The sequence below is a fragment of the Oryzias latipes genome, chromosome 19, assembly GCF_053564925.1.
Source record: "Oryzias latipes strain Hd-rR chromosome 19, Olatipes_Hd-rR_3.1".
NCBI classification, from domain to species: domain Eukaryota; kingdom Metazoa; phylum Chordata; class Actinopteri; order Beloniformes; family Adrianichthyidae; genus Oryzias; species Oryzias latipes.
The window spans coordinates 15991558-16104827 of record NC_136255.1 but is presented as its reverse complement, the minus strand read 5'-3'; the positions used below and the strand labels follow the sequence as shown (position 1 = coordinate 16104827).

Below are 113270 nucleotides of genomic sequence, written 5' to 3'. Positions count from 1 at the left end.
GACTTGAGGCCCTGAAAGTGTCTAGCTGCACTGAATCCTAACAAAGCTTGAGAGACCTTGTCTTTTGCAAGAATGAAGTGGAAAGGAGACCTAAATGTCTCCTAAAAGAAGGTATCTGCATCATTGCTGGACATCATCGTTTGGAAGAACCTGATGAGATTATTTGTCACATTCAGAACTAGAAGTAAGCAAATGCCCTTAGCCATTCTGGAAAAAATATGGAAACATGAATGTTGATCATTCTCATATATTTTGGTTTTTTCTAAAAATCATATTTCTATTTTTTTTTTTTTTGAGGCACAATTGTTGGCTAAATTGTACCAAAATTGTGTTTAGACAAAAAGTTGGAAAAAATGGTTTCAAAAAGAAGTTTTGTTTGCAGCTTGCAAGAAAGAAATTGGGGTAGAAAGCAGCTCCATCAGTGTAACATGAGAGACAAAAAACACTGAGCAGGTATATTAAATGGAACTTTGACTTATGAAAATAGGACTCAAGAAGATAAGTGACAAAGAAATGAAAAAAGTAGACAATTTATGCAGTGACCACAGCATAATGTGGCAGTAAATTTTACAGACACGAAATTTAACTGGTTTTTATTTCTTTTGAGGTTGGAGTGAATGGTTTATCTTATTGGATTTTTCAGTTTTTATATATTATATATACATATTTTTTTTAAATAAAAACAACCAACAAACACAAAATTATTGATCTCTAAACCCATCTTCTCATATATTTCGTAAAACACAAACCACTAACTGTGCACAATTTTTTTTATTTTTTGCAGAAGTATGAACAATAAATATTTCCTCATTTAGATTTTACAAGATATTCTTTTCACTGTATTTTTTTTCTTTCAAATCTGTGTTCACATTTAGTCGGTGTGAGGAGCTGCTGTCATATTCAACAGAACTCTTACTACTGCACAAACCTGAAGAGAGGATATTACAAAAAAGTGATGAAGAATATTTAATTCCGCTGCAAATACGCTGTGAATATCTCAAAGTGGTGATAAACAATATCCAGATAGCATGAAAAGCTATGAAAGAGCCAAATAATGGGGAACAGATAGCCAAATTCAACTCATATTGGCTCAGTACAAACCAATAAACAAAGGCACTCCGCCTCTCCTGACCTTCACTTCTGGTTGAGATCGGGGCGATAAAATAGGCACAACCTCAATAAAACCGGCACAATAGAGTAAAATAAATAGATATTAAATTAAAGCAGAAGCAATACGGGTTGAACTGCTGCAGGAATTTGAGGACAAAAGGGGTTTTGTGTGGTTTAATATCGTCAACAATCCCCACCTCATCATACATCTGCAATCATTTTCATCTTCTGCTTCAGTGTATCAACACCTTATTATCTTGCATGCGAACAGTTATATATTTGGAATGTTGTGCTACAATAGTTTGGCTTGTTTTGAACCTGCGATACATTTTTATTTCTAACCTTCAAAATAGTACTATGGTGTCTCCTTTTGCTGTAAAAAGTTTTATATTGTCGTTTTTTTAATTCTCCCAAAATACCAAATAAAAATGATAAACCTATTTATGTTTCTCCAAACTATATGCAATCATTATCAATTTTTTAATTCAGGTCAAAACATGAGCAGTTTTCTAATCTACTCATCCTTTAAGTGCCTCCTAAATCCCTGTCTGATTTTATGTCATTTACACCTAATGCACTTGAAGAGCTCAACTCACTGTGTGAAGAGTATTTTTAGGCCAACCCCTGAGGGCAATGCAATATTGAAGTTCATACATGGAGCTTATTTTATGAGGAAATTCACATTGTAAAGACAAAGCATAATCTGGAGAATATCTATGACTGTGCTGTCATTTATAACCAGAGAACATCATAAAAGAAGGACAATCACTTATCCTGGTATTTGCATTTTCAATCTTTCAAATATCTCATTTTCAAAAGTAATGGCTGTGAGACAGCGCTGGTGCTTTGCGCGCTAATTTTGCTCGTCTCCTTTGAATTTTTAATGGGAGAGATTCTCCATATGCTCTCGGAGGTTTTGTGTCCATTTGTTTCAGGGAGAATTAGCATTTTGCGGTGAAGAGTATGAAGAGCTTAACTGCTCCAATCAAACCGGGTGATTCAAAACTGGCCTAATCAAGATGTTAAATGGAGGTTGCAGCTGGATGACCTGGAGTAAATGGCCTGAAAATGTTCATGGGTCTCACTAACCTCAGTCACCTGTATAGTGAGGATAATTTTATATTAGAAAAACACAAAAATAAGCAAAACAGACAAATAAATAGAACAAAAATACTTATGTTTTGCATTGTTAATGTGAATACTTAAAGTGACATTTTCTACCCAAAAACGTGTTTTGGGTGTTTGAATTAACTACCTCTCTGAGCCATTGCTTTGACTGGCCTGCCTCAAAAAATGTTGCCATATGAAGAGAAAATTAGCATGCCAAAGTTTAATTGTTAAATTATTACTGGGTGCAAAAGGAGGCCTCGCTGCCATTTCACAACGTTTCCAAATGGTGTCGAACCCTCGTGGCACATAATGTAATTGCCAACAATTAGAGAGAGGGCTCTCTATGAAAGTTGATTGGTGCAGGCAGCCTCCGCTTTCTGAATGGGGCCGTTGCTTTCGTCAACGAGTGGGTCCATTAAGCCGGCAGCCTGGTCGGGGCGGACCGTCGATGTGCAAAAGTACTCAACAGCTGCAGATGAACAGCATAAATATCAACAGTATCAGACAATGAGTGCAATGTGTTAACAAAACCTTTTTTCCTGCGAAAACAAGATGAGTGTCCTGAAGACAAACTGGTCACATCCTTGTATTGTATTGTATTGTATCAGACAGCACATTTTTTGGTAATTTGTTACCCTACGTAAGCACCTTCTAGTTTAAAACCATTACTCTAACTTGACCACAAAGTATGCATGGTTATGTCATGGTGGCTTTGGTTTAATATTTGAGGAAAACTTAAAAGGCAGCTCTAACAAAGTATTGAGAATTAGCACAAAATGTACAAAAAGATTTTTGATAACCGCATACTTCAAACAAACTAAAAGTATATTTGAAAAAATACAAATTTGATGGAACTATTTCACATTTAAAGACCTTTTTCGTTTGTGGGACATGTGAAAGATAAAGAAAATAAATAATTACTTTGCATAAATCTGGGGTAAAGCTGAATACTCTGTTTTTATCTATTTACTATGTAATCGCTTCATGCTCTTTTATCATGTATGTGATGTGCGAATGCTGAAGTATGTTGTAACAGTTTGCAGCGCTGTGTCCTAGAACAAATTTCCTCCCTGAGGACAATAGAGTTTACCTTACCTTACCTTATAACATCAGGATTTCTATTCATTTGAAGTTGTTGAAGGGATTTCTGAAAGGGCTCTTTGATGAAAATCCTGTTTTTAACTTGTTCTTGTGGCATTTTTCTGATGATGGAGGATATATAAAGACAATTACGCTTAAAATTGTATTTCCAAGTATTTTTTTATTCAAATTGTTGTAAATCAGGAGTACAGGAATAAATGTTGTTTGAAAAAGATCTTATTTGTAACATAGAAAATACGCTGGGCGGGCCACAAACTCCAATGCATCAACTTGTAGACTTCTAAATCCATGTATGTCTTTGTTTTCCTCATCTGAACTGGCATCTGGCTCAAAATTGTACAGCTACATAGCGCCAATATTGCTTGTCATTTCTGTTGCATCACTAAATGGGGGGTGTGAGGTGTCAGGGGCTGTAGACCAGCAGGAGATCATGTAAACAGAGAGCTCTCAGTTATCAGTGATGGGAAGATGGAGTGTGGTTGCTTCGCACCAACGGCTCCGCTCAACCTTTAAGCCAACTCGATTTTGGCTGGAAACAGCATAATCATACTTAACGATTCCTTAGTTTCATTTTCTGGATTGATCCATAAATGCACATCTTTTCACTACATTCATTTAAAACTTCTTTTTCTTTCAGGCTGTAGTAAGTCATTCTTTTATCAAGTCTTTTCTGAATATTTTTAGGTAAATTGAGGTAAATAAATTTAAACCTGCAGCATGGAAATGACACAAAGTTTAGTGAGGACATGACATTATATGTAACATTATATCAAAAATGTTTATTAATAAAAGGAAGGTCTAATCTCAGCAGCATTTAACAATATTGACAGGCTTCACACATATATGCTGTTAAGCTTTTTTTTAATAAAATATGTCACCTGTACATTTGGTTTTAAGAATTTTGTATTTCGAATGAACAACAAGGTTTTGAGGGTTAACCATTATCCGTTCATGCAAATATTACACTTTCAGTCTCAGTTTTAGAAGCTGGAAATGTTGGAATTGGATAAAGTTTTATTTTAATTCAGAGAATAAAACCCCTCACTCCCATGTTCCTTTGAACAGTATAGCTCACACAGCCCCTTTGATGAGTGATTTGTTGAACCAGAACTACGACAAAAGGTATTTTCCTGCCTTTCAAAACAGCAAATGCCTTTTTTATGTTGCTCCAACTCTCTGCACACAACTTGAAACAAGGCTACAATTGTGGATATCACTAAACAATGACATTTTTCTTTCTTTCACTCCCTAAATTCCTCATATCATCTTTACACAGATGAGTAATTTGTCTGTCATGAAGCCGAGGACATCGCCCGACTGCCTACTTATTTCACTGACAACGCTGTTATTAGCGGTAAACCGAGCCAACGCCACATGAATCTGCCTACTGTTCATGAGACCAGGGTTCGTTTCAGCGATTAATTCGATAAATATATTAATTATGAATCTGGATGACAGTACAATCAGATTGTCAGGCTTCCAGGCATGGCCTTTTGTGGTAATTCCACTTTGAGTTTGGGACTCCTTGGGTTTCAGTAGCCATCATCCCTGGGGCTCAGCCTCTTATCAGCACCTGACCCATTCACTCAGTAATTTCCTGTGTGTTGTAATTAAATGGAGGCTTTCTGATTGCAAGCGACTCTCTTCAGGAGGGGCTTCTTGGGTTTCAGGGGCTGTTCAGGGATCTAACTGTGTGTTGCCCTCTGGAGACATGGGGCTCAAAATGTTTGATTTCAGTACTACTGTCTAATGTCGACAATGCTCTTGCATATTCCATTATTTATACTCAGATAAAGTAAGTGCAGTAGTGCTAAAAAATAAATGTTATAAATAATCAAAAAAAAAGTTTTATTATTTGTTTTGCTTAAATATTAATCAAATGTAAATCTTCAAGAAATTGTAAACCACAAAACTAAAACTAGAGATTAATGTATCAACCTAAGGTATTGTTATTTTTTAATATAAATAAATGCTATATTTATTGAACTAATGTGTTTATACTTCTTAGAAAAACTAACAGATTGAAAGTTATGTTAATCATAATTTTATTTCTGAAAGAATCAATAAAATCTAAGATTTAAAGCAATATTTATTCAGCAATGGATGTCAGCTATAATTATTTCATAATAAAGGTTTGTAATTGTCTAAACATTCAACAGTAGGAGATATAAAGCACAAGATGCAAAAACTAAGGTGTGTTTGATCAAATGGAAAATTCAAAATAAGAAAAAAATAGAAAAACTTAAATGTTAATATTTTTTAAGCGACACCTCACCAAAGCTTAGATCAAAGTGCTGTACAATAAGATAATAAAAAACTGAAAATGAGTCAATATAATAACAGTATAATGACAAAACAGCTTTGTAAAAAAAAAGATGTAATAATATGAGTAAAATTAATAAAATAAAACAATAAAGTAAACACCAAGTTATTGAAAAAAACAGAGCTCAACTGTATTTGTAAAGACTTAGAACCAGGAGAGTTTGAGCTGGATGAATAAACTTAATTAAAATGATTATGCTGCTTTTTTCAACTGATAAGGTAGCAGCATTTTTTCAGATTGGATTATTTCAGGAGCCACATCATTAAGGCTATTAGTATAAAAGATTCTGGTAAATTTTCATAAATGTTAAACCAGGGGTCTGCAACCTTTAACACTAAAACACCCCTTTGGTCCAGTTTCTTTCTGACCAAAACCAAGTGAGAGCCACGAAATCACATCACATTTGAAAAAACACTTACTTTTATTAAGGCCATCATTTATAAAATATAGCTTATAATTATTTAAAATAATTTCATTATAAAAGTATTATATTTTTTACAACAATTGTAACTTTTTTATAAACTTTCTGCAGCAACACATACAAGTCCCTTTGCAAAATATCATCCATCCTGTCAAAAAAGGTCCTCCAGCTGCAACAGATTTACTTGAATAAAAAATGCAAGAAAGCCAGAACAAACATGGATTTTTCTATCATTATGACTGCCATCCTTTTTCTTCTTTTACTATAGACTTTAAACATGACGAAATTGATGTATTATCCCTTTTTTTGTATTCGGTACACGTAAATGCATTTTTACCTTTGCCTCTGAACAGTAACTAGACACTGTTGTGCAGCAGAAGATAGAACATGTGTTTTAATCTTAAACCACCACAAAACTTTATTAACTGAAACTAATAAACCAATATTACACACTCATAATTATTTCAAATCATCAACAATGTTCTTCAAAGCCAAAGAGGCAAAATGGAAGGATAAAAGAGTTTCAAGTTGGCAGACGCCTGGGTCAAAGAAACTGTTACTATTGTTTATTGTAAAAGAATAAAACATACATTTTCACAAATTTCCCAGGTTCGAAGTGTCTGGTCCTATGGCTAACAGCTGCAAAATCAATTATATAAATATATTTATAATGGTCAGTGTCACAAGAAGAGGCAGACAGTTGGTTCCAAATGCAGCAGGTTTATTAGCTCAGCTAAAAGTCCACAAAGCTTAATCAGGGTCAGGCTGGCAGGAGTCGATAACAGGCATAAACAGAGGAGAGACAGGATGGTCAAAATCCAGACGAGGGTCAGGGCAGGCAAACAGAGACAGGAGACAGCTATAATGTTCTGTAATGAAGGCAGAGTGGCACAAATACTTTACATTTAGGGATGGCCCGTTTGACACGGGGCTTCGGCGCGCGGTTCACCTTCATGAAACAGAGTGTTTCGGCACAATGTTTCAAAGCGTGTGTCAACCAGCGCAGATCACGTGATTGATGACGTATGACGCGCCAAATGCATCACTCACCTGAACCAGGTTTCAGATCTCAGGTGTGTTTGATCAGAAGGGCGCGCTGTTGTCTATAAATACAGATGAATCCCAAACAACGTTTCCCGACCAGTTCTGTTGTTTCCCGTGTATCGTAAGAATCAACGTCATGGCACCCGGTAAAAAACGTTCTGTGGCTTGGGATCATTTCAACTTGATTTCTCCAAATAAGGTAATACACTATTAACGTTATTTTATTAGTAGCCATTGCTGATTATGTCAGTTTTATAGGTATGTCTGTCAGTTGAAAGGAATCATTTTTATTCTTTCCATTTTTTTTTTTAGGTGCAATGTTTGATTTGCAAACATGAATTTGCATTTAATGATAGTACATCCTCCATTATGCGACATCTCCGCTCCGTTCATCATGTTGAAACTCCGCAGTCGGCAAATCAAGCCTTCAATCCACCTTGTATTGGTAATAAGAATATATCCAACTAATGGCACACTAAGAACTGAAACAGATAGCTCAGTGGAAAAATCAGTGACATGTGAATGCTGAGGTTCCAGGTTCGAGGCTCAGCTTCTACAATTAATATTTTTTTTTTTTTCTTCATATGTATATTTTGCAGTGTCAAGAAAGCAAGAACTTGATTCTGCATTGGTGGATATGATTGTAATGGATGCACAACCATTTTCAATTGTTGAAGACAAAGGCTTCAAGGTAAGGTGGCTAATATTATATAGCATTTACATTATTTATGTTTTTGTGTACATAATAAGCTGTATTTTATTTGTCACTATTAGGCTTTTGTCAACCTTTTGGACCCATCCTACATAATTCCTAATAGGAAGGCCTTGAGGACAATGGTGGAGGAGAAGTACAAAGCCAAAAAGGAGAAGGCTTTAGATGTGGTTAGCAGGGCCTCTGCTGTCAGCCTTACAGCAGACATGTGGACATCCATTAACATGGACGCTTACTTGGCTGTAACATGCCATTTTATCACCGAGGAGGTAGGTATCCCCTGCTTTGTGCAATGCTTTGGTTTATGTATCTCAGTTTGACTTTGTTCATTCTAGGTGGAGCTGGCCTCTGTGGTCTTGGGGGTTCTGAAGTTTCCCCAAACCCACACTGCAGCTCACTTGGCTGAGGCCAAAAATCTTCTCATGGAAGAATGGGGAATTAAAGGGAAGGTGCGAGCCAGATCAATAAAGTACAAAATCATTCATCAATATGGCCTCCCAATACCTAATATACATGATTTGTGAACATGTAATCTTTCTTCCAGGTGACAGGCCTGGTTACAGACTGTGCTCCCAACATGGTTGCATGTGCTAATATATTACTGCTTCGGCACATAATGTGTTTTGCACATATCCTTAATTTGGTGGTGAAAAAGTCCCTTGCCCAAACCCCTGAACTAGAGGATATCCGAAGTAAGGGGCGTAGGATTCTCGGTCTTTTTAAATCCAGCACCACAGCGAAGGAGAAGCTGTCAGAGATGCAGCGACAGCTGGCCAGGCCAGAGCACAAATTAATACAAGAGGTGAAACATTTTCTTTTTTTTAAATCTAAGATTTTACATGTTTTTGCAGTTGTTTATTGTGTTACTTTCTTCTCTCCTTTAAAATGTGCTTGCTGTCTTATCTTAGGTGGAAACAAGATGGAACAGCACATTTAATATGTTGGAAAGGTTGTTTAAGGAGAGAGAGCCACTGGGGGCAGCTCTGGCCACCCTCCATACAGACCTTCCTCCACTCACCTCAGAGGACTACCAGGCCATACACCACTGCTTGAGCATTCTTTCACCGTTTCAAGAGGCCACAGTTGAGCTTTCGACAGAAAAACGAGTGTCAGCATCCAAAGTCATTCCCATGGTCAAAACGCTGAAACATTACATCTCAAGCAGGTGTGGTCAGATCACACACCCACTTGGTGAAAAACTGGCCACTAACTTGAAGAACAATCTCCATGAGAGGTTTTCAGCTCTGGAGAAGGCTCTGTCAATGGCAACCTTGTTGGACCCAAGGTTTAAAGAGCTGGGGTTCTGCAGCCAAGGCTCTGCCCACACGGCCATAGAGCGACTCACTAAAGAGTGTGCTGCAACAATGCAGGCGCTACTTCCAGAGGCACAGCCACAGTCGCCACCTAGAGAAGGTCCTTCAAGTCAGCAGGAAGATGGTGGTCTCTGGGCCCTGCTGGACAGGCATGTGGGGGTTCAACAGCAGGTGACCAGCACAACTGCCAGTGCAACAGTGGAGGTTCAGAGGTACAGTAAAGATTAGAATCCTCATCATAACTTCTGCTCATTTTAGACTGGTGCATGACAATAGGCTATTAATGTCCTTCTAGGTACTTAAAGGAACCTCACATCCCAAGGACTCAGGACCCACTGAGATACTGGGTTACCCACAAGGTTTTATACCCACATCTCTACAAGCTGGCAATGAAGTTTTTATGCACACCAGCTTCATCTGTGCCTTGTGAAAGGATCTTCTCCAAGGCTGGCGAAATCGTCAGCCAAAGACGAAACAGGCTGAAGCCCAGCACAGTGGAGAAAATTCTGTTTTTAAATAAAAATCTATAACATGTATCCCACCCAGTCATGTTAGACCCTGGTTCACAATCACTCATTCTCACTTTATACATGGCATTCACAATGTAACACAAGCACTTCTCACAAATCTTCAAACATTGTCTTTGTTTTATTTCCACACTGAAGTGTTACAAGGGCAAGGAACTTAGTGGAGTAGATGATATATGTCCTGTCTGCCACCAGATGCCGCTGTTCTGTGTGGTTTCGAAGCCCCAAATGCTTCATTCATTTTTCTGGCACATTTACACGAAGCCCCATGAGAGCTTCATGGGGCTTCGATTCCCATCCCTATTTACATTGAGCTCAGCTCAGTGCAGAGCTTAAGCATGCTGTGGTTGATTGAGTGAATAAGAGTCAGGTGTGCGGCCTCCAAGAAGTGTGGTTAGAACCCTGGAGATGGTTCCCGCTGGTGACCAGAGGGGGAGACAGAGTTCTGACTTCTGCCAGCATTTTTTTAATCACTAGAACCTTGTGACCATTTGGCGAATCCACAATAGAGGTTTAAACACCATTTTCAAAGCCCATCTGCTTTGTAAACCTAAGCCGAGGCCGAGTTCCAGTGTGAGAGAAGAGCTTAAAATCTGCCACAGTCTACTGTTACTTTGGAAACATCTAGTCTGTAGTAGAAGGCTATGGCTAAAATAATAAGGAGCTCATTGGTCTTTATGATTTGATGCACTTCAATATGATTTCAATCCCATTCTAAGAAGAAGACTCTAAAAGTAGAATTTAACTATCAAATTCTGAAGAGAACTGCAGCTTTTTTTTTATCATGGGCACTACGAGGATGGGCAATGATGCAATTTGAACAGATGCAACAAGCTTTTCTTTATCTGTCTGAGACAGGATGTACCTCGATTATAAATGTTCAATAAGTGAAATAAGGTGATCTTAGGAAAATGCAACCTATAACAAAATCCAAATTCATTTCTTTCTCTCGAGCAATTGGCTTGAGATAAAAAAGCCATAAGCCTAAAGGCCATAAGCCATAATGAAAATGTAACAAAGCTTTAAGAACAATATGTTGGTTTTTTCTAAAGTGCTCTGGGCCCCAAAAAACATGACGTTTGTGTTATTTTGTGTGTTTGTGTGCATGGTTTTAGTCATTGCTTTTGCTCAGTTCTGTGCTGTAATAAATTTTAATAATATTAGCTCCAAAATGAGAGAAAAGGATGGTTGCAGGCATGTATGGATGGACGGAATTGTTGGGTTTGTTGTTCTCACAATTTGAAAAACCGTGATTTGTGTTTTCACAAAGGTGGCACAGTTTTAAAGAACTCATAAAATATGCCGTCAGTCACAGCATTATCAAATCTAAGTAATTAGAATTTATAATTTTATATATTTATTCACTTAAACACTCAGGCCCCCAAAGCGCCATCCAGAAATACAAATTATCTCTGCTGCGCTCCTTCTGAAGCCACAAAAGCCTTCCCTGCTGCCCTCTTCTACTTCCCCTCTCTTGCAAGGCCTATAATTAAAATCCTGCTTTGTCATGTGGGCAAAGAAGGCCATTAATTCAGAGAATGGAGCCATTATGGAGGTTGTGGCTCCCAGGGTAGCACTGGGAGAGGTGGAGCCGTGCCTTTTCAACATTAATGGCCCCTGTGTGAGACTGCTATTAATCTCAACAAGAAGTGAAGTGGCTTTATCACAGTTGTGGGAGCAGGAGGATGCTCCCATAAGTACTGTAGAAATTAAGTGGAGTTTAGCATGGAGTCTTTTTAGGCACATTTGTCATAAAAAATGTGCTCAAATGGAAAAATCCCTTCTAATGTTCCTAATTTGTGTGCATAAATAAGATTTGTTAGTCCGTTTTAACCTCTGGCTGTTAATTGTTGATTTTCAAACAGCAATTATAGAGACAGCAATTTTCAAATTTCAAACTTTAGTCTTTGGTCAAAAAAGTTATGACATGTGATAGACAGGCAAGTTTTTCAATGATGGCTTTGATTTTTACCAATAATAACAGATACACAAAAACTGACAAAAACTGGCACCAACTACGATTTGCCACCAGGAGGAACCACCGTTCAAATTTTGCTGCAGTCTACTCTTGGCGATGGAGGATTAGTTTACAGATGGCTCTTACTTTGTGTGTAATACTCTCCTGTTTCACTGGATGGCAGGCATGATTTAAAAGCTTCATTTGTGTCATCACGCCAGTGAACTCTCAAAATGATCTGCTTGATTATCCACCCACCTCCCAGACACACAGAGGAGCTGCATCTTTTGTTTTCTAGTCTGGTTGGCAGAGATCACTCACACGCAAAGGAGGTTCCTATAAATAAACCGAGTTCATGTTGGTGGGTGGTGGATCCCCAGTATGTGTTTAAGACAACACTCTTCCTCACAATCCTTCAGAGACTTTGTAGAGCTCATCCTTCAGGAATCTGATCGGGTATCCATCTGCAGAGTGTCGTTCCTGTCCCCAATGTTTACATCGTGTGAGAGCTGTTTGCTCAACAGCAAACACCAACAAATAATTGGAATCTCCTCCAAGCTTGAAGGGGCTTTGATACAAACAAGAAAAAGCAAATGACACTCTCAAAGTCATGTAATCATCCTGATCGGAAATTAATTAAAACCCGTCGTCATCCCCTTGTCCCTTTGTTACATTCTGTTTGTGCTGGTTGAGTTAAGCCCGAATTAAAAGAATAATAATCAAGCATTTGCTTTCCTAATTAGATGTTTCTCTCAGAGGTGACAGAAACACTAAAGAAATTCAATTTTTTTAGATCACTGTAGTACCAAGTTTCTAATCCTTCCACTAAATTAGACAAATTAATTGGACAATTGACTTTAATGCACAGAGACGGGTACGAGAAAGTTAGAACACGAGTTTTCTGCAGGTGTAAGAACTCAGTCCTGTTAACTGAGTAGCTTCTGTTGAATGTGGAGGAGAAGCAAGCCTTCCCTTCTTCTTTCATAATCCTTTCATTCTTCCCATTCTTCTCAAAGCGAGAAAGTCCACAAGACTTTCTTGTTATTTTACTTATCCTCTCACATGTGGAGAAGTCTATAATAATCCAAGTATGACTTTGTGCACAGAGAAGCTCATATATCACCCTGCCAAGCATTTTCACAACAATGGCTTCTAAATTAAGCACAAGATGATAAAAAAAAAATAAAGTTTGTAGTTATTTGCACTGTATCTTATATACACAGATTATAAGGATGCAATGAAATTCTCCCAAAAGAAAAACGGTTCCTATTCGAAGGTAGTTGGTTCAATTCCCAGCTAAACAGTAAGTATGGTGTATTCCAAGAATGGAATTTATTAAAAAGCGTGTCTTGTTAAGACATTTTCATGAACCTAAGTGTGGAGTTAGTCCTCCATTTTCCTACTTAGATCAAAGTCTAATGAGAAAACATTTAATATTTTGCTGATAATGAAATGTTTAAGTTTCCTTTTTTTCTTGCATACAGATGATATTTCAACTTAGGTTTATCTATTCACATGAAGCACTTGTATCATTGTAATACAATATCACATGATGCTGCACAAAAATGTACTTGTCTAAGTGTTTTTGATTAAAAAACCTTGGCCTGCATTTGATGAAGCATCACAGCTTTTAAACAATTTAGGAATTCATGAATTGACAGTTAACACAGTTGTTGCCCTTTTAAAAACAGTACTATAACTGTTGATTACCAATAAAACTTTGATTTTTTTTTAATATCCAAACTTTTGTGATTTTTTTCAAAGCAGACTAGATGTTGTTAGATATTGCACTTCTGATCAAAGACTTCTTATAAGATTAAAGGTTGATATAAGGTCAAATTATTTAGACAGTTATGACATTTTGAAATGCACATATAAAAAAACAGAACACAGACAAAAAAGAGGGAAACACATATTCTGATGAAATTTTCCAAATTGTTGTAGGTCTAGTAAACATGGCTGTGGCACTTTTGTATCCGTGACAAGCAAGCTGGATTATACCAGTGATAATAGGTTTGATCTTCAAAGAAAAAAGCTGTTATCATAAAGCATGCGTGCATTGTTCAAACAAGCAGATGGGGTCGATCACAGGATGTAATCACAGACAAAGAGACATCTGAACAAGGAACTTCCAGCCTTTCATCTTCAAATGCTTTCCAACAGCCTCATTAAGCTGGAGGCTTTCCTGATCTCTCATTGACTCAACCATCCGCTAATTATAGTCTCATCTGATGAGACCAGGTAGCTGGAGATGTGACGAAATAATGTTCATCGAGAGCTCTTTCCAACTCAGACTCCCCTTATCATAACTGGCTATGTTTGCACGAGGAAAATCAGATGTAACTGTAACACAAACCCTCAGACAATAATCTAGTGTGGCTTTTAATACGTTTTGTGGCTCTACAAGATCACAAGAAAAATAAAAATAAAAACAGGTCTTTCAGTTCTTAAGTTTCCCATAAATTATTAACCTGATTAAAAATCTACAACCTAAAAAAAACATAATGACTCTATTTGTTCATTATTTGATTATCAAAACCAAAATGCATGAACTATAAATGAAGAGTGGACCTTTAGTGGGTCAAAAAGGATTTTTTTTAAATGAACCAGGTTGGTGTTGTTAATTAAAATTGTATTGTAACAATTCATTGTAACACAAGCCAAAAGCTTGTTAGTTTTTCTGACATAAAGCATGTAAGTGTGTGCTAACACAATTCTGCTAAGGAAAGACCTCAATTAATATTAAAGGAGTTACAGTGATTGTGACTAAGTCTGGAAACATTTATGAAGCATTTTTAAAGTATTTTAAGTGTTAATTATTGTTTCCAGGTAGGAAACATGAGATGAACATACTTGAGAGTACATTTCAAGGACATACCATAAATGATCAGGAAAAATGACAAAAATAACAAGACAAAGTACTGCATCTTAGACCAGGAACCAAGTCCTTAAAAATCATTGATGCCACATAAAGAAACGCCTTTAAAATGTTTAGCAAAAATGTCCAGATTTCTCCCTTTTGTACCAAGCTGCATAAAGATGACTGCTTGTGTGAAAGTCAAAAGATGCATCAACACTATTTGTCTATGACCAGACCATAGATATCGGGAATAAACTTCTCTTTTGAAGCATTTATAGGAGCATAAGTCATATTTTATCTTTGTAAGAACATCAAGTGACCATGACACTTCCACTGAGACATTTCCACTGTGTGCAATAGCTTGTTGATACAAAGATCTGAATGTTAAAGCTTCTTGCAGTACAAAAAGAAAAAGACTGCAAGTATGGACTGTTAAGACTTTTTCATAGAATTCCAAAGTGATTCTAAAACAAGTGAAAACTTTGGGCACAGTGTCCAGAAAACCAGACTTTGAGCTGAACATGAAACGTCTGCATAGCAAAGTTTTCCGGATTCAAAAGGACCAAAAGCTGAGCAGGAACTGAGTTATGAAATACATTCTTGATCTGAAGCACACCTTTCAATGTCAAACCGAATGTCTAAAAAACTTGCTTGAAGGTGCTTTGATGGTCCAGTCAAAGTGGACACTGTAACAGAGAAGTAGTTATTTAGGAGAACTGTGCTTCAGGAAGTAAAGAAGAGTAATCACAAGATTTCTCTAGGATGAAAGAATTAGGAAGTTTTCCTGTTTTTTGCTGAAAGAAAAGAAAGGGTCATTTTGTGAGCCATTTGCTGTTTGTTGCCATTGTCGTTGTTACTGACTGATGTCTGAAAAAGAAGCCATAAATATAGACCTTGTAAATATGAGTCGTAATACTTCAAAATAATATCTCTCTAGTGAAAATGTAAAAAAAGTTCAAACAACAAAACAAAAAGGGAGGAAAAACAGTAACTGGTAAGAGAAAAATGCAAATAGAGAGAGACAGTAAAAAGTCACATTTGGTTTATTGACTAAATGTATGGAATTCGGCAGACTCAAAAAAATTATTGTGAAAATCCTGTTTTTATAGTTTAAAAGAATTAAAATTCTATGTTAACAGTCATTTTGTTTGTATAATGGGTGCAGAAAGTAGTTAAAATAACTAATAAAACAGTAATCAGACAAAGACAAGTGCAATTAAGTAAAAACACTGGTACTTCAATACAAATATATCCAACTTAAAGTAAAAAGTTTAACCCTTGTGCTATCCTATGAACTCACCCTTCCATTGACGTGTTCTCCCTAACCTGACAAAGATGGATAAAGGTGAAGAGGATTTCATGTAATCCATGGACACCAGTGAAGATCATAAATCATTGAAGAAAAAAGGTTCAGCGCACTGTCTAGTGGGTCTAGATGACCCAACTCCCAAAGTTAAAGTGCCTAGGATAGGACAAGGGTTAATGCAGAAAGGTCTTAAAGTAAAACAGCACAAAAATTATTATTTTATTTTTTCCCCTCTTTTTTTTAAATTTACTAGAAGAAGAATTTACTTTCTTGTTCACTGATATCAGAAATCTTAGAAATGAAGAGTAATTTTGTAATTTTCACATGACTGCACTAGCTGCATGAACTGAGATCAGTGAAAGATATGAATTATGACCAAGTCTGGGGGTATCAGGAAGCCTGGCCTCTCAGCTTTAGTGTCAGCAGTGTCAACACCTTAGCTTCTCTGTACCTGAAGGTTGACATTTAGCTCCTTTTCTGTTCGAGTGTCCGCTCTCTCTTCATATGTGAGCTAAAATACTGCTCCACTTGTTAGCACTCTGAGAAACATAACTCAGAATATTTGCAATTTAACATGAAACTTTTCTGATTCAAATCTCTCTTCTTATGAAGAAGCATCGGTCTTAAAGCACTAAACAAAATAAGTCACATGTCTACTTAACCGGATCTACCATAAGAGGAATTTGGTCAAATCTGGTCAAATACCCTCATGATCTTCAGTGTTGAAAAGACCTACTGCATGCTAAAACATTGGACAAAAGGCTACGAATATTGTAAGATACTGACTATACTTTCAGAACTTTGCTATTCGTACTTATGAAAACATTTGTCAAACATTAAGGTCCTAGTTTTAACCCTTGAATGCCTGAATTTATTTCCAATTATATAAAAATATTTATTCTTCTATGGTTTTTCTGTTCAATGTCATGCTAAATTAAGTTGAGTGCTAAATTTAATTTGCGATGCAAATTGGCGACATACAGCATGAAGGGGTTAAATCTGTGTGTTTCCAGATGACATTTGCATGAGCTCCAGCTTTTGTCATGGTGCCTCTGTCAGACTCCTCCCCCTCTTCAGCTTCACCTGTCGCAACCAGCTGTTCCTGCTCACCTCATCACCCTGCAGCCTCTTAAGGAGACCCTGGATCATTATTCGACGCCAGTTCGTTGTTGTTCCTACGGTGCTTAGTCTGGCCACTTCAAGTCTTCCCTCATGCCTGTCTGCTCCTCGCTAATACTTTGTTTCTATGCTGCTTCAGGAAACCTCACCCACGAGAAGCTCACCTGGTTGCAGTCCATCATCCGCTCGCCTCACCATCCTTCGTCTCTGACTCCATCTTGGAAATCACGGTTACTGCCATCAAGACCCTCCAGCCTCCTCCTCTGGTCGTCCAAGTATCCTGGGATTTATCCATTGTTCATAAATGCCTTCCCAACTGTGAAAAGTATTAAAACTTTTCCCATCGAACACGCCGCCTCCCGAGTCTCCTTCCGGGTTCCAGCATCTGGGTCTGTCACTCTCGCGAGATCATGACAGAACGAACTGGCCATACTTCCGACCCAGCTGACCCGGAAGGGCTCCGTCATGCTGTTACTCAACAAGGTATTTTTCTGGGACTTCATTCTAACTTACTCTCTCGCATTACGTCTGTTCAAGAGGATCTGGTTTCTCGAATCAAAGATATCACTCGGACTCTTAATGAGTTTACTGATCAAACCTCAAGGCCCACAGTCTCTGCTCCGCCTCCTGCTTCCGGCAACACTCCGGCCGTCACTTCCTCCCCGTCAGTTGAAAACATCCGTCTTCAACCAGAACCATTCCACGGAGAGGTTGAGGCCTGCAGCGGGTTTTTGCTTCAATGTCAGCTTCTTTTCCAAATGGCACCCAGGTACTACCATTCCGACCAAAGCAAAATCTCTCTCATTGTAAATTCGCTCCGCAATAAGGCTCTTCGGTGGGCCCAGGCCTTTTTGGCCGCTCACCCTATCACTCACCTCCCCTTTGACCGGTTCATTGGTGAATTTTGCCTCGTGTTTGACCAGCCGCGAAAACAGGAAGAAGCCACTCGGCGGTTACTCAGCCTCAGGCAGGGTAACCGTTCAGTGAGTAATCATATCATAGACTTCCGTATTTTGGCGGTCGAAGCCGGCTGGCCCGACGTCGCCCTCAAGGGGATTTTTTATCAGTCGCTTAATGAAAAAATTAAAGACCATCTATGTACCCAACCAGAAACCAACCATTTTGAAGAACTTGTATCTGCCGCTCTTCGCTCAGACATGCGGCTCCGTGAACGTCAGGCTGAACGTAATCATTCTTCTGACGAACCATTGCACGTAGGGCACTCCAAGCTAACCCCCGAAGAGAGACAGAAACGCAGTAATGAGGGTCTCTGCTTCTATTGTGGAGATGCCGGTCACATTGTTTCACAATGTTCGAAACGTTTAAGCTCTCGTACTCCCTCGCCAAGTGTCAGGTTGCAAGGGAATCTTTCGGAAGATTCTTCTAGTCCTTTTTTGTTTGTTCCTGCCAAGATCTCCAATCTTAACCTCGTTCACAAGCTTAGCGCTCTCATAGACTCTGGTGCTGAACACAGTTTTATCGACTCTAATCTTGTTCGTCAACTCAAATTACCTGTTGAATCACTTGACGTTCCCGTTAAGGCCGCTGGATTGGGGGGTAAACAGTTATCTAGAATCACACTCCGTACCAAGCCCATCTTGTTATTTACCTCAGGTAATCATCGGGAATATCACCAATTCTTTGTTACTGACTCCCCTCAGACCCCTGTTATTTTGGGGTTCTCTTGGTTACATTTACATAATCCTCATATTGACTGGTCGTCTATCCGCATTGTAAATTGGAGTACTTATTGCATGGCCAACTGCTTACATTCCGCCCTTCCGTCCACACCCACTGCTTATCCTCTGGAAGATCCTGACATTGATCTTTCTAAGGTGCCGACCTGCTATCATGATCTCAAGGCTGTATTTAGTAAATCCAAAGCCTGTGCTTTACCACCCCATAGGCCTTATGATTGCGCTATCGAACTTCTCGATGGGGCCCCCCTACCCAAAGGAAGATTATTCAATCTCTCCGGTCCCGAGAAGACCGCCATGGAGAACTACATCCAGGAAGCTCTCTCCCTCGGTCACATTCGACCCTCATCCTCGCCGGTCGGTGCTGGGTTTTTCTTTGTTGAAAAGAAAGATCAGTCCCTTAGACCTTGTATTGATTATCGGGAACTCAATCAAATAACCGTAAAGGATAAGTACTCTCTTCCACTTATCAACTCCGTTTTCGATTCTGTCCAAGGGTCCAATATATTTACTAAACTCGATCTCCGGAATGCTTACCATCTAGTTCGGGTTCGCGAGGGAGATGAATGGAAAACAGCTTTTACCACCCCCCTCGGGCATTACGAGTACTTAGTCATGCCCTTCGGCCTCACCAACGCCCCCCGCTGTGTTCCAGCGTCTCGTGAATGATGTCCTCCGGGACTTTCTCAACCGATTTGTTTTCATCTATCTAGACGATATTCTCATCTACTCTGGCGATCCCTCCGAACATCAGCACCATGTCCGCCTGGTCCTAGAGCGCCTATTAGAAAACAAACTTTTCGTGAAAGCGGAGAAATGTGAGTTTCATGTGAACACTATAGCATTCTTGGGATACATTCTAGAGGCTGGTAAAATCAGGCCCGACCCCTCTAAAATAAAGGCCGTGTCTGAATGGGAGGTCCCCGTATCTCGCAAAAAACTGCAGCAGTTTTTGGGTTTTGCCAATTTTTATAGAAGATTCATCCGGAACTATAGCAGCATCGCAGCCCCTCTGACGCAGCTCACCTCTGTCAAAATCCCCTACGTCTGGAATCCTGCCGCTGATGCCGCCTTCAAAAAACTTAAGGAACTGTTCATTTCTGCCCCCATACTGATTCAACCTGACGTCCACAAACAATACATAGTCGAGGTGGATGCATCGGACTCCGGGGTTGGCGCTGTGTTATCACAGCGGGAAACGCCCTCTGGCAAACTAAAACCATGTGCCTTCTTCTCCCGAAAACTCAGCCCCGTGGAGCAGAATTATGATGTCGGGAACAGGGAGCTACTTGCCATCAAGCTTGCTCTCGAGGAATGGCGCCACTGGCTGGAGGGGCAGAACAACCGTTTATTGTTTGGACAGATCATAAGAACCTCGCTTATTTACGCACAGCCAAACGTTTGAATGCCAGACAAGCCCGTTGGTGTCTGTTTTTTGATAGATTCCACTTCACTATTTCCTATCGCCCTGGCAGCAAGAACGGCAAACCCGACGCCCTCTCCCGGAAATACAACGTCACAGACTCCCCTTCATCTCCTACCATCGTACCCGATTCATGTTTCGTGGGCAATCTCACATGGGATATCGAGTCCAGAGTGCAGCAGGCCCAGGGTGAGAAACCTTCCACCGTTAATTGTCCTCCTGGTACCCTGTTTGTTCCCCAACGCCTTAGGTCTGATGTCATCACTTGGGGTCATTCCTCCAAGATCGCCTGCCACGGAGGGGTCCATCGCACCCTCCTTCTCCTCAAACGACGTTTTTTTTGGCCTTCTATGGAGAATGACGTACGTGATTATGTCGCGGCCTGCTCCACCTGCGCCAGGGCCAAGGCTTCTAACTCTCCACCTGTTGGTCATCTGCATCCCCTTCCCACTCCTAGCCGGCCTTGGTCGCATATCGCCGTTGACTTCGTTACTGGGCTACCACCTTCACGGGATTACACGGTAATATTCACAGTCATTGACCGTTTTTCCAAAGCCGCCCAATTCATCCCTCTCTTTCAGTTGCCTACTGCCACAGAAACTGCTAACCTTCTCATTGACCACGTCTTCCGCCACCATGGGATACCCTCAGATATCGTGTCCGACCGCGGACCTCAATTCGTATCGCAAGTCTGGAGGGCTTTCTGCTCCGCCCTCGGAGCTTCCACTAGTGTCACGTCAGGTTATCATCCACAGTCTAATGGACAGGCCGAGAGGGCCAACCAAGAGTTGGAGGCCATGCTTCGCTGTCTGGTGGCGCAAAATCAGGGGGACTGGTCGGACTACCTTGTCTGGGTTGAGTACGCCCATAACAATCACCCGTCCACCGCCACAGGTATGTCGCCTTTCGAGGCCTCACTGGGTTACTCACCACCCTTGTTTCCCTCCCAGGAGCTCGATCTGGCAGTGCCCTCGGTTCAGCTCCATCTCCAGCGTTGCCAGGACGTTTGGCACCAGGCCAGGGCGGCTCTCCTCCGCACCAAGGAGAGCAACTGCCAGATCACCAACCACCACAGGGTGGTGAGCCCCACGTACCAACCGGGACAACAGGTGTGGCTCTCGTCCAAGAACATACCTCTTCAGGCCACCTCCCGTAAGTTGGCTCCCCGCTACATTGGGCCCTATACCATTGATCGTGTTATCAATCCCTCCTGTGTTCGCCTCAAGTTACCGGCCGCTCTCAGAGTCCACCCTTCATTCCATGTTTCGCAAATTAAACCTGTCCGTCAGAGTTCACTTTGCCCGCCGTCCACTTCCCCTCCACCCGCCCGGATCATCGACGGCGCGCCTGCCTTTACTGTTAGGCGTGTGTTGGATGTGCGGCGTCGGGGTCGCGGTTTCCAGTACCTCGTTGACTGGGAGGGGTACGGCCTGGAGGAGAGGTCGTGGATTCCCCGTTCCTTCATACTGGACCGCTCCGTGATTGACGATTTTTTTCGGGCACATCCCGGTCGTCGTCCTGGACCGCCTGGAGGCGGTCGTTGAGGGGGGGGTACTGTCATGGTGCCTCTGTCAGACTCCTCCCCCTCTTCAGCTTCACCTGTCGCAACCAGCTGTTCCTGCTCACCTCATCACCCTGCAGCCTCTTAAGGAGACCCTGGATCATTATTCGACGCCAGTTCGTTGTTGTTCCTACGGTGCTTAGTCTGGCCACTTCAAGTCTTCCCTCATGCCTGTCTGCTCCTCGCTAATACTTTGTTTCTATGCTGCTTCAGGAAACCTCACCCACGAGAAGCTCACCTGGTTGCAGTCCATCATCCGCTCGCCTCACCATCCTTCGTCTCTGACTCCATCTTGGAAATCACGGTTACTGCCATCAAGACCCTCCAGCCTCCTCCTCTGGTCGTCCAAGTATCCTGGGATTTATCCATTGTTCATAAATGCCTTCCCAACTGTGAAAAGTATTAAAACTTTTCCCATCGAACACGCCGCCTCCCGAGTCTCCTTCCGGGTTCCAGCATCTGGGTCTGTCACTCTCGCGAGATCATGACAGCTTTTTCATTTTTTCTCTTTTTTGTGTTTCTTTTATCAGGCTTATTTTGTCACATTGTTAAAGTGAGATCAAAACCCTTCGATATTATTATTCATTTTTGTTTATATCATTTCAAAAGAGTTCATTTAGGGGTCCCGGGGCAGTCCAGCTCAGGGTCCCCTGGGGGCTTTGAACCTGCCTAGTATGTTTAATATTCAAAACAGTTGGGAGAATGTGGAACCTAAAGCGTACAGCAAGGTTTACACTCTAGGCAAGCTTGCCTGTTAAAGGGAAGTCAAGCATGGAATTGAAACTGGCAGCAACTTCAAATCCACACTGTCACTGCACAAAGGAGGGGAGCTGCAGGCTCTCAGTCATCGTACCATCTCTCACAGTCAAGAATTGAACTTGTTAAACTTGCTGACAGCAGAAATTATCTTCAAAGATGTGCAGACTCAAATTTTCTCTCAGCCACTGTAAACATGAAAGATCCCCACGCAAAAAACTGCTTTGAAGGAGGCACAAGACTTCAGCAATCAAATATATCAATAGACTTTTGGATTGGAATACCAATTTTAGCTAGAGGCGCACATTAAGTTTGTGCAACACACTAGAAGACATTCTTGCTGATTTTATTTGTTTTGTACAGTTTTGACTTTAAAAATTAAATGAAGAAATATTTATTAAAACGTAAATAAGCAAATCCAGTAGCCAAGCTGAAAAGTGAATTGACTTTCATTTTAACTTAGGTTGTAAAAAAGTACTTTGGGTATAAAACAGTATAAAACAAATCAAGGCTTAAAGAAAAAACTTGTTTTAAAACATTAAATTAATGTAAAATATAAATACAGTACCGGTAGTCGGAAAATAGGCTGAGTTTTTAAACAAATGCTTTGAAATATGTTGGGCTGATTTGAAACAAACTTCAAAACCTTCTTTGAGGAGCTTCAACAGCAGGTCAAAGTTTTAGCTGTTTTTCATAAAACGTTATAAAATATGTAGTCAGATATAAAAAAAATATGAAGCATGGGAAATTCTTTGGATCCCGCTGAGTTCAAACCACCAAATGTCATGGAACCCTACCATATTGGATTTTCCACCATATTAGGCTTTTCAAAAGGGGCAGTCATGCCCACCTGAACAAGGCTTCGACGCCGTCAAACGGGATATTTGTATTTTTGCAGGGAAATTGTTGACACTCTTTATATATATAAAATGTAAAACTGACTTTTATAAGCCAGTAAGTGATTCTAAAACTGTATGAGCTTTAAAAAAAATCAGAACATGCTTCCTTATTTGCTTAAAGTTTCACATCACATATTTTGCCTACATTTGACAGATATATGACAAAATTATATTCTATATTTATGCTGGAACATCAGGTTGATTGTAATCAAATATTGGCAGGTCATGCACATGTATGGGTTACTGATAATCAGCCCTTTTGGAATTGGATTATAATCATTAAAACTTGATTCTGCACTTTTTCTGGGGTGTTTTGAGACAATATTGGATAGCGTATAAAACTGTATTGAAATAAATTGAAACAGCTTTATAAATGCTTCACAGTTGTGTCATGTCAGCCCACCATCCATTTTAGAGACCTTTAATTAGATTGACAAAGAAAATCCTAAAAAAGGAACATCATCACTCCATTTTCAGAATTTGCTGCGTCCCTTTTGGGGTCACATGGTGGCTGGAGCCAACCCGCTTACTGTTAAGCGTAGGTGGGGGCCAGTCTGCTGCACACACACGCGATCACAGACATCACTTTAGAGTCATCAGTAAATCTATGAAGCCTGTTTTTAAACTATGAGAGGAAGCCAGAGGGCCTGATGAAAACCATTTGGCAGCCATGGTGCAGTGGTAGGGTGGTCGACCTCTGATCGGAAAATTGAACGTTCAATACATGCCTTGCCCATGTGTCGACGTGTCCTTGGGCAAGACAATGACCCCCAATTTGCCTCTGGTGGAAGGTTGGTGCTAGTGTTTGGCAACAGAGTGTGAATGTATGTGTGACTGGGTGAACGGGACTGTGACTGTGAAGCGCTTCAGGCCTTCAAGGAAGGTAGAAAAGCGCTGTACAAGTATACGCCATTTACCATTTTACCATGCATGTACGAGGAAAACAGGCACAGAAAGGTCTTAGCCAGCATTTGAAAGGGCCTTTTTCCTCTGACGTGAGAGTGCTAGCCACTATGCAACCATGCAGCCCCCAAAGCAATATCAATTACTGCATTATTACCCAAGTCATCTATAAATAAAAATAGAAAAACAAAATACAGATATAATTGGTTTCTATCAAAAACAGCACTAATTGATTTATGTAAGGAAAGAGTGGAATAAGGTGGAGGAACAGCTTCAAGAACCACCGGTTTCAGGCAAATTCGGGGCTTCCTCGGGTCAAGCCACTTCTGAGCCTGGGCCAATGAAAAAAAAAAATTTCAACTGGGCCAAGGAGAAGAAGGAGCAAGGTCCTGTTTCTGATGAAAGAAAGTGTGCCTTTCATTTGGGAATCAAGGGTTTGGAGTAAGACTGATGTGGAGCAGAACCACGCTTCTGTGAAATCTCCACAATCAGTCATGGTTTGGGCTGCAATGTCCAGTGCTGGTGTCGGTAAAACTCCACATTCTTCAAGAGAACTTTATAATTCCATCTGCTGAGGATCTGGATGCCCATACTGTTGAAGTATCTAAGTACATAAGATGCACATATGATTGGAAAAACTTTATTTTGGTATGATCATATTCAATGTGGTTATCTTTTTGCAAAAACAGAGAAGTAAACAGTGGTTCCTCCTGAGTTTTCTCATTTTTTTCAATTTTTTAATAGAATTATGGAATTAAATACACTTTTTCATGATGTCATTTTTTCTTTGGAAAAGGTCTGTATGATGTGTTGCATTACTTCAGTCATAAACAGTTCAATCAGTATTCATGAAATGTTTCCTGAAGCCATGTTTTTATCTGGAATCAGGCCTCATTTACACACAGCTCCTCTAAACTAAATCTTCTTTCAGGTGACATGAAAGACGACTTGTGTTTGAAAGGACAGCCTCCATGTCTATTAAACCCTCTTATGCTTGTTAGGTGAAGAATGCTACATAATTGGAGTGCAGTTATGTCAGGATTTTAGCATTGTTACCAAAAATGTTTGCATTTTTGAAATCCAAAGGTTTTTTTGAGACAATTCAGAACAAGTCATCCTTTAACCCAGACCATCACTCGTATCTTCTCAACCGGAGACACTTTTTTCAGATTTGATATTGTTTCAGGAGCGTTTAATCATGAAAAGAATATTTAAGGAGATGCCTGCGGGAAGCTCACACTTGTGTCTGAAACCAGCGAGTGACTCTGGTCTAATAAAGCTGGTAGACTTTCAGAAAGGCATAACAAGTCAAATTCTCCAAGGCTTTGTGACGCATAGACAAAAGCTTTACTTCAGGGCTAGAGATGAAGATGCATTGCAGTTTAATATAACCCCTTTTTTATTTGACATCTACCCCTGCAGCTCACTCATCCACAGTTGGAAATTGCCCATGTGTGTGGCAACAATAAAAAAAAAAATTCCCACATATTCTTAGCGCCCCAGCTCCTCTTATCTTCACCTCAGCCTGCTCCAGTGCCCTCAGTGACTCATGTGCCACAGCACACTCTGATGAGTCCCATGCTTCAGAGGAGAATTTCTCCATGCTTTAAGTCCAGGGGGAGGGTGGCAGAATGTGTGTGGGTGTCACACAGCTTCAAGGGGAAGACACTTCCAGAGGAAGATTAGACTGATGACTTTAGAAATTATTTAAAAAAAACAACGATTTGATGGAAAATTTCAAGGCTTAAAGGAATCAAACAAAAAAATTAGCATTCATTTTTTGGGGCCGTTTTAAACAATATTTGAGGTCTTTTCATTCTTTCAAAAGTTGTTTTCCTTTAATTTTCTCACAAAATAAAATTGCATAAAGACACAATTTCTGTCTTTTTAGGCAGATCATTAAACCCATTTGAAAAATGCAAGAGCAGAGCAATTAAATCTCATAGAGTATTTTTAACTAAATTTTCTAGCCTAAATATTTTATACACTTAGTTTAAGCAATATCTCTAATGGTCTCTAATTATTATTATTTTAGCAAAGCATGATTACTACTTGAAGACTATAATGCCAATAATCAAAAACATAGACCTAAATTTGAGTGTTTATTGCTAATGTCATGATTTCAGTAGTGCTGAAAGTGAGGACATAACTTATTTTGAGAATTCTTAACAAGATAAATTTGAGTTGCATTGGCAGATTTTTTCACTTTGGGATAACTTTTTTTGTTGTTGAAATTATGCAACAAAAACACAAAATCTCATCGTGTTTTTGTCTAGTTTATAGTTTGAATATTTATTACACTTTAAGCAATATCTCAAATGAAACAAATGTTTACTTAATTTTCTAGGCAGACGTTTTATTTGGGTCATGAAACATAATTTTCTTTAATGAAAAATTGATCTTAAAATGTGTAATTCTAGTCCTATAGTAAGTTGATCATGGTATAGAAATGGGGATATATGGACTGTTGCTGAAAATAGAATTTATTTTGGGGAAAAGTGTATAAATGTACCTATTTTAATTACAAAAAACCCTTATTTATTTTCAATAAACAGAGCAATTGACCTAAATTGGAGTGTTTATTGCTAATTTAAGGATTTAGTTAGCATTGACGCATCTTATTATTAATCAATCTTACCAAGACAAATCCCACTGGCAGATTTGTTTCACTTCAAACATGGAAAAATATCTTATATTCTGATATTTTTTTTAACCTTGTTCTGAAAAAATTAAATCTTCCTGTGTAAAAGTGGCTAAAATTTCAAAAACATTTCTTGCAGGATCAGACTCCTACGAGATAGGGGAGAAACAAAGTTGCCCACACAGTGTGCGCAGGGGGGAGATGTCTCGAGAGCGTATCACAGACAACCCTCCTCCTCCTGTAAGACGCAGTGCCAGAACAGAGCATCTCTGGTGGAAGAGCGCATTTGCCAGAAAAAGGGGAAACCTCTCCCTTCCCAAAACTCAAAATAGTTCCTATCTGACATGACATGAAACATCGGGATCTTTCCTGCTGCGTGTAAAGACGATGTAAAAATTAAAGAAGGGGAGCTCCACCGGGGAACTAGGACGCACGGACGCCGATGCGGAATGTGCAGAAAAGAGCCTGGAGATGCGCACAAAAAGTAGAGAGAAGTGAGTTTTTGGGGAGCCACAGGATGGACACTGCGGAGGTTCTTTTGTCCGTGCTGGTGGTTGTGATCATCATTGTGTCGTTGCTGTCCAACGTGGTGGTGCTGATCTGCTTTTTGTACAACCCGGAGATCCGCAAGCAGGTTCCGGGTCTGTTCAACCTCAACCTCACATTCTGCAACTTGTTGCTGACGGTGTCCAACATGCCGCTCACTTTGGTGGGACTAGTCAGCAAGGCTCAGCCAGGGGGAGACAGCTTCTGCCAGATCGTGGGTTTCCTGGAGACTTTCTTGTCCACCAACTCTATGCTGAGCATGGCCGCTCTGAGCATTGACAGGTGGATCGCAGTGGTGTTCCCCCTGAGGTACCACTCCAAAATGCGCCACAGAGACGCGGCGTTTGTGCTCGGGTACACGTGGGCGCACTCCGTGTCTTTTTCCACGGTGGCAGCTTGCCTCTCCTGGGTGGGATACCACCGCCTTTACGCGTCCTGCACGCTGTCCAACCCGAGGGCGAGCAGCCGAACCCAATTCGTCATCTTCACGGTCTTTTTCCACTCCTTCACCTTTCTCCTGTCCTTCATAGTGCTGTGTTTCACATACCTCAAAGTTCTTAAGGTGGCAAGATTCCACTGTAAGAGAATCGATGTTATAACAATGCAAACTCTCGTGCTGCTGGTGGACATACATCCCAGGTGAGCACCATAAACTCTTATTTTGATTTTCAGATCTTTTTTTTTTTTTTAATCAGAGAAACGTTTTGACTGAAGCTTTTAATCAGAGACTGACGAGCTGGAAATGGTCAGTCTGTGAACAGAAGGGTTAACGATGCTTTTCCATCTTTGCATTTACATTTTGATTGCATCCTTAGTATTCAGAGAACCTGCAGTTCAAAATCTAATTTAAGTGTCACAAAGACTGATTGCAGTACCTTTTATGGTACAGTGAAATGAGTGCAGCCTGTGTGTGAGTGAGCATGGCTGAGCCTCTAAGGCTAAGCCTGAATCTACAGCTTCTGCTCCCAGTCATCACCTCAAGACTGTTTTCATTATTATACCAACATTTTTCAATGCTCTTCTTCAGATATAACCTCCTCAAGTTTGAGTCACCCTTGATGTGACAGTGGGTGTGTGTGATTATGTGGCGACTTGTTCAGGGTGTACCCCGCCTTTGCCCAATAGCAGCCCCGTGGCCTCGATGGTATACAGCGGGTTAAGAAAATGGATGGATGGAAGTTTGAGTCAGCTCAAATGTCCTGTGTTTGCAGTGTTCGACAGCGTTGTCTAGAAGAGCAGAAGAGGCGGCGACAGAGAGCATCGAGGAAAATCAGCACCTTCATTGGCACCTTCATGCTCTGCTTTGCTCCCTACGTGATCACAAGGCAAGTGTTGGTGCAAAGTTAGGGAATGTGAGGGGGACCCACAGGGGCGCGCACACTGCAGAGCATGCAGCCCTTTGGTAACCTCTCAGCTTGTTCTCATCCACTCACCCTTTCACACCCCTCCTCTTCCACTTCCTCCCTGCTTCCTCTCCATGCCGGCCAGAACTGGAAGACGAGATTGGCTGACCTTGTGATAAGTAATATGTCTCGGCTCTGCTGTCACTGCTGCATTACCACTTTTCTCCTCAAGTTCGCTGCGTGCATCCCAATTTGTTGGAATTAACTCACACAAATCACAGCTCAGAGAGAGAATGTCGAAGGAGCCCGCTTAGTTAGTATGATCACGTTTGCATGTTTGAAATCATGAAAGATTCACTGATTAGTAAAATAAATATCTGTTAGTGCAAAGAACTTGTGAGACATCTTTTCAAAAAGCAAAATTAAACCCCAATTTGCTAGTGCAGAAATTGTATCTAAATACTTTCTGCTCATTCTCGGATTATTTAGTTTAAAAAAGAATGTAACTATAGAGCTACTGCTGCTGATTAGACATTTGTAGAAGTTGTTTTGCCTGAAAGGAAATCTGACTTTCTTTGAGTAATGTGTCAAGTCTGGATCAAATATCACAAAGAAATCAGAGTACCTCCTGTACAGATTTCCTCCCTAGTCAGGTGTATTCTCTGTGACATCAAAAAGAAATCAAGCTAAAAATGTGCCTAAAAAAGCATCTCATAAACAAAATCTTTTTGGTTTGATGCATTTGGAGTGTTGATAATAACTGGCTAAGAGGAATCTATTATGTGATTTTTGTTGTTAAAAGAATACATTTAGCTGACTACATAAGAGTTCCTAACTTCCTGACTTGACTGTTGCAGTAACAGTCAAGTGTGTGGGCACACTTTCTCTTCAAAATAAAAGCACACCCAACTCCCCAAAGCAGTGGTGATACCAATGTCTGAAACTAGCTTAGTGGCAAGAGGTTCTTTCTGGTTTTGATGGGCAACTAAGTTGGTTAAAAAAAATTAAAATATATAAATAATAATGATAAAAACCGAAATGAGTTAATTCCTTTTGTGATTTATGTGAAACGTTTCTTTAAAGTGACAACTTACTTTTTCTGTTTTTGCTTTTTAGGTTAACCGATGACTATTTTATTTTATTTAACTTAACCTTGGCATTCGGAGCAGACAGCAAAGTAAGAATTTCATTGTGCAGGGAAACCAGTTTCTTATGACAATAAACCCTTTGAATCTTGAATGTTGACTCTAACTTTGGTATAAACATAACTCCTAAGGGTCTGAAGTCATAACGTAAATGAAAAAACTCAAAACACTACTACTTAAATTTTGCTCACAGAACTAAATCATACAATAAAATCATACAATGAATATAAATATTATGTTTTAAAGGGTCTTTGGTTTCGTTGCTGGAAAACATTAGCAAGCAGCATTCCAGGACTCCAGGAATTGTAATCAGAAATGTGGTTTGTTAACCCAAATGCAGGGGGTTGTTAACAAAACCGTAAATTACAACAAAACTTATACTTCTGCTAAAGTATAATTAAAACTTAAGTGAAAACCCTAAACAAGGGACAAAAAAAAAAAAAAAAAAAAAAAAATGGTGGCATAATCAGAGAGCAAAAACAACTGAAAAACCAGACCCTTAAAAAGGCCCGAGGGTTAATCGACCAACAGAAAGCAGCCGAGGATAATTGACAAATGAACTCTGTGGGTGGCTGTGACTGGGAATATAAACACAAAATGTGACCCAAACATGTAAACGAGGATAACTGAAGCCAACGTGTACCACCACTCACACATGATATGTTGACACTGTTTTCATTGTACAGTACGTTGCATGGTTTGCTATGGGCTTCTTTTCCAGCATGTTCTCTTTGCCCGTACCCTGTTCCCTTCTCACACCACGCTCTCTTTTTGCTCGCCTGCAGGATTGTGGAGTTATTTCCAGCAGTGCCTATCAACCCTCACTGGGGAATTGTCTCCAAGTGCTTAGCTTATAGCAAGGCAGCCTGTGACCCCTTTGTGTACTCCCTGCTGCGACACCAGTACAAGAAGACATGCACAGACATAATCAACAAGATGCTCAAGCGCAGCTCCTTGAACGCATCGGAACGTGCGCCTCAACACCAGGGCAATAACTTACCAACAGCAGAAGGATGAAGAGCTGACAACTATCCTGGAAATATGAATCCCATTTATTTCTGATGAAGAAAAGGACAAATGTTGTTTTTTTTTCTGTCCCTGTCAGCTCAAAATCAGCCTGATTTGTTGAAAAGGGTTTTTTTTTTAAACAGGAGAGACTGCAGGCAAAAGCAAACACAGCAGGAGTGCACCTGTGCTGAGTGGCCAGAGCAGCTGATCAGCATGAAGAATTTGCTTTGAGGACAATAAACAGCAGATTTCCCCTTCATCTGGAGAGACAAAATGTGCTCAGCAAGGAAGAACAACTAGTTCATATTTTCTTTTTTTCTTCATATTTTAGTCTGAACAAAAAGTTTTTGTAAAAGGTGTTTGAAAAAGGTAGGAGTCTCTGTTAAGAGTTTTTGCATGTAGCGGTGATAACTAACCAAAACCCAATGTTTGGAAGTGATGTCCCCGATATTGTGGATTATAGTTTTACATCAATGCTGCTCATATTTTTATGGTTTGGTAGAGTTATGCTACGGTTACACCGGGCATGTGATGCGTGTTCAAGAACATGATGATTGCAGGTTCTTGAAAGCACGTTTAGCACATGGGGTTCACATGACACAGGACTGGAGGGGCTTCTTCTTCCTCTTTGTATTTTTTTTCTACTGTTTACTAGCGCTCGTCCACTACTTACAGTTGGAAGAGTCTTGGTACGAAATATCAAATGCAAACCTCTTGAATTTTGCTCCAGGCTTGTTCTTTCACAGCTCCATTCTGATACATGAAGACTTGTTGTCACATAGCTGGGCACAAACCACAATTCTTAATTTCTCCTCCGTGAGTTCAACTGGTTTAACTTTCAACGTGCGTGCAATGGCCGACGTTCTGCATGTAGACCACAAAATGAAAAACTTGTGTAGCGATGCGTTAAAGCGGAAGTCCAAAACGTACGTTGATGCTTATTTACATAGAGTTTTCATTGCTTGACTGCAAGTTCCCGAGGGCGGTGTGAACGTAGCATTGGAATTAACGCAATATTCTTTTGTTCCCTATAATTGAAGTACACATTTTACTTTTGATGATCTAACATCACGCTGGGCTTTTACCACTCATTTTAAACATTTCACTGAACTATCCCAATTTTTTAATGGTTAAAAAACTCCCTTAGACCAGCTGCATTTGCTGTTTTGACCACCCTTTAGGCTATTTATTCAAGTGGAACATGATCTCTTGTACTTGGGTTAGTACACACAGCCACGAGTGACCCAATAAGACTATTTGTTGTTCATTTTGAGTTGAGTTGATTACTAAGACAGATCTTTAAGCCTGAATCTAAACATTTCTGAGAACAAATTCATCTCTGGAGGCTGAACTAATGATTTTCTTTGGTTTGTGGTTTGCCCTCATTAAACGTCTCTGCTTTCTGCCAGAAATGTCAAGGGATAATGGGAATAGCTTAGAGAGGCAACTAAAACTTTTATTTAAAAAAGTAAGATTGTATAAAAACTTCCGTAGGGAAATCACTGGTACATCAACCCTTCCATGGTTGTGGGAAAGAAAAGCATTTATCTCAGATGCTATGTGTGATACCCAATTTTTTGGGAGCTCAAGCACCCAGCAAATACCCAAAACACAAGCACACATTAAAAAAAAAAAATCTCACATGAAGGTTAAAACAGTGCATGAGAAAAACTAGTAGTTTTGAAGGTGGGATCCTCGATTTCTGCTGGATGTTCTTGTGTAACCAACCAAAGACAAAACATAAAAGTTAGATAAGAGATAATGGAAATGTAAACCAAGACAGAAAATCCTTTTAAATCTCAAAACATTCATGCTTTGTTTTTTAATCAATACCTAGTATGGTAAACTCAATTTAAAAGTTTTGTCTCTACTTATGTAATAGAAAAGAAAAAAGTTAAAATAAGTGTTTGAGTTTGATAAACCTAACATTTTAGGCTGTAGATTTGTTTAATTTTTTTGAAAATAAATTACAGCTTTGCCTCGATTTGATTTAATTTGCGGTCAAAGCAACTTTATTTTCCAGAAGTGTTTGTGCACTTAAATCTTTGCAGCACATTGCGTCTTCATGACCTAAGTGGCATTTGGACTGGTTTTGATCCTTTGTAGCGCCAACATGTGTTTATTGGTGACATGCAGGGTTATTAAAGGAAGGAAATGTAAACTGACTCTGTTTTGTACATTTTGATTAAACCCAGTTGCTATTGCTGTAGCATTTTGTAGTTTCCTGGCATTTTAGGAGGACAGCTCTAAGCCCGTAAGCCCCTCTGACTTATCCTCATGGCTAATGTTGAACCCATTATGCCACTTTTTTTCTGTGCCAAAGCCAGACAGTGCTGCACTAGAGCCTTTGGACTGGGCTCCACCTATCCATAAAATAAAGTCTTCTCACTTCTAGAGAAAACAACAAATAAATATATTTCTACAGAGTTTTTATTAAACATAGAGGACTCCTTAATGTTTAATATGGGACAAAGTAAGTGATGATTCCCCACTTTTTAGTAGCATTTCAAAATAAAACACGACTGAAAAGTTTTATTCGGACAAAATATGGTAGTTTAAAACTCTAGTAAACATAAAAGGCTTGAATATAAAAACTTTCTCAAAACGAAGATATTTTTTGGTGTATTTTTTTCTTTACCTTGTTTTAATTACCATTTAGCAATTTAAATTTCTCTGTTAAATCTTAATATTGTTTAATTGTTGACTTTGATGACAGCTTTTAATTTTAAGAAAAACAGGCTAAAGATTTTACTGGGTGCAAGATATAGAAGTATTTTGGGTCTTTTGATGTATGAAATTGTAATTTATTAGAACACTGTGTTTAAGTTTTACAGAATGTGCTGCTTTTCATGCAAATGTGTTTTATTGTTGCATTTTGGTGACAATGAGATGATTGTAGTATACCACATCTTTTTTGTTGGTGATTGACTTGACTGCCTCATGAGTTTTTTTGTTCTTCTAGGTACTAAATCTATGACTTGAAGCTGCTGGAGCTGTGTATAGAAAAAGCAGCAGTGGTGATGTAATTTCAGGCGTGATTAATGGATTATGTTCTATTTTTTATATGATAAAAGCAATGCTTTGTTGTTTTTTTTTGTTAAATGTGATTTGTTGATTGGTTTAATGACAGAAATCGTTTTGATATTTTAACCAAAAATAGTAAGTAAATGTATTAATTGGATATTTATAAAGGAATATTTATAAAGCAGTTTATGCTTCCTACTGATGTTTCCTTTTGATGTGTTTTTTTTTTCATTTAAGGAAACAACAAAGCCAAAACAAGGGGAAAAAAGGTTTTCTTTCTTTTCTTTATCAATTACGATTGTACCTTTCCTCTGAATAGGAAGATGAAATTGCTCAATGTGACAGAAACAACATAAATTAAATAAAGCGTTGTAGAGTGAACCTGAACTAAATGTTCCATAGAACAGAAATGACCCAAGCAACGATGCACGAAAGTTTAATCCTGTGAAAGAGTTTTTCAATGCCGCAATAGTCACTGCAAGAATATAAAACCTAATCCTGGGACTTTACAACATTATCTGCTGCTAAATTAAGAGATTTTGAGCTAAACATGATTCCTGGTTTTAAGGATGATATCTTCATGAAACACTCTGGCCAGCTTAAACTGTTAAGTCTGTATAGCAGATATGGATCAAGGCTGTGAACTCTATGGGGCCCTGAGGCTTTCTCAGCCACAAATCAGCTGCAACATTACCTTTTTGGGAGATACCGTTAGGTGAGATCATTTAGAATTAAATTGTATTCCCAGATGTTTTTATATTTGTACTGAAATAATTTGAGCATCTTAACCCTTTAACACCGGAGATGTCACAGACGACAACTAAATAACACAGGTTCTTTGACATACCGTAAATCTTTTACCATACATGTGATCAACATGAATTTTATAAAAAGCTGTTTTTCTCTGAATCAGAATCAGCTGATTCATTACACAAACACTTCACTGCTGTAAAGTGTTACATTTCAGCACAAGGCTGCCTTTTTCCATTTCAGAATAAAATTACTTGGATTGCTTAAATGGTTAAAGAGTTACGATAGTCAAAAGAATGTATAAAAATCTGAGCTAAACCTCTAATATAAAAGGGGTTGTTAGTATGCTCGCTTCAGACAAAATTTCCTTCATTTTCATTCTCAAAATCTTTTGATAATAAAAACAATGTACCTGCCTGGAATTATAAATGTAAAAGGCATTCATTAATAATGTTTACATCAGCTTTAAGTGCTGATGTAAATACTTTAATTTGCCCCCAGCATATTATGTTGTATTTAGTAAGAAACAGATAAATAAAAATAATCAAATAATTATTTTTTATAGTTTGTTACAGTATCTAGTGAATAAGTTGATGTGTTTACTTTCCACTGATGAGCATTTCAGTAAAGAAATTAAGTATTAAGTACTAATATTAAATACCATATTTTCTGCACTATAAACTAAAAACCCTTTTTTTTTTTTAAAAACAACAACAATGGGCCTTACTATCTGGAGTCCCGTATATATTCAATTTAAAAAAGATCTAATTTAATCTTTGTGGGTAACTTTCATTGTTGTCTAAGTTCATCTGCTGGTACATACCGGTAATAGTAAATATGATTTCCTGTAATTGAAATGATTTAAAAGACAAGTATAGTTGTGAAAACATGTTTTTTTTTATTAAAAATTGACAGAAGTTGGTTCGTATTTTTACTTTTCAGGATAGTTCAGCTTTTTTTTAAAATATAAATATTCCAATATTCATTAAGGGTCATTGTCTGATCATCAATAACTGACGAATGCATCTTAAAAAACCTCAATAGTCTTATAATTGAGTGGAGAAGGTGGAGATAAAAGCTTTTGCCAACAATTATATGAAGTTTCAGTTTGTCGTTTCCTCTCAGGGAAAGACCATTTTCTGTTCATACCACAATGCAGGTGGTAATGAAACAACACTAGATAGCTTTAGCCCCAAAAGGCTGAACACTGACCACCACACCAGGAGCCAGACATAATCTTCAGGTGGGTGGTGCCGACCCTGACACACAGCTTAATAACGATCAGCTTCAACCCACAGACTCCCCGACGCAGCAAAAAAAAAACCTCGTCTCAAGGTGAAAAGTGGACACCTGAAACTGTAAAACAAAAGAATGTTTGTTGTTTTTCTCTTTATGGACCTTTGACTTAGGACCAGTTGTGGTTTGCAGTGAAGATGAAACTAAAACTCCCATAATAACTGTAAATGTTCCGTACCAGCAGGTGTATCAAAGGCTGTGAATGCTGGTGAGGCCATTTCCCCATGAAGCAGACACTCATGAACAACACAAGTAACCTTTCAAAGCTTAAAAGAAAGTGTGGGTCGGGTGGAAGGTTTTATTTCTCCTCTGTTTATAGCATTACATCCTTACATCACTTGTATGATTAAACTGCAGAAAGTGCTGGCATGTTAAACAAATCTAACCAGTTCCGTGTTATCCTTGGCTTCCAGATGATAGTAGGTGTGCACTCCTCGGTTCAATAACTCCTGGAGGGCGTTCTGGGAGGCTAAAGTTGTCCTCTAATTACATGTTGGCTTGAGAGAAGGAAGTCTTGTGTTGTCAGAGTAAATCTGTAAAAGCCGTAGCAGCTCTCTATTAAGTGGACCCTCTGGCCTGACACCCCCAAAGTACAGTCTCAGAATTGTAAAAATTGACCAGTATGATGCTTATAGGCACAGTCATTAAAGTCATGGTAATATAATTTAGGCCTACTAGTTGTCCTTCAATTAAGGTGATTCTACTAATCCAGCTAAGAAGAAAGATAACAGAAAACAAAAATTAGAAAAAATATTTTTCTTTTAGAAAGTCCATGTATTCTTACAACTTAACAAAATAAGTCAGAGCATGGTGAATTCAAAACGGAATATTGTATGTAAATGAGAAAAGAATTAAAATTGTTTATCTTTGAACATTTAGGACAGATTTAACTCATTTCATTCTGTAGCATTTATTGATTGCATTGTTTCGGTTTTCCTGGGCAAGTTCATGACCTTAAAATGGACTTTGATAATAGTAAATGTGTCATGAACTGATGGCAAAATCAGAAATGAATATATTTATGGCAAATTATGCCGACTTTGCACTAGTTTAAAATGTCTGAAATAGTTTCCCTTTTTTTAGTTATTGTTTGTTATTTTATTTGAACATTAATTCCCATTTTGTTGCTTTTACTTACCTTTCGTCAGTCAGAACTGGAATACTTGCTGCATCTCACATTTTGCCATTCTCAGATTTGTGGGGATTTTGTTACACTTTGCATCCTCCGAATCTGCATTTGCAAGCACATATCTGTCTGTGTGCATGTGGGTGCGCGTAATTGTGAAAGAGTCAGTGTTTTTATTTTAAGCAGGTCCCGGCTGGTTCAGAGCCAGCTCCTTCTACTTCATCAGGGAAGCCTCTTAATTGCACAACATGAAACTGTGAAGCTATAGGTCCATTTTTCATTTTTAACCTAATTAAAACCAACCAACAGACCGATCTATCAGGTAGCAGCAATACTAAAATCAGAATCTGCCAATCAGACAAAACTTTGAGTTTTGTCTCAGACATTTGAAAAGAATAAAATCTGAGTGCATAAAGGCCAGGGACATCATGGAGTGTGCAGATGCATCTCACAAGTGGGGAGCAGTCTTTTTGTTCATAGAAGCTTGTTTTTACAACTACGAGGACAGTTCTGCTCCAGTGCAAGAGCCTTATGCTCGTTTGATTTCTGACATTTTGACAATGTAAACAACAGTTTGATTACTGTGCAGCAATGCGTGAGATTGGGTTGTCACTTGTCAGTTGAAAGTGAAAGTCCAATGTACACAAAGTAAGTCTAACAAAGCAAATCAAAAAATACATACACCTCCCTTCTATTCATTTATTTATCCATCTTCTCTGCTGATCTCAAGGGTGGGTTGGGAAGCAACCCAAACAGGAATGCCTAGACCTTCATCTCAACAGAACATCCTCCCATTGTTTCAGGGGAGACCTCAAAGGACCTCCCAGTTCAGCCAAGAAAACTTAGTGTCTCAGGTGTTCTCCAGAGCCTCCTCCAGATGGGACAGGACCTCTACTCCAAGTTTCCAGGAGGAGTTGGGGGAATTTAGGAAACACTTGAGATTGCTGATCGCACTTGTGCAATCTGTGTGAAGGAAATTGAAGCTGCGTCTCTTCAGTCACATTTCACAGTTATCCTAACAAGCAATCTTCAGTTCCTGAGCAAATTGAGTAACTCACAAAGAAATCTAAAGTATCCAACGTCTCTACTGGAAATACCTCTCTTGTTCCTGCTGTTAACTTCTCTCCTACAGATGTTTTTTTGAGAGAAATGTCAGGTTCGCTTCCAGGAAGGCAGGCAGGCGAACAAATTGACTTTAGTTCCTGTTGAGAAACTCAAACCCAAAGCCTGCAGAAGTCTGTCCGGCTTTGAGAAGGTAAAAAGAAACTCTTTATGAAAAGGCTATCTCAAACAAGAAAATACATTCTGAATTTCATGTTGGACATGTCAAAAAACGTATGCCAAACATTTGGCATAGATTAGATTTGGAGAAGCAGCTGGAAACAAAAAATTCGGATCCCTTCCATGTAAAGTTAGTTGTCCTGTCAAAGACAAAGAAAGCTAAAAACAGAGGAGACTGAACATCTTCTATTGAAAACTCTTGAGTTCAACCTGCAGATGACACTGCAGTAACAAATGTTACTCAAAGTAAAATGTCAGTTCTACTTCCAAAGGAGGCTGAAAAACTAAATGTCAGAACACAAAAGAACACAAAAGTAGCTGTTGAACACCATCTGAAGAGTCAAACTCAAACAGGGAAGTGTAATCTGAATTATCTGTTAAAGGCATCCAAAAGTTCTCATATCTGTTTGGGGGAAAAAAGGCTTTGCAAAAGTTGTGGTAAACCTTCTTTGTGAAGTCTCTATTTCCAAAGTTGCAACAGAATCTGGCCTGTGATGGACGGGCAAACCCTCCAGGGTGCAGCTGGGTAGGCTCCAGAGACCCAATGATCCCAAATGTGAATAAATGAGTACAGAAAGTGGATGAATGGATGTAAACTAAAGAATTGAAATACACTTTGATATGTTTTTTTGGGATCAGTCAGACCCCTGACCAACTTACAAAGCTTACAACCTTTGACATCTGATATCTTGATATCTGAGATCCTGATATCTTTTGCTTTTGCCAAAAGTTAAAGTGACAGTTGCAAAATTGTCACTCACAAATGAATCTTCTGAAATTTGTTTCCAGCGTTTGACTTATTCCCAGGGAGAGTGATGAACTGCCTCACAGCTGCAATTGGTAACCATTTTAATAGTTTAAACCCCAAATTTTACCTTCAGAGTCTCAAGCAGGAGCCAATGGGTCCCATTTTCTGTGTCAGGACTTTAGATTTGAACAAAAGAGTTGTTTTCTAGCTTTTTCCACATACCAAATGTTCAATAATTAAACTTGACTTTTCACTGCTCCCTCTTACTCTCTCACACTGTTTTTTTACCGAACACTCAAAAGTTTCTATTCCCATTCATGTTATTGTTTTATAGCAATTTCGAAAAGGAAACGTCCACTTCCTTATGTCTTTTAACTTTTGATTCAGATTTTGTTTTCAAGTGCAATGGTCTCTGTTGATGCTTAAAATGTGGTTTTATTTCTTTATTACTAATTTGTTTTAATGTTAATGAACGTTAAGTTCTAAAACAAGTCCCAACACATGTTCTAGCTTTCAAAACACCTAAATCTTGAAAAAAAATCTAAGATTAGAATATAGATGGTACAAATGTTTGCAATTTGAATTTCTAAACCTGTCCCTTTTATCTTTCAAGAGCTTTTTAACTCCAAGTGCTCAAGCTTTTCCAGTTAAAAGAAAAAAAAAAAAGAAAAAAAGAAGAATAAAGCTCTCTAAGCCCAGACACATGTGGGGTTTTTTGTTGTGTTTTTGTTAACAATCTCAGCTTTTCCTCTTCTTCTGCTCCAAGATCTCTTCATAAACTGAACACAGCTGCTAAAGTGTTCCAGCAAGTGACACAAAATTATTGGTACAAGCCCAGTTTTACCCGTCGTGTTAAAAAAAAAAAAAAACAAGAAATAAAGTACAAGTTCTGGAAAACTTTAATCAGTCATAAAACTAAAACAAACATTGTAGTGTTTTATTATTGTCAAAGAGTTTTGGGAGTTCTTTGCACATGGCTGTGTATAGAATTGCCCAATGCAGGTTTGTTATCATTTTAACCAATATGAAAAGAAGTACAGCAATAATTGTGTTTATTTAGAAAATAGATATATCAGCTAAAATGGACCAAAAATGTTTGAAAACAATATAGTCTTTTGTAGTATTTTGCAAGTGCAATAAAATGTCATTGTTCAATTTCAAACGGAAAATGTGACATGTACTGTATGTAGAAAAACATTTTTGGTCTGATGTTATAAAATGTTTAAATGTTTTTTTGAAATATTTTACTACAATTCAGCAAACATCTAAAGAGAAAACCAAACAGAACCTAAATTCCAGTAATGGTTGGAAATTATCCAGGTTTCCAGGGTCCAACAGTATTTTCTCAGAGAAAACCCCCAAACAGATTCTTAGCCAGTTCCAAACCCAGGCATGTCCTAAACCCCAGACTGATCAGATCAGCGCAGATATTTGCATTGAATTCTTCTCCCTCATACAACCATTATGTTCCTAAAAGTCTCTCTCCAGACCTGTGTGTTTGAAGTTGCCTCACCTGCGATTTGATGGGCTGCTTGTTAAATTTTTCCATAATTTCTCTGATTCGTGACAAGTTGGGCCGGCCTATTTTGAAGTCACACCGGGTGGCGCCTATCTCATAGCCAACCTCGCACTTCTTACTGGCAGAAGCGTAGCCATGGGCTCTGGCTGTTACTTTGTACTCTCCAGGGTTTAACAAGCGCCAGTAGTCACCATCTGCAGCTGGAGAGAAATGCAAAAGCAAGTAAACAACATGCACTTCTGTGTCATAGGTTTCAATTGGTCAATGAGCACTTCTAATCTAATGTCTTTACTTTTTTTACATTCAAACATCATATTTTCTGCACTATAAGGCGCTCTTAAATGTCTTAACCTTTTTCAAAAAATGACAGTACGCCTTGTAATCTGGAGTGCCTTATAAATTGATTTATTCTAGTTGTGCTTACTGATGTCAAAGGAATTTTTGAGAGGTTCATGGCGCATTTGTAAAACATCAGTCAAGTTTGGGTGTTATTTTAAATGCGCTAACGTGGCTAACGTGTAACAATTTCGAACTGTTTTTATTTTTTTATTTTTTTTACCGTTAAGGTCGGAATCTAGCCACAGTAAAGTTTGTTTTATCTGTATCGGTCTGTATTTTGGTGCAAACAAGGTTGGGACTTACAGGTATTGTGAAAATGCTTACAGTGAGGCATATGAGTGTTTGAACACCCTGTGATTTTGCAAGCTCTTCCACTTAGAAATCATGGAGGGTTCTGACATTTTCATCTCATTGTGAGAGACATCTAAAAAAAATCTGGAAATCATATTGCATGATTTTTTAGGTATTTTATTTGTATGCTGCAAATAAGTATTTGAACACCTGAGAAAATGAATGTTAATATTTGGAACAATAGGCTTTGTTTGAGATTACACAGGTCGTACATTTCCTGTAGTTTTTCACCAGGTTTCTACACACTGCAGGAGGGATTTTGGCAGCCCACTCCTTCACACAGATCTTAGATCAGTCAGGTTTCTGAACTGTTGCTGAGAAACAGATTATTGAGACCCCTCTAAAGATTTTATATTGGGTTGAGGTTGGAGACTGGCTAGGCCACAACCTTTCCAGCCTTGTGAAAGTCTTCAATTTTGTTTCTGGTGTCTTTGGACAACTTTGGTTTTAGCCATGTTAGTAGTGAGAGTCTTACTGATTGTATGAGGTGGACAGGTGTCTTTATACAGCGAACAACCTCAAACAGGATAATAAGTGGAGTGGAGGTGGACTATTTAAATGCGGTCTTTGAGGGTCAAAATTCCAGCTGATAGACAGGTGTTTAAATGCTCATTTGCAGCAGTTGCATACAAAAAAAATATTTTAAAAAATAATATAATTTCCAGATTTTTTAGAATACGTCTCACACTAAGTGTGAGAACTGGCTAAATCACTGGGTTTTTCAATCACTTATTTGTCTCACTGTATGTGACTAGCACTTCTAACCTTGCTGGCGTGTAGCATTTAGAAAACAAATTCTACAGCCACCATGAACACAGTTAATATAGTCTGACAGACTTGTCTCCGACTCTTTTGTCTTGCTTAATGCACCTGTTAGTTCGTCTGCCTTCCATGACATAAGTTCAAAAATAGACCATTCGTTGATGGTGCGCCTTATTATTCGGTGCATCCTGTAGTGCACTAAATACTGTTCAAAAATTGTTTTACAAATATGAGCCGGTTGTGACATTTTTTACTTTTTTGGAAACCCAAAAATGTTGACTAGTAGAGTCAGAATTCACTACAATATACTTCTATGCAGGTAAGTGAATAAAGAAGTGCCCTCTGTTCTGAATCAGATACACTTTGGGTAAAAGGAAACATAGGAGCATTTTACTAAATAAAGGCCACCCAATTTGAGCAGGATTTAAATGTGGATTAATCAAGCCTTTAATGGTAATTTAACATTTTACCTGTGCGAACATCATGGTTGATGCCTTCCACAGATATGATGGCATTGGCTAGTCCACGACCTTGCAGGTCCCTCACAACACCTTTGATCCCACGGTGCACCTTTACACAGAACAAAAACTGTCAAAACTTTGCTTCTTTTCACAGCCAAAGATAGTTTATAAAATCCATCTCCTACAAAACATGCATAACAAGCTTAATTGTTTTTAATGCTAATAGAGACAGAGTCTGAATAAATCTGTATTTTGTAAAAATCAAGGTTTTCTTATCATTTATATTTTTTTACTATGATTTTTTTTGTCATTTCCATAAAAAATTTCAAAAACTTAACGTATAAGAAAAAAAAAAAGTTTTGTTTGTCATTTACTGCTGCATCACTCTTTTGTATTTTCTGTCTTGCATATGTGTTATTGCAGGGAATCCTTTGCCTCTATACCTGCTCCATGAAAACCAGAAGAGACTCTCGGTTGTTCTCCCACTCCTCCGGCAGCTCATTCTCATGAGGGAATTTGTCACAACCCACAAACATCGACAGCTCAAAGCAGTTGGTGTGCAAGTAGCTAAAATCATTCATACCTGCCAGGAGAAAAAAAAATCTGTTGGCAAACATCAACTCATAAATAAAAACTTCCCCAGAACTTGACACAACTGCAGTGATAATACATAGTTTTGAAGTTTGGGCTCTTTTCTTTCAAGAATTTTTGTCTTAAAAATGATGCTTTAGGTTGAAAAAATTATTTCAGTGCTAAAAACCAGTTTATTGCCTGGCAGGGAAATCCCACATAAAACTGGATCCCTTTCAAAACCCCCTGGCAGGTTTGGACACTAACTGCCAGCTGCAGTGTGCCATGATGCTCCGTTGATGGTGCCATCCTCCTTGGCGAAGTCTTCTGTGTGACAGACCCTTCGGCTAGCATCAGTCATCAGGCGGTGGGTGGACGCATAGGAGAAGGCCAGCCAGCGGAAGATGTGGTCATCGGGGGTGGGGGTCTGTTCCCTGGTCACCCCCGGGGAGCGAGTTCTGTCATACGGGAAGGTCACCACCAGCTCGCCTCCCTGGAGGTTACTACCCAACACAAAGGGCATTTTCTCCATCCATGCCATCAAAGCTCGCGTCTCCAAGGCAACCTACAGCAGGGGTACACAAGAGGCATGGATAATGCAATTAATGCGATCACCTCAGCTCTATGACGGTTAAATAAACTCCCTTACTGCAAAGCAAACAGACACAGACGGCAACGAATATTTTTTATTTTGAAGTGTGAATCCATTTTACCGGTGTCTTGTGTTTGCATGCATGAACAAGAATTCCCCCTGCTGTTGTGTCTGGTGTAATGAAACCAGTCCTCTTATCTCTAAGTAGTAGTTGAACCGATCTATGGGGCAAGCAGGGATACGTTTCACAGCTTTTTGAGCACAGATGGGAATCCCAGTATTACAGCTGCGGCTGCTATTCTGGGTGCTTGGTGTGACTCACCCATGGGTTTCAGCAACGTCAAAACACTCGTGAGGATGAGCTTTTTTTAGATTGCGGGGTATATTTGAGCTCACAGCCTTTTTCGTCACAGAGAGCAAACAAATCCGCTTCTCCCAAAATAGGCTGTGAGCCCTCGTGACTGCGTTACCCTTTTCATGCGGCTGACGGTCTTCGCTGTGCGTTGGCTCCTCTGAAGGAGGTGCGTGATGAGAACAAAATGAATTATCATGCAAAAGAACAATTGCAATAGAAACATACCATATAAAATGCAGAGATACGGGAAAATAGGCATAAGTAAACTTTGAAAAAAATATTATTAATAGTATTTCTACATGCGTTTTAGTAGCAACACAAATCCACAAAGCATGTGTGTCCAGACTAGATACCAAAGTATAAAGAATCTAATGGATAAACTGATATGGATATGGGGGGAAAAAAAAGGTATTGAGTAACAAGGACAGCGTTTAAGGCCTAAAAAAGTCGTGTATGTAATTTTATATGTGTATATATGTTTTTAGCAGGTCAAAGTGGTTTAAAGTTAAGTTTAAAGCGAAACAATCTAAAAAACAACAATAATAAAGCCACCACAATAAGCTGACAAAAGCTGAGCCTCGCTCCTCCAAATAAACATAAAAATAATGAGGTAAACAATATTATCAGTTGTCAAAACAACATCAGTTTTTGGTAATTGTTCCATTTAGTCCAGGGGTGTCAAACTCATTTTCACCGAGGGCCACATCAACAAAGTGGTTGTCCTTAAAGGGCCAGATATAACTTGTACATGTAACTAAATGTAATGAAAAATAAATGTAACTACTCCTTAATGTTGAATAACTCATTATTTATGTATTTATTATAACTTTTAAAGTGGCAGTTACAGTTGCATAGAAAACATATGTTTGCTTGTTACTTTAGCATAAATCCTTTTAAATTTGATTCTATCAGGTTAGGTTATATGGACAGTTTGAGTTCTAATGTATAGTCGCCCAGTCCGATCTTTCAAGTCCAATTCCCCCTAGATATGAATAAATACACACCAAATTTAATTTGTTATTCTAAGAAATTAAAAACTTTTATGCTCTCGCGGGCCACATCAAATGACATGGAGGGCCACATTTGGCCCCGGGCCTTGAGTTTGACACATGTGATTTAGCCGATGCCTAATGTAAATATTTGACTACAGTATTAATTTTACAATCTTATAATTTCTATTGAAATGATTTTTTCCTGATTTATATTTCTGTACATATTTGCTTGAACAAAAAAAAAATTTCGTCTGTATAAAGTTTACAATTATGCTTTTAGAATTATTTTTAATTTAACTGAAAAAATTACCTTTACGTTGTTTTTACTCATCAACTAGTAATATATTTGGAAAGTTAATTATTAAAAGTCAAATTAGTAAAAAATGTTGCCTGTTTAGTCTCAGATCTCGTAAAAAAGCCTTAGTTGATGATTTTCTTCCTAAAGAATCACTTTACAGGCAGGAACACAAAATGATAAAGTAAGAAACCAAAAGATAGACTCACTGAGGCGTTCTGTGACTGGTACCATTCTGGAATGGGGACATGGTGGTTGAACATTTTGCGAGGAATCAGTTTCTTGGCCTCTGCTTCCCACAGAACAGAGCTGAGATCAGGGAAGTTGTGGTGAATGTCAATTCCATTGTTGCTCCATCGACCCAGAGACCAGCCACTGAGCTCTGAACCCTGTCAGGAAAAAGTTGTAGGAAATTCCTGGATGTGAAAGTGTGAAGTTAACTGTGAGGGATCAAAGCCTTGTCTTGTGCATCGATTACTGTTGGTTGTGGTTCACTGGTGCAAAATTGGTTTTATTTCAGGAGTTTAGTTAGTCTAGTTTAAGCCACAAAGCATGTAAAATGACATAAAATAACAGCAGCCCATGTGTGCATTTATAGTTTATGTTCTGTGTCCGTGTGGATCATTCAAACTAATTTTCTAGCCTGCATCTGCACAAAGTGCAATTTCACAGCAGACGTGCCAATTAGGCAGATATGGAGCTGTTTTCACCACAGACTAGCTGCTGATGTGAGGTCACTAATGGCTGTCTTACAGACCTACCACTTCAAAGGCTTTCTCATAGCCATCGGGGTTGACAGACGGCAATAGATGGATTCTGGTCTCTTCCACCAGGTGACGTATTCGCTGGTTGCCGGACAGATACTCAAGACACATGAATTGCATCAGAAGGAGAAGCAGCTCCCGTCCCAGCACCTCGTTACCATGGGAACCAGCTGTGTAACGAAACTCTGGCTCACCTGGACAACAGCATCCCATCAAGGAAGAGGAAGGAGAAAAAAAGAGGTCAGATTTGCAGCTGCGATGAACTATGGTGGTGGAATCATCATAAAAGACCTCCACTCACCCACTTCATGTTCTCCTGGGTTGTCTGAGATCTCAAAGGCATACAGTTTAAGCCCCCCCTGAGACTTTCCTATGTTGTAAATGCGCGTGATGTTGGGGCACATTTCATTAACCACCTTCATGAGCTGCGGACAATAAATAAAAGGCATTAGGAAGAAAAAGTGCAAGCTAACAAACTGTATTAGTTATTTTTCATTGAAGTTCTGATAAGGTATTGGAAAAACTAAAAGGTATTTTTTAACCAGAGGAACAAAGTTTCTCACTCTGAAAACGGTGTTTCTGGTGTTTTAAAAATGTTTTTGTGGCATTTTTTTGATAATGGAGGACATATATAAAGAAAATTCAGAATAATAATGCATTTCTGCAAAATTGCAGTCCCACCCATAACTCACAGGAAAATTTCTAATTAACTAATGCCGTTCTGGAGAAACCATGTCCTACAAAACAACAGTTTTTTAAATTTGGGCTAAAAAAACCTTTAACATAATTAAAACCGCTGGGGATGTTTTTAAAATAGCTTTAAAAGATGAATTTGGCGGGTCTATGAAGTCAGTCTTAAGACCATATCTTTTAATTTGAAAGTTAATACAGTAACATTTTATCATTTTTTTCTGATTTAATGTAACTTTTTTACCATGCGGTTTAACTACCATGTGTTACGGTTTCTGTTTCTTTGCCCTTGTGCCTTGTTTCCTTTTTGTTCTGTGATGTTTTGAGTTTAACTTCCTGTTTTATTTTGTAGTGTTTCCTGGTTTGTTGTAGTTTTGAGTTTTACTTTGGTCCCCATCCTTCCTGAGTGTTTCCACCTGTGTCTCGTTTGTCTGTATGTATTCAAGTCTTGTCATTCCCTTCCTCCTGTGCTGGTCCATAGTATGTAAGTCTGCTCTCCCTGTTTCGAGTCTTTCGAGTGTTTAGTGTTTCAAGTTTCTAGCCTGCCGTATGCAGTGGTTTTGGTTTTGTGTCTTTAGTTTTGTTTATCAAAGCCCCCGTTCCCCTGCAACCTCCTGCCTCCTCTCCTTCTCTGCACCTGGGTACTCCCTGATCCGCTCCCGTGACACCAGGAAAACTAATACAATTGTTATTCAGTTGAATATGCTGCTATCCATGCATGTAAGCTGAGGACTTTGCTTATAAATCTAATCCAAAGTCAAATCATTTGTAAATATTTTAGTTTTAATAGATCATAAAGGGTTTTAAAACAAAAATTCGGCTCACAAAAATCAAATTTAGAGAAGTTTAAGTTCTTATGTAGTGCATGGAAGACATATTTGCTGGAAATAACAAAAACTTTAAAATTTATATCGAAGCCGTTGAGACTTTTGCTTAATTTAAGACAGATTTAGTATTTTATTTTCAAATATAATCCCAGTAACATTCAAAAATCTCCAAGAGCAGTTGTTGAGTGAAAGCAGCCATGTGTGCATCTGTTACTGAAGTCATTAGCCTGTCAGGTGTGATGGAGTTTTAATTAAGTCTAGGTTTACTCTTGACTTAACTAATCGAGTAAATCTCCGAACAAATGTCAGGTGTTGTGGATGGGTTAAAGAATTATAGACTGTGGTGAAATTTGTACTCTGTTTAATAAAGCATGTGGTTCCCTTAGTATAGCAGTGCAGTGGCTACACAATTACGGAGTCACTGCACAACGTTTTCTCTAAGAATTCTTATACTTCTGCAAGTATATTAGCTGAGCCAGTTAGGTTGATATTTCAGACAAACTGTGGATTTTGTGGTACAAGCACCAAATTTGGCATGGATGTACCTTTGGATCTCCTCTAGCAGAAAAACGTGTTAGCCAAGAGAAAAATCTGATTCTCTTAGATCCATACATTTTCAGTGCATAACTGACATATTTATTATCCCCTAAGAAACATCAATCTGAAAAGAAAGAGATAATATTTAAATCTGCTTTGCCTGAGGAGTCAAAGGAAGAAGAAGCACAATGACTGTCGTTATGTATAGTTAATGCAGCTTATCAGTCAAAGAAAGTGGGAAACGTTCTTTCTTCTAAAGTTCTTTTGGCTGCGTCAGCTTTTGTGACATCAATTCCCCAAAACAGCAATAATTTGGCTGTAGAAAGAACAACTTGTTTTTAAGGTGTTACCCCATAGGGTTGGATTCTTTTTTCTTGAGATGCCACCATGGGCTAAGCCAAGGAAATCTAACATGTCATGGTTTTAAAAAAAAAAAAAGAAGAGCTTTAGATTTATTTAAATTCCTTTCCTTCGAGAAGGTCAATTGAAGCTGGACACCCTGAATGAGACACATTTAACCCCTGCCAGAAAAAAAGTTTTATAAGGCAAAAGCAACTGTTTTAAAAGACAAAGTCCAATGACAACTGTTTGTAGCGTGTCCTTGTGGCATTTTTCTGATGGAGGACAAATATTTCAAAAATTAAGCTTAAAATTGCATTTCTGAGTATATCTTTAATCGAAGCATTATGAATTAGGGGCAAATGAAAAAATGCTGTTGAAAAAAGCTTGTAGCAGTGACAGAACAGTGACATACGGCTGGATAGCTCCCATATTGCTCGCCATTTTTGTTGCACTGCTAATGTTAGGTTGGGGTTGTGAAGAGCTAAACTAGCAGGAGAGAGTGTAAACAGACTGATGACAGGAAATGGCTGTTCGCTTACTGCATGCCATCCAGTCTTGCTCACAACCTGGAGGTGAATTTTTATTGAACTTCTGTCACTCTGCAGAAACTATGATCTATAAAAGACAGTTTTTCATTTAAATTTTGGCAAAAAAAAGGCATTATCACAATTGAAAGACCACTGGGAACGGTTTTATAATAGATCAAAAGATTATCGGAGTGGGATTTCATAAAAATTAGAGATTACCTGGAGAAGGTCTAACCTGGGAGGGGGCTTGGCAGCTCAACAGAGGGAGAATATTAGCTCACAGAAACATTCCAAAGCCTCTCCTGTACATCACTGCTGCTCAGGTGCATGTTGGACACTGACAAACACAGCTGTCCACAAACACAGCTGTCCACCACACAAACCTTCTGCTCATGACAAGTATATGAATAAATAATGATAAAACCCTGAAAAACCTCAATGGATCTTTATGCTGCTATGTGCACATGTTTCATTTGTTCTGCCATATGCCTCCTTTTTGTTAAGGACACACATTGACTGACATTAGCTTATGGTAATCATAACATTACTTATTTCATCTGTACTCTGCAGAAAAAAGTGGCGATAAGCATCCCAGAATAAGATGACCCACCTGCCTCATTTCTTTGTAGGTGTGATGCCTGAAGTCCAAGTCATCACTTGTTATGACTTCGTTGCGTCTGTGGTAATAATTGTTTGGATCTGTAATCAGATTTGCAACAGTTGTCAATATTCACAGATACTCAAAAAATTAAATAGTTTGTGGCATTTTGAAAGATCTGGGCAAAAGAAAAAGTTCAACATGATGAGTTGAGATTTTAAAACATTTAAAGGCATCATCTTACTTTTGAGGATGTCACTGTATTTTTTAGGATATTTGTTTTATGAGGTTTTTAGCACAAAACCAATAACTTATCTTTGCTGGACTACTTATTACATATTTTGTATTTTCAATTCAGAGCTTTTCAGACTTTTGTAACTTTCAGTGCTGAACCAAAGAGTGATGGTGTGTGCACATGACGTCAGGATGAGAAGCATGCATCACCTGGCATAGGGCAGCCTAGGATCTCCACTCTCATGCAGATGCTGCCGCTGGAAAACCAGGATTGAGGGTTGACTCTGATGTATCGAGCAACAACTGGTGTTGGGAAGATATTTAGAACGGGAATCTCTTTTTCTCTGTTGCTCCTGAATATCTACTGAGGCAAACACAGAAAAGAAAATGAACAAATTTACAGAACAAAGTTCATTTAAGACTCATATTCCATGAAGAAAAAGTTATACTTGTGATATTAAATGTTGCATGGAGTAAAAAAATAAAAGAAAAAGTGGAAAGAGGTGTCCATACACCTGAACAGTGTTTTTAAGCTATCATTTCCTCTGAAAGTCATTGTAAATTTCAACACCCAGTGTTAGAATCATCCTCCAAACCTTTCGATTGACCAGTAGAATAGTTTGACATTTGCCTAAAAGGGTGAGTGAGTGGGTGAGAGGGGGACTGGTAGCAGAATTTAAATTGCTGCCGGGGTTTAATCTCCCACACAGATGAAGTCACCGGCCAAAGGAGTGCGCAGTTTGTGAAACCTTCATTAAATCAGATGTGATCTGAGATAGGGAGCCGGAATTATGACTCAAATTTGAAAGAAGAAAAAAAAAAGAAAATCAGTAAAATTAGTAGTTTATTCGTAATCAGACTATAGACCAAAAATATCTGTGATTGTTCCGCTCTGCTGGATTTGGCTTCTGTTCGTTTAATTAGATCAAGTGCTCATGTAGAAATCCGAAAACGACACGGCTCTGACAGTGAGCCAGGATGAGTTCCCATCTGCTCCGGCATCTTTTGCATTTACCGCCTCACAGCTCATTAAGCCAGAGGATAAGCAGGCTTCTAAATGTCCCTCAGTAATAACACTTAAGCAGATATTACTTTTTTTGCTAAGTTTCAGATAAGTGGAGACGAAAACACACGACTCTCTGCAGAAAAACAAAGTGATCACGGTTCAATTTAATTGAGTGATAGTGAGTGCGGTTTGCTGTGGATGTCAGAGTTATTAGTGTCATGGTTTTCACTCACCAAGTCATCTGAGCCATTTTTGAGCGTCATCCAGGTATGACTATCGTTGCTGATCATAACTTTGTATGAGGTAACCCAGTCGCTCCTGTTAATATATAAAAAAAAAAAAACACAAGGTCAATCAACGAAAAGCATCTGGCTAAATTTAATGCAATGAAACACAAAGAACAGTCGTTTATTTTATTTGGAAAAATCAGGAAATGAAAATAATTTCTTTTTTTTCCTGACATTGTTTACTCTTAATGAAAAGTAAAATATGTTATAAGACTCTTTTTCTCTAAAAGCTATAGTATAGTCTGAATGGTATGTAAAAGGAAGTCAGAAATCATTTAAGAGTTTGAAACGTAAGAAATATAATTTTCCTTGTTCAACTAGGCTTTGTGAACTCATTTATTAATACATTTATAATAAAATTGTCCTCACTCAATGCCCATTTTATACGGTACACATGTCCAACTGACTGCTAACACAAATTTCCAATCAGCCAATAACATGGCAGCAACAAGACGATCTGCTGCAGCTCAAACCGAGTATTAGATTGAGGAAGAAAGGGGACTCAAGTAAATTTGAACGTGGCATGGTTGTTGGTGCCAGATGGGCTGGTCTGAATATTTCAGAAACTGCTGATCTAGTGGGATTTTCACCCACAACCATATCTAGGGTTTACAGAGAAGGGTCAGAAAAAAAGAGAACATATCCACTGAGCAGCAGTTCTGTGGGCAGGATAGCTTGTTGATACCAGAGCTCAGAGAAGAATGGCCAGACTGGTTCTGTCATGGTGCCTCTAGCAGTCTCTCCTCCCCCTCCCTTCTCTGCTCTACTGATTGGAACCAGCTGTGGACACTCACCTCATCTTCTACCAGCCTTCTTAAGGAGATCCAGCCCCAGAATTCATCACCAGTTCGTTGCTCCTAATGGTGCTGAAGTCTGGTCACCAAGTTAAGTCTGGTTTAATAGTTACCTTGAAACTTACCTCGCCTTGTCACTCCTCCTCAAGTTCTTCACCCCGAGTGTCCACCTGGAAATTCTCCTCTCCATGAGCTGCCATCTGAATTACTCCAGCCACGCTTACTCCATCCACACCATGTTCCAGCCTCGCTCTCTCCAGCCACACCACCACTCCGGCCAAGAATCACGACAGTCACGAAATCCTTTCGCCACGCTTCGTGTCCAGCTCCGACGCCATTGAAACATCGGCAAGACTGTTTACTCCGTTTACCATTATTCTACCCATGAACTCTTACTACGCCATTACCTTTCGACTCTGGAAAAATAAATCTGTTAACTATCTACTTTGCCTGAGTTTTGTACTGGGTTCCAGCATCTGGGTCTGCCACATCATACAAATCATGACAGAACGAACTGGCGATGAATGCTGGGGCTGGATGTCCTTAAGAAGGCTGGTAGAAGATGAGGTGAGTGTCCACAGCTGGTTCCAATCAGTAGAGCAGAGAAGGGAGGGGGAGGAGAGACTGCCAGAGGCACCATAACAGGTTCAATGCTATCATATCGTGATAGCATTGACATGCTGTCATGTCAATATGGACCAAACTCTCTGAGGAATGTTTCTAGTACCTTGTTGAATCTCTGCCATCAAGGATTAAGGCAGTTCTGAAGGCAAAAGGGGGTTCATCCCAATACTAGCAAGGTGTATCCAATAAAGTGGCCAATAAGTACATTTGATCAAAGATGAGGCATAAACTAACCACAACAATAAAATCTTGCTTATTAAAAACAACACTTGCTTGTAATCCAAAGAATGTAATAGCTTGTCACTATCTGAAAAGTCACACGAGACATTTTTTTTCCTCACTTAGGTTAAACCTGTAGTGATTATGCAATTTTGATTGAGGGATTTTACTTGTACACCAGTTTTTTATTCGTTTTGGATGAATTTCTTATTGTTATGGTGTTTACACCCATTATTTTGAAAGGTTTTGCACATTTGATTTGCCTTGATTGTGAAATGGGACATGTTTTGGTATGTTTTTGGATTTTACTAAACACACACACAATCGGACGACTTTCAACAACTTTAACAAAGAACAGTAGACTACCGAACAACACTGATATATTTTTACTTTTAATCTGTAACACATTAAAAAACAAGTGAAAAAAAATCTCAGACTGTGAAATTCTGTTCCCTTATTTGAGCAAGTTAGGGAGTGCAAAATCAAATTTAGCAGTTCCTCAAATTGACCACTAGAGGCAGAAACTTGAAGAAAACAATTTTATTTACTACCGTGTTAAAAGGTACAGCAAAATTAAACATATTTACAGCTTGGTGACCATTACATTTTTATTGAAAATAACTGAATCTTACGAAATATGTCCCGCCCATTATTTTGGAAAATTTCATACGACCACTTCCTTTTTGCCCGTCAGAAGTCTTTGAGTACTTCTAAGATTATCAGTTGGAGATTGTTCAGTTCTATATTTCTATGGCGTAAACAAGAAGTTCTCCAAAGTGACGGAGAAATCAAAGAAAAAAGTGGAAGAAACTTTATTTATAACACAGGGAGGTGAGAAAAATCAGCGATTAGGAAAGGAAGCATCATCTATGATTTAAGAATTCACTAATGGCTTACTAACCCAACATGCCATCAGGCGCCTTAGAACCAGAAGTTAAAACATAGCGTGGCAGTGACTGGTTTGCTTCTGGATAAAGATGTCAGAGCGGTGCTAGTCCAGCCTGGTTCGAATTCCCAGTTCTACTAATTAAAGCGATGTTGCAGACAGGAGCCCGGGAGCTGGCACTGCAGACAGTTTGCATGCCCTGCAGAGCTAATTGCAGAGAAATCTTGTCTCAAGCCTTGTTGTCTTCTGCAACTTTTACATAGTGCTGGCCTTGAAGGCAAATCATAAATACAGCCTATTAAAGAACCTTTCCTTTCTCTCAAACTGTATTGCAGCTTACAACCCAGGAGTGGGCAAATTAAAAAGCATAAAGGCCAGAAATTGTTGAATATCATTGCCGATCCAGCTGCAAAGATGGTTGAGGAAAATGTAGACATCTGCAGCATTTAGTGAGCAAATGATTCCCACAACCAAATTTATTTGTATTCATTTTATTTTACGAGTTTTTCACTTTTTGTTAAGATTACATTTTTTTATTTATTAAACTACTATATAATTGAAATGACTCTGTTTCTCTGTTAGACAGTTTACCATCACAAATGTAGCAGCTAAGTATTGCATTTGATTGATTAATTCCTGACAAATTTCACTATAGCCTTTTTGTATTATATTATATTATTTGTATTATTTAAGAGCCTCGATGTTCGTCGGTAAAAAAATGGACTCTCACAAATGAATTTGGCATACCCTGGCCTTTCAATTGATTCACCTAATGGATGGTTAATAAAATGCGAAGCAAAAGTTAACGGCTTTATGACCTCCATTAATCATTATTCAAGTGCTTCTGATTTAAAGTGCTATTAAAAAGACATTTTCATGATATAATTTAGGAATGGCAGAGATACATCTGACAAAAAAACTGTTTGTTTGTTCAAACCTGTCACAGCTTGAACATGTCTAAACACTATGATTTTATTTATTTATTCTTTGTCTATATGCAGGAGTTTTTAAACCTAAATCTCATCTTGATACCTCCATGGAAAAATCAAAGTAATCCTATGGTGAGACACTTCAAAGTGATGCAGAAAAAAATTAGACTTGGAATTTAAATTCAGCTCTTTTATTGCAGGAACCACAACTCCCTGTCTGGATCAATGTCACTGGCACAACACTCAAAAATAGAAATATGCTTTAAACCGCTGCTATTCAAACACATTAAAGTTAGATATTAAAAATGACTCACAGTACAAGATGACACATTTTATCTTGAAAATAAGTTACTGAGACAAAAGCTGCTATAGTCCATAACACAGTAAACCTTTTATTGATTTGTCTCTTTACTTGACAAAAAGAGATTAATCTTCTTTAAAACCAAAAAGTTTTCTGTAAATCTCAAAATGGATACATTTAGTAGAAAATAGATTAAAAAAACTTTGGTCTCAATCAAGCAAAACTAACCTTTTTTTCCATGTTAATCATCATAGCTTTAATTACATCAATGAATGAATAAATGTGGGGTTTTCAATCCATGAATCCACCCAGTTGTTTTTTTTTAAAGGCATCAGAATAGAGCGGAAATCTGTTGACCTGGAATGATATCTGCCCTTTTTTTAACATGTACAGTTTCAAGCATGATGTGTGAACTTAGAACACCACTTGGAGGCACACTAGAGCAGCTTGTGTAAAACTACATAAGTAGCCTTGTTAAAATATTGTAAAGCATAAGCATAAGTGAAAGTTCTGAAACATACAAGGGAGCTTTGAGTTCAAACTATTGCTGAAACATGGTGGGAATATAAGACTGTGTCATGAGTTTGCAAAGCGTACCATACTTATAATAGATATTAGTTATTAGACAAACAATGTATAAAAACAAAACAATCCACCTATGCCTTTTTTTTCTTTCAACAAAAATCTCAAAACTTTAAATTCTACTCTACATTAATTTATTGATGAAGTTGCCTATTAGAAAATATGAAAGGGACAACCTGTTGTGCATTTGCATTTTATTTAGGTGTAAGATATTTCAGCAAATCAAATCAAAATCTGGGAAATTGTAAAACCTCTCTGTATTTATTTTGCAGTCTAATTTTCTACATTTTAATAGAAAAAAAGTTAACTTTTTGAAAATGTTGTTCTCATCTGTGTGTTTTCAAATGTTTTGATATTTCTATTATTCTGACATATATCTGCACTCAGATTTCAAGCAGTGTCCAGTGTTTGGATTGTATTAATAATATTAGAATTTGCAACTTCTTTATTAACTATGATTTTTTTTTATTAACATGAACTACTCCAGTTTTAGAACAAATTTTTAGTCCTAAAGGAATGGCATAGACGCGTATTGCATTCAATTAATCTCTAGAACAAAATGTGTAAAAAAGGGCATGAAGGGATTATTTTATTAATGTATTTGTCCACAAATTAAATATATAACAAACCAGATAGAAGAGGCAAAAAGGCGGAAAATCTCATTTAACATTTACTCTCTATGCATGCATGCCTGCTGGCTGCATACTCACGACCAAAGAGAGTTCCTCCCTTGTGTGATGACCCCAGTAAACTTGGTCAGCCTCCTGGCATCCACCTCAAACCACTGAAGAGGGTCATCTCTCCCCGCACACCAGGCACCATCATAAAGATCATCTTCATAAAGGCCAGCCTGCCGACAAAAACAGCCAAAAAGATCATGAATTGAGCACACAACCTCTTTTTAGCAGAAAATACGGGGAAAAAAAAGGCAAACCCAGAGGGAGTTATTGGAAATTTTAAGACCCGCTCCAATAAGAATCTATTTTGGGTGTTTTTAGCATTTGTTGTGGCATATATTAAGACATATATTAAGGAATTTAGCGCAAAATTCAATTTTTGAATATTTCTTTATTAAAATCGTTGTGACTGGAGCAGATGGAAAAAAATGGTGTTTGAAAAACGTGTAAGTGTGACATAGAAGCTACTACAGCATGCCACAAGCTCCCTGCTCTGCTCCATTCTGATGCATCCACTTGTAGACAACTAGATCCATGTGTGTCTTTGTTTTCCACGTCCGAACTGGAATCTGGCTCAAAACTGTACAGCTGGATAGCTCCAATATTGCTTGCCATTTTTGCTGCACCAGTAATGTTAAGTTGGGGTTGTGAAGGGCTGTAAGCTAGTGAAAGAGCATCTAAACAAATGGATGATAGGAAGGGGACGGGTACTCCGTGCTAATAGTTCTGCCCACAACTCAGAGGCAAATTTCTAATGAACTCCTGCTACTCTGCAAAAACTATGTCCTAGAACTTGATATGGGTTTTTTGATTTGGGCTGAAAACAGCATAATTGTAATTAAAAGACCACTGGGAAGGATCAGAGTGGGACTTCAAACCTCTTAACCTTGAAGCAGCTGGATAAAAGCATTGCATTTCTCAACAACATTAAACTGCATATGTAGACATAAAGTTTTTGGAAAAATTTTCTTGAAATAAGCCATGATCAAGAACAAACAAGCAAGAAAAATGACTACATGAGGAACAGACATAAATCCAAAGCACACGTTTCAAACAGGCTCCATCCATAAGACAATCCACCAGTCTTTCCAACTAACAACGCTTCCTCACTGTTGGAACCACTTGAAGAACATTTTTGACACTGGCTCTGTCCAACAACAGGAAAAGGATTACGATGCTTTTCTTTAAAGCATGAACTGCACCAGCTGATGCTGCTGGCTCAGAGCGGGACGCTGACAGGCCACACGTTGCTTATCTGATTCATCCAAGCTCAAATATTATAATGATGCACTGCACTTTGTGAATAATTCCAGCTCCTTATCAAAACAGATGGAAATCTTTGGAAGTACATTGTATATTTTACACAGTTGAGCACAGAAAGCTTGGGAAAAAAAAGTAAGAATAGAAAGATCTTCCCTGACATCATCAAAGACAACTTTTATTGACAGTTGTCAACCTCACAAATTGTTGAGACTCTGGTTAATGCATTTTCCCTGGCTGAACATTGATCGGCACAGTTTGCAAACTGTTTTACTCAAGATGAGCCTGTTAAGTGTTCTGCTTTTATGTCAGCCGTCAGTCTATCCCAAAAACTGAACGACAAATCAAACAAGCCAGAGGTTTTGGCTTTGTGACTTCTTTTACTGCTGATTGATATCCAGATGCAGACCGTGGGACTGTCTGTGTGCACTCACTCACACACAAATCTGGCTTTCACAGTCAAGGATTTTCTGTAGATGTGAATGCTTTTTTTCCCGGAAAAACAGCTTTCACCTACATATAGCGCGAAAACGGAAAGTTTTGCAGCGTTAAAGGGTTACGGTTTTTTCCCCACTAATCAATCAATGAATATCATTATCACTGACAAAGTAAAGCCAGGGTTTTGGAGAATTTTCTAGTAATGGAGACTCAGTTTTTCCTAGGAATTATCTGATGAGGCTGGCACTTCTTTAGTTTGGAAAATTCACTTTAGGCCAGAGATATTTTAGCTGAAAGGAGCTGGAAAGCATTCATGCGCGACCATGTTTGGATTTCTTCAGACATCTGAGTTCACATTTTAACTTTTGTGCATCAGTCAGGATTTTTTTCCTTCAAGTAGACTTTGTTTATCTTGCTTTTTTAGCCTGTACATGCTAAAATCAAGCAAGAATTCATTTTTGTTTAGTTTCCAACATTTGTTTTGGGAAATCACCCATGACCCTCTTCATGATGCTACCAAATCAAGAAAGCTTTTGTGATTGATCTATCCTCCTTTTATATTAGTTCAACCCTGTGAGAAAAACTCTGGATCTACACCCAACATGAATGTTAGCAAAAGGCAAAAGTCTTATGATGATTCCAATCTTCTCCATTTTAAACGTAGTGGTGGCTACTGCTTCAGAATCCCAAATCATAGTTATGGAAAAGCTTTTTCAGAAGGCTCATTACAAATTGTCTCACAGCTAAATTCTTCCTCTTACTTGCAATACAACTTATTACATTAATGTGACAATTTTCCCATGATAATTTTTATAAAAAGTTTTTTTTTGTTTCTCAAATAAAATAAATACATTCTAAACTCTGTCAGATATTTGCATTGGTAAAATACTCAATACCCTTTGGTTGTGTGCATTGATTGTGTATGAGTACTGCACTGAGTGTGACGTCACCCATGGCAAATGATTTACTTCTGGCTCTACTTATTAGAAGTCAATTCAGTCCCCAGTGTTGCGGTACAGATGTCACCATTTGCAGTCAGATGATGTCAGTAAGTAGTGATTGGTCTGAATCATTCTGAATCATATTTTTATGACAAACGCCAGTCAGGAGTGAGCTTCTTGGAAATCCGCACAACTACCACTAACACACAATCAATCAAACGTTTCGAATGTTATTTGAAAAAGGTACCAGAAGTCTATAGGATTTTGGCTTCTTGGAACGTGAGGGGAAGACGCCACTCAGTCCAGTTCTATATTCAGTCAAAGGGGGTGTTCATTTTCTCATATTTCTTTTTTGAATCACTCGATTTGGGGCACACACAAAACTTAAAAAATAAGTTAAACTTCTTTGGCACAGATCTGATCCTTTCTGCCTCTTTATTCATTCTTTATTCTTCCTTGTTTTCCCACAACCTCTGCATCAACACACAATAAAGGTTCATTATACCCCAGAAAGCAAAAGCCTTTGTTTTGCCTGTGGGTTTCATTAACTGTGTTGGATTTGGAGCAACTCAGTTCGGTGAGGATAAGGTTTGCAGTGAGCTGTGTGCAGGCTAATTCCCTCAAAGAGCAGGAAATACCCCGGCTTCCAGATCTTCCTCGTTGGTCTGGAAAGGTGGTCCTGAATTGATTCAGTAATCTATCACCGTCTGCATTCATTTAACCTTGGTGACAGAAGATGTGTGTTTCCATCAATATCATGCTGCTAAGACATAATATTGAGCTGGAAGTCATATTAACTGTGGATTTCCCACTGATATTATTTTGAAAGTAGACATTTTAGAACATTGAAGCTTCCAATAGCCTAAGGTTTGATGCGTGCCTCTACGTATCCGGAAAACCTGCCAGCAGTTTGCATTCCTGTCTCACCTGAATGTTGAGGCGACCTCTGTGTGCACCGAGGCCGTAGCGCTTCGTAGACGAAGCATGAAGCTGGAAATCATCAATCTTCAGCGATTCCAATCCCATAGGAGGGCATTCTAGGTAAGGATAAAGACAAATTGCCCTGTGATGATAGTTTAATGTGATGTGAATTATAGTTTATTAGGATACTGTTTTGTCCATCACACAAATCTTGCATCAGGATAAGTACATATGTTAATAGCTTTACTAAATGGCAACACACATTTTTATGTTCAGATGGGTAAAAACAAGTTGTTTCCATCAGGAAATTATTTATTTTTTTCAAAATAAACCAAAGTTTAGGTTAAAAATAGAGGACTTCTGTTTAGATCAACTCAATTTTTTATTATTCTTATTAATCCAATATAACTAACAACTATTCATATATTTGAAATGTTCATTTCTGAGGCCCCTATCTCATTAGCATGACCCAAACCTTTCTTAAAAATCCATTTGATATAACTTGGTCAATGTCTTCTACCCTGTAGTTCATCATCATTCCACTAGGGGCAGTAGAAGAGCTTTTACCGCTTATTCCACGAAATCTCAAAAACACTTTTGGCATGACAGATTTGGCTAATTTAAAAAAATTTATGGTGAGACTAACTCTTATAATAGTTATTTTTGAAATGACTATTTACTGTATTAAAATAATGCAAAATATATTTATAATTAAGTCTTTATAATACAGTTACACCGTGTTAAAAATGTGTGGATGGCGTTTGAGACAGTGTGTAAATAAGGTGCTCTTCTGACACTCACGTCTTATACAGTGTTAAATTCCCAAGAAAAAAGAAAAGAAGTTAAATCTGTAGAGAAGAAGTTTTAGAAATTAAATGTTTGAATCCCAAAAAGGTTTGCCATGGGTAAGAAATTATAACTGTGTACTGTGAGCTTTTTTTAAAAATACAGAAATAAGCAAAAAGGTTTCCTGTTGTAATTTGACCCAACACCAGGAAATGTAATTACTGTCCATCATTACGCTGCATCACTAGCTGAGAAAAAGGAACATGTCATCAGCAGACCATTTAGGTGCAACAGCTTCCAGGTTTGCGTCTGAGTAAGATTATTTCTGAGTTAATATTATTTATATTACACACAGATTTATAGGATCTGGTTTTCTTGGAAAATTTGGATTAGTTTATATATTTATCTGATTTAAAATATTTCTCAAAATAAAAGCTACTTGCTGTTCACTAAATATGCCCATAATGTTTTCCAACAATACAATCCCCAGGGCAGGAAAGAGACCAACAAAATTGACTTTCTTCTGTCGCTCATCTTTCATTGAGGTTTACGTTTTCAAAAGAAAAACATTCCAAAGCGCTAAAAGCGACATCTCAAACTAATGCTTGAAGGTGTTCTGCAGTCCTTTGTTCCATGATGGCTGAGGACACTGTAGCTTCAAAACAACTCCAACATGGCTGGAGGGAGTTGGACTCTAAACAGATGTCTGCAATTAAGTGATTGCAGACGTCTGAGATGTTGTTCATTTAGCAAGTCTTTGTGTAAGATTTTCTCCCATCATTTCATATGCCACCTAATGAGGTTGCAGCAGGAAAAATAAAGGATGATGTGTAAACAAGGCCCCCTGTCTTTCCTTTTTAGAGGGGCTGCTTTGGTTATTCAAGGTTTTTTTTTTTTTGGTTCTTTCTGACTTTTTGATTAAAAGCTCAATAAAAACAACTATTTGGATCAAATTTGAATTATTTGATTTATTTTTGATGAATCTTAAAGGAAAGTTAAAAATTATTGTAGGGACAAAGTTTCAACATTTGCATCCTATTTGAGAAGCGTTCCTCCTGACATGTGATGTAAAAGATGAGTGCCTTCAGGCTCATATCAAGCTTTCAAACATCCTGTATCCTGCTTTTTATCGGACTGAGTTCCAGGCCAGGAAAGGACCCCATGCTGCACCCACCCTCTTCACATCTGATAGTTTTATTCCCGGTTTTATTATGAGGACAGGTTGAATCCTCCACAGTGATCTGAGCTGCAGATGTGCTCCATAAAAACATCAAAAACAGAACCGACCCAAACTCTGAGAGACTGTGGTGTGCAGCACACATGGTGATTTGACGGGATGAATAAATATGATGTCATGAAATAAAAAATAATTCAACTTAAGGATTTAGAATTTTAAACTTAAACAATCATGAGAGGACACTTTTAGAACGTTTTAACGGTTCTCCTCCTAATACATGGTTAAAGGCAAGGATGATGTCAGGGTTATGACTTTTCCCTTAATAAAGAGAAGAACCACACAGGAGATGAGAATTTTTGTCAGACTCCTGCAGAAGGAGAATCAGTCTGTCACAGCGCGAACTGTCACAGAGGAGTTCTGCCTTCCTAGTGCATGGAGCCTCTTTTTTTATTGAAACCTGAAGGTTGCAGACATGATCATGGATAATTTAATCAGGAACAACAGGAACATCATATTCTTGTATAATATGAACTTTTCAGGTCGTTGTTTTCTTACTGAAAGATAGAACTGAGACAATCATATCATGGTGATAATATTGTGTAAGCAAATTATTATTACGTAACTTAAACAGATGATCTAAAGTAAAACTTGTTTTTGAATCTGTTTCCTTAAAAAAAGTGTGTAAACCTGCTCATCTTCATGAAAATTCATCCTTTTTTTTACAGAAACCATAGCACTTTCAGAGTACCAACCATTCTCACAAAGAGCCCTAATTGGCTGTGATCTTAGGACCTCATGCATCAAAATAAGAGATATTTATGTGCATGGAGGAAATCCTTTCATAAATTCTGGACAACCCAACTTAAAAACATGCAGGCAAGCTGGATCTACTTAACTGTTTCCAGAGGTAAACTTGGAGATGTGGTCAGATCTTTATTTTAGAGGTTTAACTTGATGCTTTCCTCAGCTTTTAGTGGTTAACTGCTATTAAGGAGAAAGCAAAAGGATACAATTCTACATTACAAAATACATGAAGTTTGGAAAAATTGTGGTTTGGCAGAAAGTAGACCTTTCAATACCACAAACCCCAGTTTTTGTTTTTTTCAATTCTGACAAGTGTCACTAGTTTCTCAAAAGTTCATCATTCAGGAACAGCTCAGCAGGTTGTTCTTATTGGTTCAGGTTTTGCTTTAGTAGCAAACTGACTTCTTAAATAAAACTTTAGTAAACATTGACCAGGGAGATTTTTTGCTGCACTCCACCACGTGGACGTTCACTTGCTTCCCTCTCATGTGCTTCAGCGCCTCCCTATGATTTATGCAGTCCATGGGGCTTTAATCTGCAGACCACACAGACACATGAATTTGGGCACATGGGTGAAGCTGTGAAGCCATTTTAAGATGTTTTTCACTAAAGGTTTTGTTTTTCCACACATTTTTGTTCTTGACCTGTAGTTTCTGTGAGTTTATGAAAAACACAAATGTATACTTTTTTTTTGCACTGATAGAAAAAAGAACTCGAGTAAGTTTTAGGTTTAAAAGGTACATTTGTAACATTTTGTAAAGGAGTTTTTAAAAACTCCAATCATATCTTAAAAATGACATTGAGATTATCTATATACATATTGCATAGCTTTACATTTGACAAAGTTTGTGGAATTTACCAAAGAAATGTTTATGCTTTTACCTGATTTCGTGTCTGTTGGGGTTTTATTGGCCTTCTTGGTGCTTTGTGGTGTCCTTTCTTTGGAAATCTTTGCAGGAATTTGTCTTTCTTGTTCATGCTCACCTGGCTTTGAAGAAGCAGTCTTCTCCAACTCGTGAACCTGATTGAATGTTTTTCTTGTCAGCAGCTCCTGCACATTGTAATCCTCATCTGCACCAACAGAGCCAAGCTGAAGGTCCGCAAAACCCACAAGGAGTACAAGTAGAGCCAGGGGGGTCAGAAAGCTGGGGCTTTGCCTTGTCATGGCCCGGAGAGGAGGATTAACTCCAGCTGGAAGACCCGATGCAGTCTCCTGAGGAGCCTGCTTCTGCTGCTGCTGCAAAGACTGCGTCCCATCAACTGCTCTCCTGCCTCTGCGTTCTCACTCCAACACAAAGAGTTCACAAAGTTGTCAGAGCACTCCAAGTCACTGACGAAAGCAGCAGAGCCAGAGGGTCCACGGATGCGTCAGTCTGGGAACACAACACTGTGAGGGGAGGGAGAAACAACAAGAGCGGGAGCTGACGGAGCAAGGCAGGCAGGTGGCACAAACTTTTGGATCATTTCTGCCTCTACATATAAATCTTTCTCCCCAAAAAAATTCTGTTTTTCTTTTTTAATCTCTTAACACTTTGGCGTGGTGTACTTTTTGGAACTCAATAATTCATGTTGATCACTTTTATCTGAAAGTAATATCTAAAGTCAGGAGTGTGTTCCTGCACAGTTCACTGAGGCTGCAGTCCAAAAAAGCTCTTCGTGAGGTATTGGGACATGTTTCAACAATGAGCAATGTGTATATGCTCATCTCCTCCGTCTCTGACTTATGAAGCTTTTTCTCTTCTCTTTTCTAAAATAGACAGCGCCCTTTAACTATGATCAAATTTACGAACTAAATAAAATATTTTGGCTAAAACACCAAATTCCCAGCAAATATTTTGAGGAAAGTTTTACCTCTAGTGTTTTGTAAGAAATTTGAGGAAACATAAACCCAACAGCTTGAGACCTAATAGCAAATAGTTTTGATTCCAGTGAACCGTTGCATAACTTTTTAAGCTCTGCTTTTGACATCTTATCAGCTTGAGGCAAGACAAAGGAAGGCCTGAGATCCTGCCCAATTTAAAGGCGCCGGTTCGTTACACAGAAGTGATGCACACAGACACGTCAGACAAACCAAAAAAGGCTGCATGGAAATCTGATTTACACCTGAGACTGAAAGAGCAGCTGAACTGAGGCGGGAGGGGGGCTGAGGCTCATCGCAGGAACAGGATTTGAAGTGGGTGGACAGCTCAGGGCTGGAAGCTTTGTGTTCTTCTGGCACAGTGCTTCTGCAGTTAAGCAGGCACTGCTCGCCCACTTCTCATTTATACTACACCCATTAAAGAGGAGGAAGAAACCGAAGGAGGCACAAGAAGCACGCTGCCAGGATCTTTACTTGTTTCACTGTCTGCAAAAGACTGTAAGACATTCTTAGCTGCATGTCTTAAAAGCAGCTTTGGCTGTGCAGCTTTAAGACCTCACACACATGGACCCAGTGTGGCTCATGATGCCTCTAAATAACAATATTAGATTGTATTCTACAGTTGATCATGACAGGATTCATCACAGTAAAAAGCTTAACATTCACTTACAACATAAAGTAACAAAATATTCAAGAGCTGCACACAATTTGTGTGTGGAAAGCATTATCAAGCATAAAAATAATGTCCAATCAATGTTCTTAGGAGGTAAATTATTTTGAAACATTCCTGTCATCATCCACACATGGAGTTTTGGTTCAGTCATATAGTCCAAAAACTCTCAACAAAACCTGCAATTTGTTTCATTTCAGGATCAAAAGAATAAAAAAAAAAAAAATCAGCACCTTTGGTTTTATTGTCTTGGTTTTTGCTGTTTTATGTTGTATTTATTTGCCTATAAAGGTTCTTTTTGTTCCTCTCTATCGCTGTGCCATGATTAAACCTGATTTGAGTAATAATTATGACTCCCAGCTGGATGTCTAATTCTTTTAGGGAATTTCCAATATTTTTAGAGAAATTCTTGTTGTTTTTCTGCAACATTTACCTTAAAATGGGTTTGTTTCTTCACTATTTTTATTGTAAAGTAGTTGAAAACTCTGACAGAAGATGAGGTGTTTTTACAAGGCATAATAAAGGGCAAAAAACTTGTTTTTCAGCCTTTTTAGAATAATCTGAGCCACAGGAAACATTGGTTTAAAAAAAAAGCCTGACTTTAGAGGAGAGTTCGACATAGCCTACATTTATAACCAAAATATTTCTGCTCGCAACAGTTTGATCTGTTTTTTAGCATCTGCTGTATGAAGAAAATAGATCAAACTGTTGCTCATGAAGACGGCTTTAGGCAGAGATGTTTTGACAATACTCGTCTTCATCATTGACGAAAACTTCGAGTGATGGCTTCTGCATAATCGTTTGTAGAAAAACAAAACCTGGAGAAAATGCTCGTTAATTGGATCCCGTTGCCTTGGGTGACAGCTTTGTGGCTGGGTGGCAAACACCTTCCTGATGCAGCTTTGTCACTATGCAATTAACGAAAAGGTGGGGGTGACTTAGAGAATGGTAATACTGAAAGAGGACATGTTAAGAGGGGCAAATTGCCTCTGATAAACAATTCAAACTTGGTGATAATTGTCCTGAAAAATGGGAAAACGTAGGTTGGGAGCTAAATTGCAAGAGTTTTCTTGTTTGTGCGGCGGAAGATCACGTAAATAAGAGAAAAATGAACTGTTTTCTTTTGTGATATATAAACACACTTTAACCAGCTCAGGGAGAAACTAAAAAAATTCCCTCTGTCATTTAAAAATTAAGATTTGATTTAGATCAAGCAGTGTTACATGAAAAAGCATTTATATATGGGAGCAAAACTTGGATATACAGATGGCAAGCTTGTTATGGGAAACTCTGCCTCTTTTATCATCATAATGACCTGAATGTGTGCAAAAATGGTTGAAAAATCAAAAGCAAGTCTAAAACACAGTGAGTTGTGATAGTTTGAGCACACTTCTTTATCCATGCTCTGTGAACGATATGCCAAGACTTTATTTGAATATTTTTTTGAGCTTTTGGAGAAGGTACGTTCAAAATAATTTTCAAAATTAAATTAAAAAGAATCTATTACTGACCCTTGTGTGGAATTAAGGGTCTTCAAAACAACACTTCAGTGTCTTAAAATTTCTCAAATTGGTTGGAAACACAGTAAATGGTAAAGGATGCTGTACTTATGATGGGAAGAACTGTTTTTTTCAGCTTTTTAAACTGAAGATTCCTTTTTGTTGCTTAAAGATACAAACAATCATGAAATACATGTTTAAATTTTAAACTACTGGCATCATCTTGGCAACATCTATGGTTTTATTATTTTAGTTTTAAAACTTGGCGTAATTGTATTTGTAATTAATAGATTTTATCCTTTCAATGTTTTTTATGGCTTTATTCTTTTATTGTTTATTTTAGTGTTTTTTTCCAGATGTGTTTTTTCTAGTGTTGTTATGTATGCAAGCAGCTGACCGTTTTGAATTTCCTTCAGGATTAGAATAAATATTCTACTCTATTCTATTCTACTCTATTCTAAATCAGCCTTATAAAAAGTGCTATTTATTGTTTACCTGTTTTACACTTGTCTGCCTTTTTCCCTTTTTAACTGCTGTGATTTTAATGAAAATGAACTGAACATCATGTTTCCTCTACAGAAAGCTTTCATCCATCAAACTCATCAAAAATGGAACATCTTTCTGCAGCTTTTTTTTGTTTGCAACTGATTGTTTCTAATGACTTTGTGGACACAAGACGGATTTAACAAACTGGGGTTGGATCTGAGCAAAACCTATCCTGTTCCCTGGAAACGGTAAAGTGTAAAGATGAAGCCTCAAGCCAACACACAGGTGGAGAGTCAAGCGTTGGGATTTTTAGTTCTTAGTTCCAGCTTGTTTCAGAAGTCGAAATGGATCAAGCTGAAAGATTATCAATGAGAGTTCTTGTTTGAGGTGCAGCAAAGCATCCAAGGATTTTAAACTATGTTTTATGAACTTCTTTCTTTCATAGACTTGAGGATGTTCATGTTTCAGCCTGATTACATTCCATTGAGACAATATTTAATGCTTGATTAATGTTCTTTTTGCTGTATTAGTGAATAATATTGTGCTTCAAGAATAAGAATTCATGAATCTGGAATCCACCTGCTTGGGGCTCTGTGGCTCTCATAAAACACATTTGTTTGCTAAGTTTTACTTATAATTTGTTTTTAAAAATTTTGTTTTTTTTTTCATGTTTGAGGAAAGAAAAAAATACTAGAAATGAGTGAGGCTTTAAAACCACAAATAGTAGAAATAATCTAAGGTAAAGTACGTAGTAAATTTTAACAATTTGTCCATTTTGGTCACAAATCCTTTGTTTGTTTTCTTCTAAATTACATTTCATAATAGAGACGTTTTAACCGTTTTAAAATGTAAAGTTTACCAAGCAAAAGGTTTTATTGTAATCATTCAGAATATTTGTACAACGTTTTATAAGCATCTTATTTTTCTTTGACCGTATTTTACTTTATGACTTCCTCCTTCCTGCTTCAACTCTGCCCAGTTATTTCTAAAGTACATGATTTAAATATAAATATATTTTTTCACAATTCCAGATTTTTGGAAAGTTTTTCATGTGTCTGCTTTCCTTTCCCAGACTTCTTATCCCCTTGAGGGAATTTTTGTAATAAAAAGGAACTTTTATCTATTTATCATGTGCTTCTAGTTTACAACACAGGGGCCTGGATTTTAATGCTTTTCAACTGCTGGATTTTTTCCTTTACAAAAAGTTTTCTGTTCTTTTTCATGGCTAAATTGATCTAAAGCAGGGTAGATGTTTGCAGCTGTAGAGGGAAATAAAATAAGTCTGAAACTAAATTAAATCTGCCGCATAACCTATGTTTTATTAATGTCTCTTATAGGGTGTAATAAAAAACTAAAGATAACATTTTAAAAAACAGTTTTCAGACTCGAAAAAGCAGCTGCATCTAAAGAAAAATGCTAAAAGTGTTATTGTCCTGCAGTGTTAGTCCTATAACAAAGCAGCTGTTAGTTAAGTGCTTTCAGAAGATGGTCTGTCCAATCCCAGAACCGAGGACTTTTAGAATTTTGCAACAGTTCTCAAATGGATGGAGCTTAAGAGGAAAGTTAATGGAGAGAAAATGAAGCCTGCGTGCTCTGAGCTTTGTTGAACAGGGACACATGGAGCAGGAGGCCAAAGGAAGACAAAGAAATACAAATAAAAATGTAGTTTTCCATTCACCTACATGAAAAAACAAAAACTATATGCAAACATTTACCTAAAGATCTGTCCATTTTAAATAGAGCTGTTTGGGTGATAACAAAAAACAGATGGCAAACATTTATCCAAATACTGAGAACCTTCTCAATTCTTGCAGGATTTGTCCAAAACAGATGAAGCAGCTAAATACTATATCACAAACAGATGTTTTGGGCTTTCCCCATCCAACAAATGTTTGAAAAAATAATAGAAATTTCCACTCTCCACTCCTCTGTTCAATTTCCTCCACTTATTTTTGGGATGACACTCACAACACTCACAAAACACAGATTATATTTCTTTGGCTGGACTTTTCTTTTCCACTCAACATTATTTCTCATTGCATTCTTCCTCCCCGTCATCATCAGTGGGCATGATGGGTCTCACACGAGTGCTGCTGGGCACTTCCCTGCCCCGATGAACTGCAAATGTTTATGACAAAAACGTGTTTATCCAGATGTGACTCCTATCCAGAAATTTTCCATTAAATCGTTGTCTCCTGGATGTGATAGAAATGGTGGATCTTTTATCTTTATTGGGTCTGTTCGGAATATTTGATTTGGACTTTGATCATTTTGAGTTTACTACTTTGAATTGGTTTAGATTGACGTAACAGAGTAATAAAGGGCTCAACCTGAGGCAACGTCCAGCTTAAGTTACTACGACAGAGTAAATCTTGCAACAGCTGATGTTTTTAACCAGGTCTTGATGACTTTGTTCATAGAAGCTCACTACAGCTCCTCCATGTCCTCAGTCTCTCTTTACAGTACATAAACTTCATTACAGTAGTTCTGTGGGACTTTTTGTCTAATTTTCAAGATTTGAAATAATATAGAACATGATGGGGATGCCCGGTGGAGCAGTGGCCAGCACTGTTGCCTCATAGCGAGAAGGCCCTGATTTGCATCCCAGCTGGGTCCTTTCTGTGTGAAATTTGCAAGTTCTTCTCATGCATGCATCGGTCTTCTCCAGCCACTCTGGCTTCCTCCCACAATCCAAAAACACTCTTCATAGGTTCATTGGTTACTCTAAGGTGTCCCCAGATGTGCATGTGTAAGTGTGTGTGATTGTGTGGCCCTTCGACAGACTAGAAGCCTGTCCAGGGTGTACCCCACCTTCGTCCAACAGTAGCCGGGGACAGGCTCTAGAAATCCCGTGATCCCAAAAGGGATAAAGCGGGTTTAAAAGATAGAAGGTGCTTAGAATATGAGGACTAATTTAATTGTAAACATGTAACATTGGGCTATAAACATGAAATAAATGGATTAGAGTGGACTTCAACTGCATTTAAACTAAGCTAAACTTGCAACATAACGTAAAAAACTTGTCAGATTATTTTGCCTTTGAATGATCATTTTGTCAGCTGCTAGTAATGTGCTAGTAATGTGATGTTTCCATCTTAGCTCAAACATTCTTAAGGAAGAAATTGTAAGGGTTGGGGGGCTGGAGAGCAGGTAGGACCCAGACGCAGCGGCAGGAGGCACACGGTTCCAAGGCAAGAGGGTTTATTGAACAAAAAGCGCTGCAGAGCAGGAAACAAAACTAGAACTAGACTCACTGTGGCTTGGCAAGAACAGGAAACATGGCAACATCCAAGACATAAATGACGCTACGACATGAAGACGTCAAGACGCTAATGGACCAGCACAAGTGGAAGGGAGAGACGAGACTTAAATACAGACAGGGCAGACAAGACAAAGGTGAACAAGATCAGGACAGATAGGGACAAGGAAGTAAAACTCAGGAACATGACAAAACATAACACCTTTCAAAACAAAACAGGAAACAGAACCAAACATGACAGAACAAGAAATAAAGCAAAAACCAAGACAAAAAAAAAACACAAACCATGACAGAAATCTGTATAACAATTTTTGAAATCTTTAAAAAAAAATGTATGACATTGCAACTTTTTTCAGTTTGGAGCACAAACCTCATAATTCAGTTGGGAATAAAGTAATTTCTTTGTTTCATTGTTTAGGTTCAGACTTGCCCTGAGACGTGCTGCAACGGCCCAGTTGATGTCAGGGTGTGGTTTTTGAGTCTTGGAACAGTATTAACATGCTTAAGTGGAAGCAGACACACATGTAGTCATATTAAAATGTTTTTAACTAAATTAAACTCAGAATGAGATGAACTCAAAATTGCATTGAGTATCCGAAAAACTGATCAGCTACTTTAACTTCTTTATATTTATTGTTTGTTGAGGTCATCTCATGTTTATACAATTGAGAACATGTTCTTTTAGCTTCAACTTCAATTCTGTTCCTTTTGGAACCTTTCCTTTTAAGCTTTAAAAGAAAAAAACTCATTGTGATGCAAAAATTTATCATTTTGTTTCCCCCTTCGGTGCATTTTTAGGTAAATTTGAAGCTTCCCCTTAAAAAAAACAAGGACAGAAAAGCCTTTTAGTGTCAATTCAAAATATTTTTTGCCAGCCTCAAGTAAAAAACAGACCATTCTGATCCAACAATAAGTACCAAAGTAATAAAACAAGGTTTTTTAATTCTAGATTTTCTGTCACACTTCTCTGATCCAGCATAGCCAACCATGTAATCAGCATTGCCAGTACCTGTAAATTTGTAGGGATATTTAAGTTGGTTAGAAATGTTTCTTGAAGGTGCATCTTTGCTGCTTAAAATATAAAAATTAAATAAATAATGACACATTTAAAAAAACTACAATGAAACATCTCTTCTATTCACTTTTTCCACTCACATAGTCTAGATTTAAGTGAGAAACAGTGGGACAGTTTGCACAACAATTAGCAACAGTGAAAAAAATAAAACAGCACAAACAAGTGCAACTAGGTAAATGTGTTGAATTGCAGTAGTGTTTTAGTAACTGGTTACATGCTTTTCTTTAAATGTTCTTTTGAGTATAAAAGCTCCAAACAGGAAAAACTGTAACTCTGAAATCAATTTTTTTCTGTTCAGAAATAATTGTTGGAGTATTTTATTTGATTTCTCTAAAGTTCATTATGGGACATTGTGGGTTCTGTCTGCCCTCTGGTGCAAGGAATACATGTGTTTTTCCACACTCATTAGTTTATCATGTTGTGTATTTATCTTTTAATTTATTTCAATGATTCGTCTGCCTTTTAAAAATATTTAAGCCATTGTCATAGTAACCTTTATTATCGCTACAAGTCTTTGTCCTTGGAGAGAAAATGAATCTAAAAGTTGAATGTAAGAATCTGCAGATTTTGCTTTGCAACTTGTTCAAAATAGTTGCAGTTACAACTATTTTGCAGTAGAGGGTAGTGTTGTTTCATTTTCTAATGTACCTAGATTTTTGCAATACAGTAGAACTAAAATTTTTTTCTTTTTTAATATTTCTGTAGAAAAGAAACATTATAAACTGAAATCTTCTTCTACAGCTCTATGTTTTCCATAAACTTGTCCAAATTATTGAGACAAAAAAGAGTCATTTTTATATCTCAAAAATCAGTTTAATTCTGTACACCAGGTAACAAGAAGACAATCAAGATCAGTTCTACTCATTTACTCTCCTTTTCTTCACACACTCACTCACAAAATCAACATTTTTGCTTGTGCTTTTATCTATCTTTGATTAATCTCCGCTTTTATAAATTAAAATAATTTACAATTAAAAAAATAACAGATTTTTTTCATGGGCACTTGAGAAAGATGATAACCAAAAAAAGGAGGTGCATTAAGGTTTTTGTTCTTCTTCACAGATCAAACAAAGCTGTTTGGAGTCTTCAGGGATTTTCCCAGAGAAATGAGTCATTCTGAAGTACTTTAGCCAGTTTTGCATTGAACGGCGTGTAAAAGTCTCGCAGGATCTCTTTTGTGATGGCCATCATTGGTCCCAGGTTTTTGTCAGCTGGCCTCCTGGTGTTGGAAGCTGGACTTTCAGTGATTTCTGACTCTATTTCTTTTGTCAATGGCCCTAAAACACACAAACACACACACTTCTGTCACATCACTGTTTTGGATTGTTTTTTGTCTAAAGCACTAAACTAAAATAAAGCAACAGCCCAAGTAATTATAAAAACAGCTAACCTTTTTAAACAGGCTCTATTATTTAATAGAGAGAACAACAGTTCTGAAAGAAATAGGCAAAGCTTGTTTTATTGTGTCCTAAAATTTGTGTTGACATTTTCAAGTTATAATTTTAACTGAAAAATATTCCTATTTTTACAAACATGGCAGAAAATCAGTTGTTGTTTGTTGTTTTTATTTATACTTTTCAATTGGTTGCTCACCAAGACCCAGGAAGTCAAAGACTTTGTGCATGGTGTATTTCCTGTTAGAGGCGTGGTCTTCCAGTCTCAGCACCAGGATCTGCTCCCTGTTGAAGACCCTCAGCCAGTCCATAAGGTATACGATGTACAAACCAACTTGCAATCTCACCTGCAGAAGACGGGGAAGCTTGTATGAAACAATTAACCCTCAGAATCTTGCATTGTGACGGTATCTCGTTCATTTTTTACATTGCAATTTTCCACTCTGCGTTTTTTTTCTTTAAATAATTATTGTGGCTTTGTCCCTTTGCATTTTTTATTTCCACCAAAGCTCGTTTTGCATGTATTTTTTATGCAGTCAAAGAGGTAAAGCAATGAAAGAGACTGTGCAATGGCATTGGTGATGCTTTCAGCATAAATTAATAACCGCTATATTAGCAGAGGGCTGTTTCAGCCAGCTGCAGAGAACAAGTGCAGTCCTGCGGGGACATAAAGTTCGTATTGAGCATGATTTCTGAATACAAGGCCACCTATGTGTAAAGTCAAAGAGAGCATCTCGCCTCTTCTTGCTCTTGTTACCCAGCTTGCATCCTGGTACCATGGGAAAAGCTGGGCAAGAGCCCCACTGTGACTGATTATATAAAAAGTTCAGACTTGTAAGCTTAAAATAGTGGTTGGGGACACTGAGAAGGTCAACAGAAATGCCAATCTCTCTGAAAAGTCCATCCTGCTAGTTTTAGCAGGAGCTAAAGACGGGTGGGTTTTACTCAATTTGCTTTTTTCACTATTCTTTTTTACTCTCTAATAAACTGGTAGCTAAAAATGGGTTTAAAGCAGGGCAGGCAGACAAAGCGTGTGGGAGGGGGCACTCACTGGCATGGCATTGTTGACAGTGGTGTTGTACACACAGGAGCGCATCGTGTACTCCATAAGGCACCCCTCGAATAGCTGCAACGATTCCGAGACCTTCTCCTGGAAATCCTCTGCAGACTTGTTGGCAATACCAAAGTAAAGGTAGTCGGAGTAAAGCCTGCAAGTTATTGAAAATACATGAAAAAAAATAATATACATATTTTAGACTCTGCAAAAACTTAAAAACATGCTTACTGCAAAAATGTAATTGTTAAGTTACTCAATTATTCAAAAATAAAACTTTTGCACACACAAAGGTTTAAAATTCTTTTTTTTCTTTTAATAATAAAAATGCATGTTTCATTTTACAGAGCAGGTTGCATCATAACTGACAAACAAAATTATAGCATTTGTGCTCTAGGTCTGAATAAAAAAACAACATTCAAGCATTCTAAGTGTTTTTTAAAAGCAATCACTTGAAACCTAAATACAGCCTTTGTTACAAAAGGCCTTATGTTTCTATTAAACCAGAGGTGTAATGGTCCGTGTCAGCAGAGTAAACAGGGGTATGTTTGCGCTCTGAATCATCCCTGGCAGATTCAAAAAGACGTAGTGGGGAGCATTGCGGCTGTGATTCCTCCCACCTCTCTACCGGGTCCCTGAGCATGACGATGAAGCGTGCATCAGGCTGCACGGCGTGGATGAAGTCCTGGATGAGAAAGGGAGGTTCTCCCTCTGAGGTGTTGTCATAAAAGTACACCCAGGCATTGTTGTCCCACATGGTGGAAGCGCTGGCTTCTCCTGAAAAAAAAAAAAACCCACACAAAAGAACATCTGTAATGTCTGAGCTGCAGCAGACCGTTAAATTCTTTCAAAACTGCTACTTTTTTTTGCTTCTTTCAACTCTCAAGCTCATCTTCCTAGAGGTTTTCTAACATACTATTGATGGAAGAGACCATTTTGATATAACCTAATAGACGGCGCTAATGAGGCTGTTACAACTAACAGTTTTAAGTTGGTGAAGGATAGAAAATCAAGTTTTAATGATGTTTTACATTTTAACCCCCCCTCAAATAATACAAAAAAGCAAAAACAAAAAAAAAATTTTTTGTCCTGAAACTACAATATTTGTTTGACAATTTCAGCAAATGTTTTTACTCAATCCTAAGCTTATCTCAGTTTCCTTCCAGGCTTTGACTAATGTTTCGTTCACACCGGGCATGTGAAGTGCATTCAAGAACGCATATCAATTGGACAAAATACTAAACCTCCTATCTGGAAAAATCCTTTTTTCAGAAATCAAGAAAAATGTGTTTCAAATATTCCTGTAAATGCAGATAGAAGGTTTATTCCCTTGTGACCTTTATGTAATAAAAAATGTCAAGATTTTTCTTTTGCAGATTTACTTAAAATATGAAAATATCCTTGTTATCCTCAGTCAATGTAAAAACTCAAAATTTGCAGACAGGAGGTTTTGTATTTAGGCCATTGATAAGTTGTTTAAACAGGACAAACAGGGAGGGGCTTCTTTTTTATTTCGTTTTATACTATTTACTGGCGCATGTCCGCCAGTTGGAGGAGGCTTGGTGTGAAAGGTCATAGCGGTGCAAATCTGGGCAAGTCTTTTACAGTTCAATTCCGATATACAAAGATACATTTACGTACATTTACATAAACTTTTGATTGGAAGTGGCCGCTAGAAGGCCCATTCCTGAGGGTGGTGTGAATGCAGCATCACAGACTTCTGGTTTACACACGCACAAAACCAGCAGCAGGTACTGCAGAAGTAGTTGTGGAGTCAGTTGTGCAGTCAGTTGTGCAGTCCATAATGATCGCAATCTTCATCCAGCAGTGCTAGAAAAGATGTTCACGCTTCATTAGTCTGTGTGTGCTTTCATTATCCTCCTATCTTTTAAGTGAAGCTAGCGTGCGTTCAGTGGCGGCGCAGCACGACCCGTATCTTCCTATTTTCCTCGGTGAAGGTGTAATATCCAGGAGCTTTTTTCTTCAAAGTGAAACAGGTTCCCTGTGAAGGTGATGATGATGATGATGAAGCACTCTGTGATCAAGTCTCTGAGTCTGTTAGAAAGCTTTATTACTGCTTTCACAGCATGTTTCCGCTCCTCCATTGTGAATTGGACTTGGCTGAAGAAAATCAGAGGCTTGGGATTCTGGCCGACGGCCTGCAACTTGCTGGGCTCTCCCAGCCCAAGTTTGGAATCATGAGAGGCCTTCCTGGCAAACTCCCTGCTTTCTAGTATTACTTGTTTCAAGAAATGAAACAAAACCAAACACCCTGAACCCGTCGAAAAAGATAACGGCTGACACATTTTTGTTTTCTCAACAGCCGTGAGGTAAAATGAGGAGAGAGCACAAACAGACAGAGGAGTAGACACACTGGAGCAGGGTATGTTGATAGAGGAAGGAGGTTCGGGAGATTTGTCCACCCCGCTGGGGACATTATTGCTGTCCTGACAGAGAAAACAAAGATTCTTTTATCCAGCACTTCCAGTGAAAAGGCTAAATGAGGCATAAGGAAGTCCGGTATTATTAAACTGTTAGAGCTTCAATTCAGGCCCGAGTCACAGGCTCATAAAAATGACTCTCCTCTAGTGAAGTGAAAGTGGACGGTAAATAGCAGGCCTGTGCTTCAGCTGCTTCACCTGTTACTGTAATGACAGAACGTTGCACTGCAACTAGGCTTGCAAGAAAAAATTTGAGACGAGTGTTGGCTCATGTAAAGCCAAATGCTACTGGCAGGAGTCTGCAGACTCTCAGCATGACCCAAGTAACAAAAGTCAGAATATGGAGGAGAACTGCCCTGACAAAACAGGAAGCAGGAGATTTTGCTGAACAGGAAATGTTTCTGCAGCCTGCTTGGAGATGTGATATCAGTCAGTGTTTCACGTAATCTCCTGTGCTTCTTCAGCTCTTAACTCCTTTTTGAAATGTCATCTTTCAGATACCGATCAAATAGATAAGTGGAGCTTCACTGGGACTTTGATAAGCAACTTCCTGTGAGCTGCTTAAATCTTTTCAGAGACGAAAAACAAAAGTTCTCTTTGCATGCTTTAATCCAAAAAAATAAATGAATCACACGCTTAAATTTTATTATAGATTATAGAGAGGACTTCACTTTGAATTAAAGGCATGAAATTTAAACAGAAAAGAAGAAAAACAAATGATAAAAAATATATAAAATAAAATAAATAATGAATTGATAAACTCAATAAAATAAAATTAATACAATAATATAAAAAGATTCAAAACTAAAATTAATACAGATTAAATTATACAAAAATGATGTGAAATATATTTTGTTGAATAAAGGTTTACATTAATAAAATGTAAAAATTTTTCTTATTTGCTTCCTTTGCTTGAGTAAGAGACTCATAACTAATTTTTCCATACAGGTTTGTATTATTAATAAATATGGAGGAGCCAGAAAGTAATTGGACAAACCCAATTTACATGTATTTCTATAAGGTAACAACAATTTATGTTTCTAAGACGCCCTTTCAAAAGGGTTTTTTTAATCTAATTGGGAATAATATGGTTAACTAAATGTTAATAAAAAAACTAAATAATGTTTTTTTAGTGAGCAGAAGTGGGGTTTGACCATTTTTTATTATTTCAAAATAAAAGAATTTAAAGTTGATTTCCTATAACACTTTTAAGAAAGTTTAATTTTCCATAAACCCCCTTTCTTTTTTGATTTTAAAGTGTGTTATAAATTCAGTGTTTTTGAAAAGAATGCCTTCTTTCTTGGTCAAAGTAATAATATTATGAATATATTTTAGAACAGGTGAGGTGAATCAGAAATGCGACACAATGACACAACTACAACAAAACACACAAAACCTGTGAAAAACACCTGAAAAAGACTGCAGGTGGGTATTGCAATCATCATTTGACGTCAAGTTGACTTAAAGGAGTAGATCAAAAGGAAGAACGTGAATTAAAATTGACGCGTCTCCTCAGAGTGATCAGCTGATTTTGTTATGGGAGTCAGGTTATCTTCTTGGTGCGCATACCTGTACAATCATTATCAACTACTTCAAAAAATTATTGTACTTGATCAATAAAAAATATATATTTTTAATTATATTTTTCTTTATTTTTTATAAAAATTGTAAATTAAAATCATATATGAAGAAAAAAATAGCAGAATCCCACTGTCTTGCTCCTTATTAGTTACATATTACTTTACATATTTGTCAGTTTCACTGGTACAAATAAATGTACATTTTAAGCCACAAACAGAACCGAGAATATACTATTTTTGTGAATGGTCATTGCTGATGTTTTTTCCTAATTTTATACTTTTAAACATCAGTAATAAAAGTTGTGTTTTGGGTGTTTTTAACATGTTTTTGTGGCATTTTCCTGATGATGGATGACTTACATAAAGAAGATTAAACTTAAAATTGCATTTCTGAATATTTTTATATTCAAATCCCTATGAAGCAGGAGCAGATGAAAACATGCCTTTGGAAAAAGTGCATACCGGTATTTGTGACGTAGAAATTATGCTGGATGGGCCACAACCTTTTACGATAGTTCAGCAATAATCGTAGTGGCTATTTAAACACATTACTAAATCAGTGGGATGTTATATTGCTTACCTATGATGATGTTAGGATGGCTGGGGTAACCCCTGTCATTTGCTGTGAGGTTCCCCTGGATTTGGTAAGCAGTCTGATCGAACAAATCCAGGTAATCTTCTATGGGATATGGATCGTGGACACCCTCACTGAGACGGATGATCCCTGCCAGAAGGAACCAGACACACATTAGACCTGTTTTCATCCTCAGATTTAAAAAAAAAAAACCTGAATTGAAAATGTCTTTGACTGAAAATTAACAGTCAAAGATGGTTTTATCAAGCGTGTTTTCATTCCACCCTGCCCCCTCGAATGCAGGCTGTCAGACCGAAAGTGCAGACTGGAGCATAACTTTGTCTTTGTGGTGCATTTATGATCACAGAAATGTACAGTCAGTTGGGTAAACAGCACCCTCAGGTACAGAAAAAAGTATGAGGCACAGATTTAAATATTTAAAACACCATCTGTGATGGCGAATCATCTTTCATGTTGCTGATTCTGCTTTCCTGTTGGGTGTCAGGGGTCCCTGTCCTTCGGAAACTATATTCTACAGCCCCATCAATGCCCCACGGGGCGGAAAGAAGAATAATGAGGTGAGAACAATTTGAGACAGCTGCCAGTCTCCTCAAAACCAGACCAGCCAGCAGTTTTACAGAATGTGCATTAGCAGCAAAAATGAGGGGGGAAAAGCAACATCTTAGAATTTAAAGTGTCAGTTATTCCTGGAAATTTTGTGACAGTTCAATTATGAAAAAAGCTGCACCAGTTTAATAAACCACCATTTTCTCATTATTTTTTTAGTACGACAAGGTTTTTCCCATTCTGCCAGTTAGGTGTGGCTTTTATATGCTGTATATTACATGATTACCACTATGGGAAGTGGGCCTGCACAATAAATCGCAAATTTATCGTTATCGCGATTTCAAGCTGTGCAATATCCATATAGCAAAAGTTGGCGAAAATAAATGGTAAACCTTAAATGTGCTAAAATAATCTTATGGCAGCTTGAACTATTTAACGAATCGCAGAAATCCTTTTATGCATTTGACCAATCAGATGGAGCCCTTGATGTTGTGGACCAATCGGATGGAGCTTTTATGTTAGATGTTGGCCTCCTATGTAGACCAGGGTCATTTGGAGAATAATTTAAGATATTTTAACTCTTATTTAAATTAAACGGTTGCAGTGAAATGGAAATGTTTTTGTTGTTTTGCTATTTGTTCAAGTATCGCAAGTTATATCGTCATCGCAATACTGATCACTAATATCGCATATCGCAAGTTTTCCTCATATCGTGCAGCCCTAATGGGAAGTATTAGCTACAGCTTCTAAATTAATTTGAAATAATTGAACATAGTTATTTAAAAGGTATTAATTCTATTTTTTTACAGAACATATGTATCTAAATGTTTGTTTGTTTTTTTGCATTCTATACATTTTATTTCTATTCTAATGGGCCAAAACGACACCCAAGTGAACAGGTCCTGCAGAAAATATCCAGGATGTAGAAGAGAGGAGGTAAAATCCCATTTGGATCGGACCACATGGGGGGGGGGGGGGGGGGGTGATGCTGAGTCAGCTGAAAGTGAAACTCAGCAGAGGAAATAGAGAAAGGCAGTAAATCAGCGTTAACACCTCAGATCGATTGTAAAGCATGGTAATGGAGAAGATTTTTTTTTTTCATGCAGCCATACTGCAGCTGAACACACTTTTTTAATGGTTGGCAAAAAGATATGTGGTGCGCTAGAAAACAGAATTAAAGCAAAGACAAATAAAGGTGTTACTCCAATCAAATCTCAGACTATTGCTGGATGAAAGTGAGAAATGCTCAAATGAGCTGAAGCAAAAATGCACGGAATGAACTACGGGACTGACATTATCAGATTTAAGAGGTACTTTTACCAGATTTTTTGGAGGCATCTAAGACAATACTACGTATCGGGAATGTTCAAGAACGCGCTGCTCTGGCATTCTTGAACATGCCTCACACTGGACTGTCGCTACCTGCCAAACGTCATAGCGGTGCAAATCTCACAAATCCTGCTCTTCACCGCTCTATTCCAAAATATGAAAGACTTGGTGTAGTTTAATCCCTACCCGCCACAAACCGCATTTATTAATTTATCTGTCATGATCTATTTGGCACTTCCATGAATTAAAAAAAATTCAGAGTTTAACTGGTTTAACTCTGTCCAATGATAGCGTGCTTATTAGTACAGAAAGTTCAAAAACTGACTTTCCTACCAATTTTTGAATGTGGAAGCCCAAAACGCACATTAACCCAGACTTTTTATTGGAAGTCACCACTTCAGCACACCGATGGTGTGAACGCAGCATATGTCGCACCCCTTGCCAAACTATACAAAACAAAATGGACTTTTACCCTTAAAAATATAGTATTAAAAATTGTTTGCAAATGTAAATGTTTTACAAGCTAAACATCCAAAATATTCACCAAAAGATCACAAATTATTTACATCTAAAAACCTAATTATCAATCTAAGGTTGAACTATGTTGAGAGGAAAACAAAATAAGGTTTTTAGTAATCTTCTATAATGAAAAGTTCGTACCCTTATGACAAGATCTGACTAAAACTGACACGAATGTGTATTTGCACGTAATTGCTTATATTAATACCTAAGAGTATGACTGCCAAGCACCCTGTTTTGATTCAGTCTTTTGTTCCTGAAATGAATCAGTTACCTCTGCCTATCAGCAACACTTTGCGCTAAAACATTTTTTCACCGTTTCATAGGAAAACGTGATTAGAAAACTCAAGTTCATCATTATTCATCAGTGGCAAAGTCTTAGTAATGGCAACTTCAATGTCTTGCTTCCAGGCTTTTCCTTTTCTTTTTGCTTTTTAGCATGAATAAAGCATCATGGAGTTCTTAAAAAAGTTGTTTTTTAATAGAAACTGTACTCTGCAGAAACATCTGCTTGAGATTCAGCCCGCTCCTTGAGGAAAGTTATCAGGCATGGATCGCGTCAAGTCACCTTTTCTATGCAGGGACTGAGCGCAGCCTCAAGGGGAGCACAATAAATAAATACAAAACAAGGCCATTAGAATTCATGGTGTTTTCAAAGGATGTCTGCAGAAAAAAAGCACTGATTACCAGCGCAGAGCCTGAGGTACATCGTTAGAAAGGAAAACGACTCAGTGACAGCAAACATGGAAGCCAGTGAATGCAGGGGGACCACAACTAAACAAAAAAGCTCCGTCCTTGAGGTACAGCTGCAGAATACAAAAACATAAGACAAATACATGTCGACAAAAACAAAAATGTCTCTTTGGACTACACAAAGGCACATTAATGCAGACTGATCAGCCCAGAGGCTGAATGGTATCAGATTAGGGGGCAAAATCAATGATTTGATGAACTAAAGGCATTTGGTTAGGATCCCGAATTTAATTTAGCAATTTCTTAAATAAATAAACTACTTCTAAAGTTAGAACTGCTTCTTTAAAGATTTATTCAAACATTTTATACCATTTAAATGCAGTTAATTTTTTAAACTATCTTTTCATATAAAGACTTCAAACCAAACTGGTGTTACACTGCAAAATTCTGCAAAATACACAAGTATTTTGTTGAAGCCTCAGTCCATGCTCCTTGTTTCCACTTTAAAAAGATCCATCAGATGGATTTGGAATCTTGACTGAGCTTTTCTGAGCATTTTCTTAACATCTGTCTAATAAATGCAGCAACTCCTGGTGACTTCCACTGAAGTATCTAAATCCCAATTAAACCCAAAGAAACTGCGCTTCTTCAAACAAAAAGGTTGATTTTGATTATTTCATTTCAACAGGACAAGCAAACTCTCACTACTGGATATTTTGTGACTTGAAATGACATCTGGATTCCTGCGGTAGTTGATTAAACATCGCAGATGCTCATGCAACAGGAAAACCACAAAGTCGACTGCACTTTTACACAACAGAGCTGCCACACGACCAGATGTCTGCTGCAAGGCGGCGGTCCCTTTTCTGTGCCAAATGTTTTTCTCTTTGTTTGACTAAATTACTTATTTGCCACCTGCTCAAATTCACAGAATGCCAAACCCAGATGGTGACAAGAGGTTGCATCCTAAGATTGGATCACTGAATATTAAATATTTGTGGTGTAACTAAATAATGCATGGTTTACAAATTGCCCTTTCGAATGCATGCATGTGTAAAAAGAGAGCAGCAACTTAAGCAACAAGTACATGGTGAGAAAACCCGACAGATGTTTAAAAAAAGAGCTAGTCAGCTCCAAAACAGGTTTTTTGTGTGTTCTTTTTGGTGGTTTGTCAGTTGGATGAGCAGATCTCTGTCTCATTTAACGGTTAGAGTTGCTCCAGATTCTTCAACATTTAGTTTACACAAGACTCTAATGAGCCACATCATCACAGTTGAAGATGGAAACTTGCAGCGGTTTGATACTAATGATGGCGCACAAGGCCCTAGAAAGTGGGAGGGAGGCGATTAGCATTCAAAATGCTGCATGGTGAAGGCAATTTCAACTGCAAATACACCATTAGGGCTGTAAACTTGGTGCCGACAACCCTCAGGTAGAAAATAAACGGTGCCTATTCTCATGCACATCACACAGCGGGTGTTGAATATTCATTTGTGAGGTAATTGCACAGAAATTACACCGAGGACTGAACTGAACCTAAGTTTGAGGTTTACTTTTATGCTTTGATAAATCCCCACTTGCACCCACTTTGTAATGAGGTAATAGAGGATGTGCATACATAGAACTGCTAAAGAAGGTGCATTAGATGGTGCTTGTGATACTTTTAAGACATTTTCAAAAGTCTAACATCCATGTTCAAATCTGATTAGTCATGTTTGACAGTTTATCATCAGCCTTTTTAGCCAGAATTAAGGAGGATTGACTCACCAAACCTCTTGCGTGTCCACCAATGAGGCTCTTTAAAAGTGGTGAACTTGACATCTGGATGTCGTCTCAATCTGTCATACAAGTCTGTTGTGCCACACTTGGGTTGGCCAATAATGTAGAAGTATGGAAGGCAACGCATGCGGTAGATTTTCTTGTTGCGATAAAACAAATGTTTGTGGAAGGAGCTCCGCAGGTGCTGAAAAACTGTCCTGAAACGCCGTGAGTAGCGTCCGTACATATTTGTCCTGTACGGGTCTGAAGTTCTGTTTCCAGTGTATTCCTCGTACCAGCAGGGGTTCTTGATACCAGGTAGAAATTTGTGTGGAATCACAGAAAACATCTGGAAAAAAAACAAAAAGGTTTAAAACCTTTTGAAACAAGACAAAACCAACTAAAAAGCACATTAATTTATATTTAATGAGCAAAACAAACGTATAATGTGCTAAAATCATAAAAACACAAGAACATTGTGTTTTATTTTTTTGATAGCTTGAATTTTTTTATTTGAACAGGACTTATCATTTAAGGCTCACATATCTTAGGCATGTAGAACTGCCTTGTTAGCAGCGTGTCCTAAGAGTTCCTTAAGAAGTCTCCAGCTTGTTCAGAACGCAGCAGCAAGATTGTTAGCTGGAACTAGCAGAAGAGATCAAATCACTCCTGTGTTAGTTTCGCTCCATTGGCTCCCAGCTGATTCTAGAATCAAGTTCAAGATCCTCCTGTTAACCTATAAGGCCTTACATGGACTGGCCTTGTCCTATATTAAGGACCTCATAGTCTCTTACCATCCAATAATAACACTTCGCTCGCAAAATGCAGGACTACTTGTGGTTCCTAGAATTAGTAAAAGTATGGTTGGAGGTAGAGCGTTTAGCCACCAAGCCCCTGTTTTATGGAATAAGCTCCCAGCTCTTGTAAGAGAGGCCGATTCAGTTTATATATTCAAAGTTAGACTGAAAACATTCCTCTTTGGACAGGCTTATTGTCAGACTAGTTAGTATTCAGAGATTTTTTAATTTAATGTTAATGTGCTTAAATTAAACTTAATAACAATAACTATTTGTTTTAAAAGGCTGCTAGAAGTTGAAGCTGGGGTAACCATGGTGCATTGGGGTTCTGTCCTCTTTTCTCATCTACTTCTACCCTTCCACTCTTCTCTATTTTTGATCATCATTTATCATTTAGTTCTCCATGCCTCTGTTTGGTGCAGTGCGATTCAGGTATTGTCACTCTTTTCCTCTCCCCTCCTGGGGAGTGGGAGTGCTTCCAGACTCCAGTTGGCTCATCCGTGCTTCTGTTCCTGACCCTATACCTCGCCTTTGCTCCCGCTCCTACACCTGGCTATGGATCCTGCCTCTGGCTCGTCTCTGCTCTGTACCCGACCGAGTACCTCGCCTCTGCTCCTGCTCCTACACCTGGCTGTGGTTCCTGTCTCAGGCTCGACTCGCGCCCCTGACTGTCCCCCCAACCACGGCTGGATGAAGCTCGTCTGCTGGACTTTATATATGTAGTTGTAGTGTTAGATAAGTTAATTCTTCTCTAAGAGTTCTGGTAAATCGCCTGTCCGTCCTGGGGGAGGATCCCTCCTTCATGTGGGCACCCCTGAGGTTTCTTTGTTTTTTCCGGAATCCGTTTTTTTAGGAGTTTTTCCTTACTGCGAAGGGGGGTCTAAGGGCAGGGATGTCAGTATAGCTTAGTCAGTTTGTTAGTTCATTTTAGTATTTTCCTATTGAACTCTTTGTATTCATGATCCTTTTGAGTTCATGTTTTACTTCGAAGCCCATCGAGACGACTTTTGTTGTGATTTTGGGCTATACAAATAAAATTGAATTGAATCGAATTGACTTGAATTGAATTTTTTAACAAAGGTTTGTGTTTTTATAATAGATCAATCAAATGAAAACATTTCTGGGTTTTGAGTAACTTCAGAAATTTCCTTTTCTATCTGAACTACATAAATGACATTTATTGCAACAACCATCAGCAAAAATAAAAAATACATTTTGTTATTAATTTTGTGGCTTCAGCACACCTCAAACATTAAAACGAAAAACAATGTCTAGCAAACGCTGAGGGAGCCATTTTGGATCTAAGTGACACATGGTGTAAAACATTTTAATTGTGTGAGGACATATGAGGAAGTTTCTGTCTTTCTCCCAAATAATTCAGACAAGTAACATAAAGATTAATTAGACAAACTCTCACAACAAATAGATGTAGGGCATGGTTTAGTTTTACTCACGTGTGGATCAGTTTTGATCAGTGCATTCAGTTCTGGATTGTGTCTGCTGCTGCCAAACTCCACCTTGGACTTAATGGATTTGACTACAAGTCTAATGTGTGCATAATCCTTCTCTGAGGAAAGGTTGAAGGCAAACAGTCCAGGGTTGACCATAGTGCTGAAGTGGTAAGGAGATGGAGTGAGGAGGAGGCCCTTTTTGTCCCCATTAAGAACGTACGAAGCCATGATGACGAACATGACAGCCAGCCCAAACAGGATGCCATAGACCCGGATCTTGCAGAAGCAGCCTTGGTTGTTGGAACGCTTTTGTGCGTCCCTATTCACCTCCAGGACTGCAAAAGGGTTCATGGGCGTGTTGTCCACCTGCAGGAGCAGCGGCCTCTTGCGGTAGTCGTCCAAAGAAGGGCCCAGCAGGCTGTACTTGTAGTCCATCTGTGTCATGGTGTCCAACTTTGGGCTGACAATAATGCAGTATGTTTTTATGACTGTGCAGAGCATCCCAGTGTTGAGGAAGCGTAGCTTATGTCGATGATGGACTATGGAGAACAGCTGGCCTCATCTGCAGACACCTGCAGACTGAAGGTGAAAACAAGGTTAACAGAAAGTTATCACTTCATTAACCCTAGATAACCATTCATATCATATCTGATGCACATTTCTGGGATCTCTATCTCATTAATACAATTAAATCTCTCCATAAAAACTTACAGTATATACCTCGTATATGTTTTGTGCCCTGTAGTGCATCCTCATTCCACTAAGGGCAGTAGAAGGGCTTTTCCTGTTCAAAATTGCTGCTTCCTTGAAATTTTAAAAACACTTACAGCGGGAAAAGCTTTGCTCATTTTCAAAACTTTCCAGTGAAAATAACGCATCTATTGTCATTCATGCTTTTACATGTGTGCTGTATTGAAATAATGTTAAATTTGTTGATAATTAATTTTATTTAATGCAGTTACACCATTCAAAAATGCGTGTCTAATACGAGACAGTAGGTAAATAAGGTGCTTTTGTTCTAAACACTCATGTCATTATGTTTGCACCTTAAACTACCATTGTTGTGAGTAAATCTCACCAAATCATCCAACGGCTCATAATTGACACGTATTATGTCTCAAAAAATTATTTTGTGTGGATTTCATCAAAGGCATGATCTTAATTCATCAAAATTAATTGTTTGATGCAGTGGGCTTTACAAGGTTAAAATTATTAGTTTTTTACTTTTAGTCTTTTCAGTTGTCCCTCTTTCCATAGCACTGATCACTTCAACTTAAACCTGTGAGGTAAACATAAGAGGTAAAATGCAGGGCTAAAGAAACGTAAAGCAGGTTGAAGCTAATTGAACAAGTTTCCCCTGACTCTTCCTGCTTTAATCTGACGGCACAGAGACACCCAACCCAGCCTGAAAGTCAAACCAGCCATTCTCCTCATGCCTAAGTCACAATATGCACCAAGTGATAAGGATGTGGAAAGGTTTTAGCCTGGAAACTATGAAGCATGTTGGTCTCTCCTGGGTAGGAGCACCAATATCTGAGATAGCCAGGCTGACTCATAGGAGGGATTATATTATCAGAAAATAGTATTCCTCCCCATGAATTTACGTGGACGAATTGTCACCCGCAGATAAAAAGGAAGGCAGGCGTCTTTAAGGGACGAAAGAATGGAGGATCGCTAATGATGGTGTATCCGCAAATGACAGTTTCATCCTTCCGGTTGTCTTTGTGTCTGAAGTTGAATCGCAATGTGAGTTTAATTCAGGACAAAAAGATGTTGAAGCTTAGCCAAGGACACTTTTTAAAGCTGGAAATGGGGCTGTTCAGCTCATCAGGGCTGGTTCACACCTGAAGCTGCATCATTAGAAAACTGACTCACCGCACAGACACACACTCCTCCGGCTCTGCAAGAATGCCACGTGGAACACCGTGTTTTTGTATGTGCAGGTCAGTATACAAATACTTGCAACTCAAGAGATGTCATTTGACCCTCGGCAAGGCTGTCAGCATTATCTCCACGGCAACAGTTATTCTGAAGGTTATCAAACAGGCAACACTGAAGAAACATGCACAACACTGAACACGTTTAAGTTAATTACAAGAAAATCTCAGCAATTCTAAATTTCCATCTGAAAATGATAAAGAAAACAAAGAAAAAAAGAAACTTTCAGGATGTTTTATCCTAAACTTGGATACTCCAGTCACAGCTCGAAAGATGCACAGATGCACTCCTCCTCTAACTTTATGGAATTGTTGGGGCTCAAGGTTGTATCAGATGGAAGAAAGGTATAAAAAAGATTAAAAAGAGATTAAGAGGAGGAAGGAAAATGGGAAGTGTGCCATTTACAATAAAAGATTATTCTCAAGGGTATTTGCGTCTAAATCAGCCTACCAAAAGTAGCAGTGGGTGACTGGCAGCTAGGCAGATATATTCTTCTTATAGAGTTAATGTCTGACCTGAAGAAATGACTTAACTCAAATAGAATTACATTCAGAGAAAACAAGTTTAGTGTCTTGATTTTCCCTTTGACAGTTCTAAAGTTTAGCATTTGAATTTGTCAGATAAGTTGAAACTGATGCACTTCTAAGAGAGATTAAAGTAGTATAAAAATAGTTTTAAAAAAACATCAATAAACTAGATTCTAGTTTTTGTTTCTTAAATGATGATAATTGCATGAGAAGGAAACAGCAACTAGAAATAATTATCTGATTAAGGAGAAAATCAGCAAATACACACAGCATGATGCTGATAAACTCTTAAAGGTTGTTGAATATTTTCTCAACAGCTTATTATTCTTGCAAGCATTTTTTTACATTAAAAGGTCAAATCAACAAAAAAGGAAATGTTTTTTGTCATACACCTCTCACCAGTCACAATCCCTTTCCATATCTAACTAATGCTACTATTACACTGCTTTAAGAACACACATTCAGAACATAGTGTTAACACTGAACAACCAGGGTTATTTTTTCTTAATCTACTGTTTACTAGTGCATGTTCGCCAGTTGAAAGAAGCTTGATGGGAAATGGCCTGAAAATGTCTTACAAATGTGCATAGCTATGCGTGAATGAGTCGACCACAAGGCTTTTTTCACTTTTATTTCAATTGACCCTTATACATCCCTGCTTTTACAGAACGGGTTTTGTTTGGCAGTTGCTTTGTGATATGAGGAACTAACAAATAAGATGTTGGGAGGGAGGCAGATATGCGCCAAGAGTTCATCCACATATTCAAAATATAGAACTCACGCATGTAACAGATGTCACGGGATGATTTGCATATCATCTATTTTGAAGTTGATTTTGTTTTATATAGGTGGAAATCCAAACATTTAATGGGAATTGTAAATAAAATGACAAATAACACAAAAAAGAGTTAATCTGAGTCCATCATTGAGATCATACACTGCCATATTAGCACATACTGGAGTCCACTTTGCCATGATTATAACTGACTTCAATCCATCTGTCATAATACCCAGCATGCTCTTCTGATTGCTACACCCCTGTGCAATGCAAATGAGTCTGGCCGGGGTTTTAATAACCCATCCATGAAAGGCCTCTCCATGAACAGCCTGCCATTTAGGCACAAATGAGTCAAACAAATTATCACACTGATTATTTTAGAGTCTGAACATTTGAAAAAAATATATATATGTATTTAAGTGAATAACCTCACAGATACATGAAACATGCTTTTTATGTGTTTATTAAAATCAATAGCATAAGTTGTTGGGTTTTTTTTTTCAAAATAAAAAATGTCAACATTTTAATGCAGAATTGTTTGAGTATAAAAATATTAACTTTGTATCATTTCCTTTTAAGGTGTGAGAGATGCAGTTTCCAAATCCCTCAGCACTCTTGTTTAACTACCAACGACACTGTGCAACCCTTTAATCATCGATTCTTCAAATCACAGCAGGGAATTCTCCTTGTGCCTGGCTGGGAAAACATTCCACCTGATGGAAATCAACGTGTTACCTCCCCAGCTCTCTGTAGAGAATAAAAATGTTATAACTTGCCGATGAGGCCAATTGATTGAAAGCAAACTTGACAGAAGTATATAGCTCAGAGATCACAGAATAAAAAAAAGATTTTTTTTTTTACTTCATCTATAACAACTTGGTAAGATTAAAAATGTTTCTCTCAGCAGGGCAGAAAAACTAGATTTTTATTTGAAAATTGTCACTGTAAAAGTCTGATTCCATTCTGAATAAGAATAAACATATAGATGATCAAAACAAGGACATCTCTTTAAATGTCAGCACCACCGTCTATTATTTATTGCTGTTTACATGGCAAGGCAGCTTAATATTTATCTGCCGCAGCAACAGGCAGATTACAGCCTGCACATGCAGGGCTTTTGCTGAGACAGGTCGATAAACCGCAGAAAACCTAATCTATACTGCCATGAGAAGTCAAAGCAAAATTGTTACAACCTCACAGACAAGTTAATAACTGGATACAGCATCTCCAATCTCGTGTGAATGGTGGAGGATGAAAAAGAACAACAGCATCATCAAACAGACGAGTGCCAGAAAGACTGGAACAAAACAAAATACCCCAAGTGGAACAGAAATCCAACAGAGAAGGAAGTTAGGAGATGTTACAGAAAGGCAATCTGTTTTAGTAGTCCATGCAGAAGATATTAACATATCTTTCTTATATTGTCTTATTTCGCAGTTTTTAGTTTTCTACTCTTACTTGACTTTTTATTCCACCGGAAAAAATTGCACTGTAATTTCGTTGTACATGTACAATGACAAATAAAGATATTTCTATTTCTATTTCTATGCAGCTGCCTGGAAAATCATGTTTTTAAAGACCCCACACTGCAATTCAGTCAATACAACAACAAGCTTTGCCACATTTTTGGATAACTTACTGAACAAGAAAAGCTTCTGCGTGGAAGTTCTGACAATTTCAACAGAAACTGCTGATGATTACTAAAAAAATAATGACAGAATTACTGAGAATGTGCGTTGTAAGCAGTTTTCTTCAGGAAATAACTCGTCCGCTCTATTGTTAACTGGTCTTGCACAAGCCACAAAGTGCAAGACAAAAGGATGATGGTCACTAAAAGTTCATGGAGTGCTGGCAGGAATGTGTCAGAAGTAGCTGGAAAAAAACAAAGGGTCCATCAGTGCTGTGTCAGCAGGAAAAACTTTCTTCTCTACCAGGTCGCTGATAATTATGGAACTCCATGAGGCCAGTGTAAGGGGGGGCAGGCGTGACACACGCTCTGACGCGTGACGGAGTAGAAGCCCCGTGACGGTGTTTGAAGATGACAGTGTTTGGCATATCCCCCAAAAAAAAAATTACGGTAATTTTCAATTTGTCCTAATTGATGGTTGACAATTTAACTGCCAACTCAACCAAATAGTGGAGATATTTTCATGTACCGTATTATGTTTTCTTGGTTGGGTAGTTAAAGGCTTAACTCCTTTACTTCCACTTTCTTTTCTAGGTGAAAGGGCAGGAAGAAATGCCAGTAATCTGGCAAACTTCAGAACTTTTCAATGATTCCAAATTTCAAATAGACTTCAATAAAAGAAAATAATAATAACAGCCTGGTAATCAGGTGTCAAAAAATATAAATGTGCTATTTTTCTCATTTTTAGTCACCACAGTTTGCTCTGAAAAAAACCTTTTGATTGTTGGCATTATTAGTAAATTATACAGATATAACATGTGGAGTTCTGTATGTGTTTAATGATGAAAGTTTTCTGGATTATAAAATTAAAATTTGAGTTTTTTTTAATACATGTTTTTGTATGAAAAGCTGCCAAAATGTCACTTATAAAAAACAACAATCTTTTTTCGTTTTCCTTCTTTACATTTAAATTTTTCTAAAGACTATTTGAAAAATTTTATTGATTTATTTATTGATTAGATGCCAAAAGCAAAACCAGCTCATTAACAAATTAATGAGCTTTGAATGATTAAAATGAATTTCATTATGAGTGTAAATAAAATGAGAGCCACAAGAGACTAACAAAGCATGAAGTAATTCTTTGTAAAACCTTAAGAGTACCAGAGGTGGAGAGCAAATGTCTACAATCAGACCATTAATAATAGACTAAAATGTGTGGCCTGTCTGATCCATTAAAGTCTTCTCAGCAGCTCAAAGAACCATGGAAAGAGGGTAATGACCTCAAGAAGGACAAAAGAGACAGAAGAGAGATCATTTTGTCCTTTTTTAAAAGAGAATCCATGATAATGACCAGAAAAAAGTAATCCATTACTCTCATCAAAAAAAGCCAAAGACTGGTACACCTCTTTTTCTCATTAGACTAAAGGGCCTGCCCTTGACCTTACTAAGTATCTATACACAACCACTAGAGTGTCTGGCTGCAGTAGAGGAGATGGTTCTGTTGGTCACTTCTTATCTTTTCATCTTTAAATGTCTTCACTTCATCGGCAGTGTCAAACGGCCTGATGTCTTGATGAGAAAGGTGGCTGTTTTTTTGTTGATAATTTGCACTGCCGTGATGATTTTAACCATCAAAACAAACAAAAAAAACCAAAAAGAACCCAATTCTTACTTAATTTCATTCGTTTCATAATTAAAGATCAATTAATAGCAAATAAACACAAATAAACTGGCTGAATATTCAAGTTGAGTCTAATTTGTTTATTTTTTTCAAAAATGTTCGTCCAGAAAGGCAAGCATGGTGCTGCTGTTAACGTTTGAATGCACGACTGTGTGTTATTGCAACATTACATCTCGCCACTTGTGTTTATCCCCCTGAAAACAAAAGGGTTCCCACATCCATTGACAGTAAATAGAAAAAAAGTATAACCTAATGAGGTTACCATCCCATATTTACACACAGGAGATCCTCACAAAGAGAGTGTGGCTGACAGTAACATCCAAGAAACGAGTGAAGATTTAGAGAGGATAAAGCGCCAGGTTTATGCAGATTATCCAGCAAAGCTGTGAAGATTTGTTTCCTTCCTTTTTGTCTGGTTTTTGAAAGCAGCAGCATCTGGCAGTGCATTTTCAGTTACTGGCCAATAAAAAAGATCATTGCCGACATTTGAAATCACAATTGACAGAATAAGTTCACTCATTTGCAAACCTTACATATGTTTACATAACAGAAATTATTCTGAATATTTATTCCTAAACACTGATTGAACTCAAGTTTTTATGTATCGTAAATTATGTTAAGTTAGATTGACTGTACTCTTGAATCATTTAATAGAAAAATAACTTAATTTAGGCTTATATTTTCGTTGATCTATTGATGCATCTTTTAACACAAGATTTGTGTTAAAAAAATTAAAATTATTTGAAAAACAGGCCTGAAATTTTCAGAGAAACTTTGATGAGGTTTCCTACAAATACAAATCACAGATGATCAAAGTCTTCAGATTGGCATCTGTGGCTCGTTTGGTCCTTCAGAAAAAGTCTATGATGTTGTCTTTCATTTTTTGTTTTCTAAATGTCAAATCTGTCTCGCTGACAGATTTTTAAATGCAGCAGAAAAAAAGACATGACAGGAACTTGTGAGCAAATTTAAGGCTGATAAGAAGAAAAATATCACGAAATACCATCTTTTCCACAAAATCGTCAAATTGTAGAGAAAGATTCGATCTTTGGGTGCCTTGTGAACAAATTTCTTTCTTTGTCCTCTCTTTTTCACCTAAAAGACTTGTCAACAGTCTATTCAGCCTCTCACATTTTACACCGAGCATCTGCAGTCGTTCAGTAACACGCATTTTGAATTTTTCCACAGGACGGGTTTAAAAACAGAACAATCCAGAGACAACTACATGTTAGAGTTAAAATGTGGGTGATGAAAGGAATTTGTTCCTTCACTTCTCAAGCACTGTCTTGGCTCCAAACGGGATGAAACCCAGTCTGCTGTCATAGTGACAAATGTACAAGAAAGCCAGCTCTGAGGATAGAACACTGAAACAACCTTAAAGTATGCAGCAACTCCAGTTTTGAGGGTCAAGATCTCCACAAATCTTTTGTTGATGATCTTTTTAACAAGAGCAAAAGGACAGGCGACTGTGAGCCACTGTAATCTCTGCGACCCTCTGCAAAGCACCATAAATCACTCCTATCCTGTGACTCCCAACCAGATTCGGACAAAGCAAAACAACACTTCCACAGCAAAAGCACCAGATGTTGTGGGCAGCGCTTTCAAGACTATGTCTAAATGTAAACCGTGTTCCAGCTGCTGTAGGACTTTTCCACCGATGGTTCTGAGTGTTGTGAAATCATGCACCAAGTTCAACCAAACCTCCACTCGGTTGACCAGAGTCCAAAAGTCTCTTAACAGAAAGTCTGTAGATGCATAAATGAGCTTTGTGCTTTGGTTACAGTCTAGTCTGGCGGTCTGATGGTGTAAGCCATGGAATTCAACACACTGTCTGTCTGTCTGTCTACTTCAAATCAAACTGAGGAAAAACAGTGACATTGAAGACTAAAGTTTATTCAAACTTTTATTTTTTATTTTAATACTACATTTATTACACTCCTTCATCCCAAAATAACAATTATTTTTACTTTTATTCTACATTATTTTGGAGATAACCTCCTAAAACTAATTGCTTCAGTTTAGTCTTTACATTTTTGAAACTTAAGTGATTTTAAGTTTGTCAGCATCTCAGAAGATTCTAGTATCTGCCTTACTTTGGTCTGAACTGACATTAACAGACTGCATTTTAAGAAAAACAAAAAACAGTGAATTGTTTTGAGATAATTTACTCAAGCTATTCCAGTCTCTTCCGGGATGTGTTTGATGCAACAATATTAAGACAAAAATGGAGCCGCACTGCTAGAAATAAGGTATGATGAACAGATGAAGTGAGGAATCAACACAATTTCCAAACACATTTGAATCATTGGAGTCTTAGAATCTTAAAAATGTATTGTGACAAAAGAGTTTAGTAGATGTTCACAGGAAAAATGACTGAATCCGTGGGAGGGAGGACCAAAGAGAGTTTAGACACTGGTGGGGTGGAAAGGGGACTTTGGATAAGTCAATCTGAGAATGTTGAGAGCTGAGAGCTCCATATGTGGGTGTAGAAAAAGGAGGAGGAGCGTTTGCCCATTGAATCCGCAATGAGTGATGAATGAGTGTGGAGAAAGATATTATCCAAATGTGACAGCTAATGTCACATTAATTGCTTTCAAAACAATGAAACTAAGATTAATGCTGACAAAAAAATTATAAATAAAATTCCGCTGAGCTTGATTTCCCAAACAGACTGTGTCAATAAGCTGTGACCAGTCATTCAGCTGTTTGATGTGGAGACTTTTTAAGTGGAAAAAGATGTCAACCGTCTTCGTGGCTTTCAAGAAAAAAGGATGTGAAAATTTGTAATTTTTCTTCCACAAATGACTCATTTTTCCATTTCTTGTAAGCATCAACCACAGCCCCAGGATTTGATTTTCAACCTTTCATGGTTTGTATCCACTGAAAGATAACAAATGATCTAGTGTAGCACTAATGAAACTGAAAAAAAAAACAGAACATGTGGTGACAGAACAGCAATTTTGAAGAGAAAATTGAAACCAAATGTTTTACTACTCAAAAATTTCATTTGTAAAATCTAAATGCAAATTAAAAACCTACTGTGTTCAATGCTAAAGTCCCACTGTGAAATACTATAAAGTTTCTGCAAAGCAGCAGTAGTTCATTAGAGTTGTGGGCTAGACTGTTGACGTGGAGTAAGCCCGTCCCCACTTCCCATCATATTAATGATAAAGAAATACTCAGAAACGCAATTTTAAGCATAAATGTCTTAAATATGTCCTTCATCATGAGAAAAATGCCACATAAACATGTTAATGACATTTAAAACCTGAGTGGGTCTTTAAACGATGTAACTTTGCCCAACTTAGACATAAAAACTGGGATTTTTTCCCCTAAATCCATAAATTTCAGTCATTTCTTTAATAAGATGAAAAACCAGGAAAAACTTCATTTGTTGAAATTTCTTCAAAGGTCTTGCCTTAAACATCAGATCTAGAAATGTTTTCGAGGAGGTGAACAGTGATCCTTTCACACCCAGTCAACAGTCGTCTCCAAATGTGCTGAGCCTTGTGCCTCATGGAAAAATGTGCATGGATTGAGTGTTAGCCTAGGACTGCCAATGAAAAGTGTGATACAAAAGAGTGTGAGCGACAACAGAGTTGCCAAAGTTACCGCTCCTTCACTTGGACGCCATTCTGATAGAAACATTTGAAGGCATCCCAGTAGATCCGAAAACTCCACTCAAACTGTAAAATTTCACCTAATAAGATTCTGTACTGCAAAATTAGACCCCTTAATAATGAAGATTTGGGCAAAGTCAGGTGAATTAACTTATTAATAAATTACAGGTAGGATTTTCATTCCAGGGTTTTGCTTTACCATTTTAATATTTGTGTTAGTTATGTTATAAGTTGAATTTCCGATAATCCACAGTAATAAATTTTGCTCCAAACGAATATCTTAATTGAAGATTACTGCTGAACTTTTTTTTTAAAGCATCGACCTGCTAGGCCAAATTCTATTAAATAGTGGCAGGATGAGAAATGCACTACAGCTGCACATCAATCTTGCATAAGCATTAAGATTTCACAGCTGGTCTAATGTTCCTGTTGGAAACAGCTGCCAACACAGATATGAGGCTCCAACTTCAAATTTCCTTGGCAGGGATAAGCACACCGAATCAGAGCCACATTTGTATCAATTCATGAAAAATCCTGACCAAGCCAGAGTGTGTCTTCTCGCTAACATTGCCTCTTACAAGAAACTTCAGCGCCAGAGCAAAGCAGATGTTGACTTCTGACCTCAACCAGGCGCATTACCAACAAAGGAAATAACTTGCATATGGTAAACATATCAACATTGAGATGATTCAGAAGCCTACTGGGGAATATTGCGAGATCCAGCCTTTGTGGTTTGTAGGTCATTTAAAAAGAGAACAGCGCAGCAACAGCTGGGCTCATGAGTGGTTGCTCATTTATAGAGAGTTGCCATGGGGTAATTGGAAAATGAACACATCACTCTGTGCTGCTGCTCACTGTTAAAGGTTGCCACAGGTCTGTGCAGCGGCCCATTAGAGCACTGTCTGGATAAATAATGTTAGAGTGGCACTCACGAGCACGGCTGCTTGTATCAGCTCTTTTGGCCACTCAAAAAGAAACTATAGCAGCTCATTAGACCATCAAAGCACTTTCAGGACAGGGTGGACAACGCATACTACAATAATACAAGCAAAAAGTGCAGTTACGTCATCGGAAATACATTTTCAATTAGGTTAGATGGGATCATTGTTTAATTATTGCATTTTAACACTAAAACAGTACTATTTCTTCAAACAAAACATCTGTTTGAGTCATGAAGCTCAACCGTCTGTTCATTCAATTACCGATGTTGTTTCTCTTATAATAAAGGTCATCGTCAATCATTTCTGTGTTGTGACCTTTACCAACAAGAACTTGTTGATTGCTGACAATCAAATATGTGGACACGGTCTAAATTACACTTTAATATCTCAACTGAATTCAAAAAGTAAAGGATTTGCTTTATTTCCTCTTCAATAAAATTCTATTTATTGCCAATAATACCAATATCTTTTTTTTTAATTTGTTTGCATTTTAACCAATTTCTTTGCATATTTATTCTAGATATGATGAAGGAATTAAGAGTTTTCGTTTTATTTCTTTATTTTTCAAAACTTGTTAATTATATTCAGTTAGGTCATATTGGAGGCTAATTAAAACATAATTAAAATTAAAATGACAAACTAATTAATTTATCTTTTTTTTTGCTCACTTATTCTTTCCCAGGTGTTGAGAAATTTGCACCATTTACTACAAAAGCTAAATCTTAAGAAAGTAAAAAGGGACCCTTGTTCAAAAAAATGTTTTAATGTTTTTCTGGCAAGAAAAAATATCTTATCAATAAAGTTTTAGTTTGAGAAAACATCTCTTAGTGACTAGTATTTTTCCCTATAAAAATTCTCGGTAAGACCAGTTTTCTTACTGCGTTGGCAGATTTTTTTTATTATTTGAAGAAAATATGCCTATGGATGAGAATGTTGAGTTGTTGCCAACAATGATGTTTGTTTTTATCAATAAAAGTGCAGGTTTGGAGGTCAATACCTCAATAGTAGCGAGTGAGCGTCTTTGCCAGCTGGTCATTTAACACTTTTACACCAATGATTTAGCTCCAGTGTTTACATTCTTTCTACTACCGTAACTCTTTAACATTTGACGCAATGAACATAGTTCCAATGGATTCTGAAGCGGAGTAAAGCACCCTGCGCTAAGATGGGAAGTGCTACACAGTCAACGTAAATAAGCCTTATTCTGATGCAGCAAAAAGCAGCTTTGCCCCATTATGCAACACTTTAAGTTCACAGCCATCAGAATCAACTGCTTCATGTTGATGGCGTGAATGGTTGAAGTGTTATGGTATCTCAAAGAAGGTAAGTTATTTAGGTGTCACCGACGCCATCTCTGCTGTTGAAGGGTTACGTGATTTTCTGACAGACAACAAAGACAGAGATGAATTCACTCTACCGTAGCTTAGTCCTACCCAGCATCTATATATATACCAAGCACACAATATAGTGTCAACTCAAAGCAATGGATTCAAGCAATGGATGAGGAAATTTATTCATTCAAAGAAAACCAACACTTTTACCTCAACCTTTCTGCCAAAGGGCAAGAAAACAGAAGCTAGGGGTGGGGTTTTGTTAAAAGTGACATTGAAGGTATTGATAAAAACAAAGCCAGTAATGTAGCTGATCAATTTAGCCAAAAATTAGGAAAAGATTAGGGTGAAATTTTCTCCCCAACAGCTAACTTAACAACTACTCTCAGGAGAGGCAGCACAGGAGATGTTGTTTCTTCTATTTGAAGGCTGTGCAAAAAATGTCACAATAAATGTGTCAACAAGATGATTCAATCAGCAAACCGGTAAACCCAGAGGGTCTTCCTCTGATCAGAAGCTCACAGAAAATGCTATGAAAATGAAAGATGATATGTGGAGAGGATGTGGTAGACCGTATGATGTGTACTCAACTGATCAGAATATTGAGTGATAATGGTGAGCCAAAAGAAGAAAAATGGGTGACAGTTAAATATGAGTTGAAATATTTAAGTTAAATTTCTGAGTTGGAATTGAAGCGGTTTGAAGGTTTCCTCCATCCAGAGTAAAAGTGAAGGTTTTTATAGGTTTTTATTTTATGCACTCAAGTTGAGAACGTGATTTGAGTATCATTACCAAATATAGAGTTTAGCAATCTCATTCACAAAAAGGTTCTGGTTCAAATTCTGGCTGTGTTCTTTTTATGTGGAGTTTGAATGGTCTCCCCTTGCAGGTTTACTACTTTGGCTTTCTCCCACAGTCCAAAAACATGCGTAAGGTCAACTGAGGATTCTAAATTGTCCCTAGGTGTGAATGTGAGGTCCTGCAACAGACTGATGACCTGTCCAGGATATATCCCACCCTCGGCCAACAGCAGCTGGGATCGATTCCAGCTACCCTGTGACCCCAAAATAAATGATGAACAAATGGACTTATTGTTTGTATTTCACCACTATGAGGTCTAGGTTTGGAGGTCTGAAACTAACATTATGTGATGTCATGACATTTAGTGAAAGGAACCGTTTAGAGCTGTCATGAGTTGAGCATGAGTTGTTTTCTGGAAAAGGTTCACCACTGACTGTCAGTGAGACTCAAAGTGCAATCTTCTAAATTATAAAATGGCTTAGCAATGACCTCCGTTAATCAAACTATAAACAATAGCAGGGTTTTGGGATTTGCCAAGTTTCATCCACACAGCTGAGTGCAGATGATGAGGGGAATAAAGCTAAAGTTTGACAAGCATCCATAATGCAAACAACGACCCTTAATTTTTGCAGTGGCAGTTAGCCACTGTGGGTCATTGAGTAAACACCCTAAAAAGGGTTTCTTGCATCTTATCTTACATTTTAAAATGTTTTTTACCATAATTTAAAAAGTTAAAATCTAAAATAATACATTGTTTATCTTTTGACTTGAATCTCCAAATTCTTTCTCCTCCTTAATAATCCATATTCTACTCATTTATTTTCCGACTCTTTAAAAAAAAGCATTCTGTTGTTAGAAATTTTGAGGATGAAGTGTGTTATAAATAAATCTTTTACATTGCAAAATAAATAGTGCATCCAAACTGTCACCCCTTAGTTACAACAAGGGCTGGACACTGGAAAAATGACTTAACAGTCCAAGTCACTCACTCAAGTCAGTGATGCAGATGAATGTCTGTCAGCGGAGTGACTTAATTACGGACGCTCATCGGTCACAATGATAAGTAGACTTGGGTCGCCACTTTCTGCAGACGTCCCCTTCTAAAGCAAATCTTCATCCACGACTTTGTAAATCTTCATCAGTGATTCATGACTCACTTCAGGAACATACACCTTCATCACAGAATCCATCCTTCACTGGAAGATGTGCATGCACCATTACTGTTGGAGTCCAATGTCTGTGCATGAAGCAGAGACAAAGCCAGACACTGTCCACTTCATATCAATCTTTCATTCCATTAAGCCAGATCTATCTCTGGGTTTTGACAGTGTGTCGAACGTACAGATGGAGCAAAACTGATCCATGAATAAATGTCATCTTAGAAACTTGGTTCATCTGATAAAGGTTTGTTTTTGCCTTTTTTTTGTTTAAGTTTTTTCAGAAAAGCTGATCTTTTATACAGAGACAAAAGCCTGAAGTGCTGAAATCTGGTACCAGTGACAAATTTGCACATTGCCTTTATTGAGAAATCTTTGCAATACCTTAGTACTCATTACAAATACTGATAAACATTTACAGTATATTTTCTACATATCCTATAATTAGGAATATTGTTGTCAAAGAGAGTTTGTAAATCAGTGCAATGTATCTTTTAAACCTGACAATCAAAGCTGCAAGTGCTATTTTTGCAGGTTTGAGTCACAGGAAACACGTTGCACAGAAAAAGTACCAAGGATTATCAGTTGTGGTGAAACCTGACTATGCTAGTCAGCGTGCTGCTGACTTAACACAGGTGCTTTCCACTGCAGTCAATGTACAGCAAAGTGTTGTGCAACTTGATATTTGGAAGAAAAGCACAAAGGTTTTGACACGTAGAACTTTGTAACTCTTGACATTTGGTTTGCATTCATAATACTTTTTACAGTTTAACCAAAGAGAGATTAAAAGTTGTCCACAACTTCCAGAGTAAAGGATCACCAATGTTACACAATATCACAATTTAGAACGAGAGACGTTCTTTTTTTTCTGTAAAATTGCAGATGTGAAGGCTAAAAGCTTGATCTGTTCATTTATTTTTTGCGTTTAAGGAAATGTTTTAAAAGCTTCAATATTTGCTAAAACTTCCAAGTTGCTTGATAAATATTGAATTGGTTAAAGGTTTTGCCAGAACAAAGAAGAGTTGCAGTCGGTAAAAAGAAATGGGGAAAAACATGGAGAGAAAAAATATTTCTATTTATTTTTTAGTATAAACAATGATGACAAAGACTAAATATTTTAAATAAAAGAGGAAAGTGAAGAAAATACATTTCTCCAGCCAAGTTCAGTTGAAAAAACAACTGCATCAACTAAATTCGTGACGTTTTGACTGATCTTTTTAAAGTCCCACTCTAGTCATCTTTTGATCTATTGTCAAAGCGTTTCCAGTGGTCTTTCAATTATGATTATGCCGTTTTTAGGCTAAATAAAAAAGAACCTTTATTGTTTCTGCAGAGTGGCAGTAGTTCATTAGAAATTTGCCTCTGAGCTGCAGGTGGGACCATTGGGATCACCCCGCCCCGACTTCCCATCACCCATCTGCTTACGCGTTTTCCCACTAGCTCACAGCCTCATCACCCCCCCCCCCCCCCCCCCCCAACCTAACTTTACTGGTGGGAGCACTGTTGGAAATATTTCCATTTCCTTTTAGTGAGCAGGCCACCGACGGCAGAATTTCTTTGACTTTAGTGAGCAAAAAAAAAAAAAGAAGAAATCTTTTCAGGAGCCAAACATTTTGTTTTCATCAAAGAGTAAAATTGGCTTAAAAACATGCAAAAGAATCAAAAGAGTCAAGTGCTTTGATTGCTTTTCAGATAAACCCCAGAAGTAGAGCCTCTAGAAACAACAGGTTTCTCCCATCTACAACAAATCTTAAAAAATAAAATATTTCATTCAGACAAATGTTTTTTGTTTTTTTCCATGAGATAGATATTCAGAATGACCTCAAGCGCAGAACCCGTGCACTAAAAGCGCTCCACTTTACCCACTACAGGGCTACCCGGTAGCTTTAGGCCAAACAAGCAGGAACAGTTAATGGCAGACAAAAACATTTGACTGCAAAGCATCATTTGCAATCAAGCCGATACCTCTGAGTTTGGTCACAGCCGTGCTGCCGCATATTTTGGATATAACTGAGTGTGTGTGCAGTCTGGTGCAAAGAGGACGATATTTCACGGGGGGGGGGGTCTTTTTTTATTTTTTTTTTTGCTTCTTTAAGCTAAGAGAATGCAGTCTACCGTAGGTGTATCATCTGCCTGAAACTGCACACACAACATCAATTAAACAACAAAAATTCTTCTTCAATTTGAACTAAAACAACCAGAAGGAGTTTATTTATGCTGAACTGCACTTCACAAGTAATTGAGCCTAACAGATGGGTATGGAGGGTAGACATGGTACATCTCGCGAAAGGATCTACTTTTTTGTGGACTGAATGTCTATCTCATTACACAGCTCTCTTCTTTCTCAATTTTTCCATTCAGGCTCTAAGTGGAAAGTCTAACAAACCCCATAGCTGTCTGTGTTAATACTGTCAAGAAAATGTTACAAGACCCGTGCCCTCACTCTGCTACTAAATAGAAAACTGCAGTTTTCCCTAAGATTTTGAGCTACCAACAGCGGTCAAAGAGACTGCTGTGGACAACCTGCCACGGCACAGCTGATTATGGGAAACCTGGGTTAACTGGAAAGCCGTGCAAAATATGTGCTCAAGTCAGGAGGGAGTGGCACGTACGGCGTGTCAAGATGCTGATGCATTGTTGACTGCTTTTGCGCCCTGCAGCAGAGACCGAAATGAAAGACCCCTAAATGGGAGGTCAGATGCTTCATTAGAGAAATGCAGAGTGCTGCTTCAGGCGGGCTGAAAAAGGTCATGTAAAAAGGCGGAAAAAAAGACGTCAGGCTCGTCAGTGGGCAAAGACACCACGATGGTTACAGAGATTCTGGAGACGTGACGCATGGCCTCAGCTGCTCCAAATGGAGCAAAGCGTCCCAGAAAAGCCTGTGCTGCCACAGAAATGAAATAGATGTGAGGCAAGAGGATTTTGACAGAAATTCAGGTCATGAAACTCTGTGTTATAAGTGCTGAAAACCTGTTGAGAAATTTGGTTTATAAGTTTTATTAAATAAAAAAAGCTAAACTAAATATTTAAGTGGAGAAATCAGTGGTCAAATAATGAGTTTAATATTTGCTGGGCAAAAACCTGAAGGGAAATTGCATTAAATCAGTGCTTGGTTCAAACAGTCGTCATTCTCGACTGACCTTAAACTATGAATCTGAAAAGTGCACGGTTCTGCTTGTGTTTGCTGCCAAATGCTTCCAAGCTTTCCCTGACAAAGTGTTCTTAAAAGCAGTCGTGTGAAGTCCAATTCACATTGATTTGGTCTGTGATCTTCCCGCGAGAATTGTCCAAAAAAACATTTCAGTAACAAAGCCTTCCACTCTTTGTGCAGCTGTAATTAAAAGTCAACAGCTGCTTTGTTATTGGAGGAAGCATCGCCACAGCAATTTCTGGTGGCCAGATTTAAAAAGAAAGAGTTCATCTGGAGAGCTGAACTGTGACGCTGTGATTCCATTTCAACAAAATCAGAGTCTGACAGAAAGCCTTGCTTTCATAACTGGGAGAAGAGCTATGGCAGGGGTCGGGAACCTTTTTGGCCAAGAGAGCCATAAATGCCACATATTTTGAAATGTAATTTCGAAAGAGCCATACAATAATGTAGTGTCCCTTCCCCACACTGAGGCACGGAGACTTAACCTCTTTTAAAGTTCTTTATTCCGATTACTGCAGACCGCAACAAACGCCGTTCAATTCTTTCAGCAACTCCTGAATCTCTCCCGCCGACACGAGAGCGCTTCTCCCAACTTTCTATTCCCCTGCTCCCGCTGCAGCCCTCCCATTTCCTTTATTCGGCCCATAGCTGAACCCCATTGGTCCAAACTACCTAACAACAGCCTGAGCGACAGAACTGAGGGCCAATCAGATCTCTGCTTGACGCGTTCAATGAACTCCAGAACTTTTAACGCGGCCCAACAGCCATCCAACTCAGTCCGCGACAATTTGTTTAAAACTAAATATACAAATGAATGTGTGCATTTGATGTAATTTCAACATTATTAAAGTACAATAAGTCTGTGGATTCTTTTTAATAACATTGTTATTCTGTTGCTAATAAATGATGAGTATTTCTCGTGGTAGTTCTGCTGATGGTCTAGTTTGGTTGATGATACGTGGTGAGTTTCTGCTTCGTTCAGGCGTTGAGACTTCAAACGTGATCGTAGGTCTGAATGTTCTGTAGATGTGAGACAGACTGCTCACATGCAGACGGGGAGCCAGACACACTCTCACACGCTGCAGTGAGTGACGGGAAGCGGGTTTTACGTTTTTACAATCCCTGCGCGATTCACCTGCTGCCTGTCCCCACAACACCTCACCCCCACCCTCTGCTTTCTCCCTCACACATCCCGTCCCCGCATCTGCGCGCTCTTTCTCAGAGACGGGAGCGCGTAGTTTTAGGCACGTCAATTCACAGGTTTCCGGCTGGTACAAACTCTGTGAAATAATAGATAATAGTAACTGATAGCGCTGGCGCAGATTTCTCTCTCTAAGCACCGCTACTACTGCGCGCCTCTGGCATCGCATCGCGCCCGAGAAGGACTGGTCTAATGAAAAAAAAAAAAACTATAATTAAAGATTTGTCTGCGAGCCACATGTGACCATCAAAAGAGCCATATATGGCTCGCGAGCCATAGGTTCCCGACCCCTGAGCTATGGCGTGAACCCTCTTCCATTCGCAGTTCGGTGTACTTTTTTTGTAAATTAATACTTCATTGAACTACTATGGACAATGAAGCCAACAGTAAGGCTGGAGGGAGCGAAGCTCTGCGGCTCCACTCGTGTCGGACAGAGCAATTCATCAAAGTGACTCAGCCACTCCACAGAAATCTGCTGTGGGAGAGATGAAATGAGCACAAGCAAAACAAAGCGTGCCTGCTGGAGGCCACGCACGCTACACCCTGTGTAAATCATCCTAATCAGCCATCCCACCATCTGGATAATAATATATTGTAACGAGAGACAGAATCCTCGCCACATTCATAGCGCCCACTGTGTGTCTCAGCTGCCCACATAGACTTAAATGACTTGGAGAATGCTGCAAATTTTTCTCAGGATATGCAAAACGTATGTTCATATCAGTAGAAAAACATGAACTGATTAAATGTGTCCTTTATCAAACGCCCGGTTTGACTCTATGAGACTTTAGGTGCCACTCCGATCATCTTTTGAGCTATTTTCAAAGCTTTCCCAGAGGTCTTGTTATTGTGATTATGCCGTTTTAGCCAAAATCATGAAACCAGTATCAATTTCTAGGACATAGTTTCTACAGATTGGCGGCAATTCATTAGAAATTCACCCTCTGAGTTGTAGGAGAGACTGTAGCTGCGTAGTAAGCCCAACCCCACTTCCCATCATCTGTTTATTTACACTCTCTCCCACTAACTTACAGCCTCTCACAACCCCAACCTAACATTAGCGGTGCAACAAAAATGGCAAGCAATGTTGGAGCTATCCAGCCGTAAAGTTTTGAGCCAGATTCCAGCTCAGACAAGAAAAACAAAGACGTATATAGATCTAGTTTACAAGGAGTGGAGTAGGGAGCCTGCTTGTAGCTTCTAGACCACACCAACACGCTTTTTCCAACGACATTTATTCATCTGTTCCTGATTTGCAAACAATTTGAACAAAGAAATACTCTGAAATGCAATTTAAAGCTTCATTTTATTTATATATCATCCATCACTAGAAAACTACCCCAAGCACATGTTAAGAACACCTAAAACACGATTTTCTTAAAACTGTGTCTTTAAGCTTTCTGTATAGAAATCTTTTAAATAGAAAATATAAAAACATATCCTAGAATTAAAAACTGTTAAGTGTTCTCATTATAGATGTGGCAAAGCAATGCACAAAAAACATTTACTCCATCAACAAGTCTCCATCAACATGCACCAATTCACTTAGTGGCAATACACTCCCACTTTTACCCAGAAATCTGTGTGAACAAATCTTTCCTATTTGCTTCTTTATCACTCACTTTGTTGTCCGCTCACTGCTTATCTGCGGCAGAGGAAAGGGTGGCGACATGTTTGTCTTTCCTGTGTTTACAAAAGGGGGAAGAAATTGACCTAATACAATTACAAGAAGGACTTACAGTTTTGCTGTTTTTTTATTTGCTGGGTAAATTTGAGTCATTTGAAGTGAATTAAATGTGAAGATTTGATTGAAAATGCAAACGCACTATTTTTTGTAATTCCACAAGTGAAATTCCAGAAGTGAGATTCATCAACTTGCAGCATTTTAAAATTTGTGTTAACTTCTTAAATGTTTAGCAAAGAGCACATTTAAAGTTAGGTGCTGTATATTTTATGACATTTCTAAATAGCCTGCCGTCATATTTGCATCCTGATTGCACGTATCCATCGGTTGCTTTCAAAGCCAGTTCAATGAATGTAAAGTTTATGATTTTGGGAAAGATTGCTGAGTAGGTGCATGATGACTTCATCAGAAATGTGCCATGATTCCAGTATGAAAGTGAGATGTAAATACCTGATACATTTATTTAAACTAAAAAAAATAAGTTTTAGATTGTTGTTTTTTACGTGGACCATTCAGTTCCTCTGGGGGGCTTTTCCTGCTCTCATTGGTCAGAAGAAACCCCTTTTGTTTTGGCTGAAAATCCTGCATCTGGTGGGGAAGCTAAAACCTTCTATCCTTGGATGCTGCAACCTTTTTGCATGAATCACATCTTAAGTCAAAATGTGTTCAAATCAGATTCCATCAAAAAAATATATATTATAGTATATGTGTGAGTTTTACTAAATCAAATGTTTTAAATGCTCGATTTGAATACATAGGGAGCTATTCATTCCCTATGAGAGCAGCAGGCGCCTCTTCTCTGAAAGGAGTCCGTTATTTCAGGGTTGTCTGTCTCCGCGTTGAGGCTATGGAGAGGACGCACACAAACGCGCACATCCAAAATGAGCCAAAAACTTTTCCATGTGTGCGCACGCTCCCCCAAGCCCAGAGACCCGCAGTACAAACCCGGGGCTCGAACTTCATCCAAATGAGGAGCCGTTCAGACGCTGCTTGACGCAAACAGACAGCATTCAACCTACCGTGAGTTTCACTCCCTGAAAGCGCTCACAACCGGATTAAGGAACTTCCCGGCGCCGGTGTTTCCATCCTTCAGCGGAATCTGCGTAAACCTTTTCATCTGATGCGCATCAATGTTCCTCCATGTCCGGCAGGGACGCGTCTCTGCCGTGACGCACGGGTGGAGGTGTCGCTGTGAGCTGCGGAAGCCTCCGCGTCTCCGGCTTCGCTGGTGGAGAGGGTGCGAACGGGGGAGGGAACTGCACCTCACCCACCCCCCACGATCATCATCATCACAAGATTCACACATCCTCTCGAATAAAAGGCAAAAGTCTACAACTGGATTTTAAAAAATAAATCTAACTTAAAATCATAACAAGTAAACAAAGGTTATTATGAATATGACTTGAATTGATTCATTTAATGAATTTCCATATTGAAAACAAATAAGTCATAGTACATAAGATCCTTAATTTTTATTTGCATCATTTATATTATCAAAAACAAGTAAATGTTATCTTTTTTTTTAATATATTTTTTGCTAAAAATAGCTTAAAAGGAAATCTCCAATTCACCTGGTGTGGGATAAACACTTATTTGTAGTGCACACCTCTTTTGAGCTGTAGTATGAATTCATCATATAAGTGATATTTAACTTTTTCACTCTGTGGAGTTAAAAGAGTTTTGTCAAAAAACAGGGGTCTGCAGCCTGAGGCCACGTGTGTCTATTTTATTCCTCCATTGTGGTTATTTGGCTTGAAAGAAAAATCCAAAGGCTTTGCAAAAATTGGTTAGTTAGTAAGTTGACACAGGATGTATTTTATTATGAAAGGAACTTGTAAGTGCTACTGTCAAAAGTAAAATTAATTAAATCTGTTATACATGTTATTTCAAATTTTAAAAAGCTACATTTTATAAACAAAAGGCTTAATGGCCACAAATTGTATTTATCCTAAGAATGAAGTGGGACTTTTCGGTTCTCAATGAGGTTAAACTTTAGCATTAAAGGTTGCAAAAGTTGTAGTTCCTGACTATTTTTTTTTATTCATCATTTTGTCTTATCTAAATGCATATCTGTAAAGCACTGTCGGTTTTAGATCTGCCTTGTACTGGTAATGGATGCTTAGCTTAAAAAAAACTAACAACATCAAGAAAGTGTTGGAGAATTGCCTATAACCCTTGTGCTATCCTAGGCACTTTAACATTGGGAGTTGGGTCATCTAGACCCACTAGACAGTGCTCTGAACCTTTTTTCTTCAATGATTTGTGATCTTCACTGGTGTCCATGGATTACATGAAATATTTCCACCTTTATCCACCTTTGATAGCACAAGATAGCACAAGGGTTAAACATAAACGTCTACAAAAGATTTCATTTTAGCCAAGTTCAGAGCATCTCTATGCATTTTTACATTTTCTATCATCACTCATTTTTTAACAATAGCACGCACAAAAAAGTAATCAAAAGTAACTCAACAGCTGTTTTCACTGTCAAAGTTCAACTCAACATTTTATTACAAATGTCAAAATTTGTCATTACAAGGACAACAGCCACCCCCCCCCCCCTTGTTCTCTATGGGAGTGACTTTTTTAATCAGTTTCTGCTTCCAGTCAATAACATCAGTGCCTTCTAATCAGTTTGTTGCAGCCATCTGCATCTAAGCCAGTTCTGCCACATTTTGACAACGTTCCCAAATCTAATTTATTTTCCTCTAACTGAGCTAATAGGCCATGCCAATTCCTAGTTTTATTTTAGCAACTATTTCAACTTTCTCTGGGCATCAGAATGGAAACAGCTGCGGAATAGCCTAAGATGAGGGCAACTACTCCAAACAACAACTAAAAATACACAGCAAGTCTTTACTATCCAAAGATTAAAAACATCTGGAATAGACCTTTATAAAGTGTGTGACTGAACTTTCTGGATAGAACGCAGCTCTGCAGATTGAAGTATTCCAATAGATTTATGTGGGCTTTAATGTGAAATGAAAACTTTCCCTTATTAATAAAATTAAATAAAAGCGATAAAAAATAGTTTATAGCTTTTACTTATCTCCATGGATCACCGCATTTAACTGTACTACAGGTCAAATTGCCCATTTTTGAGGCAAATGCTTAAAGGTTATTTAATCCAAATAAATTAGATTGACAGCTCAACAAATTTTGAACAGAGAACAAACTTCCTTGGAATAAAACAGGAGTTCTCTGTGATATTTGTAACTGTATAGACTCCAGAAGCAGACAGGAAAAAAATATTTTTTCAATCAGACTTTGAACTTCTCTGTCAGAGATAAAATTTTACTCCTCCAGAATTAGAATTCTTGTTTGATGCTGCATGAATCAATATTCTTCCTGACACAACCAGGCTGTGATGTTATCAGGGATTGGGCTTCAACTTCATGTCCCACAAAATAAGCAGATGCTGTTTCTGGATTAAACAGAATAGTTAAAATTTAAGGAGAATCATTGAATCATTGAAGCGACAGGTTTTCAGCTCCTGGCCTTTTTTTGGTCCTGCTGGTTTCCCATGGTTGTGCTCATGTACATCCTCTGTGTTTAGCACTGTTTATTCCTTACTCAAAGTCTATCAAATCGCCAGTAGCTGACCTACGCCTTTGAGCCTTTTCCTCTAGTCAAGTTCTTATTGTTTCAACCTGGTCATCGATCGATTCTGTGTAGTAAGTGGATTAATCTTACCAAACCTGGCTCGCATTACAGATTTTTCTTTTAGATCCCCCTCCCTTGGACAATTTATTATAAACCTCCCCTTGTTTCTTTCCATCTTTTCCTGGTAAATCAATTTGGACTGTTACAATCAAACACTTTTCAACTATTCTTCTTCACCTCTGATGTGGCTTCACATGGAAATACAGAGAGTAAGACACAATATCATTGCCAGGTTTTACGTTAAGTAGAACCGAAGACGGACTATTTTACTGAAATTTCTTCCTCCTCTTCTGAGCAGAAGATCTTACCTTCATCTCCAGTCACCAGACGATTCACTCAGTTACCACGTTGAGGAGGAACATTTAGTGATCGCACCAAACACGCACCATGTCAAGCCCTAACAAAATTTAGACTTAACATTGCAGGAAGGATGACCAAAGGGATCGAAACATTCAAGAGAGTCAGTTTTGTTCTGTCATAGGGGGAGAACGTTCTAATATCCCACACATTTCAACGGTTCTCACCCTGCTCATTCCTATAGCCCACTCATACCAGATGGCCCTGACCAAAAAGAAAAGAGAGCGCCTTCACCTGTTTACTACACCGCATCTATTCACAGAACATTGTGAACTTTTCTGTTTTTTGAGCTACCTAAAATTTGACCAATTTTTTCCCCTTCAAATGGCCCACCACTTACACTGCAAAAAAATGTAGCCTAAGAGTAGGAGAAGAACACTAATGTTGAAAAAGCACTACAATTCAGAAAAATAATCTGTCCATGCAAAAAGTATTTTTAATTAACAAGAAATCCTATTATAAAATATCAAAATCTTGAAACAAGGAGTTCCAAGCATTTAAAAAAGGAAAATAGAAAGGAAACTGTTTGATAGAGCTATTACAAAATTTAATTTCATATAGTCTAGTAATAAGTATTTTTTTGCTAGTTTTAATTCAGTGGTTTTTATTTTTTGAGATTTTTGAGAAAAGCTTAGACGCTAAGAAGAACCTGTAACATATCTTGAATGTTGAAAACAAGGTTTCAAATCTTTGCAAGTATACATAGTTTGTAGTGTATGTGTCATGGTGCCTCTGTCAGTTTTCCTTCCCCTCCCAGCTCTGCTCTGCTCCTGACTCACCAGCTGTGACTACTCATCTCATCAACACCCTGCTATACTTAAGGAGACCCAGCTCCAGCATTCTTCACCAGTTCGTTAACCCTGATGGTGCCTAGTCAACCCTTAGACTCACGTCTGGCCCCCTTGTTTTTGTTCTCTCGTTAACTTTGTTTGTTTTTGCCTCAGGACTTCATGCCCCAAAAGTCACCTGAATCAGACTATTCCTCGAGCACCAGCTACCTTCCTGAATCCCCAGAGGAAAACACTTCCTCAAGATCTGCAGCCACACCACTCGCGAAGATCTCCAGCCACGCCACAAACTCCAAACTACATCAGAACCTCCAGCCACGCCAAACGCCAAAACCTCATTGGATAAATCCTTATAAATAAATAAATAAATCCTTATTACTAACCTAACCACTTACCTGTGTCCTCCTTCTGGGTTTCAGCATCTGGGTCTGTCTCGATTTCGGATCATGACAGTATGTCATTTACTGTTGTCTTACTCGATTGAAAAACAGTTCATCTTCATTCACGCTTTAACTGATCTGGACCAGAGTCATTTTGTGACTGTTTTGGGCCAGGGTGCCTTTGATTTCAGCTTGTACTAGAGTTGACTAAAGCAGACCTTCTAAGAGACAGACTCAGGCAACGGATCACGGGAAAAGCCCTAATTCAATTAAAATGGGCAATGTGCATCATAGCTTTTTTTCAAATCTCATCTTAAAAGAAACTTTATTGGTTTGCTGACAAAACCAAAAAAAACAAATTTTTTTAATAGGCTGACCAAGTCCTTTTTACATGGTTTTTGGAAGAAAAAATAAAAAGGAACTTTACATTTGCTGTTGTCTATTTCTCTACAGGAATAGACTAAAGTGGCACCAGAGACAAAAGGGAGTGACAATGGTCAACAACCTGGTTAGTTTCAGCAAAAGCTATTTTTCTCCAGTGCTTTTTCACCACAGATTCTTGCATAATGATGTCCAGTGGAGACATGAGGCATAACTCATCCTGATGCATTTGGACTATTGGGAGGGAAACTAATCAAAATATGACTGTGCAGCCTGTGGTCACCACTGTGTCTGCAGGGGGTTTCACTAACATATTTCCCAGCTGAGCAGGCCCTTGTCTCACATCTTGTTTCTGTGATGTTGCTGTAATTCTCTTCCTGCTGCCTGCATGGTCGGTAATTGCAATCATAATCATAGTGCTGTGTCTGGACTTTTTCACATTTTACTTTCCCAAGTCCAACATCTTTTATTGCCAACAAAATGTTTCAATATGAGTGTGATTTTGGTTTATTACAATAAATAGATAACATGGAGGACCTTAAAGATTTTCAACAACATTATTTCACCACGGTATGGATTTTACTGCTTTGAGCCACTTCTCATTCAAGCATCATCTCCATTTGATCAACTAGCCGGACCGTCTAATTGAAGAGGTGAGTGTTTATTGGCAAGTTGTCTCTTCAGTTATTCATGGCATGAGTATTATTATGAGTGTGTCCCACCTCTGTAGTCACTTATACCCATCAGCAACAGGCAGTCTTGGCCTCATTTTCCATTAAAATTTTGAAAAATCACTAAAAATACAATTACTGTAAAGCTTGTTTTATGTATTTAATGTTTCAAGCTTAAAACACTGTCGTTTCCACAGTATGAAGATCGCCAGCTATGCTTACGTTTTGACCAGGCATCGTCCAGGGTGATGTGTTTGGCCATGAAAATCTACAGCACATTAAACATATTTGCTTATTCTATCTTGTGCAAATGAAGTCACACAGGAACATAGAGCTATATCATTAAAATAAAGGCTGAAGTCAAGGCCTTAGTGACTTTTATGCAGGGGACATTTCAACAGTTTTTGACCTCAAAAGGATTCACATTTCCAAAAATTGACCACAGAAAGTTTCCAGTAGCAACGGTCATAAAAGCTTAATGAAAGTAACATTATTTTTGTCCTGCTGTGTGTAAATGTATTCATTGATAAATCCTCTCCTTAGAGCACAGAAGGCTGCTGCATACTTTTTCCAGCCTGAGAGTAAGTCATCTCTTTCACTTCATGTTGAAGGATTTATCTTTTCAGAGCTAATCTAAAAACATATTTAGGTTCTGAATATTTTTTTTTACTTTACCTATTTTAAATGCTTATTACATTTTTAAAAAACACAACAAGTTTGAATTCATAGCTTTATCGTGCAATTTCTTTTACCTTTGACTCTACATCTATTCCGTTAGGATTTCAGTTTAAAATTGTTGAAGATTTCCATTTTTTCTGATACTCTTTTATTCTGCTTACTATAAGTACATGAACGCTCTTGTTGGAAAGTGTTATTCTTAATTTCAGATTGACAGTTTTATTCTCAACAATGTGAAGTTATGTACTGAATTTTTGTAATTTTGCAAGGCTAAACTGTTCTTTTTCTTCAGCAGAAACTACAGTTACTTGCAGGAATTCAGTAATTGTTGACATTTTAGCAAAAAACATGTTTTTAGGTAAAGATTTTGTATTTTCTACTTGTTTCATGATAGATTTTTCCATTTTGGCTGCAGGAATAAGTGACCCAGCTTCCTAAAATGAACTGTTTATAACTTTATGAAGGAGTGTTTGG

The 113270-nt window shown here is 38.2% G+C and overlaps 4 protein-coding genes and 1 long non-coding RNA gene across 5 annotated transcripts; 3 read left to right on the top strand and 2 right to left on the bottom strand.

Annotated features, from left to right (window-relative positions):
• The first annotated feature begins 6977 nt into the window (after positions 1 to 6977).
• On the top strand, positions 6978 to 9670 carry LOC110014297 (E3 SUMO-protein ligase ZBED1-like). The gene is made up of 8 exons (XM_023949749.2): positions 6978 to 7308; positions 7422 to 7554; positions 7709 to 7800; positions 7884 to 8090; positions 8157 to 8270; positions 8366 to 8623; positions 8730 to 9346; positions 9430 to 9670. The coding sequence occupies exons 1-8, from the start codon at positions 7246 to 7248 to the stop codon at positions 9662 to 9664; spliced, it is 1719 nt and encodes a 572-aa protein (XP_023805517.1). The 5' UTR covers positions 6978 to 7245; the 3' UTR covers positions 9665 to 9670.
• A 17407-nt stretch (positions 9671 to 27077) lies between these two features.
• LOC101174140 (G-protein coupled receptor 26) lies at positions 27078 to 32461 on the top strand. The gene is made up of 3 exons (XM_004080562.5): positions 27078 to 27968; positions 28541 to 28654; positions 30603 to 32461. Exons 1-3 carry the CDS (start codon positions 27226 to 27228, stop codon positions 30832 to 30834), a joined length of 1089 nt encoding a protein of 362 aa, XP_004080610.2. The 5' UTR covers positions 27078 to 27225; the 3' UTR covers positions 30835 to 32461.
• Positions 32462 to 39926: 7465 nt separating this feature from the next.
• Positions 39927 to 63836, bottom strand: cpxm2 (carboxypeptidase X (M14 family), member 2). Its single transcript, XM_004080563.5, has 13 exons — positions 63320 to 63836; positions 59677 to 59786; positions 56144 to 56283; positions 51045 to 51129; positions 50016 to 50166; positions 49584 to 49672; positions 46352 to 46475; positions 46048 to 46244; positions 45496 to 45675; positions 43320 to 43617; positions 42926 to 43065; positions 42492 to 42591; positions 39927 to 40769 (listed from the first exon to the last, which is right to left on the bottom strand). Exons 1-13 carry the CDS (start codon positions 63600 to 63602, stop codon positions 40513 to 40515), a joined length of 2154 nt encoding a protein of 717 aa, XP_004080611.1. The 5' UTR covers positions 63603 to 63836; the 3' UTR covers positions 39927 to 40512.
• An 8239-nt stretch (positions 63837 to 72075) lies between these two features.
• Positions 72076 to 107178, bottom strand: chst15b (carbohydrate (N-acetylgalactosamine 4-sulfate 6-O) sulfotransferase 15b). Its single transcript, XM_023949652.2, has 8 exons — positions 106898 to 107178; positions 85445 to 86020; positions 83203 to 83542; positions 78334 to 78477; positions 74353 to 74509; positions 73730 to 73886; positions 72878 to 73025; positions 72076 to 72561 (listed from the first exon to the last, which is right to left on the bottom strand). Exons 2-8 carry the CDS (start codon positions 85940 to 85942, stop codon positions 72371 to 72373), a joined length of 1635 nt encoding a protein of 544 aa, XP_023805420.1. The 5' UTR covers positions 85943 to 86020; positions 106898 to 107178; the 3' UTR covers positions 72076 to 72370.
• Positions 107179 to 110624: 3446 nt separating this feature from the next.
• On the top strand, positions 110625 to 111073 carry LOC144987989 (uncharacterized). Its single transcript, XR_013651685.1, has 2 exons — positions 110625 to 110764; positions 110843 to 111073. It is a non-coding gene; the product is annotated as an uncharacterized LOC144987989 (long non-coding RNA).
• The last annotated feature ends 2197 nt before the right edge of the window (positions 111074 to 113270 follow it).

What these genes read in the sequence shown, in the direction of transcription:
- LOC101174140 (XM_004080562.5), top strand. Translation starts at nt 27,226, where the DNA reads ATGCGGAATGTGCAGAAAAGAGCCTGGAGATGCGCACAAAAAGTAGAG. An exon ending in CTGGTGGACATACATCCCAG is followed by an intron (nt 27,969 to 28,540) that starts GTGAGCACCATA and finishes CTGTGTTTGCAG; the next exon opens with TGTTCGACAGCGTTGTCTAG. An exon ending in GCTCCCTACGTGATCACAAG is followed by an intron (nt 28,655 to 30,602) that starts GCAAGTGTTGGT and finishes GCTCGCCTGCAG; the next exon opens with GATTGTGGAGTTATTTCCAG.
- chst15b (XM_023949652.2), bottom strand. Translation starts at nt 85,942, where the DNA reads ATGCTCTGCACAGTCATAAAAACATACTGCATTATTGTCAGCCCAAAG. An exon ending in CCATCCTAACATCATCATAG is followed by an intron (nt 74,510 to 78,333) that starts GTAAGCAATATA and finishes TTTTTTTTTCAG; the next exon opens with GAGAAGCCAGCGCTTCCACC. An exon ending in CTGTCAACAATGCCATGCCA is followed by an intron (nt 73,026 to 73,729) that starts GTGAGTGCCCCC and finishes CGTCTTCTGCAG; the next exon opens with GTGAGATTGCAAGTTGGTTT.
- LOC110014297 (XM_023949749.2), top strand. Translation starts at nt 7,246, where the DNA reads ATGGCACCCGGTAAAAAACGTTCTGTGGCTTGGGATCATTTCAACTTG. An exon ending in ACTTGATTTCTCCAAATAAG is followed by an intron (nt 7,309 to 7,421) that starts GTAATACACTAT and finishes TTTTTTTTTTAG; the next exon opens with GTGCAATGTTTGATTTGCAA. An exon ending in AATGGGGAATTAAAGGGAAG is followed by an intron (nt 8,271 to 8,365) that starts GTGCGAGCCAGA and finishes TCTTTCTTCCAG; the next exon opens with GTGACAGGCCTGGTTACAGA.
- cpxm2 (XM_004080563.5), bottom strand. Translation starts at nt 63,602, where the DNA reads ATGACAAGGCAAAGCCCCAGCTTTCTGACCCCCCTGGCTCTACTTGTA. An exon ending in AAAATGGCTCAGATGACTTG is followed by an intron (nt 50,167 to 51,044) that starts GTGAGTGAAAAC and finishes TTGCCTCAGTAG; the next exon opens with ATATTCAGGAGCAACAGAGA. An exon ending in ATGAGAAAGCCTTTGAAGTG is followed by an intron (nt 45,676 to 46,047) that starts GTAGGTCTGTAA and finishes TTTTCCTGACAG; the next exon opens with GGTTCAGAGCTCAGTGGCTG.